Genomic DNA, 144,179 nt, shown 5'->3' with positions numbered 1-144,179 from the left:
GGTCCCTGTAAATAATCTTAGCCTGTTCAATGAGAAGTTTAAGCTCTTCATAGCATGTGGGTTTTAATTAATTTTTTTTACCTTAGATTTATTTAATACTAAGAAAAAAATTGGGGGGCTGGTGCCATGGCATAGTGCTGCAGTGCTGAGATCCCATATGGGTGTCAGTTCAAGTTCCAGCCACTCCATTTCTGATTCAGCTTTCTGCTATAGCTTGGGAAAGCTTTGAAGGATGGCTCAAGTCCTTGGAACCCTGGACCCATGTGGGAGGCCTGGACAAATCCCCAGGCTTCTGGCTTCAGATTGGTCCAGTTCTGGCCATTGTGGCTATTTGGGGAATGAACCAGTAGATGGAAGATCTCTCTCTCTCTCTCTCTCTCTCTCTCTCTCTCTCTCTCTCTCTGCCTCTGTGTACCTCTGCCTTTCAAATAAATAAATAAATAAATCTTAAAAAGGAAAAAGTTGGGGCCAGCACCATGGCTCACTTGGCTAATCCTCTGCCTGCAGCTCCAGCATCCCATATGGGCACTGGGTTCTAGTCCCAAGTTGCTCCTCTTCCAGTCCAGCTCTCTGCTGTGCCCCGGGAAGGCAGGGGAGGATAGCCCTGGTGATTGGGCACCTGCACCCGTGTGGGAGACCAGGAGGAAGCACCTGGTTCTTGGCTTTGGATCGGCACAGTGTGCCAGCCGTAGCAACCATTTGGGGGGTGAGCAAACAGAAGGAAGACATTTCTCTCCATCTCTCTCTCTCACTGTCTAATTCTACCTGTCAAATAAGTAAAAAAAAAAAGAAAGAAAAAGGAAAAAATCTCATAGTCCACCACAGTTTTCTTTTTTTTTATTTAGTAAATATACATTTCCAAGGTACAGTTTATGGATTACATTGGCTCCCCCCCATAATTTCCCTCCCACTAGCACCCCTTCCATCTCCTGCTCCCTCTCCCATTCTATTCACATCAAGATTCATTTTCAATTATCTTTATATACGGAAGATCAATTCAGTATATATTAAGTAAAGATTTCATCAGTTTGCACCCACACAGAAACACAAAGTGTAAAAATACTGTTTCATTTTTTATCTTATATTTAATGAATATAAATTTCCAAAGTACAGCTGATGGATTGCAATGGCTTCCCCCCCATAACTTCCCTCCCACCCGCAACCCTCCCCTTTCCCACTCGCTCTCCCCTTCCATTCACATCAAGATTCATTTTCAATTCTCTCCACATACAGAAAATCAGTTTAGTATAAATAAAGATTTCAACAGTTTGCCCCACATAGCAACACAAAGTAAAAAAAAATACTGTTGGAGTACTAGTTATAGCATTAAATAACAGTGTACAGCACATTAATGACAGTGATCCTGCATGATATTTTTTTTAAAAATTTGATTAATTTTCTATGTAATTTCCAATTTAACACCAAGTTTTTTTTTTCATGTTCTATTATCTTTATATACAGGAGATCGATTCAGTATATACTAAGTAAAGATTTCATCAGTTTGCACCCACACATAAATACAAAGTGTAAAAATACTGTTTCAGTACTAGCTATATCATTACTTCACATTGGACAACCCATTAAGGACAGATCCCACATGGGATGTAAGTACACAGTGACTCTTGATGTTGATTTAACAATTTAACACTCTTGTTTATGGCATCAGTAATCTCCCTAGGCTCTAGTCATGAGTTGCCGAGGCTATGGAAGCCTTTAGGGTTCCCTGATTTCGATCTTATTCCGACAGGGTCATAGTCAAAGTGGAAGTTTTCTCCTCCCTTCAGAGAAAGGTACCTCCTACCTTGATGGCCCCGTTCTTTCCACTGGGATCACACTCGCTGAGATCCTTCATTTAGGTCTTCTTCTTCTTCTTTTTTTTTCCAGAGTGTCTTGGCTTTCCATGTCTAAAATACTCTCATAGGCTCTTCAGCCAGATCTGAATGCCTTAAGGGCTGATTCTGAGGCCAGAGTGCTATTTAGGACATCTGCCATTCTATGAGTCTGCTATGTCTCCCCCTTCCCATGTTGGATACCTCTCTCCCTTTTTGGTTTTATCAGTTAGTATTATCAGACACTAGTCTTGTTTGTGTGATCCCTTTGACTCTTAGATCTATCAGTGTGATCAATTGTGAACTGAAATTGATCACTTGGACTAGTGAGATGGCATTGGTACATGCCACCTTGATGGGATTGTATTGGAATCCCCTGGCATGTTTCTAACTCCACCATTTGGGGTAAGTCCGATTGAGCATGTTCCAAATTGTACATCTCCTCCATCTTTTATTCACAGATCCATCTCTTTTATATTAAAGCACTAGCACAGCTGGTGATTGTGCCTACTCTTAAAATCTTTCAGTAAAATGTAAGTACGTGATGAACACTTTATAAAGTTGTAACTGACAGGGATGCAGTAGTGACGAAATGCTACTACCACTGTTGTTTTAATGTAAAGTAGAAAGCAGGCAAATACCATTGCTTTTTGAGTGCTTTTTTAACTTTGTAACAATGACTTAATACAGCTTTAAAAGAAATTACCCTCCATTACAGTCTGTAGTATCACCTACATGATATATGAAAAATTATTCAGATTTCAGTTTCAGAATTACCTGATTGCTTCCAAATAGGTGCTAAGCAAACCAATCCCCAATCTATCATTGGACTTTGGACTTGCACCTCATGTTTAATATGAATATTTATTTCCACATGTCCCTCTTTTTTCTTATCCTTCCTCTAGTTCTATTATTTCAGATATGTGATGTCACCTTTCCATATTATTGCCTTTCCATCATGAAAGAATGCTTAATTATGAACAGTGGTTACTTTGTAGAGCTCACAGGCAGCATGAGTGTGGAGGTGAGTCTGTCAGAGGGCCATATGTCTTAGTGTCATTTAAATACAGCTGTGTATAGTGTAATTTTGTTTTGCACATAGTTTGTTGCCCTGAATGGTTTTTTTTTTACCAAGTCATCTTTCTTGATTTGTGGTCCAGAGCACAAGTTTCTCTTTTAAATACAGTGTAATTCACTTTATTTTACAACACTAAATCCGCTTTAAACTTCCAGTGCATTGGTGGGAGTGGAGACTGCTCCAGCCATCTTCGCAGTTTGGTTAAAGCAGCTCCTTCTGCTTCTGTTTTAAGCTTCAGCTTAAAGTTAGCGGGTGGGTGCCACTTGTGGTATTTAACATTCTGATGTTAGGGTGATGATTGTACCAAATGCTGAGTTGTTTTATTGCTAGATGTAGTTAGTTGACTTTATGTAATATTCTTCCTTTTCTCAAACTGACTTTAAACACAAAGTTTTATCATTTTCATTGTATTTGTATTTATTACAGACTGTTTTAGCTTTGATATTCTTTGTATTTTCACTCAGTTGTTACATGAGCTTTATCAATAACATCTGTATAAATGGTTTTTAAAAATTAACTATTGTATGTGCCCATGCCGAAATTGAGCAATAAAATGAATGCTGTTTGCACTGTCACAGCATCATTTTGGATAGGCCCAGCTCTGGCTGTTGTGGCCATTTAAGGAGTGAACCAGTGGATGGAAGACCTCTCTCTCTGTCTCTCCCTCTCACTGTCTGGAGCTCTACCTGTCAAATAAATAAATAAAAATCTTTAAAGAAAAATATTTCCTCTTGAGCAATATGAGTTTACAATACAACTGGGGTTATATATCGCTCAAATCTTAACCATCACCACAAAGGTGGGTATATCTTATTAGAATCAAGGAAAAAGAAAAAGTGAAAGATACCTTACAAATACATCAACAGGAAAAGGAATTTTTGATAGTCTAGGGATACATACATTTCTGTGATCAGAGTCTGAAAAAAAAAAAAACACCAGAACAGCTACCAGCGCCAGGCATACCCTTTCCATATAGATCAAGTAGATGCACTTGATGGTATGGAGACAGGTGTGGGTACCAATGTGAATGCATTGATTTGATAGGGCTTAGATGGAAACTATTGAGTAAAAGCTTCCTGGAAATAGATTTTACATGCAACACGAAGATTTCACTGTCCATATTTGTCCAAAGCTGCCAAGTAAATGCTGAATTCTTTATCACAAAGGTGTTTGTGACAAGCTTTACGGATTTAAACATACTCCAATACTTCCCTAAAATCATTCCAAGGGTAACATCACAAAATATGGTATAAAATGATTATTTGATGAGAAGTTGAAACTCTCGGTTTTAATCAAACTAATCTCATTTATTATTAAATCTGATCTATTATTAAAAATAACCTCTAACATTAAAATATAATGCTCTTCGTGGCAAGATGGTGGAATAGGAAGGTAGCACACTATTAGTCCGGGGGAGAGACACTTTAATAAAAGTGGAGATACTGCAGGGTCAAGGAAGAGTAGGGGAAGAAACAGCAGAGGAAACTCTTCTGGAACTAGTGATTCACAGTGGACCTGCGTGGAGAGCGTGGGAGCCCAAGTTCGGGACACCAGTGGCAGAATCAACACACCAGCGCTGGAATGCGAGGTGAGCCGAACATCACTAGCCCGAGACACCAGCAGGAAAGCGGAAAGAGGAGACTAGAGGGAACGAGGCTTGAAACTCCGTGGGGAAAAGTTCACCAGGCTAACTAGAAGAGAGAGAGAGGAAAAAAAAAAGTGACCGATACGGACACAAATTTCTCTCTCTCCGCTCACCTCTCAGAGGTGAGCAAGACAAAGAGCAGGCACCATTTTGGACATACGTCATAAGCAGGGCAACCTCAGGTCTGCACCGGCCCTGAGCCTAGCAGAAAAACCTGACTCTGGGGGGAGGGGTGAATAACAGGAGATTAGCATCTAACTTGGCAACCCAGTGGGAGACTGCAGGAGAATTGGAGCCCACACTGAGGGCAGCAGAGATTCCCTGTGTGGTCCTGGGGAAAGAGCTTCCAATCTCTGGCTCCTGTGGGTATATCATTTGCCTGCTAACTACCTCCAATTACATTCAGCTGTGTGGAATTACTTCCCTTTGAATCAAAAAAAGAGAGATTTACCACACCTAACCTGGGAGTGTCATCTTTGGCACACCCTCAACCCTGAGGAACCAAACACAGCTCTCAGTCCACACTCATCTCAAGCCTCTAAGGATCCACCAAAAGCAGACAGTCCACTTACTATAGAGCCATAGTGTAACAATAAAAACACCACAGTGAAGAAACCAAATATCTCCAACATGCCAAACAACAAACACAAAAACCGAGGTAACAAGAACAAGGAAGATACTATGACGCCCCCAAATGAAAAAGACACCCCAGTTCAAGATTATGAAGATGATGAGATAGAAGAAATGAAAGTAGCAGATCTCAAAAAATTGATAAGAACATTAAGAAGTTCTCAAAAACAAATTCTTGAACTACAGAAATCCTTAATGGACAAGATAGAAAATCTCTCTCGTGAAAATGAAATATTAAGGAGGAATCAAAATGAAATGAAACAACTAGTGGAACAAGAAACTGTGATAGTGACGAGAAATCATAATGAAATGAAGAATTCAATAGATCAAATGACAAACACATTAGAGAGCCTTAAAAACAGAATGGGCGAAGCAGAAGAGAGAATATCAGACTTAGAAGACAGAGAACAGGAAAGGAAACAGGCAAACCAAAGAAAAGAAGAAGAAATTAGAAATCTAAAAAATATTGTTGGGAATCTACAGGATACTATTAAAAAACCCAACATTCGAGTTCTAGGAGTTCCTGAAGGCATGGAGAGGGAGATAGGATTAGAAGGCATTTTCAGTGAGATACTAGCAGAAAATTTCCCAGGTTTGGAGAAGGACAGAGGCATCTTAGTACAGGAAGCTTATAGAACCCCTAATAAACATGACCAAAAGAGATCCTCACCACGATACATCGTAATCAAACTCACCACAGTGAAACATAAAGAAAAGATCCTAAAATGTACAAGAGAAAAACATCAGATTACTCTTAGAGGATCTCCAATTAGACTCACAGCAGACTTCTCATCAGAAACCCTACAAGCTAGAAGGGAATGGCGAGACATAGCCCAGGCACTAAGAGAGAAAAACTGCCAGCCCAGAATATTATATCCTGCAGAGCTCTCATTTGTGAATGAAGGTGAAATTAAGACTTTTCATAGCAAACAGAAACTGAAAGAATTTGTTGCCACTTGTCCTGCCCTGTAAAAGATGCTTAAAGATGTGTTACATACAGAAACACAGAAACATGGTCACGAATATGAAAGAAGGTAAAGGAAGGAAACCTCACAGCAAAAGATCACAGGAAGCTCAATTTCTCTTTGACAGAATTAAACTCTGATGCTCTGTTAAAGCAATGTGTTAAAGTAATCTATTATGTTCTCTTGATGTCTGTTAAATTCTAATTGTTCAAAAACAGCTGCATTTTTATTAAGAGCTATGGGTTATTTAAATATGTGCTTATTTTCAAAGATTTGAATAATCACCTTGTAACAATGATCAAATTTGGTCTATGTTATGTCATGATTTTAAGGAATCTTATTTCAACCAGATATTTTGGATTTTGAGCCTTCTTGGCATTCTTGACAGGCATTCAAAAAATCAAAGTTTCAAACAATTGGTCTCTAAAATTTCCAGTAAATCCTGGACTTTGGTTTTTCCAGTTTGGGCCCAACTGAAAAAATCAAAGGACCTATGTCTCTCATCTTATAGAGACACCGACTAATCAGGCTATTTGGATTATATTAGAAGTACTGTCAAGATGTGATGTGGTACCAAACTTTAAGTTTCTATAATGAAAATGCTATTAATACAAATGTTTGAGAAATAAAAAGTCTAATGATCTTGTGTTACTAGACATGATAGTTATCTTAATGAGAAAGCCACAGAGGCCTAAAGGGTTAAATACTTGTAAAATCCTACAGGTGCTTTCAAAAATACTGTGAAGTAAGCAAGTGCCTCTTGTTTGTTGATGAGTTTATAATTTTAAACATGGCAACTTAAAGTCTTTTGTCATCCACAGTTATATATGATTTGCTGCTCATAAAACCAAAGCATTGTTGGTTCTGTGTTTAGCTATCCTCCTATAGGTTCCTATGGACTTTTTCCAGCCACTTCTATTGTATTCAGTACTTTGGGATGGCTCTGTAAACAGATGAAGCCAATAATTTATTAACAGTACCAACTGAGAGAAAGTATGGTTAACTGAGGTTACTAAAAACAAAAAGCAATTCAAATCAATTGGCAATCTACAAAAAGAGTTAAAGATTTTAAAAGCTATTATTAAAATTGCTATATTGGTCTATTATGCTATGTTATATGTGTGTACATATTGTATGTCCACATGGGGAAATTTTATTAAGAGTTTTATTTTAAATGGCTTATAGATAAGATTGTCCATAAATTTAAGCTGCTAAAATCAATCAAGGATACATTTTAATTTGTGTGACCTGAATATGTGTATCATATGTTTTAAACATGTTGGTAGAAAGAAACTAAAAACATTTTATATGGTTGTGCTTAAGTTTACTGGTTAAACAAACTACACCATGTTAGATATTTAAGAGGTGTTTTCAAATACATGATTCTTAAAATTTATACAAGGCATCGGATCTTCTGGTAAATGTTTTCTTAAGTTGTTATCTAATGGTTGAAACTGTTTGCTAAGTATTCATGTGATATTGCTATTGTCAGCAAGCGATCTAGGACTTGCTCCCTCATTTCTCTATTATAAGCCCAACTTGTTCTTTCATTTCTCTATTGTCTTCCAGGTAGGAAAGCATCCTCTGGTCTCCTTTAACAAAAACCAAGAAAAGAAAAGAAAGCTAGGCATCAGAAGCAATGGGTGGCAGGCCTATTAATGGCTGATCTGTACAGTGATCTGCCCTCAAGGAGACCCAACAGGCCAGTCCACTGCAGTGGCTTTCAATGTGGTAAGCCTGGGCTTCAGCGAGGTCAGCTTATGAAGAGCCCTGGCAGCTCTGCCAAGGGTTGGATCACTGGAAATGGACCTGCCCTGGAGTCGAAGGATGCCCAGGTCAGAGCCATAGATCTTATTGGCTCTAAGCTGAAAAGCCCTTCACTCAGCCCAACTTCCAAAGTGACCACTGCAGCTGAGGGGATGGTCAAGTAGGGTCAGCAACATTGCAGGCAGAACTGTAAATTTCTTGTTAGAGATGCCACCTGCCTTGACATGGCCAGCTCTACTCCCAGGCCAGCCAAGTAATGAAAGTCAACAGAGTGCCTTCCCCTAGGAGGTTCACACCTCCTTTAGGATGTACCCCCATGTGAAGAGATAGATAGGTCTGGGCCTCTTAACTTACAAGGCCTAAAGCCCAACAGATTATTATCAAGCCCCTTCTGTCAGGTTCTATTTGCCTCTCAATCAGAAAACTTAATTGTAGCTTAGACAGCACCTTTCTTAGCTCCTCTAATAATGATTCTGTCCTTTGTTCTAGACCCTGTCTAGCGTACTTGGGCCTCATTCCTTTGTAATCATAACCTCTACTCTACCTCCAATGGCTCTACTCCCAACCTGTGTGTACTGATGGTCCTCTTCCCCACTTAATACTGTATAATTGTTCAAACCTGGTAAATACCACTCTTAGGATCATTGGTTACTATCCTCACTCTGTCTTTTATGACCTTGTCTAAATATGATCAGAGTCGGCAAACTTGGAAGGCTTCCATAGCCTTGGCAACTCATGACGACAGCCTAGGGTGGTTACTGGCGCCATAAACTAGAGTGTCAATTTGTTGGGTCAACAACAGGAGCCACTGTGCACTTGCTCCTCATGTGGGATCTCTGTCCTTAATGTGCTGTACATTTTGATTTAATGCCAGAACTAGTACTCAAACAGTATGTTTCACTTTGTGTTTCTATGTGGGTGCAAACTGTTGAAATCTTTATACTAAATTGATCTTCTGTATATAAAGAGAATTGAAAATGAATCTTGATGCAAATGGAAGGGGAGAGGGAGCGGGAGAGGGGAGGGTTGCGGGTGGGAGGGAAGTTATGGGAGGGGGAAGCCATTGTAATCCATAAGGTGTATACTGGAAATTTATATTCATTAAATAAAAGTTAAAAAAAATATAATGCTTTTCAAGGGCTTTAAGTTCTGTTTGAATTCATAGGCTGACAACCTTTGTTTTAACTTGTTGACAAGTCTGAGAGTTTGGATGCATAGGACACGCAAACACACAGAAAACATGCAAATGCTGTTTGAGAAAAAATCATATTATTTTAATTTGATAAAGGACAATCAAACTCAGTAAGAGGAAATAAATAAAATTAACTGATTAGAAGTGGTACTGTTGATTTCTGCTGTGTTTGGGGTACCCATGCATTTTGTGCTGATATATAATTTCAAACAATATATGAGTACAAAATAAAAAACTAAAATCAGCTTCCCTGACAACTTACCCCAATTTTTCACCCATGATTGAATAAATATGCATCTCTTTTTCTTAAATCATTAGCAACTTTATTTTTTAAACTGAGTCTTAAAAAACATTTAATTATTTAAAAGAGTCCAGAGAGAAAGTGGGAGACAGATCTTCTATCTACTGGTTCACTCCCCAGATTTCTCCAATGGCCAGGAGCTTCATCTCGGTCTCCTATAACGGTGGTATGGGACCAAACAACTTGGATAATCTTTTGCTGCTTTACCTATGTTATTAGCATGGGGCTGGAAAAGAAGTGGAGCAGCCAGGACTCGAACTGGCAACCATATTGGATGCTAGGATCACAGGCAGCAGCTTAGCTATCCATACCATGCATCTTATTGCATTGTATATATATGTAAAAATATATTTTTGTCAGTAAATCTTGATTGATAATATGAACATCAAGCAGGAAGGATCAGTGGGAGAGAACAAAAAAAAATACTGTTATTAGTGAGAAAAAGAGTCCTTAGTTCAAATATAAGTAGCAATTCATTGTAGGCTATCTGTTGGTACTCATTCTCAGGTTAAGACTATTTCCTTAGATATATATTTCCTTATATAACTACATTTTGTTTCTCTTACTGTGACTGTATGTGTAATTTAATTTTCATACTTTTGATTCACATATTTTTAGATCACATGGCTTGTCACTATGTTCTTAGAATCAAGTAAACAAATATTAAATATCTATTGTTAAACCAAATTATTCATATTATCTTTTTCCTTGATATATTATTTTTATGTGGAACTATTTTGGTAGATATTTTTACATTGTTAAGTATGAGTAGTTTTGTCTATTTACAGTCTTATTTGATTTTGACTTCAGGCAATGCAAATGTACACAAAATGAGTTGAGAATTATTAGTTTTTCTTCCAATTTCTTTTTAGTAGGTATTTATAATTACTATTTTAATTAGTAGGCAATCTAGACAAATATCCACATTTCTTTCCTCATATTTATATAAGTATTGAGTTAAATATACTTATTCAATACATTGACTGAAACTACTGACACTCTCTTCCATTCTTTTATTTGTTTTGCATAGAATTAGTGTTGTGGGGCCTCCACCTGTGACACTAACATCCCTTAAGGAAAACTGTTTGAGTCCTGGCTGCTCCACTTTCTTTTCTGAGAGAGGGGAGGCAGAGAGAGAGAGAGGTCTTCCATCCAATGGTTCACTCCCAGATGGTCGCAACGGATGGAGCTGCACCAATCCGAAGCCAGGAGCCAGGAGCTTCTTCCAGGTCTCCCACACAGGTGCAGGGGCCCAAGGACTCGGGCCATCTTCTACTGCTTTCCCAGGCAATAGCAGAAAGCTGTATTGGAAGAGGAGCAGCCAGGACTAGAACCGGTGCCCATATGGGATGCCAGCACTTCAGGTCAAGGTGTTAACCCACTGTGCCACAGTGCCAGCCCCATGGCTGCTCCAATTTTAATCCAGTTCCCTGCTAATGTGCCTAGGAAAGAACTGCTTGGGCCCCTGAACTCACATGGGAGAACTGGAAGAAGCTCTTGGTTTCAGTCTGGCACTGCTCTGGCTGTTGCAGCCATTTGGGGATTGAACCAGTAGATGGGTGGTCTCTCTGTCTCCCCTCACTCTGTAAATCTGTCCTTCAAATAAGTTAAAATAAATATTTAAAAAAATTAGTGACATGGGGGCCAGTGCTGTGGTGTAGCAAGTAAAGCCACTGCCTGCAGTGCCGGCATCCCATAGGGGTACTGGTTTGAGTCCCGCCTGCTCCACTTCCAATCCAATTCTCTGCTTATGGCCTGGGAAAGCAGTAGAGGATGGCCTAAGTCCTTGGGTCCCTGCACCCATGTGGGAGAACCGGAAGAAGCTCCTGGCTTCTGGCTGTGGATCAGCTCAGCTTCGGCCATTGAGGCCACCTGGGGAGTGAACCAGCAGATGAAAGACCTCTCTCTCTCTCTCTCTCTCTCTCTCTCCCTCCCTCTCTGCCTCTGTGTCTCTGTGATTCAGTCTTTCAAATAAATAAATAAATCTTTAAAAAAAGAGAAATATTTGAGAATGAGTCTTCCCTCTGCTTCTGATCTAGCCTCCTGCTAATGTGTACCCTAGGAGACATCAAATGATGGCTCAAGTGCCTGGCTCCCCTGCCACCCATTAAGAAACCTGGACAGAGTACCTACCTCCTGGCTTTAACCTACCCCAACCCTCATTATTACAAGCATTTGGGGAGTGAACTAAATGATTGAAGATATTTCTATCTGTGATTATACACTTCAAATAAAAATAAGTTAATACACCTTAAAAAGAAATCAGTGTCTCTCTGAAAAGTGTATTACTCCATCCTATCAGATGGTGCTATGAAATGCAACTATATAGACCAAACCATGGATATATACATTCTCATATTTATCTCATATTTATATATATGAGATATATACATATCTCATATTTATCTTATATATGTATATATCTTATACATATCTCATATTTATTTGCTTGTATATGTGTTTGGGTATGAGGTTATAATTATATCTCAAACTCCAATCCAATATGAGGTTCACACCAGAAGTATTAAATGATGAATAAAATTTATTAAGCATATCCTTAGTAAGATTTTGTTCTCTCAATTGAGTCTTAGTAATTTCTCTGAAGGAATTCCTTCAGTTATTATAAGATTATTACACTTGATTTTAAAACTTAATTTTTGTTTGACACTTAAAATTGTACAGTAATTATGCATATTTCTGGGGCACAGTATGCTATTTTAATGTAGGAATATATGCAATCAACTCAGGTTAATTAGCATATACATCACCTTAGATAATATTCAAAAACCTCATTAGCTATTTCAAAATAAACTATTAGTTAACTGTAGTTGTTTTTTGATATAATGTAAAACCAAAACTTATTTTTCTATCTCCCTTTAACTTTTTTAAAAAAAGATTTATTTATTTATTTATTTGAAAGTCAGAGTTACACAGAGAGAGAAAGGGAGGCAGAGAGAGTCTTCCATCTGGGTCACTCCCCTAATAGCCACAATGGCTGGGGCTGGACAAGACAGAAGCCAGGAGATAAGAGCATCCTCTGGGTCTCCCACATGGGTGCAAGGGCCCAAGGACTTGGGCCATCTTCTACTGCTTTCCCAGGCCATAAGCAGAAAGCTGGATTGGAAGTGGAGCAACAGGACTTGAACCAGTGCACATATGGGATGCCAGCACTGCAGGTGGCAGATTTACCTGCTATGCCACTGCACTGGCCCCCCTCTCTGTAACTTTTAATGTTAATCAATGTCTCAAACTCTTCTCCTTTTCCACTACCCTTACCAGTTTGTGGTAACTGCTCTTCTACTCTCTACTTCTCTATGAGAGCAACTTTTTTAGATTCTATGTAAGAGTGAGATACCATAGTATCTGTCTTTCTGTGCCTGGATTAACATAATATTCTCTAATAACATTGCTGTGAGTGACAGAATTTCATTAGTTTCATGGCTTCAAAGTAGTCCATATGTTTTATTTTATATGGATTTTTCTTTATCCATTCATCCAATGATGGATACTTAGGTTAATTATGTCTTGGCTATTTTGAATAAGGGTGCAGTGAATCCTGAAGTGCAGAAATCTGTTTGACATAATGACTTCTCTTCTTTTGGATATATACACAGTATTCCTAAATCCCTAAAAACAGTATTTTTATTTGTATTTTTTCAGTAGCCTCTGTTCTGTTTTCCATGATGGATATACTAATTAATATTCCAACCAACAGGGTGCAATGGTTCCCTTTTCTCCACATCCTAATCAACATCTTTTAATTTCTCATGGTAGATTTCATTTGTATTTCCATGATAGTGATGTCAGGTATTTTTTTCATGTATCTCTTGGTCATCTGTGTCTTAAGAACTGTATATATATTTTTAAATCATTTTTACATCTTGTACTTTGTATGTTGTAATTCACTTGTTTCAATTACTTATATGCTTTAGATAACAACCCCTTATCAGATGCATGGTTTGCAAATACATCTTCCCATTCTGAAGGTGGTCTCTTGGCTCTGTTTTATTTGCTGTGTAAAGGCTTTTTTAGTTTCATGTAGGCTTATTTATCTGTATTGGCTTTTGTTGTCTGTCCTTTTGGGGTGCTATAAAAATGCGTACTTAGACTAAAGTCTAAGGTTTACCTTTATAACATTTATGTATTTGAAAGGAGAACTGAAAGCAGGGGGCAGGCTGAAATCAGGAGCCTGGAACTCCATCCAGACCTCCAACATGGGTGGCAGACTCAAGTACTTGTGTGATCATCCAGTACTTACCAGCAATATTAGAAGGAAGTTGGATCACAAGCCTAGCTAAGATTTGAACTGATACTCTTACGTAGGCTGTGGACAACTCAAATAGTTGCTTAACCCATTGCCCTTCATTTTGTTTTCTTCTAGTATGTTTGTAATTTCACATCTTATACTTATCTGGAACACTTTAATTTTTGTATATGTTGAGAAGAGGCTGATTTCATTCTCCTGCATGTCAATATCATTTTCTCAGCACCATTTATTAAGAGTTTGCATTTTCCACATTATGTGTACTTTGCACATAATGTAAAAGTTAACTTGTGGTAGATGCATAGACTTACTTTCTATTGTTTTCTCTATTCTGTTCCACTTTTTCATGCATCTGCTTTTATCTAATTCCATGTAGTTTGTGTTACTAAACTTTGCAGTATATTTTTGTTAGGTAGTGTGATGCTTTCAGAGCTATTCTTTTTTCAAATTGATGTGTCTGCCTGAAGTCTTTTGTGCTTTCATAATACCTAAGAATTTTTTAAAGATTTATTTTATTTATTTTAAAGAGTTACAGAGAGTGGGAGGGAGGGAGGGAGGGAGAGAGAGAGAGAGAGAGAGAGAGAGAGAGGTCATCCATCTTCTGGTTCATTCCCCAGATGGCCACAATTGACAGAGCTGCACTGATCCAGAGCCAGGAGCCAGGAGCTTCTTCCAGTTCTCCCACATTAGTGCAGGGGCCCAAGGACTTGGGCCATGCTCCACTGCTTTCCCAGATGCATTAGCAAGGAGCTGGGTTGGAAATAGAGCAGCCAGGACTAGAACCGGCACCCACATGGGATGCTGGTGCTGCCAGTCAAGGCTTTAATGCACTGCACCACAGTGCCAGCCCCCATATTTTAGAATTTTTTAAAAAAATCTCTAAGAAGGATGTCATTGGCATTTTAATGGAGATTACATTGGATCCATAGATTGTTTTGCACAGCATGGTCATTTTAACTATGTTAATTCTTTTTTTAATTTTTCACAGGCAGAGCGGACAGTGAGAGAGAGAAACAGAGAGAAAGGTCTTCCTTTGCCCTCAGTTCACCCTCCCATGGCCACCACAGCCGGTGCACCACACTGATCGAGGGCAGGAGCCAGGTGCTTCTTCTGGTCTCCCATGAAGTGCAGGGCCCAAGCACTTGGGCCATCCTCCACTGCCTTCCTGGGCTATAGCAGAGAGCTGGACTGGAAGAGGGGCAACTGGGACAGAATCCAGCACCCCGACCGGGACTAGAACCCAGTGTGCTGGCACTGCTAGGCAGAAGATTAGCCTGTTGAGCCATGGCGCCGGCTTAACTGTGTTAATTCTAATCCATGAATACAAAGTCTTTTGGTGCCCTCTTCTATTTCAATTATTTATAGTTTTCATTGTAAATACATGTCATATCCTTTGTTGATTCCTAGGTATTTTACATTTGTGTAACTTCTATAAATGCAATGCAATTTTGTTTGTTTTTCTAACAATTCACTATTGGAATATAAGAGTTCCTGACTTTGTCCTAAAAATTCACTGAATTTGGTAATTCTAATAGCTCTATTGTGGATTCTTCTGATGTAATATCATATTGTCTACAAAGGGTAGCAATTTGAACACTCTCTTTTTTTTAATAGATGTATTTATTTACCTATTTATTTATTTCAAAGAGTTAGAAGGAGAAACACAGAGAGATCTTCATCCTCTGGTTCCCTCTCCCAGTTGCTGCAATGGGCCAGGGCTGAGCCAGGCTGAAGCCAGGGGTTTAATCTTTATTTCCCACATGGGTGCAGGGGCCCAAGCACTTGGTCCATGTTCCACTGCATTCTTAGTCCCATTAGTAGGCAGCTGCATCAGAGGTGGAACTGTCAGGATTCAAGCCAATGCCTATATTGGATTCCAGGTCTACAGATGGCAGCTCAACCTATTGCTCCACAGTGTAAGTCCCAACTTTCTTCTTTCCAGCTTGGATGTCCCTCAGTCCCATCTCTTGTCTGACAGCTCTACCCAGCACTTCCAGTACCACGCAGACTGACAGTGCACATCCTTGTCTAGCTCTAGATTTTAGGAAGCTTTCACCTTTTCCCCATTCAATATGTTAGTCACAGGTTTGCTATATATGGCCTTTATTATCTTCAACCCTATTCCTGATATACTGGATTCTAATTCCTCAAGCTTTGAAGGCTCTTTGAGGATGTAAGGTAAACATGTTAATTAGGGAAGTCTATTCTGGGTTGTTTGGTGGTTCCAATGTAATCATAGAGCTTTATAATGGAGAAGAGGGGAGACGAGCCAGAGAAGGAGCTAAGATGAAGGAAGCAGAAGTCAGAATGATGCCTCTCCTGGCTTTGAAGCTCAATGATGATCATGAGCCAAGATTAGTATCCACCTTCTCGAATCTGTAAAAGGCAGGGATAATCCTTCAGTGAAAGTTACAGGTGGAAAACAACTCTAATGACAGTAATTTTAGAAATACAAATTTGTATTGTGAAAGCTAAGTTTGTGAAAGTGAATATAATTGGAATGAGAAATAGTATATAAATAAATAAGGATAAGGAGGGACACAGGACCAAAGATACATGTTTTAAATTTTAATTGTGGTTTATTGATTTTAGATATGTTTAATTATGTATTTTTGTTTCTTTTATGTTTGTGAACTTATTCATAATTTCTCACATTTAAAAAATTTACTGTTTTGATATCTTTTATGACAATTTACATTATTTTGTAATTTCTTGCAATAATGCATTTTTTTTGACAGGCAGAGTGGACAGTGAGAGAGAGACAGAAAGGTCTTCCTTTTTGCCGTTGGTTCACCCTCCAATGGCCACCGTGGTAGGCGCGCTGCGGCCGGCGCACCGCACTGATCCAATGGCAGGAGCCAGGTGCTTATCCTGGTCTCCCATGGGGTGCAGGGCCCAAGCACTTGGGCCATCCTCCACTGCACTCCCTGGCCACAGCAGAGAGCTGGCCTGGAAGAGGGGCAACCAGGACAGGATCGGTGCCCCGACCGGGACTAGAACCCAGTGTGCCGGCACCGCAAGGTGGAGGATTAGCCTAGTGAGCCACGGCGCCGGCCACAATAATGCATTTGATATTATAAATTTCCCCGAGGAGCACTTTGGCAAATGTATAAAATATAAAATATATTTTAAAAGTTAACTATAAAGGTATATTGTATAAGCATACTTCAAATAATTTAACAGCAAATGGAATTTTGAAATCCATGTATACAACAGATGTTTGAAAATTTTCATGATATATTCATGCTGTGAAAAATTTTATTTATGTATTTCAAAACACATCTTTAATTCCATTCGTCCATGAACTATCTGAAGTACAATCATATATGTGCTTTACATTTTTTCTATAATTTCAATATTGCATGCTGATCAGTGATACACAAAATTTGTTTCAGGGAACTATATATTGTTTTCTTAGTACTTGAAGATGAACTAGTTGAATCTTATTTTATAAACCTTTTTACCAGTTTGGATCTGTTCATTTGTGGTCAGCACATGCTAAATTTATCTGTCATAGTACTGTTTTTATATAATACCAATTTGTATTCATCAAATTAGTTCTTGTGAATCATGAGAATGCTGAGAAGTATATAAAAACAACAATTTTATCTTATTGGTGGACTCTAACTTTATGAATAAGGTATCACTCTTTGTGCCTTTTGTATCAGTTCTATTGAATTACATTTTGAGATTTATATCAGTACAGTGGCTTGTTGTAATCATCTTGGTCATTTATTTAGAAAACACCCAAGTCGGGGCAGCATTGTGGCACACTGGGCTAATACATCATATTATTCTAATTCTTATTTCTAAATAGATAAAAGCCAACAAAAATCTATTTATACTTAACACATTACCAAGCAAAACAGTATACCAACATCCTCCTTTAAGTATGAATTATCCTTGGTATTTTGTTATCTTGAATCTTATTACCTGTGATAACCTAATCTTTCTATATGACCCAGACACTGAAAGTAGAATGGAAGACATTGTGTGTTTATGATAAGCCATGTGTGGAGTGAACTCTGTATTTTTGGGGTTGGGTACACCTGCTGTACTCAAATGATCCAGGCCACAATACAAAGAAATGATGACAGCATAGAATGACTACTTTATTCTGCAACACCTAGAGTGTTGGGCAATTATTAGCTCAAACTCAGGAAGAGCTATATTCTACCTTATCCTTCTTGGGCAGTGTTTACTCCAGCAAACTGCACTTAAATGATGAAATCCAATGCGTATAGTTGGACTACTTTTTTTATGCAGTCCACTATCCTATCACAGCAGCACTGCCTTAAAGAAAGCTTTGCCCAGCCTACCTCGAAGGATCTCATCAAATAATAAAGCTTTTATACATTTTTTTCTTAGAAGTGGACTCACTTCTGGCACCATTATCCCCATAAAAATGTTCCTGGTTTTAGCTTTAAAGTTTCTTTCATATTTCTACTGCTTCTTATCATTCAAGGTGCCAGAAATTATTTATACTTAACCATCCCCTCTAACAGAGGTCAAACAAATGCTTTTAAACAACTACTCTTCATTCAAAATGCACACTAGTAGAAAGCAATCAATTATGTAATTTTATTGATTTGCTAACAACCTAAAAGTGACTCACATTGACAAGGAAAAGAACTAGTCATTGGTTTGACTTAGATTTATTTTTTTAATGACTTCTAACTAGAAGTTACAAATACTTATCTCCAAGCTCCCGTTCAGACAGACTGTGGTTCTGCCGGGGAGCAACAGAGAGGCTTTGGCGAGGCCTGGGAGGACAAAGTGGAGAAGCCAACAGCCTCGGTGGAGAAAAAAATGGCGGCACTGACCAGGCTGGGTGGGGGAATGGCGGCGGGTGTGAGGGAGTGCGGGCCACTGCCGGTCAGGGTGCCCCCTCGCTTCACCGGGCTCCCGGTGGTGACGCGAGTGGCCTGGCCCTCTAAGCAGAGTGCCAGGTGCTGCTGCCTGCTGGGTCTTAGTCCACCCGTACAAGGATGGACTGGGTCCGAGGAAAGGTAAGTGCGCCGCTCGCCCATTCCCCAGCCTCCTGATCCCGGAGACAATCAGACACAGCGGGGAGCCAAGTCTAGCAAGGACTCATTTACTTCGTGCGAAACACAGAACCTTTTATAGCACAAAACTGCAGAGTCATTGGGGCAGGGCTAAGGACCAACCAATCACTTAAACGGTCATTTTCCGGGGGGATTTCTATAGGACTAGCCATATGTCTATACACTTGTTACTAGTTTTGTTACCTCCCCGATGTTGCGCAGCCAATTAGTTTTAGTGGTAAACAACTTTGGATTCCTCCCACCTTACTTCCTTTGGGCACCTTCATGTAACTAATTTCCCCACAGCTGCCGACCCCGTAACAAAAATAAAAGGGTGGGGTCCAGCCTCTGCCTAAGCCCGCATCACCCGCTTCCAGATTTACCTCAGGATTCCGCGCCAACGTGGCCTTCAGACAGCGCCCATGACTGCGGCCGGCGGCGAGCGGCCAGGCCGGGCTCCCACAGTAGGCGACTGAGGGAGGATCCTGACGTGGACAGGAGGGCAGGCTGGGAGTGCTGCCGGGGTCACAGGGAGGGAAGCTTGTTGATTGGTCAGAGCAAGGTCAGAGGTTATGACCCCGGTGCCGTCACCACCCCGGCACCACATCCTTTTAGATGGCTTCTCTGCACCTACTCCAGAGCATTGCTAGCTATGACCGGAAGTTGAATTGCTGGGGTTAATGTAAAGCCTACGTTCATTCACTGACCTCAGCTGATTCTTTGAGTTACTGATGCAACAATGTTCTCTACATTTAGCGCCCCCCCCCTTTTTTTTTCTCACCTGTATCTGTGTTATGGGCATAATGTAAAAGAGAATAATTTCTCAAATAACAAAATTTTGGGTAAACTCTTTTCTTTGAGCATAACAGCATCAACATGCAAAATTTTTGATCATATACTGTCTATTCCGCTCATAAACCCCAACCAACTCTCAGCAGCTAAGCCACCATCAACATTTCCTCGACTCCATGATGGTATGGATCACCTGGGATATGCCTGACTTCCTGTGTTGTTTTAATTATATTGATAGAGCACTCAGGCTTATAAAATAATTCAGAAATGCACTGGGAAAGTTACAGCAATTTTATTCCAGACAAAAGTAAACAAATCATTTTTCAAACTGCTTTCAGCCTTAATTCCTGCACAAAATTATAAAACAGTAGTTTTTCCTTCTGGAATATTGGATGTTCTTTTTAAAATTATTTGTTCATTTGGGGCTGGCACCATGGCTTACTTGGTTATTCCTCAGCCTGCGGCGCCGGCATCCCATTTAGGGGCTGGTTCTGGTCCTGGTTGCTCCTCCTCCAGTCCAGCTCTCTGCTGTGGCCTGGGAGGGCAGTGGAGGATGGCCCAGGTGCTTGGGCCCCTGCACACGCATGGGAGACCAGGAGGAAAGCACCTGGCTCCTGGCTTCGGATCGGTGCAGTTCCAGGCATAGCGGCCATTTGGGGAGTGAACCAATGGAAGGAACACCTTTCTCTCCATCTCTCTCTCTCTCTCTCTCTCTCTCTCTCTCTCTCACTGTCTATAACTCTACCTGGCAAATAAATTTTATTTAAAAAATTTGTTCATTTTTTAATTTCTACCACTATCTTAAAGTCAATGATAACATCACAACTGTAAAATGAATGCACTTAAAAACATGAAAGATACATTTCCATGACAAAAAGTATTCAATGATCATGAAAAATCTGTACACTCTAACAAGGATGAGAGAATGAAAGACATTATAAAAAAGTTATTCTTCAAATCTATGCCTAGCAAAAACGCTCTCCTAAATAGTAAAGCCATTATTTAAGAACATGTGCTTTTACATATCTGGACACCAGCTCCAATAAAATTAGGGAGAGGAGGGTGAGAAAAGATGGCTAAGTCTCCCCAGGATTTCTTTTTATTTTAGGAAAAGTTTATTTACAGAGGCCCTCCCTCTGTCATTCCAAAAGTTCCCTTTCAAACTGGACTTTTTTTTAATAAAGCTTTTATTTAATAAATTTAATTTCATAGGTACAGCTTTTGGAATATAGCAGTTCTTTCCCTCAAATTGGCCCTTCCACCTCCACTCTCATCCCACCTTCTACTCCCTCTCCCATCCCATTCTTCAGTAAGACACATTTTTAATTATTTTATGCAGAAGATCAACTCTATACTAAGTAAATATTTCAACAGCTTGCACCCACCCAGCCACCCACACACAACATATAAAGCACCATCTGAAGACAAGTTTTACTGTTAATTTTCATAGTACAACTCATTAAAGACAGAGGTCCTACATGGGGAGCAAATGCACAGTGACTCCTGTTTGGTTTAACAACTGACATTCTTATTTATGATGTCAGTGATCACCTGAGGCTCTTGTCATGGGCTGCCAAGGCTGACATTATTTAGACAGGGCCATAACCAAAGTGGAAGTTCTCTCCTCCTTTCAAAGAAAGGTACCTTCTTTTTTGAGGGTCCCTTCTTTCCACTCTTCCCAGGATTTCCAGATAAAAACATGTTCACAGCTACACTTTTATTTTATTGTATTTATTTATTTTTAACTTTTACTTAATGAATATAAATTTCCAAAGTACAGCTTATGCATTACAATGGCTTCCTCCCATAACTTCCCTCCCAGCCTCAACCCTCCCCTTTCCCACTCCCTCTCCCCTTCCATTCACATCAAGATTCATTTTCAATTCTCTTTATATACAGAAGATCAATTTAGTATATATTAAGTAAATATTTCAACAGTTTGCCCCCACATAGCAACACAAAGTGAAAAATACTGTTGGAGTACTAGTTATAGCATTAAATAACAGTGTACAGCACATTAAAGACAGAGATCCTACATGATATTTTTTAAAAATTGATTTTCTATGCAATTTCCAATTTAACACCAATTTTTTTTCATTTTCAATTATCTTTATATACAGAAGATCGATTCAGTATATACTAAGTAAAGATTTCATCAGTTTTAAAACAAGCACTTGATTCCAAATCAAATGACCATTTCCAACAGATGACAATGATATGAAGCTGTTTTCTAGACAGAAACCTGATGAAGCATTTCTTAGTAGCAGCTTAACAATCAAATCAGTAAAATGTAGTGGTACCCTCCAGCCTACTCCCAGCCACTGGAAGCAGTACTTTCCCTGAAACTGTCCTTCATGTCGCTAAAGCATCCTCAATTATCTGGAGCAATGTCATACTTGCATTATTTAAACTGCTTGTTTTCAGATGTGTAGAATTGTTAGAGCTGAGATTTTTGAATCAATACTTGTAACTTAGTAGAGAAATAAAAATCCGTTTACTATACAATGCTTGGATTTCCTTAAGCATATCTGAATAATGATTATAATAATTTTCCCTTTGAAAATATGTAATCCATATTAACATTAAGTGGCAGGTTACAGTGTATACTTTTTTATCAAGGGATGACTGTTTACATGCCTTCCTAGGGAAACAAAGTCATAATGACATTTCCTGCCAGTTTTATCACTGATAAGCTATAACAAAATTCACATAATGAGTACATTAAGTACATGATATTAAGCAAAAAAGTAAAACCATTATAATTTTGCTAAAAAACACATTAAAAAGTGAGTGGTTAGATGAGCATGTTGTAGGTCCCAAAGTTTATACTGTGATTCTGAACTGGCTTTTCAAAACAGAAGTTGTCTACATACAAGTTCTGTGATTATTTCTTATACTAGAAAGATACAAAGCAAAAGCTGTAAGCTCAGCACTCCCCTTTTGTCAAAGATAAATATTCAGATAAACTGGAAGTCCCTTTTACTGAAGTGCATCTGCTGCCCACACCTGCTGTAGCCCTGAAACTCAGAGCTTTCCAGGAAAGTGGCAGTCACACGTGTTTATTTCACTCGCTCACTCACTGTCTATGCTAAGAGTCACACACAACACTGGAGCTCTTAAACCAAATACTTTATACAGTGAACCATAGAAAAACAATCCTTAATAGACCTTGAAATCTTGAGAGAGTCAAGATGATCTCATTAACTTTAAATACTAAAAATGTAAAGGGTTCATACAAACTAAGAGTTGTAGTAAATGTATACTTTCTAATATTCACTTGCTGTGCTATTAAAAGTCTCTCTGAGAGAAGCAGATATCCCCTCCCACTCCTGCCCAGGTCTTTGGTCAACTGATTCAAAAGCAAAAGTTGCAGGACTGTAAAATTTCATGAAATTTGTGTTTTATTTAAAAGCTAAATTACTTATTATTTTGCATTATTATTGCACTCATATATTGCCTGGAATATGTCTCCAGCAACTCAGAAATAGTGATTGCAACACAGGAAGGTAAATAGTTTGGGGCCAGTGATGTAGTGCAGTGGGTTAATGCCATGGGCTGAAGTGCCGGCATCCCACATAGGCACCAGTTCAAAACATGGCTGCTCCACTTCTGACCAGCTCTCTACTATGGCCTGGGAAAGCAATAGAAGATGGCTCAAGGCCTTGGGCCCCTGCAGCCATGTGGGAAACTCAGAAGAAGCTTCTGGCTCCTGGCTTTGGATCGGTGCAGCTCTGGCCAATGTGACCAATTGGGGAGTGAACCTCTCTCTCTCTCCCTCTCTGCCTCTCCTCTCTCTGTGTAACTCTGACTTTCAAATAAATAAATAAATACATCTTTTAAAAAAGGTAAATAGGTCTACAAAGCATTTTATTTCTTTATGAGGGACTTTCATAGAGGAAATAAAATAACTGCAATTCAAATCAAATTTATATGCTTAACAATGGTCTTAATCTTATCTAAAATTATGTCTAACATTTACCACTACAAATCTGTAAGGAGTCAGAAAACAATTTATAGGACACAATGTCTTGACTGTGGTTGCATTCCACTTTCAAATCACTCTGAGACAAAACAGCATTTTCCCAAGATTAAAGAAAAATAGATTTTATAAAAAGGATCCTTTTAAATGACTGAATACATCATTTCCGTTACTGACAGAAACAGGTTATACTTTTCCCCTACCATTCTGATTAAAGGAATAATTCTTTCAACTAAAAAATGCTATGTATTCAAGACTACAGGAATTATAAGTTGGCATTCTTTCTTCTTAATCTGTTATTTGTCTCTAAAATATGTCAAGTAAACTTTTAAAGACTCAGGGAGGGGCAGCTTCATGATTTTCTCAGTAAATTCTGAGACCCTTCTGGCTTCATGGCTTTGCTGTGGTCTTTCCCCTCCTCTTATTTGTGATCCTCACTGTTTAGAGGCTAAGGAATAAGCTGATTACTCACAAAGACCTACGTGTTAATTCTGTTTCATTCTCTTTTCATTTTGGGTGGAGCCTTTTGGGGAATCCCTTTGGCCTGCGTCTCATTATTTATGAAATTTCTAAGTGCAGTGAATGTAAATACAGGACAAGTCCTGCAGGTTCCTCAGAGCACAGGGTGGGGAGGAGTCCCACAGAATCAGGTTTGCTGTAGTCATTCTTTCTTGCCTGCACAAGTAGAGCAAATAAAACAGCAAGGATATTTTTACTTTTCCAAGTGTTTTGTTCAGTTTGCATAATCTGTGTTAACTGATCTTCTACAGGAATGACTAGTAGGCCTCCCATGTTCAGGAAAATTTTCACATAGCTTTCATTGTCTTTCTGGACTCCAGCAACACAATAATTTGATCATACTGATAACTGTCAGATGCTCTCTGGAGGCAATTACCAACCACAAATGCAGGATCACACAACTCATATTTATCAAAGCTATCACTATGTTTGATGAAGCTCTCCCATTTTCCCCTGGCATATTCCACCACATCTGAATGAAGCTCAATCCCATGATTTCTTGGAAAGGCAGAATGGTAGAGAAGGGGAGAGGGGAGAGGGGAGAGGGAAGAGGGGGGAGGGGAGAGGGGAGAGAGAGAGAGAGAGAGAAGAGAAGAGGAGAGGAGAGGAGAGGAGAGGAGAGGAGAGGAGAGGAGGAAGGGGGAGGGGAGGAGGAGGGGAAACAAACTGAAATAAATCAGATCAAAATAGACATTGAAAATAAAAAATATTATCTTAGAGTGTGCATACATTTAGGTAATAATCATTTTCCTATATACAGATATGGTGAATATGGGAGGTTGACAAAGAGTGTGGTGTAATGGGGTTGATAAGATGTTCTAATTTTAATCTGATGATTTACAAACACTTTTATTTATTTTTGTAAGACATCAATGTAGTGGAAAACAATCTTCCTTGCTGTTCAGTTATGCATGCATTGATGCTTAAATGTAGCTCATGATGTCACTTCAATCTCCACTTTTTCAGAGACATTTCACCCGTCAAATAAATGAATCTATACCTCACGTCTGTTTCAGAACCAACAATAGAATAATAAAATTACTGGTCTCCATTTTGTTATTGTATCCAACTGATATATATTGATTATAATTCTATAAAAGTGCTTTTGTAACCTTTTCAAATGTCACATGGTGCTACATTTAAATACTGTACTTACTGTTTGAAATATGCATTTCCTCTATGTTTATCTTTCTATTATTCCTATACTTGGAGGGAGAAGTCGCTGCCTGGTCCCTTCCAAGGATGGAGAGGGAGCAAAATGTCATCATGGCCATAGGGACTGTAGCAGCCATGCTGATGGGGGGAAACAGGGGCTTAATATTAGTGTGAGGAAAGAGGATGGGGCATGTTCTGACAGACGTGGATGTTTGTGTCTACCCCCAAGTGACCCATGGTGTACTCTCCAGGCCACATCTTGGTGTGGAGTGGGAGAGGGACCTACAGGGACTCAGAGACAACATAACAGCAAAAGCACGGCCTGTGGGTGGAGGCCTTCAGACAGTTGGGGAGGGTTTACCCTCAAGTGTGAGGGAAGGTTGGTTGAGAGGGGTCCCCCAGGGCTTGCCCCTGACCTTCCCTGAATACTCATCAGGGCCACCCCTCACCACCAAGCCCCTGAGTCTAAGGCAAGAAGGCGTTGCTGGCTGAGCCCACCTGGCTGGGTTTCTCAGAGGATCGGTCAACTGAACTGGTTCATTTCCAAAAATAAATAATTTACTAAAAAGCAGCTTGCCAAACCCATGGTGATGCAGGCTTGGTAGTTGAAATGGAGTGTCCAGCCAGCTGGGCTCGTTAGAAGTCACTCCCTTCCTCCCACCCCACCCATGTGCAGCTGTCAGGCCCAACAGGCCTGTGGCAGCAGATGTCCAAGCAAGGTCAGGTTGTGGAGGGCAGGGTGGGAGTTGGTGATGAAGGCTTCCCTGATATGATCTTACGTAAAATATGACAATGACTTGTGCTGAGGCCCAGGACGTGGGCAGCAGCAGCTGCCCACATGGTATAGAACTTGCAGGTTCACAAAGCAGATATGTTCCTGAAAGCATTCCTCCAGCCTTGGCAAGTGGTGGTGACTGGAGCAGGCACAAGACCTGGTGACAGTGTGATAGGGGACCTGTCATGGCCAGGCGTAGCCACATGGTCATTATGGAGCCAGTAAGAAAAACATCAAACCAGAAAGCCAGACCATGGACCTTCCCTGAATACAGAGTGTGGAGTTAGTATGAGAGTTATATTCTGTGCATCTCTCTCTCTTTGGAATCTAAGAGGTCCCTGCACCATCTGAAATACTGTTACAGCCTTCCCTACCCTGCCCTTGCCACATCTGACATCCCACTGCAGAACCCGCCACCTCTGACCCCATGTTACATCCCACCAATGCTTGGGTTGACCACATCCCAGAGTACCTGGGTTTGAGCCCAGGTTCCATTTCCAATTCTGCTTTCGATTACACATACCCTGGGAGGCAGCAGGTATGTGGTCCCTGCACCCACACGGGAAACCTAAATTCAATTCTAGATTCCTGGCTTCAGTCCACCTCACCCCAAGTGTTGTAGCCATTTCAGAAGTGGACCAGCACATGGAAGATTCATTCTCTCTCTCTCTAATTTGAAATATTTGGAAATGTAAAGGATATAAATGTCATTGAAAAATGGCCGTAGGATTTTGACATGGAAAACACAAAATAATGCTTTTATTTGATTTTGTCCCTATACAGATTCTCTCCTTCATGCAATTACGTTAATTTCTTTTGGATAATTTCTTATAATTTTATTAATATATCTCACATTAACACAGGATATGCAATTTTGCTACATTCCCTTTCCATGGTCTTTTTAAAAGTGTATTAGTTTATTTATTTACTTGAAAGACAGTGTGCCACAGAGAGAATGACAGAGAGAGAGAAAGCATCCTTATTTTTGTCAGTTTACATAATTATGGGACACATTTTATGTATGTGGGACCATTTCATTAAAGGATAAATGTTTTATTTATCAAAGGACTTATTGTTTTAGGATTATTGAATTATTAGAGTTCCTCATATGGCCTTTTAAAAAAGTTTGGCTTGGCAGTGGATATTTGGTGTAGTAGGTAAGATGCTGCTTGGGACACTCATGTTCATATCTAAATGCCTGCTTGCAAGTCTTGGCTGCACTTTGGGACTACTACCCACATGGGAGCCTGGATCGAGTCCAGGGCTGTGATTTTTGATTACTGAGTCTGTTGCCAACATTTGGGGAATGAAGCAGCATAGGGACAGCTCCCTCTGTCACTGTATCTCCCTATTTCTCTTTCTATATCTTTCTCTCCATGTGTCTCTCTCTCTTCCAAACCAAATAAATGTAAATACATTATTCAAATTTTCCTGAATTATTCCCCAAGTAAATGGCTTCCATATAATGGTCATGTATCACATCACAATGAGAATACATTTCGGGAAAGGCATCATTAGGAAATTTAGTCACTGCTGCACATCACAAAATATATCTACACAAGCCAAGATCTATGCCATTACTAGTCAATATAATCTTACAGGATAACCGGGGTTCTATGTGATGGGCTGTCATTCATTGAAGCTGTGTTATCAAATACATGACAGGATGTAGTGTTTTCTGAGGAGTGAAATATTAGAAGTTTAAGGTACTACCATTTCCTGCTGTGATGTGGGTATTTATTTGGTATCCAAGAAATCTGGTCAATGATATAATCAGCATGGTTTTCACCTATTATTTGTTCTTGAACGTTCCTTAACACAGTCAAGGAAATACATGACTAACTCACAACAAGTATCATATTAAGTGAGGAAAAGCTAGAAGCATTTCTACTAAGGTACAGAACCAGACAAGGATGCCCACTCTCACCATTGCTATTCAATAGCATTCTAGATGTTTTAGTCAGAGCCATTAAGCGAGAAAAAGAAATCAATGTAATACAAATTGGAATGGAGAAAGTCAAATTATCCCTGTTTGCAGATGACATGATCATATATGTAGGGAAAACACAAGATGCCACTAAGAGACTGCTGAAACTCAGGGCTGGTGCTGTGGCATAGCAAGTAAAGCCACCGCCTGCAGTGCTGGCATCCCATATGGTGCTGGTTCTAGTCCCAGCTGCTCCACTTCTGATCCAGGTCTCTGCTATGGCCTGGGAAAGCAGCAGCAGATGACCCAAGCTCTTGGGCCCCTACGCACATGTGGGAGACCTGGAAGAAACTCCTGGCTCCTGGCTTCAGATTGGTACAGCTCCAGCTATTGCAGCCATCTGGGGAGTGAACTATCAGATAGAAGACCTCTCTCTCTCTCTCACTATCCCTCTCTTTCTCTCTCTCTCTGTCTGCCTCTCCTTCTCTCTGTGTGTATTCTGACTTTAAAGTAAATAAATAAATCTTTAAAAAAAGACTGCTGAAACTCTTAAGAGAGTTTGGTAAAGTTGCAGGATATGAAATCAACAAACAAATATCAATACCCTTTGTATACACAGAAAAATGCCAGTATCATTCACAATAGCTACAAAATATTTCAATACCTTAGAGTAAATTTAACCAAGGATGTCAAAGTTCTCTACAATGAAAATTACAATATATTAAAACAAGAAGTCAAAGAAGACACAAAAAATTGGAAGAACCTTCCACACTTGTAGATTGGAAGAATTAACATAATCAAAATGCCCATACTATCCATCACAATTTACATATTCAAAGTCATCTTAAAAACAAACAAGCAAAAAAAAACAAAAAACAAAGTGGTCAAAATCAAAGTACCAATGACATTCTTCTCAGATCTACAGGAAACAATGCTAAAATTTGTATGAAAGTACAAGAGACCCCAGATAGCTAAAGCAATTGTAAACAAGAAAAAAAAAAAGCCAGAGGTATCACAATACCAGACTTTAAGTTATCTTACAAGGCACTTATGTTCAAAACAAGCCTGCTACAGGCACAAAAATAGACATATAACCAAGGGAACAGAATAGAAGCCCCAGAAATTAATCCACACCTCTATAGCCAACTAATCTTTGACAAAGGAACTAAAATTGATCCTTGAAGAAAGGCCAGTCTCTCTCTCTTCTAAAATAGATTTATTTATTTGAAATTCAGCATTACAAACAAGAGAAGGAGAGGCAGAGAGAGAGAGAGAGAGAGAGAGAGAGAGGTCTTCCAACTGCTGGTTTACTCCCCAATTGGCTGCAGTGGCCAGAGCTGCGCCGATCTGAAGGTAGGAGCCAGGAGTTTCCTCCAGGTCTCCCACAAGGGTGCAGGGACCCAAAGGCTTGGGCCATCCTCCACTGCTCTCCCAGGCCATAGCAGAGAGCTGGATCAGAAGTGGAACAGCTGGGATATGAACTGGAGCCCATATGGGATGTTGGCACTGCAGGTGTTAGCTTTACCTGCTACACAGGCATTGGCTTTACCCGCTACACCACAGTGCCAGCCCCCAGGCCGGTCTCTTCAACAAAGTGTTGCAAGATGACTGAATCTCCACATGAAGAAGTATGAAACAAGACCTCTATCTTATAGGTTATACAAAAATCAACTCAAATGGATCAGGGATCTAAATCTATGATCTGATACCAGCAAATTACTAGGGAACATTGGGGACATTTTGGCATAGGCAAAGACTTCTTCGAGAAGACCCAGAAGCACAGGCAATAAAAGCAAAAATAAACAAATAGGATTACATCAAGCTAAGAATCTTTTGTACTGCAAAGGAAACACAGCAAAGTGAAGAAGCAACTGATAGAACAGGAGAAAATATTGCAAACTATGCAACTGATAAGAGATTAATATCCAGAACCTACAAAGAGCTCAAGAAACTCATCAAAAGGAAATGAACAATCCTGTTAAGAAATGGGTAAATAACTCAATCAGGCATTTTTTAAAGGATGAAATTCAAATGGCCAACAGACACCTGAAAGATACCCAGGATAACTAGCCATCAAGGAAATGAGAACAAAAACCACAATGAGGTTTTCCCTCATCACAATTAGAATAGCTAATATGCTAAAATCAATAAACCACAAATGTCAGTGATGATGTCAGGGAAAGCTGGGAATGTAAACTGGTACAGCCATTGTGGAAGACAGTATTAAGATACCCAAGAAATCTGAAAACAAATCTACCATATGACCCAGCCATCACCCTTCTGGGAATTTACCCAAAAAATGAAATCAGCATATGAGAGAGTTTACCTGTACCCCTATGTTTACTGCAGCCCAATTTGCAGTAGCTAAGATACAGAATCAACCCAGATGCCCATCAACCAATGTTTAGATAAAGAAAATGTGGTACATATACACTATGGAATGCTACATAGCCATAAAAAACAATGAAATTTTGTTGTTTGCAACAAAATGGATGCAACTGGAATCAATTATACCTAGTGAAATAAACCAGCCCCAATGAGAAAAATGTTTTCCATGATCTGTGGTAAATAATAGAGTATAAAAATTTATTGTATATGAGTGAAATGGACATTTTGTGGTTTGATTATTGTTTACAGCTCTTGTCTCTACCTTTGAAGAACAGTGTTTTGTTTGTTTCTCCTTCTTACTGCTTGTTACATGTGACTTGTTACTACTTGTGTTAGTGGGGGGTTAAGCTTATGATTATAAAATAAACTGAAATTAAGTCATTGTAAAAATTAAAAGAAGGCCAGCGCTGTGGCTTAACAGGCTAATCCTCTGACTTGCGGTGCTGGCACACCGGGTGCTAGTCCTGGTTGGGGCGCCGGATTCTATCCCAGTTGCCCCTCTTCCAGGCCAGCTCTCTGCTATGGCCCAGGAAGGCAGTGGAGGATGGCCCAAGTTCTTGGGCCCTGCACCCGCACGGGAGACCAGGAGAAGCACCTGGCTCCTGGCTTTGGATCAACGAGATGCGCCGGCTGCAGCAGCCATTGGAGGGTGAACCAACGGCAAAAAGGAAGACCTCTCTCTCTCTCTCACTATCCACTCTGCCTGTCAAAAAAAAAAAAAAGAATTAAAAAAAATTTTTAAAAAGTGTAAGAAAGGAATGGTAAGGGAGGGTAGAGTAGGAAGTATCACAATGCACCTAAATCTGCATATGTGAAATACATGAAATTTACTCAACTTTTATAAATTTAAAAATTATCTCAAAAACCCAAAGTGCTGAGTTTTTTTTTTAAATGTTAAAACTATCACTCCTTCAAATGCCACTTACCTAATGGCAATGTTGGTTATTTTTCAGCCCTAACTTCCCCTGTCGGGGCTAGTGGCCCTGGCCCGACATGAGATGCAGCAGGCTGAGGCTGTCCCTTATCTAATCCTGTTTCCTGTGCTTATTGTCCTAAAGGCTGAAGGCACAAGATTTTTCATCCCACACTCCTGCAGGCAGGATGTGACTTCTGATGAAGGTGTATGATGTTCTTTGCTCTATCAGCAGAGCTTGTACCCTGATCTTTGCTACCTTGTATACTTGTTTCATTCCTGTACTATGCATGATTGTACACAATGAATGTTATCTGTATGGGGCCTGGGATATATATCCTTGTGTTTCTTGGTGCTCGGGGCTGGAGACTGAAGGGTTTCCCTAGGGAGACTGCCTCCAGTCCCTCATCGCCGGGCCCCCTACTTTGGCTTGGAACGCAACGAGGCAATAAACGTGGTGATGAATTGACTGAGTGTGCGTGTCTCCATGTGGTTTGTCGGGTGGCCTCCGACAGCTGGTGCCATGACTCGGATTCATCTCATCCACAGGTAAGCCTCTGTAAGAGGGAAGGCTGCGGCGGTAGCAGGCTGTAGGGATTACAAGGGAGGCACATAAGCATGAGTAGGGCATGGCAGACTAGGGCTTGCCCAGGGAGCCTCTCCTATTGCCCATGGGGAATATACAGTCACATCTAAATGTGACAAGGATATAAAGGCCTTGTTAAAAAGTGCCGGGATGTCGGTTGCAGGAGAAAGGAGGGAGCAATTGGCACGTGTAGGACTTAAAAGACAAAAAATTTCTCAGGAGCCCCTCTAAGCCATAACTATGGAATATGCGCATTTAAACGTGTCAAAGTGTCCGGACTACCCATTCTATTTTTGTATTATGTACTAACTCTACCCTTGTTATTGATAGGAATGCTTGGGCAGATTATGCGTGGTTGGCTTTAAAAAAAAAAAGTAAATGAAAATATGCCCCAAATAGTTAACATTGCACAAACCTACAAAAATGTAACAATTACAGTTAGTAAGAGGCTACTATCATTATGGCTAAGTGGTTACCCACCGTGTTCCATCCGCTGAAAAGATCCTAATTTAGAGGGACTACAGACAATGGCTCTAAACAATATTTGAATATCAAATCTAAACAATATTTGAAGAAATTGGTAAAATAAATATTTTTAATTTCTCCTACTAAAATGCTCAGTCTCATTATTTATCAAATATTAGTGCAAAAATATGGATTTAAATGATCACAAAAAGTGATCAATTTTTGTGTAATAAAGTCCAATTTTTGTCAAGGCTTTTTGACAGTCTCACAGAAAACTTATGTTTGTGAATGGGAAGAATAATATCAAAATGTCCATACTACCAAAAGCAATTTACAGATTCAATGCAATCCCAATCAACATACCAACGATATTCTTCTCAGAGCTAGAAAAAATGATGCTAAAATTCATATAGAAACATGAGAGATGCTTAACATCTAAAGCAATATTATAAAACAAAAAAAGCTGGAGACATCATACCATATTTTAAGACATATTACAGGGGTCAGCACTATGACAAAGCAGGTAAAGTCACCGTCTGCAGTGCCACCATCTCATACGGATGCCAGTATGTTTTCCAGCTGCTCCACTTCTTACACCCCTTCTGTTATAGCCTGAGAAAAAAGTAGAAAATGGCCAAAGTCTTTGGGCCCCTGAACCTGCATAGAGACCTGGAAGAAGCTCCTAACACTTGGATTCAGATCAACACAGCTCCGGCCATTGTGGCCATTTGGGGAGTAAACCAGTGGGTGGAAGACCTCTCTCTCTCTGCCTCTACTTCTCTGTAACTCTGCCTTTCAAATAAATAAATAAACTGTAAAAAACAAAAAGAAGAAGTGTTAGCACTGACATAATAACAGACACATAGTTCAATGGAAAAGAATAGGTAGCACAGAAATAACCCAAATTTCTACTGGCAACTCATATTTAACAAAGGAACTAAAATGAACTGGAGAAAGAAGAATCTCTTTCACAAGTGGTGCAGAGGAACCTGATTATCCATATGTAGAAGCCTGAAAATAGACTCCAACTATGTGACTCCACACTATGTGAAAGTGAACACACAGTGAACTAAAAATCTAATCATAAGACCAAAACCTAAGTAAACATAGGGAAACTCTAAATATTGTCAACAGACAATAGTTTTGGGTAAGATTCCAATAGCAATAGTAACAAAAATAAAAACAGACACTTGAGTATATCAAACTAAGATACTTCTTCAAAACAAAGTAAACATCAGAGTGTAGATACAGTGAACAGAATGGCAGGAAAAATTTAAACTCTGAATGTTTACAGATTTCCAGAACTTATATATATATTGGAAAAACTCCAAAAACTACAGTGAAGAAACAGGCAAGGATCTGAATAGACATTTCTCAGAAGAAACGTAAATGGTCAAAACATGTGACTATGCCCAATGTCACTGGCCATTATGTAAATATAAATCAGAACACAATATCAGTCTCCAACATCTGTGGGAGAATACAACGCTCAGGTTTTTGTGTGTGCAGCAAGTGGGTTTAGAGGACCCTGTTCACCTCTGGAGAGCAGAGTCTACAGGGAGATAGAGAAACCTTACTGCTTTCCTAACGGGCTTATTAAGTTCTCAACCAGTGCCTGTTAGTCTTGCCACAAACTTTCTAGTCTCACTACTTTCCTTCTTCTTCCTCTTCTCTGTGACTTGTAAAATAGTATACATTTTATATACTATGGATACTTTTGATTTATTTTATTCCTTCGGTCTCTTATGAAGTTTCCCCACAAAATCACAGCCCTCAAAATATTCATTCATTTATGCAGTCTGCAGATTTCATGAGCTACTAAATTCCAAGTAGTATGTTAAAGGCAAGATCTAGGCCTAACAGAAAAGTGGTCTGAATTCTGTGCCTCAAAGAGGATTTGGGACATAGTAGAACTTCAGGGAAGTGCTATGAGAATGACATGCACTCAGTAAATGAGGAATCTAAAGCATACACTGCATTTAAGCAACACAGCAGCTGCTACTGACCACGGGAAGAGCAATTGAGAGGAATAATGGGAACAAAAATAAGACATCAATAAGTTGAATAATAACAGAGAGAAAACAAAATGAGATAGATGCCAACATTACTGACCTATTTTTGAGGAATTAAATTGATAGAGAGGCTGACATTGTGGCTAAGTGGGGTAAGCTGCAATCTGTGAGGCCAGCATATCATGTGAGTTTCACTTTGAGTTCAGGATTCTCCACTTCCAATTTAGCTCACTGCTAAAGCACCTGGGAAACCAGCAGAAGATGGACGAAGGACTTGGGTCCCTGCCACTCACGTGGGAGACTTGGATGAAGCTCTTGACTTCAGCATGCCCCAGGCTCAACTACTGAAACTCTCTGGGGTGTGAGCCAGCAGATGAAAGCTATCTCTGTCTATCCCTCTCTCTCTCTAAATCCACCTTTCAAATAAACAAATATTTAATAAACAAAATAACTGATTTCAAAATACACAAAAACATGAACAATATTATATCACCTTTATGCCAAAATGATAAAAAATAACAGATGCTAGAGAGCATATGGGAAAAGAAAACCTTCATATATGGTGGGTGAAAATACAAATTAGTACAGTTGTTATGGAGAACAGTATGGTCACTCCTTAAAAAAGATAAAAATTTGGGCCAGCACTGTGGTGCAGTGGGTTAAAACCCTGGCCTGAAGGGCCAGCATCCCATTTGGGTGCCAGTTCTAGTTCCAGCTGCTCTTCTTCCAATCCAGCTCTCTGCTATGTCCTGGGATAGCAGAAGAAGATGGCCCAAGTCCTTGGGCCCATCCACCCATGTGGGAGACCCAGAGGAAGCTCCTGTTTCCAGGCTTCAGAATGGCACAGCTCCAGCCTTTGTAGTCATCTGTAGAGTGAACCAGCTAATGGAGGACCTCTCTGTGTCTCTACCTCTGTCTGTAACTCTTTCAAATAAATAACAAAAATTTAAAATAAAGATAAAAATTGACGTACTGTTTGACAGTTATCTTGCTCTTGGCTATATATAAGAAGGAAATTTTATTAGAAGGAAATGAGAAGAGTATATCAAAGATACAGCAATTTTCCCATAACACAGTTCACTGCAGCCATGATTTGAAACCAATCTAGCTGTCCATCAATGAAAAAAATGGACAGGGGAATATCATTTAGATACAAAAAAGAACAAAATATTATTAAATTAATTGAAATAAGCCAGAAACAGGAACACAAATGTCACATAGTCCTTGTCACATGTGGAAGTGAAAGAAAATAATGGATCTGAACACAGAACTGTGATTATTAGAGGCTGAGAAGGGAAGCAGCTAGAGATAGAATGGGATTGGATAATAGGTAACAAAATACAAAGAGGCAGAAGGAACTTCTGGTGTTCCATAATATAATGAGATGACTACATTCAACCATATTAGGTTCTGTGTAAAGAACTGGAAGAGAGGAGCTGGTAGTCTCAAATCATGGAGAAGAATTAAACTGTAGTTGCTTGGGGGCCAGCATTGTGGCACAGTGGGCTAACACCCTGGCCTGAAGCACCAGCATCCCATGTGGGCACCAGTTCTAGTCCTGGCTGCTCCTCTTCCAATCCAACTCTCTGCTATGGCCTGGGAAAGCAGTAGAAGATGGCCCAAGTCCTTGGGTCCCTGAACCCAAGTGGGAGATCTGGAAGAAGCTCCTGGTTCCTGGCATCAGATTGGCACAGCTCCGGCCATTGCAGCCATCTGGGGAGTGAACCAGCAGAGGAAGACCTCTCCCTCTCTCTGCTGCTACTTCTCTCTGTAACTCTGTCTTTCAAATAAATAAATCTTTAAACAAATTGATAAAACTGTAGTTGCTTAGCTTGATCAGTTTCTACTGTGTAAATGTGTACAAATACTGCACTACACCCTGTAAAAATGTCTGACTAGTACACACTGATCACAAATTATTTAAATAAAATTTTAAAAATCAGAAGCATTTCTTTATATTAACAATGAACTCTTTGAAAAAGAAATTAGAAAAACATTTCCATGCATAGCGGTGTAAAAACCAGGAACCAATGTCTTCAGCATTATCCGTGATGAATCAGATTCACAGCCCTCAGCACTCAGATTTTGCCATAGACCTTACCATGGCAATTGTGGGCATATGATAGTAAATCAATGGACAGGAATACTTTGTCTCTAAATCTGTTAAATAAATAAACAAGGAATTCATCAAAGAAAAAGAGATACCAATTTGGATGACAGGTCACAAAAACACATGCACTTGAGCTATCCTCCACTCTGTGATGCCAACAATTCTTTCAGACATGTTACATTTTCAGAGACTTTTCTGTAATCTTGCTAAGCTTCCTGAAATCTGCCTTACAGCAAAGGGTTTCCCAATTCATTACACTCATGATTTTTCTTTTGTGTGAATTATTAGTTTACCATCTAGAGATAATTTATGGTACAAAACTTTTCTATGCATGCATGTTTTCTCATTTGTGAGTCTGTTCATGGGAATTGAAGACTGATTTATAGCAGAAATATTTTTCCAAAGTCATTGCATGGAATTTTGTTCCTTATGAATCCTCTGAAGTCTGTTGATGTCTAATTTCTGGCTAACAGTTTTATCAAATTCACAGCATGCAAAGAATATTACCTTTTGGGAATTCTATATCTATACAAGCCTGAAATAAAGAAAATGTTTTTACACAATCATTATACTCCTAAGAAACCACCTGTGTCAATTCTCTGATGTACCATTGACTTCTGACAATCTTTTCACACTAATAATATTTATAAGCTTTCTCCATTACATGAGTCTGTTAGATAGGATGTGATTTCCAGCAAAAGGTTTTATCACAATACGTACATGAATTTTGGGGAAAAGCTCTTCCACCTTCATTATATTGTTAAGGTCTCTCCCTTGTTCAAACTCCATGATGGATTATGAGGCATTACTTATGTGAAATGGCTTTCTCACATGTATTTCATTCATTAGATATATATGTTGTGCATTCTGATATAAGGAGCTTTCCAACACTCATTACACCCATAATGTTTCTCTCCCATGTGAATTCCCTGTTGTCTTATGAGGTATGGCTTCTAATTAAAGGGATTTTTCTTTCAAAGGGGTTTTTCCCTATATGAATTTGATGATGTACAGTGAGGGCTGAATTATGGTAAAAGGCTCTGAGTCATTACATTCATAAAATTTCTCCCCATGAGAATTCTTTTATGTTTGATGAGGTCTGATTTGCACCACAAAGGCTTATTCACATTTATTACATTCATGCATTTCTCCCCTTGGTGAATTCTCTAATATTTCATGAGATATAACTTGTACAAAAAGGTCATATAGAAAATTCCCTGTGTGAATTCTCGGATATCTTATGAGTTATGAATTACAGCAAAAAGGCTTTCCACCATCCTGACATCCATAAAACCTACGTAAATTGAGCAACACAGATATAGGAAAACTAAACACACCCACAACCAGATGGAAATGATATCAGTAATAAAGACCCTTGCCACAAAGAAAATCCCAGGATTGGATGGCTTCACTGTTGAATTCTGACAGACATTTAAAGAAGAACTAACTTCAATTCTTCTGAAGTTATTCAAAACAATTGAGAGAGAGGTGATTCTCCCAAATTCTTTCTATGAAGCCAGCATTACCTTCATTCCTAAACCTGAAAAAACTACAACAGAGAAAGTAATTATAGACCAATTTCCCTGATGAACATACATGCAAAGATCCGCAACAAAATTCTGGCCAATTTAATCTAACAATGCATCAGAAAGATCATCCACCCAGACCAAGTGGGATTTATCCTCGGTATGCAAGGATGGGACCAAAGGCTTTTCCACAGTCATTTCATTTATAAGCTTTCTCCATGGTGTGAATTCTCTGATGCGTTCTGAGGTTTGACTTCTGGCCAAAGATTTTCCCACAGTCATTGCATTCATAAGGCTTCTCCCCTGTGTGAATTCTCTGATGACTTACGAGGTATGACTTCTGGCCAAAGGTTTTTCCACAGTCATTGCATTCATAAGGTTTCTCCCCTGTGTGAATTCTCTGATGCTTTGTGAGGCTTGACTTCTGGCCAAAGGCTTTTCCACAGTCATTGCATTCATAAGGTTTCTCCCCTGTGTGAATTCTCTGATGACTTACGAGGTATGACTTCTGGCCAAAGGTTTTTCCACAGTCATTGCATTCATAAGGCTTCTCCCCTGTGTGACTTCTCTGATGCTTTCTGAGGTTTGACTTGTGGCCAAAGGCTTTTCCACAGTCATTGCATTCATAAGGCTTATCCCCTGTGTGACTTCTCTGATGATTTATGAGGTTTGGCTTCTGGCCAAAGGCTTTTCCACAGTCATTGCATTCATAAGGCTTATCCCCTCTGTGACTTCTCTGATGATTTATGAAGTGTGACTTCTGGCCAAAGGTTTTCCCACAGTCACTGCACTCATAAGGCGTATCCCCTGTGTGAATTCTCTGATGCTTTCTGAGGCTTGACTTCCGGCCAAAGGCTTTTCCACAGTCATTGCATTCATAAGGTTTCTCCCCTGTGTGAATTCTCTGATGATTTACGAGGTATTTCTTCTGGCCAAAGGTTTTTCCACAGTCATTGCATTCATAAGGCTTCTCCCCTGTGTGACTTCTCTGATGCTTTCTGAGGTGTGACTTCTGGCCAAAGGCTTTTCCACAGTCATTGCATTCATAAGGCTTCTCCCCTGTGTGACTTCTCTGATGATTTATGAGGTTTGACTTCCAGCCAAAGGTTTTTCCACAGTCATTGCATTCATAAGGCTTATCCCCTGTATGAATTCTCTGATGATTTATGAGGTGTGGCTTCCGGCCAAAGGCTTTTCCACAGTCATTGCATTCATAAGGCTTATCCTCTGTGTGAATTCTCTGATGCTTTCTGAGGCTTGACTTCTGGCCAAAGGTTTTTCCACAGTCACTGCATTCATAAGGTTTCTCCCCTGTGTGAATTCTCTGATGCATTCTGAGGCTTGACTTCCGGCCAAAGGCTTTTCCGCAGTCACTGCATTTATAAGGCTTATCCCCTGTGTGAATTCTCTGATGATTTATGAGGTTTGACTTGTGGCCAAAGGCTTTTCCACAGTCATTGCATTCATAAGGTTTCTTCCCTGTGTGAATTCTCTGATGATTTATGAGGTATTTCTTCTGGTCAAAGAACTTCCCACAGTCATTACATTTATAAGATTTCAACCCTGTGTGAATTCTCTGATGTCTAATGACACCTGACTTCTGGTGAGTGGTTTCTCTACAATCATTACACACATGAGGGTTTTCCACTATATGAGTGCTGTGATGGAGGGGATGGCAGAATTTATTAGTGAATGACTTCCCACAAGTTTTACATGCATAGGATTTCTTCTCTATATTTGGTCTATGATTCATTCTAACATGTGATTGGTAAATGACAGGTTCCACAGGCCCAATATACTTATAAACGTTCTCTCTTTTGGGACTTTGTTGATGTATACTGAGGTTAGACTTTTTATGGAAATCTTGTAGTATTTGGGTTGTCTTGCCAATAGTGGCAGTTGGCTTATTACAGGTTTCTACCATAAAAAGCTTCTCAGATTCATAGAATATATTCTTCCTTTTGAAGACTTTCCCTTGTCCAATTTGTTCAAGTGCCTGCTCCATGGTCTGAATTTTGTGCTGTTCATTAAGAGGCTCACAGAACTGGAGAGTGTTCCCAGGTACCGTAGTAGCATCAAACTTCTCTCCAGCTTGTAGCTGATCAGGCCCACAATGGGGATACACATTCTGACATATACTACATTCTTCAGGTTTTATTCCTGAATAGTTTCTCTTTTTGATACTCAGTTTTGGAATATGGCTTATACTTAAATTAAGTGTTTTTCTGAATTCAACTCCCTTGGAAGTTAATGTCTTATTATTTTTCATAACATCCTGATTCAGATTTTCCTCCAGACTTTTCTGGTTGGTCTTAATCAGTTCATCCAGTTTCATGGCAACTGAAGTGAGAAAAAAAAAATGTCACTGAATCAAATATAATTGTTTCTCCTAGCATACTCATGTAAAAGGAATGAAGTTACTTGTATTTAAGAGGGATAAGATGTTAGGAAAAGTTCTGCATTGGTGCCTCCTCACACAGGGCACCAAAATGTTAGGAAAAGAGTTGTAGAATAGAGGAGACACTGTATCAATTTACAGCCAGACAGAATTTATTCAGAGAAAATTAATCCACAGAGGTGGGTGACTAACTGGCTGTGTGTACAGGATGGAGCAGGTGGCAGAAGGCCCCAACTCCCAGGGGCTAGACCTTTTTAAGGAGGGCTAAGGCTGGGCATGGGGGTAGAGGGCAGCAGTGGAGGGGAATTCCAGGAACTGGGTGGGGGGGCCTTGGGAACCTGGAAAATAATGCAGGGTGGGGTATGAAGACAATAGGCTGTGAGACCCAATTGAGTTTCAAGGGCAAGGAATACATTCCAAAGTTTATATCCTTTGGGCAATGAAGGAGAATGGCTCAGGCTCGTATGCTCGTTCCATCATAAAATTTTAACAAAATGATTAGAAAATACATATTTATGAATATACAGGTTTTCTCCATAATACATTAATATATTAAATTGTATCCATAGATTTTCCAATGTTCATCCATGATCCTGTTTACTACCAGAATTTTTTCAAGTATGATTGAATGGTTTTTGTGGTAAGATGTCTTAAGTCACTGCTTGAGATGCCTGTATCTCAAAACAGTGCCAGTTTAAGCCGAGGCTACTCTGCTTCCAATACAGTTCTGGGATAATAGATACTGGAAAGCAGCAGATAATGGTTTATGTGCTTGGGACCCTGTGATAGAGATGAGTAGGTGAAATTCCAGGCTTCTGGCTTCAGATTAGTCATAACTGTTGCTAGTATTTGGGGAGAGAGTTAGTAGAAAATATATTTCTCACTGTTTCTCTCTCACTTTCTACTTTCACAAAAATGAGTAAGACTTCACAGAATGGACTAATATTTAATAAATATATTCATCTGTAATCTAGAAACCAATTTTTCCCTGTCCATTTTTAAATGTATTTTTATTTATTTATTTATTTGTCAGAGTTAGACAGAGACAGAGACAAAGATCTTCCTTCCATTGGCTCACCCCTCAAATGGCAAATACGGTTGGAACTATGCCAATCCAAAGTCAGGAGCCAGTTGCTTCCTCCTTATCTCCTTTGTACGTGCAGGGGCCCAAGCATTTGGGCCATCCTCCACTGCCCTCCTGGGCCACAGCACACAGCTGGACTGGAAGAGGTGCAACTGGGACTAGAACCCAAGGCCCATATGGGATGCCAGCACTGCAGGGGGAGGATTATCCAAGTGAGCCACAGCGCGAGCCCCTTTTTAAATTTTAGAAAAATTGTGGGTTTTGTACTTCTGTGATATTTCAACCATAAATATGGGGACGTTTTACTAGATCATTTCCTTGAAGGTAAAGAGTGAAATGTGTCTATACTCTAAGAAGGATCACATTCATGGGACAAGATTTGAATATGTGGTTGTCTCATGTTCTGTCTTCCCAGGGAAACAGCATTTGTGAAATTTTTCTAATGAAATTCTCTGTTTTATCTGCACTCTTACAGTTTCCCCATATTTCTAAGGAAACCTGACATCCTCAGCTTCTTTGAACTGCAACAGTTACAGAAAGTCCCAATATACCACCTTGGCTATACATTCCCACCAGTTTAAATAATTTGTTTCTGCAATCCAGAGTCTGCTCAATTATTGAAAATTGATTTCTAACTCATTGTGCAGACGTCAGCCCTGGTTACCTCCTCTTGTTTCTTTCTATAAACACTCCTCTGTGATAATTTGAGTTTCTGGAGGTTTTTCATCAGTTGTTGATTTTCACATAAAACTTCATTTCCTTTGCCTTTACCAGAGATACTGATCTCCATAGATACTGTAGAATGTGTCTGAATCACAAGACCAGCTGTCTTCAGAAGTAAGACTTGGGAAAAAATCATGGAAAGAACACCAGTCAATATCTGCTGCACTGCTTCTACTTTGGCCTCCCTGCCCATTATGTGCAGACTGACCTGGAAGGCTCTGATGTAGGCATTCTTCCCCCATCCAGGGCTCTGCTCCTTGCTCCAACTTGAAGATCAAGTCAGGTTTGGTCATGCAGTACCCTATTAATGGAAACAATGTAGACTTTGTGAAATCACTATCTTGGGTTAATTAAAGAAGTACAGCTTGGTCCAGAAGCTATGCAACAAATGTTCCAATTTGAAATCCTTCCCAGGTGGTAGATATTCAGATTCTTCATGGACTCAAATTCTATACCTGTCCCTCATTAAACTTTATGAATAGTGCTCACTTATTTGTCAAATAGCGAGAAAATGTTACCACTGGGCATGTGAAGTGTGACACTTACCCAGGGAGAACAGGCTGCTGTAGGTCTCTAGCATCACATCCCTGTACAGGATTTTCTGAGCTTGGTTCATGTTCTGCCATTCCTCCCAAGTAAAGAACACAGCCAGGTCTTCAAATGCTATCATCACCTGTGATAAAACACTCCTGGTCAACATGTCAACTCTGTCACATAACAAACAATTGCAGTTGTATATCTTCTACATGGGTATGGAGGAAGAAGAAGCAAGAATGCCATTTCATTTTAGATTGGTTGAGCATTTGGACAGCCTCACAGAAGCATTCAGCAGGGGATCAAACCTATGGTATAAAGGCTGTGAAAAATGCCCAAGCTGGAGGGAAACAGGAATTTCTGTTCACAAAGGCCAGACTATGTCAAGGGTATTTGCACAGTAGGCTGAAAGGGGGACAAAAGTCACTCTGGAATGAGCAATGTTCAGAAGAATGTAGAAGTATTCAGGGAAAAAGACAAGAAACCATCAGGGAAGTTATGAAGGGATTGAACAGTGAAGAATTTCCAGGAAAACACTATACACAGTCAATGCAATTATGGCAGAGAAAAAAATATTTTAAAAGAGACAGTAGGACTTTAACTTAGTGTTTATGATGCCAGCTCAGATATTCTCTCTACATCAAATTTCCAAAGTTGGATTTCAGTGCCATCTCTGGTTTCCAGCTCCCGGCTAATGCAGAACAGGGGAAGCAATGGTGATGCCAACCAAGAAGGAGGCCTAGATTCCATTCCTGACTCTTGGCTTCAGTTGTGCCCCATCCCTGCTTGATATGATTATTTAGGCAGTGAAGAAGTACATGGGAGCTCTCTAGCTTTCTCTCACACCATCAACTTCTTTCTCTACCAAGCTCATAAATATTTGAAAATAAGGGAGGAGATTCAAGAAAGAATAGAAAGCAGCTTTGGCTTTTTCTATAATTATTCTACTCATAAACATTTAAAGAACTGAAATAACATTATAACAAATTAAAGTAAAAGCAGTGGAGTTATTTACCCAAGAACAGAACCTGAGAAATTCTGCAGTATAATCTGCATTTGTGACTGAGGGGAATACAGAGAGATTTGTTTGAGAACCTGCAGTAGGCACCAGCATTGTGGTGCAGCAGGTAAGTCTCCACCTGCAATTCAGGCATCCCATGTGAACAAACAATTTGAGTCCTTGGTGCTCCACTTCCAATTGAGTTCCCTGCTAAAGTGCCTGAAAGAGCAGTGAAAGATGGCCTGAGTATTTGGGCCACTTCCATGGTTATGGGAGACCCAGATAGAGTTCCAGACTCCTGGCTTTGGCCTGGCCAACCATTGTGTCCATTTGTTGAATGAACCAGTAGATGGAAGATATCTCTTTCTCACTACCCATATCTCCCTATCTCTATTACTCTGCCTTTCAAATAAGTTAATAAATCAATCTTGGGGCTGGCACTGTGGCACAGTAGGTTAATGCCCTGGCTTAAAAAACCGGCATCCCATATGAGCACCGTTTTGAGACCCAGCTGCTCTACTTCTGATCCAGCTCTCTGCTATGACCTGGGAAAGCAGTAGAAGAAGGCCCAAATCCTTGGGCCCTTGAACCCATGTGGGAGACCCAGAAGAAGCTCCTGGCTCCTGGCTTTAGATCAGTGCAGCCCAGCCATTGCAACCAATTGGAGAGTGAACTGTTGAAAGATCTCTCTTCTCCCTCTTTCTCTCTGCCTCTCCTCTCTCTGTGTAACTCTGATTTTCAAATAAATAAATCTTTTTAAAAAATCTTAAAACATAAAAGAACCTGCAGTAGATTATTTTCCCGACATCGTCCTAGCTCAGGATCAAGTTCATCTCCTCAAACTATTAAGGACTGCATTGCTCTAACAATTAAAAATAAATGCAACTGATTTGTGTTTTAGCCCTAGGTAACTCTTTCCCTTGCAGAATGCTAAGTGTTTACTTCCAGGGTGGCACTAAAACACTGCCCACTACATCATCTGTATAACACTAAAGACTCTATTGGACATCATGACCCCAAAATTTAGAATATTGTCCTTGAAGCTTCAGCTGAAATCATATAACAAATATAGGGGGGCGGAGCCAAGATGGCGGATAGTGAGGACGTGTGCCTTAGTTTGGGAAAATAAACTTTCATAAAAGTGGAATTACTGTAGCCTCAGGAAAAGACTCAAGAAAAAAAACTGCAGAGGAAACGCTTCCGGATCTTGTGGATGAGACACAGAGGACTTACAGGGAACCCACCGCGTGGAAAACCAACCGAGACGAGCCGAGCGGCGGGAGAGGAGCCAGAGCCACAGAATCTCGCCAGCGCGGGAACGGAGGTCGGTAAGACAAAGACCTGAGAAGTCCGAGACATTGGGGGGAGGGGGAACAGAGGCCTCTCCCTTCACTCACCAAGCAAAACAAAGAGCACCGCGATTTTACATATGTAAAGCTCAGCCAAACTCAGTATCTTTAGCGAAACTGGAGAACACATTGAGGGCTGCATAAACTCTGTGTATGGTCCCAGGGATAGATCAAACGAATACCCACAGAGGCTAGATTTCAACTACCCTCAACTCCACTCCCAACTGAGTCAAAAGAAAAAAAAAAAAAGAGAGAGAGAGAGAGAGAGAGAGCGTCCCAGCAAGGAGCAAGTAATCCGGGAGAGTCGCTCTTTACACAGCCTTAAACCTCAAGAAACAAGCATAGCTCTCTGGCCACACCCATCACAGCCCCTAAGGCTCCAACAAAACAGACAGCTCACTCAGAGGCACAGTATAACGAAAGAAAAAAAAAAAAACAAAAACAAAAACACCACAAATTATCTCTAACATGCCAAGCAAGAAACATAGAAGCGGAGGTACCAAAGATAAGGATGGCACTATGACGCCCCCAAGTGAACAAGACACGCCAACGCAAGATTATGAAGATGAAGAGATAGAGCAAATGCATGAAACAGATTGCAAAAATTTCATAAGAACATTAAGAAGTTCTCAAAAACAAATTCTTGAACTACAGAAATCCTTAATGGACAAGATAGAAAATCTCTCCTGTGAAAATGAAATATTAAGGAGGAATCAAAATGAAATGAAAAAATTAGTGGAACAGGAAACTGCAGTACTGGCAAAAAACCTCAATGAAATGAAGAACTCAATAGATCAAATGGCAAACACATTAGAGAGCCTTAAAAACAGAATGGGTGAAGCAGAAGAGAGAATATCGGAATTAGAAGACAGAGAACAGGAAAGGAAACAGTCAAATCAAAAAAAAGAAGAAGAAATCAGTAATCTAAAAAATACTGTCAGGAATCTACAGGATACTATTAAAAAACCCAACATTCGGGTTCTAGGAGTTCCTGAAGGCATGGAAAGGGAGAATGGATTAGAAGGCCTTTTTAGTGAGATACTAGCAGAAAATTTCCCAGGTTTGGAGAAGGACAGAGACATCCTAGTACAGGAAGCTCAGAGAACCCCTAATAAACATGATCAAAAGAGATCCTCACCAAGACACGTCGTAATCAAACTCACCACAGTGAAACACAAAGAAAAGATCCTAAAATGTGCAAGAGAGAAACGCCAGATTACTCTCAGAGGATCTCCAATTAGACTTACAGCTGACTTCTCATCAGAAACCCTACAAGCCAGGAGAGAATGGCGAGATATAGCCCAGGTACTAAGAGAGAAAAACTGCCAGCCCAGAATATTATATCCTGCAAAGCTCTCATTTGTGAATGAAGGTGAAATTAAGACCTTTCACAGCAAACAGAAATTGAAAGAATTTGTCGCCACTCGTCCAGCCCTGCAAAACATGCTTAAAGATGTGTTACATACAGAAACACAGAAACAGTGTCACCAATATGAAAGAAGGTAAAGGAAGGAAACCTCACAGCAAAAGATCACAGGAAGCTCAAACCAGATATTAGAAAACATCTTTAGCAAATGGCAGGGCAAAGTTACTCCTTCTCAATAGTCACATTGAATGTTAATGGCTTGAACTGTCCAGTTAAAAGACACCGATTGGCCGATTGGGTTAAGGAACAAAACCCATCCTTTTGCTGCTTACAAGAAACCCATCTATCCAACAATGATCCATACAAGCTGAGAGTGAAAGGCTGGAAAAAGATATACCACGCCAACAGAAATGAAAAGAGAGCGGGCGTAGCCATCTTAATATCGGACAACATAAACTTTACCACAAAAACTGTTAGGAGAGACAAAGAGGGGCACTATATAATGATTAAGGGATCCATTCAACAGGAAGATATAACGATTATCAACGTATATGCACCTAATTACAGGGCACCAGCTTATTTAAAAGACTTGTTAAGGGACTTAAAGGGAGACTTAGACCCCAATACAATAGTACTGGGGGACTTCAATACTCCACTCTCAGAGATAGACAGATCAACAGGACAGAAGATCAACAAGGAGACAGTAGATTTAAATGACACTATAGCCCAAATGGATCTAACAGACATCTACAGAACATTTCATCCTACATCTAAGGACTTTACATTCTTCTCAGCAGTACATGGAACCCTCTCTAGGATTGACCACATACTAGGCCATAAAGCAAGTCTCAGCAAATTCAAAAGAACTAGAATCATACCATGCAGCTTCTCAGACCACAAAGGAATGAAATTGGAAATTGGCAACTCAGGAATCCCTAGAGCACGTGCAAACACATGGAGATTGAACAACATGCTCCTGAATGAACAATGGGTCATAGAAGAAATTAAAAGAGAAATCAAAAATTTTCTGGAAGTAAATGAGGATAACAGCACAACATACCAAAACCTATGGGATACAACAAAAGCAGTGTTAAGAGGAAAGTTTATATCAATAGGTGCCTACATCAAGAAATTGGAAAGGCACCAAATAGATGAGCTTTCAAGTCATCTCAAGGATCTAGAAAATCTGCAGCAAACCAAACCCAAACCCAGTAGGAGAAGAGAAATAATTAAAATCCGAGAAGAAATCAACAAGATTGAATCCAAAAAAAACATTACAAAAAATCAGCCAAACGAGGAGCTGGTTTTTTGAAAAAATAAACAAAATTGACACCCCATTGGCCCAACTAACTAAAAAAAGAAGAGAAAAGACCCAAATCAATAGGATCAGAGATGAAATGGGAAACGTAACAACAGACGCCACAGAAATAAAAAGAATCATCAGAAATTACTAAAGGACTTGTATGCCAGCAAACAGGAAAATCTATCAGAAATGGACAGATTCTTGGACACATACAACCTCCCTAAATTGAGCCAGGAAGACATAGAAAACCTAAACAGACCCATAACTGACACAGAAATTGAAACAGTAATAAAGGCCCTCCCAACAAAGAAAAGCCCAGGGCCAGATGGATTCACTGCTGAGTTCTACCAGACATTTAGAGAAGAACTAACTCCAATTCTTCTCAAACTATTCAGAGCAATCGAAAAAGAGGGAATCCTCCCAAATTCCTTCTATGAAGCCACCATCACCTTAATTCCTAAGCCAGAAAGAGACGCAACATTGAAAGAGAATTACAGACCAATATCCCTGATGAACATAGATGCAAAAATTCTCAATAAAATTCTGGCCAATAGAATGCAACAACACATCAGAAAGATCATCCACCCAGACCAAGTGGGATTCATCCCCGGTATGCAGGGATGGTTCAACATTCGCAAAACAATCAACGTAATACACTACATTAACAGACTGCAGAAGAAAAACCATATGATTCTCTCAATAGACGCAGAGAAAGCATTTGATAAAATACAACACCCTTTCATGATGAAAACTCTAAGCAAACTGGGTATGGAAGGAACATTCCTTAATACAATCAAAGCAATATATGAAAAACCCACGGCCAACATCCTATTGAATGGGGAAAGGTTGGAAGCATTTCCACTGAAATCTGGTACCAGACAGGGATGCCCTCTCTCACCACTGCTATTCAATATAGTTCTGGAAGTTTTGGCCAGAGCTATTAGGCAAGAAAAAGAAATTAAAGGGATACAAATCGGGAAGGACGAACTCAAACTATCCCTCTTTGCAGATGATATGATTCTTTATTTAGGGGACCCAAAGAACTCTACTAAGAGACTGCTGGAACTCATCGAAGAGTTTGGCAAAGTAGCAGGATATAAAATCAATCCACAAAAATCAACAGCCTTTGTATACACAGGCAATGCCACGGCTGAGGAAGAACTCCTAAAATCAATCCCATTCACAATACCTACAAAAACAATCAAATACCTTGGAATAAACTTAACCAAAGACGTTAAAGATCTCTACGATGAAAACTACAAAACCTTACAGAAAGAAATAGAAGAGGATACCAAAAAATGGAGAAATCTTCCATGCTCATGGATTGGAAGAATCAATATCATCAAAATGTCTATCCTCCCAAAAGCAATTTATACATTCAATGCAATACCCATCAAGATCCCGAAGACCTTCTTCTCAGATCTAGAAAAAAAGATGCTGAAATTCATATGGAGACACAGAAGACCTCGAATAGCCAAAGCAATCCTGTACAACAAAAACAAAGCCGGAGGCATCACAATACCTGATTTTAGGACATACTACAGGGCAGTTGTTATCAAAACAGCATGGTACTGGTACAGAAACAGATGGATAGACCAATGGAACAGAATAGAAACACCAGAAATCAATCCAAACATCTATAGCCAACTTATATTTGACCAAAGATCCAAATCTAATCCCTGGAATAAGGACAGTCTATTCAATAAATGGTGCTGGGAAAATTGGATTTCCACGTGCAGAAGCTTGAAGCAAGACCCATACCTATCACCTTACACAAAAATTCACTCAACATGGATTAAAGACTTAAATCTACGACCCGAAACCATCAAATTATTAGAGAGCATTGGAGAAACCCTGCAAGATATAGGCACAGGCAAAGACTTCCTGGAAAATACTCCAAAAGCACAGGCAGTCAAAACCAAAATTAACATTTGGGATTGCATCAAATTGAGAAGCTTCTGTACTTCGAAAGAAACAATCAGGAAAGTGAAGAGGCAACCAACAGAATGGGAAAAAATATTCGCAAACTATACTACAGATAAAGGATTGATAACCAGAATCTACAAAGAAATCAAGAAAAACCACAACAACAAAACAAACAACCCACTTAAGAGATGGGCCAAGGACCTCAATAGACATTTTTCAAAAGAGGAAATCCAAATGGCCAACAGACACATGAAAAAATGTTCAAGATCACTAGCAATCAGAGAAATGCAAATCAAAACCACAATGAGGTTCCATCTCACCCCGGTGAGAATAGCTCACATTCAGAAATCTACCAACAACAGATGCTGGAGAGGATGTGGGGAAAAAGGGACACTAACCCACTGTTGGTGGGAATGCAAACTGGTTAAGCCACTATGGAAGTCTGTCTGGAGATTCCTCAGAAACCTGAACATAACCCTACCATACAACCCAGCCATCCCACTCCTTGGAATTTACCCAAAGGAATTTAATTTGGCAAATAAAAAAGCCATCTGCACATTAATGTTTATTGCAGCTCAATTCACAATAGCTAAGACCTGGAACCAACCCAAATGCCCATCAACAGTAGACTGGATAAAGAAATTATGGGACATGTACTCCATAGAATACTATACAGCAGTAAGAAACAATGAAACCCAGTCATTTGCAACAAGATGGAGCAATCTGGAAAACATCATGCTCAGTGAATTAAGCCAGTCCCAAAGAGAAAAATATCATTTGTTTTCCCTGATCGGTGACAACTGAGCGCCAAAGAGAAAACCTGTTAAGTGAAATGGACACTATAAGCAACAATGAACTGATCAGCTCCTGTCCTGACTTTAGATGTACAATGTAACACTCTATCCTTTTTAGTATCCGTTGTTGTTGTTGTTGTTCTAGTACTATTGGTTGAACTCAGTAATTAACACACAATTATTCTCAGGTGTTTAAATTTTAACTGAAAAGTGATCCCTGTTAAATCTAAGAGTGGAAAAAGAGAGGGAGGAGATGAACAATTAGGAACATGCTCAATCGGACTGGCCGCAAATGGTGGAGTTAGAAATGTGCAGGGGATTCCAACACAATTCCATCAAGATGGCATGTACCAATGTCATCGCACTAGTCCAAGTGATCAATTTCAGCTCACAATTGATAGCTCTGATAGGTCTAAGAGTCAAAGAGATCACACAAACAAGACAAGTATCTGCTAATACTAACTGATAGAATCAAAAAGGGAGAGAAAGATCCAACATGGGAAGTGGGATACACAGCAGACTCATAGGATGGCAGATGTCCTAAACAACACTCCGGCCTCAGAATCAGCCCTCAAGGCATTCAGATCTGGCTGAAGAGCCCATGAGAGTATAGCAGGCATGGAAAGCCAAGATATCATGGAAAAAAAAAAAAAAGACCTAAGTGAATGATCTCTGTGAGTGAGATCCCAGTGGAAAGAACGGGGCCATCAAAGAAGGAGGTACCCTTCTCCGAAGGGAGGAGAGAACCTCCACTTTGACTATGACCCTATCGGAATAAGATCAAAGTCAGCGAACTCTAAAGGCTTCCATAGCCCTGGCAACTCATGACTAGAGCCCAGGGAGATTACTGACGCCATGAACAGGAGTGTCAAATTGTTAAGTCAGCAACAGGAGTCACTGTGTACTTACACCCCATGTGGGATCTGTCCCTAATGTGTCGCCTAAAGCCAAGTGATGCTACGACTGGTTCTGAAACAGTATTTTTATACTTTGCGTTTCTGTGTGGGCGCAGACTGATGAGGTCTTTGCTAATTATATACTGAAGTGATCTTCTGTATATAAAGAGAATTGGAAATGAAAAAAAAAAAAACAACAACCTGGTGTTAAAATGGAAATGGCATAGAAAATTAATTATTTTGAAAAAAAAAATTATGTAGGACCTCTGTCTTTAATGTGCTGTACATTGCTATTTATTGCTATAATTAGTAATCCAATGGTAGTTTTTTCACTTGATGTTGCTATATGGGCAAAATGTTGAAATCTTTACCTAATATATACTAAACTGATCTTCTGTATACAAAGAGAATTGAAAATGAATCTTTACACGAATGGAAGGGGAAAGGGAGCGGGAGGGGGGAGGGTTGCGGGCGGGAGGGAAGTTATGGGAGGGGGGAAGCCATTGTAACCCATAAGCTATACTTTGGAAATTTATATTCATTAAATAAAAGTTTAATTAAAAAAAAAAGAAATCATATAACAAATATATATTTTGCTATGGCAACAGAAAGGTGAGCGACAAAACTGCCTTATCTTGGATAACTGCAATGCTTCATAGCCATGACACATTCACCATTCATCTTGTTTTTATGTATTCCCTGAGAATAAAATTCATCTTCCTTTATCCATTTCCATTAATAAATTATTATTAATCTAAAAAGAAAACTGACAGCAAGTTGGGGAATAAAAAAACCACTTACAGGGGCCAGTGTGATCGCCCAGTGGGTTAAAGCCCCAGCCCGCAGAGCCAGCATCCCATGTGAGTGCCAGTTTGAGTCCCAGCTTCTCTACCTCAGATACAGCTCCTGCTAATATGACTTGGAAAGTACTGGAGGATGACTCAAGTGCATGGACCCCTGCAACTATGTGGGAAACACAGAAGAATCTCCTGCCTCTTGGGTTTAGATTGTCTCAGCTCTGACCATTGTGGCCTTTTGGGGAATGAACCAGCAGATGAAAGATTCTCTCTGTCTCTCTCTTGCTCTCTTTCTCTATCACTCTCTGTGACTCTGTCTTTCAAATGTATAAAATAAATATGTTTTAAAAAGTACACAATTTGCAGGTGATGTATTAATTTTCTTTGCTTTTTGAAATATCAGGAGGTGCCCTGAACCATACCTGGAAGAAAACGTGAATGCAAGGATTTAAAAGAAAATTTCTCATCTTTCCTTCTACATTACACTGTAGAAAAAGGAATGGTAAAATGAATAAAGAATCTTGAATATATAAATAGAGAAAATGTCAACTTCACCATGGAGGAATAAACGTTTAAACATGGAAATATATAGGCAAGTGCCCCGACCTCTATTAAGTGGCAGAGATTAACCAGAAGTTATCATTGCTTTAATGAAAGCATTGCCAAAATTTTATTAAATGACAATGTAACAACAAAAAACAATAAAACTTAGTTATTGTTCAAATAAACTATGTTCAGTAAAATTTACACTAATGAAAGTTATTTTGGGGACTGGCACTGTGGCTTAAAAGGTAAAGCAGCTGCCTGTATCCCATATGGGTGCAAGTTCAAATCCCAGCTGTTCTACTTCAGTTCCAGTTCTCTGCTATGGCCTGTGTAAACAGTAAAAGTTGGCCCAAGTCCTTTGGCCTCTGCACCTGCTTGGGAGACCTGGAAGAAGCTCTTGGATCCTGGCTTTGGATTGGTGCAGCTCTGGCCATTGTGGCCAGTTGGAGAGTAAATCAGCAAATGGAAGACATCTCTCTCTCTGCAAACGGGATTGTCACAGAGTATCCAAACTTCCACATTTTTGCAAACTAGGTCTTGTATAAAGTTCTGTAACCTTGAAAGAGTAGTGCAAGGCAGGCTACACAATGCAGGAAAACAGAAATTTTACTAGAAGATGATATACCATGAAACCCCAAAATTGCAATTGCCACATAGTGTAAGTCAGCCTGCACACACCTCACGAGGATTTCTCAGGGAATGCAGGGACATTTCACTAGTAGCACTAATCTTACAGATAGGTAAATAGTGACAGAGGTGCAATAGACATTCACCCACACACATTTCATCCCAAATGGCCTGAACCCCCAGCTCCATCCCATTGCCGTCTTGGATGAGACAGACTTTCTACAGAATTTTTAGAACTGTACTCTGTACACCTGGAGACACATTGGTCTTCTTTCAGTGCACCAATTTCTGACCAAAAAAATCCTTAAAATCTCAACCTTATTCACCTTTTCTCCAGTCTTCTTTCAGTGCAGCATTTTCTGACAAAAAATTCCTTAAAATTTCAACTTTCTAAAATACGTTAATAAAAATTCACCCTTTCTCCAGCTCCAGAACTGAGGCTGTGCCACTGGTGTCTCTTCCTCGACCAGCCAAGATCTACAGGGTGCACCTGAATACCTGACTTAACATCTCAGATCTATGGCTGTCACCTATGCCACCAAGAGACAGACACCTGTCCTGCTCTCCAAGGTTCCTTTCACCCTCACACTAACACCCACAGACACAGAAACCAACCACACAGCTCTTGAGCATATGAGGAAAGCCCCAGGGGTCAGGAATTCTGTGAAGATGGTGGGAGTGGTTGGAATGGCACATGCTGAGAAGGAGGCCAGAGGAGATTTCCCATGGTCCTGACCTGCTGACATCATGGGCAGATGAGGCTAGATTCCCAGATACCAATGCATGCCTGCATTAGGAAGAAATGAAGATGATCCATATATCAGCTGGAAAATCAGCCTCCTGGGACACAGAGGGGATATATCAGAACTTTCCTGACCACATGAGATACCCACATAATTATCCAATTCCTCAGTAATTCTTGGTTTGACATATTTACATCTGAAAGAAACATAGTATAAGTGGAGAAATTCAAATATGGAAAGAATTCTTGGCAATTATCATTAAATTTATTGTTATTTTTAAATCTCATAATTAAAATATGGTTCTAAAAACCTCACATATTTTTTATGACTTATTTTATCTATTTGAAAGACAGAGATACAGAGAGAGGTAGAGCAAGAGAGAGAGGTCTTCCACCTGCTAATTCACCCCCCAAATGGCTGCAACAACCAGAGCTGAGCTATCCAAAGCCAGGAATGGAAACTTCTACTTGGTCTCCTGTGCAGCTGCAGGGGCCCATGGACATGAGCCATCTTCCACTGCTTTCCCAGGCCATACCAGAGAGCTGGTTCAGAAGTGGAGCAGCTGGGATTGGAATCAGGGCCGATATTGGATGCCAGCACTGCAGGCCAGGGCTTTTACCTGCTGCACCAAAGCACCAGCCCCCTAAATATATACTTCTTACAGATACTCAGGAAAAGACTCCAAGAATTTTTTTAACTTAAAATATTCGAAGAAACTAATGTTCCTCAACAACTCATTTTTAATCTTTTAAAATGATGCTTGATCTTACCTACTAAAACATTTTGTCACCCATCAATGCATCATATTTTGCAGTGAGGAAAATTATTTGAATCTATTCAGTGTATTAAAATGGCTGGAAATTGGGGTGAGTGCCTTCTAAAATGTTCATGAATAATTGAAATTGCACTACCTGGTAATTCTTTACCCAAAAGTTCCTGAAATTCATCTATGAATCACTCCATTTAGTTAAGTATTTAACAAAACTTTATTTTTTTGAGATCTGAACTTAATTTGTGGCTTCTCCCACAAATTAGGCCCAGAGACAGATAAAGGGATGCCATGGACTTCCTGCTTTTATTCCTTTTCCTGTATAAGTGAGAATGGACATGAAATTATGATTTGAGTGGTAGTGTCATTGGGCACTGACTTTTGGCCCACAGCTATTGGTCAATTTTTACTAGATATAATGTCTGAATTGTGCTGTTCAAATTCCTGTATCATCTCTGAGCTGGTAATTACCTTTCAGTGACTTTATTCTGCAACTTGAGTGAGGTCAGTCTTCCTTATTTTTTATTTTTAAATATTTACAGGATTTCTTTATTTATCTGAGAGTAAGAGTTATAGATAGGGAGAAGCAGTGACAGAGATGCCTTCCACCCACTGGTTCACTCCCAACTGGCCGCAATGGCCAGAGCTGGGCTTGACCTGCTATATCACAGCAGCAATCTCAGTAAAGCTTTTTAAAAATCTAAAGAAGGAAAATGTAAAATGTATAAATTATAGTTGTCTGCATGTATACATTTCTGAAAAGTACACAATTTGATCCTATTGAAAATCTAAAATTCATTTTTAAATTATATAATTGAAAAAGATAAAAAAGATGTTCTGTCATGTCTCTACAGCATAAGATATAAATCAACTTTCCCAGGTTCTATGTGCATTTATTAACAAAGTTTCATAGATGTAATCAGTAGAGTGGCTCCAATAAGTCTTAACCAGGGGTGCAACTAAATTTAACAAGAGTACTCAATAGGAATTTTAGAAGAATTCCAAAATATGTATCAGAAGAAAAATAAGTACTTTACTTGGTACTATACTATTGTCTAAATTTCCAGTTGTCAGATGTACTAAAAAAAAATCCCAGAAGTGGCAAAGTTAGTCCAACATGATGTGTAATAAAATAAAGTTTTTAAGTTACAACTTGGCTAGAGAAAATGAGAATTTGCAGATCCCAGATTAAAATAACCAAGAAGGCCCAATAAAAGAAAACTCAATGTCTTCCTATACTAACATTTACTACCTCAGATTTATTTAACAGAAAGGTGATTATTCAAGCTATACCCCATTAGGTAGCCCAATTATACCTGCTAAATCCAGTAAAAAAATAGCACCTCATGATAGATTACTAAAATCATATTGCTATATGCCATCCACCATGTCCACTGTACCTTATAGCTAATGTTAACAGATCTGATGCATCTCAATAGATAAATGCTGTGTCTTAACCAAGTATGGCAAATGTGTTTTGTTCAAAGTTTTTCCAAAAGCCCATCAGTCTCAGTTTGCCTTCACCTTGAAAAGACACTTCTGGGGGGGCGGAGCCAAGATGGCGGATAGTGAGGACGTGCGCCTTAGTTTGGGAAAATAAACTTTCATAAAAGTGGAATTACTGTAGCCTCAGGAAAAGACTCAAGAAAAAAACTGCAGAGGAAATGCTTCCGGATCTTGTGGATGAGACACAGAGGACTTGCAGGGAGCCCACCGCGTGGAAAACCAACCGAGACGAGCCGAGCGGCAGGAGAGGAGCCAGAGCCACAGAATCTCGCCAGCGCGGGAACCCAGGAGGGTAAGACAAAGACCTCAGAAGCCCAAGACATTGGGGGGAGGGGGAACAGAGGCCTCTCTCTTCACTCACCAAGCAAAACAAAGATCACTGTGATTTTACATATATAAAGCTCAGCCAAACTCAGTATCTTTAGCGAAACTGGAGAACACATTGAGGGCTGCATAAACTCTGTGTATGGTCCCAGGGGTAGATCAAACGAATACTCACAGAGGCCAGATTTCAACTACCCTCAACTCCACTCCCAACTGAGTCAAAAAAAAAAAAAAAGAGAGAGAGAGAGAGCGAGCCAGCAAGGAGCAAGTGAGTGAGCAATCTGGGAGAGTCGCTCTTTACACAGCCTTAAACCTGAAGAAACAAGCATAGCTCTCTGGCCACACCCATCACAGCCCCTAAGGCTCCAACAAAGCAGACAGCTCACTTAGAGGCATAGTATAACGAAAAAAAAAAAAACACCACAGCAAAAAAAAAAAAAAAAAAAAAAACACACACACACACCACAAATTATCTCCAACATGCCACACAACAAACATAGAAGCCGAGATAACAAGAGCAAGGAAGGCACTATGACGCCCCCAAGTGAACAAGACACGCCAATGCAAGATTATGAAGATGAAGAGATAGAGGAAATGCAAGAAGCAGATCTCAAAAAATTGATAAGAACATTAAGAAGTTCTCAAAAACAAATTCTTGAACTACAGAAATCCTTAATGGACAAGATAGAAAATCTCTCCCGTGAAAATGAAATATTAAGGAGGAATCAAAATGAAATGAAACAACTAGTAGAACAGGAAACTGAGATAGTGACCAAAAACCACAATGAAATGAAGAACTCAATAGATCAAATGGCAAACACATTAGAGAGCCTTAAAAACAGAATGGGTGAAGCAGAAGAGAGAATATCGGAATTAGAAGACAGAGAACAGGAAAGGAAACAGTCAAATCAAAGAAAAGAAGAAGAAATCAGAAATCTAAAAAATACTGTCAGGAATCTACAGGATACTATTAAAAAACCCAACATTCGGGTTCTAGGAGTTCCTGAAGGCATGGAAAGGGAGAAAGGATTAGAAGGCGTTTTTAGTGAGATACTAGCAGAAAATTTCCCAGGTTTGGAGAAGGACAGAGACATCCTAGTACAGGAAGCTTATAGAACCCCTAATAAACATGATCAAAAGAGATCCTCACCACGACACGTCGTAATCAAACTCACCACAGTGAAACACAAAGAAAAGATCCTAAAATGTGCAAGAGAGAAATGCCAGATTACTCTCAGAGGATCTCCAATTAGACTTACAGCTGACTTCTCATCAGAAACCCTACAAGCCAGGAGAGAATGGTGAGATATAGCCCAGGTGCTAAGAGAGAAAAACTGCCAGCCCAGAATATTATATCCTGCCAAGCTCTCATTTGTGAATGAAGGTGAAATTAAGACCTTTCACATCAAACAGAAATTGAAAGAATTTGTCGCCACTCGTCCAGCCCTGCAAAAGATGCTTAAAGATGTGTTACATACAGAAACACAGAAACACGGTCACCAATATGAAAGAAGGTAAAGGAAGGAAACCTCACAACAAAAGATCACAGGAATCTCAAACCAGATATTAGAAAATATCTTTGGCAAATGGCAGGGCAAAGTTACTCCTTCTCAATAGTCACATTGAATGTTAATGGCTTGAACTGTCCAGTTAAAAGACACCGATTGGCTGAGTGGGTTAAGGAACAAAACCCATCTTTTTGCTGCTTACAAGAAACTCATCTTTCCAACAATGATCCATACAGACTGAAAGTGAAAGGCTGGAAAAAGATATACCATGCCAACAGAAATGAAAAAAGAGCGAGTGTAGCCATCTTAATATCGGACAACATAAACTTTACAACAAAAACTGTCAGGAGAGACAAAGAGGGGCACTATATAACGATTAAGGGATCCATTCAACAGGAAGATATAATGATTCTCAATGTATATGCACCTAATTACAGGGCACCAGCTTATTTAAAAGACTTGTTAAGGGACTTAAAGGGAGACTTAGACCCCAATACAATAGTACTGGGGGACTTCAATACTCCACTCTCAGAGATAGACAGATCAACAGGACAGAAGATCAACAAGGAGACAGCAGATTTAAACGACACTATAGCCCAAATGGATCTAACAGATATCTACAGAACATTTCATCCTACATCTAAGGACTTTACATTCTTCTCAGCAGTACATGGAACCTTCTCTAGGATTGACCACATACTAGGCCATAAAGCAAGTCTCAGCAAATTCAAGAGAATTAGAATCATACCATGCAACTTCTCAGACCACAAAGGAATGAAATTGGAAATTAGCAACTCGGGAATCCCCAGAGCACGTGCAAACACATGGAGATTGAACAACATGCTCCTGAACGAAAAATGGGTCATAGAAGAAATTAAAAGAGAAATCAAAAATTTTCTGGAAGTAAATGAGGATAACAGCACAATATACCAAAACCTATGGGATACAACAAAAACAGTGTTAAGAGGAAGGTTTATATCAATAGGTGCCTACATCAAGAAATTGGAGAGGCACCAAATAGATGAGCTTTCAAGTAATCTCAAGGATCTAGAAAATCTGCAGCAAACCAAACCCAAACCCAAACCCAGTAGAAGAAGGGAAATAATTAAAATCAAAGAAGAAATCAACAGGATTGAATCCAAAAAAAACATTACAAAAAATCAACCAAACGAGGAGCTGGTTTTTTGAAAAAATAAACAAAATTGACACCCCATTGGCCCAACTAACTAAAAAAAGAAGAGAAAAGACCCAAATCAATAGGATCAGAGATGAAAAAGGAAACATAACAACAGACACCACAGAAATAAAAAGAATCATCAGAAATTACTACAAGGACTTGTATGCCAGCAAACAGGGAAATCTATCAGAAATGGACAGATTCTTGGACACATACAACCTACCTAAATTGAGCCAGGAAGACATAGAAAACCTAAACAGACCCATAACTGACACAGAAATTGAAACAGTAATAAAGGCCCTCCCAACAAAGAAAAGCCCAGGACCAGATGGATTCACTGCTGAGTTCTACCAGACATTTAGAGAAGAACTAACTCCAATTCTTCTCAAACTATTCAGAGCAATCGAAAAAGAGGGAATCCTCCCAAATTCTTTCTATGAAGCCAGCATCACCTTAATTCCTAAGCCGGAAAAAGATGCAGCATTGAAAGAGAATTACAGACCAATATCCCTGATGAACATAGACGCAAAAATCCTCAATAAAATTCTGGCCAATAGAATGCAACAGCACATCAGAAAGATCATCCACCCAGACCAAGTGGGATTTATCCCTGGTATGCAGGGATGGTTCAATGTCCGCAAAACAGTCAACGTAATACACTACATTAACAGACTGCAGAAGAAAAACCATATGATTCTCTCAATAGACGCAGAGAAAGCATTTGATAAAACACAACACCTTTTCATGATGAAAACTCTAAGCAAACTGGGTATGGAAGGAACATTCCTCAACACAATCAAAGCAATATATGAAAAACCCACCACCAACATCCTATTGAATGGGGAAAAGTTGGAAGCATTTCCAATGAGATCTGGTACCAGACAGGGATGCCCACTCTCACCACTGCTCTTCAATATAGTTCTGGAAGTTTTAGCCAGAGCTATTAGGCAAGAAAAAGAAATTAAAGGGATACAAATCGGGAAGGAAGAACTCAAACTATCCCTCTTTGCAGATGATATGATTCTTTATTTAGGAGACCCAAAGAACTCTACTAAGAGACTGCTGGAACTCATCGAAGAGTTTGGCAAAGTAGCAGGATATAAAATCAATGCACAAAAATCAACAGCCTTTGTATACACAGGCAATGCCACGGCTGAGGAAGAACTCCTAAGATCAATCCCATTCGCAATAGCTACAAAAACAATCAAATACCTTGGAATAAACTTAACCAAGGATGTTAAAGATCTCTACGATGAAAACTACAAAACCTTACAGAAAGAAATAGAAGAGGATACCAAAAAATGGAGAAATCTTCCATGCTCATGGATTGGAAGAGTCAATATCATCAAAATGTCTATCCTCCCAAAAGCAATTTATACATTCAATGCAATACCAATCAAGATACCGAAGACATTCTTCTCAGATCTGGAAAAAATAATGCTGAAATTCATATGGAGACACAGAAGACCTCGAATAGCCAAAGCAATTTTGTACAACAAAAACAAAGCCGGAGGCATCACAATCCCAGATTTCAGGGCATACTACAGGGCAGTTGTTATCAAAACAGCATGGTACTGGTACAGAAAAAGATGGATAGACCAATGGAACAGAATAGAAACACCAGAAATCAATCCAAACATCTACAGCCAACTTATATTTGATCAAAGATCCAAAACTAATCCCTGGAATAAGGACAGCCTATTCAATAAATGGTGCTGGGAAAATTGGATTTCCATGTGCAGAAGCTTGAAGCAAGACCCATACCTTTCACCTTACACAAAAATTCACTCAACATGGATTAAAGACTTAAATCTATGACCCGAAACCATCAAATTATTAGAGAGCATTGGAGAAACTCTGCAAGAATAGGTACAGGCAAAGACTTCTTGGAAAAGACCCCAGGAGCACAGGCAGTCAAAACCAAAATTAACATTTGGGATTGCATCAAATTGAGAAGTTTCTGTACTTCAAAAGAAACAGTCAGGAAAGTGAAGAGGCCACCCACAGAATGGGAAAAAATATTTGCAAACTATACTACAGATAAAGGGTTGATAACCAGAATCTACAAAGAAATCAAGAAAATCCACAACAACAGAAAAACAACCCACTGAAGAGATGGGCCAAGGACCTCAATAGACATTTTTCAAAAGAGGAAATCCAAATGGCCAACAGACACATGAAAAAATGTTCAAGATCACTAGCAATTAGAGAAATGCAAATCAAAACCACAATGAGGTTTCACCTCACCCCGGTGAGAATGGCTAACATCCAGAAATCTACCAACAATAGATGCTGGAGAGGATGTGGGGAAAAAGGGACACTAGCCCACTGTTGGTGGGAATGCAAACTGTTAGGCCACTATGGAAGTCAGTCTGGAGATTCCTCAGAAACCTGAACATAACCCTACCATACAACCCAGCCATTCCACTCCTTGGAATTTACCCAAAGGAACTTAATTTGGCTAATAAAAAAGCCATCTGCACATTAATGTTTATTGCAGCTCAATTCACAATAGCTAAGACCTGGAACCAACACAAATGCCCATCAACAGTAGACTGGATAAAGAAATTATGGGACATGTACTCCATAGAATTCTATACAGCAGTAAGGAACAATGAAACCCAGTCATTTGCAACAAGATGGAGGGATCTGGAAAGCATCATGCTGAGTGAATTAAGCCAGTCCCAAAGAGACAAATATCATTTGTTTTCCCTGATCGGCGACAACTGAGCACCAAAGGGGAAACCTGTTGAAGTGAAATGGACACTATAAGAAACAATGACCTGATCAGCTTTTGTCCTGACTCTAGATGTACAATGTAATACTTTATCCTTTTTAGTATTTGTTGTTGTTGTTGTTGTTGTTGTTGTTCTAGTACTAGCAGTTGAACTCTGTAATTAACACACAATTATTCTTAGGTGTTTAAATTTTAACTGAAAAGTGACCCCTGTTAAATTTCAGAGTGGAAAAAGAGAGGGGGGAGATGCACAGTTTGGGACATGCACAATCAGTCTTGCCCCAAATGATGGAGTTAGAAATGTGCCAGGGGATTCCATTATAATCCCATCAAGGTGGCATGTACCAATGCCATCTCACTAGTCCAAGTGATCAATTTCAGTTCACATTCGATGGCTTGGATAGGTCTAAGAAACAAAGGGATCACACAAACAAGACAAGTGTCTGCTAATACTAACTGATAGAATCAAAAAGGGAGAGAAAGATCCAGCATGGGAAGTGGGATACACAGCAGACTCATAGAATGGCAGATGTCCTAAACAACACTCTGGCCTCAGAATCAGCCCTTAAGGCATTCGGACCTGGCTCAAGAGCCCATGAGAGTATTGTAGGCATGGAAAGCCAAGATACCATGGAAAAGAAAAAAAAAGAAGAAGACCTAAATGAAAGATCTCTGTGAGTGAGATCCCAGTGGAAAGAACGGGGCCATCAAAGAAGGAGGTACCTTTCTCTGAAGGGAGGAGAGAACTTCCACTTTGACTGTGACCCTATCGGAATAAGATCAAAGTCAGCGAACTCTAAAGGCTTCCATAGCCCTGGCAACTCATGACTAGAGCCTAGGGAGATTACTGACGCCATGAACAGGAGTGTCAAATTGTTAAGCCAGCAACAGGAGTCACTGTGTACTTACATCCCATGTGGGATCTGTCCTTAATGTGTTGTCTAATGTGCAGTGATGCTGTAACTAGTACTGAAACAGTATTTTTACACTTTGTGTTTATGCGTGGGTACAAACTGATGAGATCTTTACTAATTATATACTGAATCGATCTTCTGTATATAAAGATATTTGGAAATGAAAAAAAAAAAAAACCTGGTGTTAAATGGCATAGAAAATTAATTAATTAAAAAAAAATATTATGTAGGATCTCTGTCTTTAATGTGCTGTGCACTCTTATTTAATGCTATAACTAGTACTCCAACAGTATTTTTTTTTTCACTTTGTGTTGCTATATGGGGGCAAACTGTTGAAATCGTTACCTAATTTATACTAAACTGATCTTTTGTATATAAAGAGAATTGAAAATGAATCATGATGTGATTGGAAGGGGAGAGGGAGCGGGAAAGGGGAGGGTTGTGGGTGGGAGGGAAGTTTTGGGAGGGGGAAGCCATTGTAACCCATGAGCTGTACTTTGGAAATTTATATTCATTAAATAAAAGTTTAATAAAAAAAAAAAAAAGAAAAGAAAAGACACTTCTGAGGTATACAAATCAGTCCAGCTTCTTTGGGCCTCCCTCCAATGAAAGGGGCTAAAATCCATCAAAATAAACTCTAGGCACTGTCCTTGTGTTCTCAGTGACTTTTTCCCTCTAGGGGCTCACAAACCTAAATTCTCTAGATCACCTGTGATGTCCATTAGTTGTCAAAGACTATGATGCAAGTAATTTCCCCTCTTGGAACCTTGTTATTAACTGTGCTGTATGAGAAATGAAGTCTCCTACACAGCTTGTGCTTATGATTCTCCAAACTGTGTTGTCTGCTAGGACTTTGGCCATGAATATAGGACAGTAAAACCTGAGTATGGTTACTGAGGTGTCCTTAATTAAGGATACACTGGGGCCAGCACTGTGGTGCAGTGGTGTAATCCTTTACCTGCAGTGCCAACACCCAATATGTGCACCAGTTCTAGTCCCCATTTCTCCTCTTCCCATGCAGCTCTCTGCAATAGCCTGGGAAAGCAGTAGAAGATGGTCCAAGTGCTTCGGTCCCTGCAAAAATGTGGGAGACCTGGAAGCTCCTAGCTTGGATTGGCCCAACTCTAGCCATTGCAGTCATTAGGGGAGTAAATGAGCATATGGAAGACCTTTCTCTCTGTCTCTTTCTCTCACTATCTGTAACTACAGCTGTCAAATAAATAAATAAAATCTGTGTGTATGTATGTGTGTGTGTATATATATATATATGTATATGTATATATGTCTATGTGTGTATATATATATATATATAAAATGAACCAAAACATGGCATTCTCCATTTGGCACAAGGGACAGGCTCCAATATCTACTCTCTATGTCAGTATGTCAGTATAATGCAGGAGGTTACCCCTCTACCAAACAAGAAAAGCTATTTAAGTTCAGCTGGACACCATTCTGCTGACTATTGACCTTATTTACTGTTAGTCTGGATGCTTTCATTGGTTGCAATCCAGAGACCCAATTTTCCCATAGATGTTAACATCAGCAAACATGAAAATTTGGTAAGAAAAGTTTAAACTGAGAGTTATGATTAATAACTATTTTAACAAAATTTCTCAGAACCCATCTAGTCCAAACCTTGGACGATTGGAAGCTGTTGTACTTGGCCCACCCATAATCAAAATGGATTCCAAATTCTTTAACTGCAAGGAGAGTATCATAGACATTAATGCTCCAAATTGATCCAGTTCCCTGCTAATGTGTCTGGAAAAGCAGCACAGGATGACTCAAATATTGGGGCTCCTGTACCCGTGTAAGAGACTGAAAGAAGCCCCTAGCTCCTGACATCAGTCTGGCCTAGCCACAGTCATTGCAGTCATTTGAGGAGGAAGATCAATCTCTCCCACTCTCTCTTTCTAGCACTGCCTTTCAAATATATAAATAAATCTTTAAAAAAGTAGATCACTTCAATCAATTTGCCATTGCTCAGTCATGATGACTTTTACTACCCGAAGTTCTTTTTCAAAAGATTTATTTATTCAAAAGGCAGAAAGAGGAGCTGGTGGTGTAGTGCAGTGGACAAAGCTGCTATCTGTTACACTGGCAATCCTGTATGTGCACCAGTTCAAGTATCAGCTATTCCAATTCTGATACAGCTCCCTGCCAATGGACTGAAAAAACAGTGGAAGATGGGCTAAGTGCCGGGCTGCTGCCACACACATTGGAGGAGAAGCTCCTGGCTTCAACCTGGCCACACTCTGGCTATTGAAGTCATCTCAAAAATGAATCAGGTGATGGAAGATTTCTGTCTCTCCCTCTCTCTGTAACTCTTTCAAATAAATAATTAAATATTTTAATATGATAAAAAAGGCAGAGACACAGAGACAAAGAAAGAGGGAAAGAGAAACATAGAGATCTCCCATCTGCTGGTTCACTTTCTACATGGCTACAACAACTATGCAAGACCAGGTTCTCAAGTCCCCATTTAGGTTACAGTTCTCCAAATTAGATGACAGGAATCAAAGAATTTGAGCCATCATCCATTGCTTCCTGGGGATATTAACATGAAACAGATTTGGAAGTGGGATACCCAAAACTCAGATTAGCACTGCAATATAGGATGTGGGCATCTATTGTGATGGCTAACAAATTGGAAAACCTAGAGGAAAAAAATGAAGAGATTCCTGGACATACACAATATACCAAAATTTAGTCATAAAGACACATAGAAAAGCTAAATAAATCAAAAACCAAGACAGAAATTGGATGAGTAATAAAGACCCTCCCAACAAAGAAAAGTCCAGGATCAGACAGCCTCATTATTGAATTCTTCCAGACTTTTAAAGAAGAACTAATTCCATTTCTTCTCAAACTATTCAAAACAATTGAAAGAGAGACAATCCTCTCAGACTCCTTCTATTAAGCCTGCATCACCTTGATTCTTAAACTAGAAAAAGACACAGTGGAAAAAGAAAACTATAGAAAAATATCCCTGATGAGGGCCGGTGCCATGGCACACTGGGTTGATCCTCCACCTGCAGATCTGGCATCCCATGTGGGTGCTGGTTCTGGTCCCAGTTGCTCCTCTTCCAGTCCAGCTCTCTGCTCTGGCCTGAGAGGGCAGTGGAGGATGGCCCAAGTGCCTGGGCCCCTACACCTGCATGAGCGACCAGGAAGAGGCATCTGGCTCCTGACTTCAGGTCAGAACAGATCCGGTCATTGCGGCCATTTGGTGAATGAGGCAGTGAAGAGAGGATCTTTCTCCCTGTTTCTTTTTCACTTTCTGTAACTCTACCTGTAAGTAGAGTTAAAAAATTTTAAAAAAGAAAGAAACATATCTGTGATGAATATAGATGCAAAAATCCTCATAAAAGAAATACGTAATTGAGTCAAAATGACCACAATGCCTGGAGCTGGGCTGATCTGAAGCAAGGAGCCAGTAGTTTCTCCAGGGTTTCCCACATGAGCGCAGGGGCCAAAGTACTTGAACCATTTTCCACTGACTTCCCTGCCCATTCGCAGAGAGCTGGATCATTAGAGCAGCAGCCAGGATACAAATTGATGCCCATGTGATATGCCAGTGTGGGTGGCAGAGACTCAATCTAGTATACCACAGCACTAGCTCCCCAAAAGCAATCACAGATTCAATATGATCCCAATCAAAATACCAACAACATCCTTCTTGAGATCTAGAGAAAATAATATTAAAATTTGCATGGAAATGCAAGAGACCCCAAATAGTTAAAGGAATCTTAAACAACAAAAACAAAGTTGGAAGCCTCACAATACCAAAATTCAAGACCTATTACAAGACAGTTATAATCAAAACAGTCAGGTACTGACACCAAAAAGTCATGTGGATGAATGAAGCAGAGTAGAATCCCCAAAAATTAATCCACAAATCTACAACCAACTAATTTGTGACAAATGATCTAAAAGAAATCCCTGGACAAAGAACAGTCTTCAAAAATGGTGCTGGAAAAATTTGACCTTCTCATGCAGAAAAATGAAACAAGATCTCTACCTTACAACTTATACAAAAATACAGTGTAAATGGATCGATGATCTAAATCTATGATGTGATACCATCAAATTCCTAGAGGGAAACATCAGAGAAACTCTGCAAGATACTGGCATCGGCAAAGCCTTCTTAGAAAAGGCTCCAAGAAGCACAATCAATGAAGGTATAAATACTCAAATGGGATTACATCAAGCTAAGAACCTTCTGAACTGCAAAGCAAACATTCAACAAGATGAAGCACCTGACAGAATGGAAGAAAATATTTGCAAACTAGGCAACTGAAAAAGTAAAATATCCAGAATCTAGAAAGAGCTCAAAAAACTCAACAACAAAAAACAAACAATCCAGTCAAGAAATGGGCACAGGATATAAATTGGCATTTTTCCAAGGATGGATTTCAATTAGCAAGCAGACACATGAAAACATGCTCAGGAACAATAGCCATCAGAGAACTGCAAATAAAAGCCACAATGACCTTTTGCCTCACCCAGTTAGAATGTCTCTCATACAGAAACCAAAAGTCAGGAGATGGAGGTTTTGTGTAGCAGGTTAAGCTGCTGCCTGCAGTGCTAGAACCCCACATGACTGCGATTTTGAGTTCAGGCTGCTGCACTTCTGATCCAGCTCCCTGCTAATGTGCTTGGGAAGGCAGCAGAAGATGGCCCAAGTACCTGGGCCCCTGCACCCACTTGGGTGACCAGGGAGATGCTTCTAACTCTGGCTTCAGATTGGACCAGCACCACCTGTTGGGTCATATGGAGAATAAACTAGCAGATAAAATATTTATGTCTCTATGCCTCTGCCTCTCCCTCTCTGTAACTCCACCTTTCAAATAAAGAATTCTTTTGAAAAAGTCAACAAAAAGTAAAGGCTGGTGGAGAGGTAGAGAAAAAGGTACTCTAACCCACTGTTGGTGGGAATGAAGCTAGTACAGCCATTATGGAAGGCAGTATAAAAGTTCCTCAGAAATCTGAAAACAGATATACCATATGATCCTGCCATTCCACTCCTGGGAATTTATCCAAATGAAATGAAATAGAATATGCATATGCACGAGTTATCTGTACCCTCATGTTTATAACAGCTCAATTCACAATAGTTAACATGGAATCAACCCAGATGTCCATCAACTGGTGACTGGAAAAAGAATATGAGCTATATATACAGTCTAAAATACTATTCAGCCATAATTGAGAATGAAATCCTATCTTTTGTAACCAAATGGATGCAACTGGAAACAATTATGCTTTGTGAAAAAAGCCAGTCCCCACAAGACAAATACCATATGTTTTCTCTGATTGATGGTAATTAATATATAGACAACAAAATGTAGCATGAGTTAAATTGACATTTTGAGATTTGATTATTGTTCACAGCGCTTTTCTGTACTCTTTGATAGAGTATAGAAAATATACTCATCGATATTTCTGCTACTACTTGAATTCTTTATTTTGTAGAGGGTTAAAGCTTGTGATTCTAAAATAAAATCAAAGCATGGAGTTGTAAAAGTTGAAAGAAAATAAAACAAGAAGGAGGGAGTTGGAAGTATGAGACAAAGGGAAGATAGGGTAGGATGTATCAGTTTGCTCTTAAATCTGTATATATAAATTACATGAAATTTGTTCACTTAATATGAGTTTTAAAACATAAACTTAACACTAGAAGAAAAAGACCTGAGATCAGTGTTTTCTGGATCACCACTAATAAAATTTAGTCTTCATTTATGTCTGATCATATTTGATTTTTATTTTATAAGAAAATTAACATTACCATCCCTAACAAGCCCATCCTGAATCATCCATATCTATCAGTTCCCACTATGCTAATAATTTCTCATGAACTTAAATCCATATCATCTTAAAAAGATGCAATGTGGGGCTGGTGCTGTGGCATAGCAGGTAAAGCTGCTGCCTACAGTGCTGGCAACCCATATGGGTGCTAGTTCAAGTCCCGGCTGCTCCATTTCTGAACCAGCTCTCTGCAATTGCCTGCAAAAGCAGTAGAAGATGTCTCAAGTCCTTGGGGCCCAGCACACACGTGGGAGACCCAGAAGAAGCTCCTGGGTCCTGGCTTTGGATCGATGCAGACTAGCCATTGTGGCCAACTGGGCCACAATCAGCAGATGGAAGACCTCTCTGTCTCTGTCTCTCTGTACCTCTCCTCTATTTGTGCAACTCTGACTTTCAAATAAATAAATCTTTTTTTTTTAAAAACCTGATTCATGTTATTATTTATGTCTTTTAGAGGCTTTGCAGATGTTGATTATGTGAGCCATGAAAATGCATAAAATGCAAATCCTAGAATAGGCAACGCCATGTTCACTAAACTGGTAAAATCCAGTGCATGTGTTGAAAAAAATACACTAGCAATAAATTTGAAAAAGCTGTTAAGTATTATAAGTGGCTGTCAAAGAGCTAAAAACCTGACAATGACTCATTATGTCATTAATTTAATACATAATTCTGAGAAAAGCAGAAGTATTTGTTAAAATGTCTGCTAAAATGCACTAGATTTATAATATTTGAATGCATCTTTCTTATATGTAATGTAGTCCTGTGCTACTTTAGAGTATCAGAAATTTTAAATGATGGACTGGTGCTGTGGTGGAGCAGGTTAACACCATGGCCTGAAGTGCCAGTATCCCATATGGGGGCCAATTCAATACCCAGCTACTCCACTTCTGATCCTGCTCTCTGTTATGGCCTAGGAAAGTAGTAGAAGATGGCCCAAGTCCTTGTGCCCCTGCACCCATCTGGGAGATCCAGAACTAGCTCCTGGCTTCAGAACAGCACAGCTCCAGCAGTTGCAACCAATTAGGGAGTAAACATAAGATGGAAGACCTCTCTCTCTGGCTCTCCTCCCTCTTTGTAACTCTGACTTTCAAATAAATAAATCTTTAAAAATTAAGAAATGTAAAATGTGAAAGGTTTTAAAAAATGTATTTATTTATTGTGAGGCAGAGTTACAGATATAGAGAGGAAGTGAAAGAGAGATCTTCTATCCACTGGTTCACCCCCAAATGGCCAGAAGAGCTGGAGCTGGGCCAATCTGAAGCCAGGTGCCAGAAGCCAGGAGTCAGCAGCTTCCTCCAGGTCTCCCACATGAGTGCAGGGGCCCAAGCATTGATATCATATTCCACTGCTTTCCTAGGCCATTAGCAAAGAGCTGGATTGGAAGTGCAGAAGCAGGGACTCAAACTAGTGCCCATATGGGATGCTGGTACTGCAGGTGGAGGCTTAACCTACTATGCCACAGAGTGGGCCCAGTGATTGGTTTTAGGAAGACACCTTTCATGTAGAATAGGCTGCAATATTGTAAGGTAAGGTTTAGCTTTTATTTCTCACACATCAGCATTCATCTTTTAGCAACTATAAATATTGAATATCATACATATATACATAAATATAGGTAACTGCAGATTTTGTTGTCATTCTTTCTAATCCTCTTTTTAATGTCTGCTTACAGGCCATCTTATGGATTATTATATTGATGTTACCTGTACACAACCAACAGACATTTCCACTGTAGAATGCGTTTATATGTACAGGTATTTTTGTTTGTGTGTACATGAATGCACATTGGATGGAGATAGCACTGACAGTAATACTGTGAGAAATCCTAACACTGATTTCAAACTTTCTGTCCTCCCTAGAAATGACTGTCATTGAAGCAGACCACAGGGCCCCTTTTGATGTTATGGACTGAAATGTGCCTCCCTAAAGCTCAAACACTGAAGTGCTAACCACCAACATGACTCTACCTCAAGAAAGTGCTTTTAAGCAGGTCAAATGATATATGTGTCTGCCTCATCAGGAGAAAGGCTTCTGGAAAAATTGAGCCTTTTAGGACCTTAATCTTATATTTTCAAGCTCCACAACTCTGAGAAGTAAAATCCCATGATTTAAACCATATTCTCTGTGGTATTTTCTTAGCAAATTAATACATCCTCATTTCTGCCAACATTTCATGCAGTCATCTAGAAGGTTCTCATGATTGGCAGAGAAATATAAAAATTAAAACTATGACTATAGATGACCAACTATCTACAAACACAAAAAAGATATCCCAGAAGCAACTTACTACCATCCTCCAGTACCCAGAGAAAAACAAGAATGAATCAAGTTGCAGGGCAGTAGAAAAAGTGAATAATGAAAGATCACTGCAGAAATAAATAAATAAAGGGCTGGTGCTGAGGTGCAATGGGTTAGAGCCTTGACCTTGCATCCCATATGTTGCTGCTATGAGACCAGCTACTCTACTTCCAATCCAGCTGCCTACTAATGCACCTGGGAAATCGGTGGAAGATGGCCCATGTTCTTGGGTGCTAGCACCCACCTGAAAGACTTGGAAGAAGTGTCTGGCCTTTCAAAAAAAACTAAAAAAATAGAGGCAGTGTTAGCACTGTTGGAAAAACAGACACATAGTTCAATGGAAAAGAATAGGCAGCTGAAATAAACCGACTTTTCTACAGGCAACTCATATTTAACAAAGAAACTAAAACAAACAGGAGAAAGAAGATTCCTTTTAGCAAATGGTCTAGAGGAAAGTGATTATCCACATGTAGAAGCCTGAAAATATACCCCAACACCTCATACACTATGTAAAAGCAACTCAAGATGAATTAAAAATCTAGATACAAAACCAAAAACTAAGTAAAGATAGAGGAAACTATGAAACATTAGCTAGAGAACAGTTTTGGGTAAGATTCCAAAAGCACAAGTAACAAAAATAAAACATATGAATTTGAGTGTATCAAATTAAGATACATCTTCACAACAAAGTAATCATCAGAGTGAAGATTAACAAACAGAATGGCAGAAAACATTGAAAACTCTACATATGACAAAAGATTGATAGCCAGAACATACATATATAGAACTGGAAAAACTCTAAACAAGAAGCAAAATGTACAGTTAAGAAATGGGCAAGGCCAGTGCCGTGGCTCAACAAGCTAATCCTCTGCCTTGTGGTGCCGGCACACTGGGTTCTAGTCCCAGTTGGGGCACCAGATTCTGCCCCGGCTGCCCCTCTTCCAGGCCAGCTCTCTGCTATGGCCCGGGAGTGCAGTGGAGGATTGCCCAAGTGCTTGGGCCCTGCACCCCATGGGAGACCAGGAGAAGCACCTGGCTCCTGCCTTTGGAACAGCGTGGTGCACCAGCCACAGTGCACCGGCCGCGGCGGCCATTGGAGGGTGAACCAACGGCACAAGGAAGACCTTTGTCTCTCTCTCTCACTGTCCACGCTGCCTGTCAGAAAAAAAAAAAAAAAAAAAAAAAGAAATGGGCATTGATCAGAATAGATGTTTCTCAGAAGAAGAAATCTAAATGGTCAAGACATATATGAACATGCCCAATGTCGCTAGCCATTAGGGAAACGTAAATCAAAACCAATAGCAGACTCCATATGTGGGAGAACACAATGCTTGGGTTTTCATTTGTGCAACAAGTGGCTTTAGAGGACCCTGTTCACCTCTAGAGGGCAGAGTCTACATGGCAGTAAGGAAACCTTAATGTTTTCTAATGGGCCTGTTAAATTTGACCAGTGCCTACTATATTTGCCACAACTTTCCAGTCTCACTACTTTCCTTCTTCTTCCTCTCTCTGTCGCTTGCAAAAATAGTATACCTTCTATAAACTGAGGATACTTTTTTTTTGTTTTTATTCCTTCTGTCCCTTATGATATTCCTCTAAGAAATCACAACCATCAAAGTATTCATTCATTTATGCAGTCTGCAGTTTGCATGGGCTACTACATGGCAAAGTACTAGGTTAAAGGAAAGGTATAGGCCAGGAACTGAGCAAGGTTCACAATGATGAAGCCATCGAGGGAATGAACCCAATGGAAGACCTCTCTTTCTTCCTCTCTCTGCCTCTCCTTCTCTGTCTGTGTAACTCTGATTTCCAAATAAATAATCTTTAAAAACTAACTAAATAAATAAATATAGTAGTAACCTGGTGGCAATACCTTTCTATCAGAACATGTGAAGCACTCAAACACAGTTTGTCACGGAAAGTCAGCCATAGTTTTCAAGGGCACATCTTCTACTCCACTATGTGGACATCTCTGTGGGGGGTAAGGGGCACTTATTTCTTCCCCTCTTCTTTCTTACCACTCTCACAGTTATAACTTCTATAGATGCTTCCACAGACCAGTCTCTATGAAAATGTAGAACTAATTTCCTCCCATGTCAAAAATGTCACGGGTTTAAACACAGAACCCAAAATAAGACAAATAACTGCCCTTCTTAATTACACAGTGTGGAATATAAGATTCTCAGTGGATCACTGGGTAACTGTAAAGTACTAGGCAGAGAAAAACTGTTACTCATCTGTATTTATGATGCTGTAATTCTCCACTTTATGCAAACTCAGATTAAAAGAGCTCCAGTTAGTGGGCAGCACTGTTGCATAGTGGGTTAAGCTACTTCCTGCAGTGTCAGCATCCCATATGGGTGCCAGTTGGGGTCCTGGCTGCTCCACTTCCCATCCAGCTCTCTGCTGTGGCCTGGGAAAACAGTAGAAGATGGCCCAAATCCCTCATCTCCTGCACCCACCTAGGAGACCTGGAAAGCTCCTGGCTCCTGGTTTTTTATCAGAACAGCTTAGGCCATCTATCTCTGCTTATGCCACTCTGTAACTCTGCCTTTCAAATAAACAAATAATTATTTTAACAAACAGCTTCAATGCAGAAGAAGCTCCTGGCTACTGGCTTCAGATCAGCACAGCTCCAGCTGCTGCTGCCAATTGGGGAGTGAACCATTGGATGAAAGATATCTCTCTCTCTCTCTCTCTCTGCCTGCCTCTCTCTTTGTATCTCTGAGTTTCAAATGAATAAATAAATCTTTTTTTTTTTTGACAGGCAGAGTGGATAGTGAGAGAGAGACAGAGAGAAAGGTCTCCCTTTGCCATTGGTTCACCTTCCAATGGCTGCCGTGGCCAGCATGCTGCAGCCAGCACACTGCACTGATCTGAAACCAGGAGCCAGGTGCTTCTCCTGCTTTCCCATGTGGGTGCAAGGCCCAAGCACTTGGGACATCCTCCACTGCATGCCCAGGCCATAGCAGAGAGCTGGCCTGGAGAGGGGCAACCGGGACAGAATTTGGCACCCCGACCGGGACTAGAACCAGGTGTGTTGGCACCACAGGTGGAGGATTAGCCTATTGAGATGTGGCGCCGGCCAATAAATAAATCTTAAAAAAAAAAAAAAAAAAAAAACTCCAGTTATTGACAACACAGTAGACTTGCATTAATTTTAGTTCACTTTTCACTTTGCAAAGGGATCAGTGGCAGGTAAAAACAGTTGACAACCTTGCTAACCGGAGAAGAAATAGCTGAAGACAGAAAATGAAAAGCAGCCAAATAAATCATCAGCTACGATTCCATGGCCTTGTAGAAGAAATACAGCCACAACCTGAGACAAAGAAAGAGAAATGAACCCCATCCAACACAAACCTTGAAAAGTGGATGCTCACAATTAATGAGTGAAGCAGCTGCCCACTGATATCTTGTCTAGGGAGTGAAGATGCCCTAAGTTCTGCTTCTGAAAACTCCAGTCATAAATCTGTCCTCGTAAATCTGTCCCTGACATCTCTTTTACAAACATACTGGACCCACCGATAGTTGGAAATGTGATCCTAAGTCATGTAGGCTGCATTTAAACCCACCAGTACTATAACAGCTGAGGTATGATGCTGGTGATCCTATGAATATTCTAACAAACTTGAATTTGATGCTCAATTCTCAGGAAATCATTCCAGCTGAGCCTAGGGCCATTAATATAAACTCCTTGGACCCTCCACTCTCTCTGTGCCTGTTTGAAAGAAGGGAGTTTTCCCACCCCAGGTTTCTGTAACAGCTTCAAATTCCAGATTGGAAAAATCTGATAATCAAATATGGGAAAGGGATCAATGCACAAAGCTGCTACGCAGGCTGCACACTGCTCCCTCTGGGAAAAAGCTGAACACTCAGGGCCACACCCAGCAGGTGTGTCCGTGGGGACCCCACCAGGAAGATGAGGTGCAGGATGAGAGCAGTGGGGCAGATCCTAGTCAGATCCTCCTTCCCACCCCTCTGCTGCCCCAGGCTCTCTGCTGAAGACCATCCAGCCCCACCCTGCAGGAACCAGCCCAGGAAACAGCAGGAGGCCCTGCCAGACTGCATTCTGAGACCACCCACAGTGGGAGCCCAGCTTATTTAACTGGAGAGCAGGAGTCTCCCCGCCTTCCTTCCCTGTGCTCTCAGCTGCCCTGCATGTGCAGTTTCCCAGAACGCTGCCCTCTCCTGTAACCACTAAATAAAGCACATTAGGGACAGGCCGGGCACTGGGAGCCTGGGAAGCAGAGGTGGGAGACAGAACAGCCCGGGCCCCAGCCCTGACCTCGGGGAAAGTTGCCATGATCGCTGAGAAGTAAGTGAGCCTCACTGGGGGCCTCCAGCCGCCCTGGCACCCACCCTTGTCCCACACACCTCCCCGCCCGTTCCTGTACCCCAAACCTGCTGCAGAAAGTCCCAGGAGTAGGTACCCTTTCTTCTGGAACCACAGGGAGCGAAGCGGGGAGAGTGGGGCAGAAAGAGTCCCTGGCACATGGGACCCACAGGCGGACGATGAAGAGGGAAGCAGCAGCAGGAGGCAGGCTCTGGGTGAGCACTCGGAAACTGCCTGGGATCCCACGTGCAGAGCAGGAGATGCAGTAAATGCAGGAGGAGTAACACAGCCCCCAGGGCAGACCTCGACCAGGGAATGAACTCCCTCTGGTCCAACCCTTGGGCGGGCACTATCACGCGCATGCCTACAGGCATTCGGAAGGCAGATTACATCAGAGATCCTGGGTACTCTGGGAAATGGAGTCCAGGCCACAGCATCCCTACAGACACCAGCTGGCCCTCCCCAAGGGGTGCAGGCTGGGGTGGGTGCCCACAACCAGAGGGCATTTGCTTTTGTTAAGTCCCTCCTTCCTGTCCTTCCCACCCCAACATCTCAAGGATCAGTTGCTGTTCTTCCTTTCCTGAATCAAAATCTTAAAGAATGACACCCACTGCTGCTACTGACCCCAAATTTTGGCTCCCTCATAACCTCTGTCTCTTCCAGAAAAATCTTATTTACTGCTTTGGCCCTAGAAATCATAAATGGCTATGGTAGAATGTAACTTTTAAGAGAGGTGTAGAAGGCATGGTTTAACATCCAGTTTTGAGAATACAATTTTTATTTGTGTTTACAGTTCTTTTAAGATTTATTTATTTATTTGGAAGCCAGAGTTACAGAGGAGAGGCAGCGAGAGAGAGAGAGGTTTTCCGTCGGCTAGTTCACTCCCCAATTGGCAGCAGTGCCACAGCACTGACCCCTTATAGTTCTTTTCAAATCATTTTACACTGTCTTTTTATTCATCTAGTACGGAGACAAACAGAGGAATGGACACAGAGCTAACATAGCTGAATATTCAAGAAGACAGGTTAAGGGGTTAAATGCCTTATATCATTTATATACCTTCGATTAATTCTGGGGACAGTATTATCTGGAGTTTACAAAGGAGAAACTGAATGGAAAGAGCTTGGAAAAACATGGTGTTTTTTAATATCATTAAAAAGTCTAAGTTAAAGGCCAATCAAGGGGCCAGCGCTGTGGCATAGCAGGTAAAGCTGCCACCAGCATTGATATTCCATATGGGTGGAGGTTGAGTCCCGGCTACTCTGCTTTCAATCCAGCTCTCTACTATGGCCAGGGAAAGTGGTGGAAGATGGCCCAAATCCTTGGGCAGCTGCACCTGTGTGGGAGATACAGAAGAAGCTCCTGGCTGCTGGCATCAGATCAGTACAGCCCCAGCCATTGTGACCAATTGGTGAGTGAACCAAAAGATGGAAGATGTCTCTCTCTCTCTCTCTCCCCTTCTACTCTGTGTAACTCCGACTTTCAAATAAATAAATAAATCTTTTTTAAAGAGCTAATCAACATATAATACTAGTTTTAAAAATCTGTCTTTTGTCTTGGGTCTCAGTTTTTAAAATCTGATTTCTCATAGGGAAAAAATGTGAGAGATACAAAGAGTACCTACAAAAATAATTTACACTGTAAAGAACCACAGAGGATTATAACTTGTCTAGAAAACAAAGGAGATTTGGCCAGCGCCATGGCTCAACAGGCTAATCCTCCGCATTGCGGCGCTGGCACACCAGGTTCTAGTCCCGGTCGGGACGCCGGATTCTGTCCCGGTTGCCCCTCTTCCAGGCCAGCTCTCTGCTGTGGCCAGGGAGTGCAGTGGAGGATGGCCCAGGTCCTTGGGCCCTGCACCCCATGGGAGACCAGGATAGGCACCTGGCTCCTGCCATCTGATTGGTGCAGTGCGCCAGCCGCGGCGGCCATTGGAGTGTGAACCAACGGCAAAAAGGAAGACCTTTCTCTCTGTCTCTCTCTCTCTCACTGTCCACTCTGCCTGTCAAAAATTAAAAAATAAATAAAGAAAGAAAGAAAACAAAGGAGATTCAAAGTTTCTATTATTTCATGGTAATTTTTTCTTATTTTTAATATCAAGATAGTATGTAAATTTGCAGTGCTAGGTATTTGTGTGTTGTTTGATATGTTTTATTTTTAAGCAGAAATTCAAAGAGATAACTGGGTAACATGGGGTTCTATATCTCTGATTACTTCTCTCAATTAGAGATCATGGGATTAGAGTTGGTGCTGGATTAAGAATGCTTAAATCTTTATCCACTGACTTCACACCACCATTCACTATGAAAGACAATATTCTTTGGGTAGATTGCTCTTTCTTGCCAGACTGTAAACTTCATGGGGTCTAGAAACACTTGCTTTGACACTAAAACTCAGCATCTTGACAGTCAGTCTTTTAGTTGAATGAATAAATGATATACAAAATAAATATTTCTGCCCCTCAAGAACTGCCTACTAGAGAAGAAAATAAAAATTGATTTGATGACTGTCAGTATTAGGTGAATATATAATTTGTTGTTCTGACATAAGCTTGGTCATAAAAAGGGCATATTAATAATGACACAGAGTTGAAGTGTATAAACATCTAGGGCCAAGCGGGTTAAATGTTCACCCTAGCTATGTAAGGCATTCCATGTCAATAGGAGAGGAAGGAGGAAGAGGGGAGGGAGTGTAGGTGGGAGAGTGGTTACAGTGGAAAGAATCTCCATGCTCATTAATTATTAGCAAAGAGAGAATCTATGATCATTTGTTGCTTAAGAAAGGGTGATAGGCATTATTTAATTATAATGCAGGCATTAATGTTTTCCTGTCTCTGAAATAGGAAGTCTATAACTCAGAATTCCTTGCTGTTTCATCAAAAACAATTCAAAACAAAAACCTAATTAAGCATAAGAGGAAGTTGTGCATTAGAAATGTATTCTAATCTCTAGGAGATTCAGGGTTTGGAAAATTAATCCCAAATCTTGCTGCAAAATATCCCATATATTTTCCATGACCACTACCAGTAAGCATAAACTCTTTTTTTTAAAAGATTTATTTATTTATTTGAAAGTCAGAGTTGCACAGAGAGAGGAGAGGCACAGAGAGAGGAGAGGCAGAGAGAGAGAGAGAGAGAAAGATCTTCCATCTGCTGCTTTACTCCCCAATTGGCCACAATGGCTGGAGCTGAGCTGAACCAAAGCCAGGAGCCAGGAGCTTCTTTCAGGTCTCCCACATGGGTTCAGGGGTCCAAGGACTTGGGCCATCTTCTACTGCTTTCTCAGACCATAGCACAGCTGAATCGGAAGTGGAGCAGCCGGGGCTCGAACCGGTGCCCATATGGGATGCTGGCACTGCAGGTGGCAGCCTTACCCGCTACGCCACAGCACTGGTCCCCATAAACCCTGTCTTCTGCAGAACCAGTACCCCAGACACCAGCCACAACATGACATCCCACGGCACACCCACTCCTGGCAATGTTCTGCAGCTCCTGCTCCTCTCCACTTTCACTGGAAGGATCTGCAGCTCCTTTTTTTTAATGCGAGTAAGTCCGATTGAGATGATGTCCCTGATACACTTGGCTGGCAAGAGCCATGGCATGTGTCCATGACCTAGCTAAATGCAAAGCTGGAACATTTTAAACTTTTCAATGCCATGGTGAGACAATGACTCCATCTAATGAAGTAAGGCATTTTTCAGGGAGTCTAGAGAATCAAATATGACAAAATGACAAATCTTAACCAAAGACTGTCATGGTAGAGAGGAAAAGAACCCAAAATGTACTTTTCTATCTTTTCTTTTCTGATATAAGTGCCTAAAAACAAAGCCAAGGAGGGCTGCCACAGACCCATTCTGAAAATTCCTTAATATCTTCATTTTCATCCAAATTAATATTTTATTTGAAGAAAATAAACTTTTACATAAATGAAAATGTAATACTGCAGACAAGTGTACAGGAGAAAATAGGCACTCAGTTACCTTAGAAAAATCTGGGTCCATTAATGTGTTCTTCCAGAACCAATGCTGCAGTACAATAGAACCACAGCCTCTGATATTCCCCCTCCACCCTGATGGATCTTGGGTTTTCCTCCCACCTCCCCTCTCCTGTGAATATCTAAGTAGTAGGACAAAAGGAATCCAAAGATACGATGATGGTATTTAACATGGAATAAACATACTGTTTTAGTCAGTACAATCCTCAATACTACAATAATTATTTCTAGTTCACTGATTACAAAATTAAGTATATGAAATCTATTCCTAATTAATCATTCCATCGAGAGCTTAATGTAGACTTTCAGAGGTGAAAGAAATAGAGATATGTGTAGAGATGTGTATCTCTATAATACAGATTTACCTCTGTACTTTATAGGCAATATACCATGTTTGTATTTTTTTTGCAGTCTGGCATAGTTTATTACATCCAGCTTGTCACTTTGGAAATTTTATAATTAGACATTAATATACAAAAAATTTTGAATCTTTACAGATAATATAGAGCACCCTAGGCCCTCCCAGGGCAGAAAACAGATCATGAGCTCATACAATGGCTTCAACCACAAGGAGCAGATGAAGATATCGTCGGAAAGATACCTATCCCTGCAGTGTGGCTGCTGAGCAGTTCTGCCCTTACAGATCTCGTCTGTTTCAGGTCACTGAAGAAGGTTACAGGCTTTCTGACATTCCTAAAGATTTCACTGATGAGGATCTAAGATATCTTTACTCTGCTAAGAGCCTCAGAATGGTTTGTACAATAGAATGTTACTTTGTCCATGTGAATATGCCTTAAAGCAGTAGAAAGCACACTGATAACTTTCTAAATTAATTCCCTTTGCTGGAGCTTGGTCAGATGAGCTTCTCCACCTCCCCACCAGTCAGGCATTTTGCCAGGTTTGCCAAGATGTGGCTGGAATTGCAGGACAGATGGGCAAAGTCTGAAGCAGGAAGGTAAATGGTTCAGCCTCCTGCCATCCACACCTTGCTCTAAGGGAGGCAAAGCATGAGATGCCAGCAGGCAGTACCTGCACCCTTGTTCTCCTGCAGCACTGTGCTACCTTCCTCTAGACCACTTCCTCCACCACTGGCACCCAAGAGCCACCTCCAAACATGCAGAGAACATTTCTATTATACAAAGAGTTTGTGGAACATGGAATTCAAAGATAGGTGTAAGGGCCAGCATTGTCAAGCAGCAGGTTTAGCCACTTTTTGCGATGTGGACATCCCATAGGGGAGGTCCAGCTCAGTCCTGGTTGCTCTGCTTCAGCTTCCTGCTAATGCAGCAGATGTTGACTTATGTGCTTGGGCCCCTGCCACCCATGTGGGAGACTCAGAGGGCATTCTTGGCTCATGACTTCTACCTGTACCAGCCCTGCCCCAGCTATTGCATGCACCTGGCGAGTGAGCCATCAGATAGAAGATCTATCTCCCTACCTCTCTCTGCCATCTTAAAAAAAAAGGTACAAAGAAACTGAAAGCCATACATATGGAATATACATAGTATGAATTATGTGTAGCTCTCACAATTTATTTAGTTATTTTTGAACTTAACACCTTAAAAAAAAAAACTTGAAAGACAGCAACTGAGATCCTCCATCCACTGCTTTATTTTCCAGATGTCCATAACAGCTGGGGCTGGCCCAGCCAGGAACTCCAAGCTTTAAGCCATCATCTGCTGCCTCCCAGGTGCACAAGCCTGACCCACTATGAACAGATGCCCCTACATTTTTTTATTTTTCCACAAACTTTTTGAAGTCACTTTTGCCAAAAGGTTCCTGACACCTCTCTTGTTGCTTTCATAGCGGCAGACTCTGGAATGCCATCTCCCAGTACAGAAGAGAGCCTCAGCAGTCCTTGGGGGCCAACAAGTAGGCAGATGGTGATAGGGTGAGCAAATCCCATACATCTTTGTTGTTAATGTAACTGTGAATGTGGCCAGTGCTGTGGCTCACTAGGCTAATCCTCTGCCTGCGGTGCTGGCACACTGGGTTCTAGTACCAGTTGGGGCACCGATTCCATCCCGGTTGCTCCTTTTCCAGTTCAGCTCTCTGCTGTGGTCCAGGAAGGCAGTGGATGATGGCCCAGGTGCTTGGGCCCTGCACCTGCATGGGAGACCAGGAGGAAGTACCTGGCTCCTGGCTTCGGATCGGCACAGGTGCCAGCCATAGCAGCCATTTGGGGGTGAACCAATGGAGGGAAGACCTTTCTCTGTCTCTCCCTCTCTCACTAACTCTGCCTGTCAAAAAAAAAAATGTAACTGTGAATGTCCATATAATTTTGTTCTGTTTACACAAAAATATCTTTGTTTAACAATTGAAGATTGATGCTGTAAAAACTGTCCTCAAATTTTTTGCTATTTTATTATTTATAAACCCATTTTGAAGATTTGTAGATCCATAAGTCCCTTGAGGACAGTGCACCCTGGTTTTGATATCCTTCACAGAAATAAATACAAACTGATTTCCATGGTGGGGGGAATCACTACAAACTATTGAACTTGTCACAAATAAGAGGCTGGGAGAATGGCTGCTCTGGTTATGCATAGTAACTACTATAGCACTTAAATAGGTTTAACGAATCTGACTGTAGGAAATAAATATAAAGAATTGTCTTGGGCCCTCTGCCAGCTCTAATCCTCTCATTAGGGAAGTGACAGTCCAACAGTCATGTGTGCACACCTGAGAGGGATGCAGCACTGCCCCTCAGGGCAGGCAATGAGCTCTTCCCCTTCAAATAGTGGCAAGGTTGCAGCAGGCACACAAGGAGTTGCTCTTCCTTTAAGTAACTGGGGAGTATTTGTCAAAAGTATTAAACTAAAATTTGGGAATCTCTGTATTGCCCTATCCTCACATTACTTAACATTCAATTACATGTTTTAAAAGATTTTATTTATTTATTTGAGAGGTAGAGTTAGAGAGAGAGAGGCAGAGAGAGAAAAGGGGTCTTCCATCTGCTGGTTCATTCCCTAAATGGCTGCAATGGCCAGAGATTGGGCCGATCTGAAGCCAGGAAATCAGGAGCTTCCTCTAGGTCTCCCATGTGGGTGCAGGGGTACAAGCGCTTGGGCAGCTCACTAGCATGCTGCCTGGTTCCACTGTTCAAGCACACATCTCCCATTCTCTTTTGGCGGGTCTACTGTAAAGAAAGGAGAGTATCTACAGTAATTAATATCTTACTGTTGCTCTCGCTGTCCGCCTGCAGGCCTGAGGGAAGAGCACCTGAATACGCACTGTGGAGTTCTGGACGTAGTTTCCAAAATTCAGTCTCTTCGCAGCTTAGGGACTCTGTCCTCGTCAATCACCTGAAAGCCTGCAGGAGTAGGGAGAAACTGTGTTTGAAGAATTCACAAATAAAGTGCATTGAAGTCAACCACTACCACCTCCACCACACCCCTAATTCAGGGTTCTGGCAAATCCCAAGCGGACCAGGAGTGACTCAGGAGGTGACCTCGACTCTCAAAGGCTCCAAAGAGCCTGGTGCACCCAGGGTGAGCTCAGTTCATCGCCCTCCCGCCCCCGCCACCAGGACGCCCGGCTCCCAGATCCTCCAGGAGGCAAGAGGCAGCCCCGCAGGTCCAGGCACACGTGGACATGCATCCAGAGCTGTCCCAAAAAGCAGGCCCAGCTCGGGTGTCGCCTCCTGACAAAGTCGCTGTCTCCTACTCCCTCCCGGAAGGCTGCAGGCCAGCACCCTGAATCGAGGCCCTCCCGTGAAGGAAACTGCCCCCATGGGAACCCTGCTCCACTTGCGGGCAGGGCTAGGGAAGAAGGGCTAAGCCAGCCTCCGCCCCAGGACTGCAGCCTGGGAAAGTCCAGGGCCCCAGCGCCCCTGCCGGGTGTGGCGTCTCCCTGAGTGCGCTCTGAGCCTGGCCTCAGCTATCAGCAGCTCCCTTGCTTCCAGAATCTGCTGCAGGGCGGCTCAGGCTCCGCCTGGCCAGGGGCCTCGGACCAATCCTCCCTGTCCTGGGACAGGACCGGCGCACCAGACTTGCCCCACGCCTGGCTGGCTATAAAGGTCATTGGCGGGCAGCTGGTAGTTGGGGTGTGTGCAGGTGACGTGGGTGGTGTTACGTTCTTGGCCATTGAGCTCAATTTCAGACATTGGGACAAGAACACAGGCGGCAGCGTCGAGAGCTAGGAGAGCCAGGAAGGGAGGCAGACCCGGTGAGTGCGACCCTCAGCCTCTCCCGCCAGCCTGCTGTAGGCATCCAGGGCAGCAGAGTCCTGCGGGGTCCCTAGAGATCCTGGCTGCGCTGTGCCTTCCGTCATCCACCCTCCTGCGCTGCCGCTGGGGCAGTGCTTCTGCGGTTGGATGTCTCGTTCGAGTCCATGGTCGTTTTCTCATGATGGGCTGACCTCACGCAGTGACAACCATGGAACAAATCACTGTTCTGCGGCATCTGCCTCCCAGGAGCGTTGCGGGTTACAGGGGGGCACGGGTGAGGCGGTGGCACCTCCTGTGCGTGGTCTCTGGCCCGTCCAGGACCGAAGGTGGAAAAGGAAGCAGAAGAGCTGGCTCAAGGTAGTCCCGCTGCGGGTTCCATCAGGTGTGAAATGTCTCCCGATTGCGGTTAACCTTGCAGGGAAACTGTCCCCTTTGGTGGGCCAGAGACAGCATCTGCTTTATTAGCTGTGCAGTATATTGAAAATTAAAATTTGGGCAGTCCTATCTTTAGTCCTCACAGCAGCACTTACATTATGAGGAACACATGAAACTGCTCAGTAATTCAGTGCTGAGTTTAATATTAGGTTGGTAAGCCTGCTATTGGCTTTTGGTTTGTTTGTAGCTATTGGACGACTTTATTTGGTAAAAATGCATTCAGGTCAGTAGTGTACTCAAGGATGGTCATTTAGTGAAATGTACTTTTTTTTACGAGTAAAAGATTGGAAGACACGATTGAGCTACCTCAAAACTCCACCACTCCTGGGAAGGCCACAGTTGGCAAGAAAAGCCCGTAGCAAACTTTCATCAAGTAAGTTGAGATTCCTGTGTTTGCAATCTGAACAGCTCACTGCTGAGCTGGGAGGGGAACTGCTCTGAGCACAACTCACTACAGAACTGCTCTTGCAGACCTTCCCCAAAGGAAGCACTGCTGTGGTCAGAAGCATTCCAGGAGCTGCTGGCCTGCAAATGTGAATTAGTCTTGAATTTAATCCATTGCAAGTATCTTGACAAGAATGCAGAAAGGCTGTGTCCTCAAACACACATGAGCAGCTCCCCAAGGGGAATGAGACTTAACCTAGAAGGTCTGTTTATCTCCCTTTATCTCAGCATATTCACCCCAGGTGGGGGAGATAAATCACCCTTCAGTTCTGCAATGGCAGTGCTCTTGGTGGAGGCTGAGGATGCTTTTCATTGCAGGCAGTGTTTGCAAGAGACTTAGTTCCCTGACGATTTGTGCCTCTCCTACAAATACATTTTGGCATTAAAAACAAACTGAAGTATTTATGTTTTAGTAGTATGGCACCAACTTAAGTATTTTGCCTACTGGCATCTTTGTCTTTAAAGAGCTAAATCCTCAGGACTACAGGATTGAGTAAAAACTGGAAAATAGCTAATCCTAGTACTAGAAAAGCACAAGGGATTATTTGATCATTCGGTTCTTCATATTTCACATGCTTTTTTTTTTCTACTTTTCCCTTCCTACAGATATTCTGGCTGTATTGAAGGCTTTTTTAAAAACTGAATTCTGTGAAGAAAATATAGGCTTTTGGCTGGCTTGTGAAAACTTCTGAAAAATCCACCCACCCCAGAAGCTATCCTTAAAACCAAGGTAAATATATACAGTCTTCATAGAAAAAACCCCCAAAGAGGTAAGACCAAATTCCTCATTTCAGTATAAAGTGTACACCCTTGGCACCAAGAAGCAACAAAGGAAGTAAAGATATAAGACTAAAGCAAGGGCCAGGGAATCTGAAAAGCTTCCTTTCCTGGTGTCCTGGCTTTCAACTAAGTATCCCCAGACCTGGCAGGTGGAGCTCATCACACGTTACAGCTTCTGATTTTCACTTTCAAAGAGCAGAGCTCCCTTCTCTAACGAAGGATAATGAGTGATCTTTGTTTCAGATGAGCTTGCTTTCAAACCAAAACTCTTATTATCCAAAATATACAAGAAGCTACAACCCCCAGCTGTACAACTGCCTGGAAAAGGGTGTACAACATGATGTTTTACTTATTTGAAAGGCAGAGTTGCAGAGAGAGTTCTTCCATCTGCTAGTTCACTCCCAAAATGGCCACAGTGGTCAGGGCTGGGTCAGGCTGAAGCCAGGAGCTTCCTCCAGGTCTCCCATGTAGGGGCAGAGGACCAAGCACTTGGGCCATCTTATGCTGCTTTTCCCAGCAGGGAGTGGGTAAGAACTGGAGTAGCTGGGACTCAAACTGGCATCCATATGGGATGCTAGTGCTGCAGGCATCAGTGTAACTTGCTATGCCACAGCACCAGTCCCAGGTAGAACACTTATCCCTGTTTTTTGGAATCAGAGTTCTACTAGGGCTTGAGTGAAAAACCAGAGATCACCACAGACACCATGGTTGATGAGAAAAAGGGAGCCCCAGAGTAGAGGACATGTTCTGTTTCCTAAGGCAGAAGTCTGTGACTGCCAAAGAGACTGCCATTCAATTCAGTTCCCTCAGAACTATTGATTCCAAGCTAGGTAGTGAGTCAGAAAGCTGGTGACTGTCCAGGAGATGCTTGTATCAGAACAGCTTCCACCACTGTACAGACACAGGCAGGAAATATGTGGTCTCAGGGGGTGGGTCTTGTTGGAAAAGCAGGACTGTGAGATAGAAGATAATGCAATGGAATGCTGTTGACCTAAACTCATTTAAAATCAATAGGTCTGGGATTCTGTGGCCTTAACTACCTAGCTGTATATCTTCCACTAAATCAGTTCATGTTACCACATAGTGGTTTTGAGTCCCAACTAATGTAACATGTTGACTATGTGGAAGAGTACTAAAGTTCTTGTGACTCCATTTCATGCATGCTATTCTTGTGTATTGCTGAACCTGAAATGATGTTTGAATTGTTAAATGGTATATAAAATAGTGAGTGCTTGTGTGTAGAAAACCACAGTGTCTATTACAAGTGCCAAAAACTCTTGAAGGCAGTTAAGCTTTGAAGTGGTCCTTGATTATTTGAATACATTTATTTTGATAAATAATGTCATTGAATACTTACAGTCCAGGTGTGAGCTGATTTGATGTTGATAACTAGAATTATGACCAACATAAGGGGAAGATCTTTGTAGTAGAGAAGAAGTGTGCATTACTGTGTCTGTGCAGGGAGAACTGACAGCCCCAGAGCTGAGATGAGGGTGGCAAGGAAGATGCTCTTTCTAAACCTAAGTCACAGCACATCCTTAGACCCACCCAGGGTAAAAATTTTACCCAGGGTAAAAATTACTAACAGAATCTTTTATTAAACATCAGGGTCTTTGATGAGAATAGAACATTGACCTAAATCCCTTTTTGAGGATTAAGAAACAACTAAATAGAAGTGAACTGTACGGAGACAAACACCAATGTTACATTACTCAACTCTCCACTGCACCAATGAAGGAAGAAGACAAATGGGGAATATGGGCCTTCCTCTTTTCTTTGCTTCCAACTAACATGGGCTTCCAGAAGACATACATGGAAACTGTTCTCTTCGTGGTCAACACAGATCTCAGAATTTCCCTTATTCATTTGCCTTCACTTGCCTAACAGATTTTGATTATGTTACTTTAGGTAATGAGGAAGGCAACAGAAGTGCACTTTTCTCCCTCATTTTTATAACATTTATTTGAAAGGCAGAGTAACAGAGAGGGTGTAGAGACAGACCTTCCATCTACTGGTTCACTCCCCAAATGATCACAATGGCCTGAGCTGAGCCGATCCAAAGCCAGGAGCCAGGAGCTTCTTTCAGGTCTCCCACAGGAATGCAGGGGCTCAAGCACTTGGGCAGTCCTCTGATGCTTTCCCAGGCACATTAGCAGGGAGCTGGATTGAAGTGGATCAGCCAGGACTTGAATCAGTGCCTATATGGCAGTGGCTTCACCCACTGTGCTACAGTGTGGGACCCATATATGTATATATTTCAAAGACTCATTTATTTGAAAGGTAGAGTTAGAGAGGGAGAGGCAGAAGAAGAGAGATCTTTCAACCTCTGGTTCACTCCCCAATTGTCCACAACAGTGGAGGCTGGGCCAAGCCAAAGCCAGGATGTTGAACAGTGCATAATCTCTAAGTATTAAATTGAAAAGGCTGAAGCTGGTACCATGGCATATTGGGTAAAGTCACCACCTGCAGTACTGGCATCCCATATGGGCACTGGTGCATGTCCTAGCTGCTCCGCTTCTAATCTAGCTCCCTGCTAATGTGCCTTGGAAAGCAGCAGAAGATAGCCCAAATACTTGGCTCCTGAATCCATGTGGGAGACCTGAAAGAAGCTCCTGGCTTTGGATCAGCCCAGCTCTAGCTTTTTGCAGGCACTTGGGAGTAAACCAGCAGATGGAATATCTCTTGATGTGTGTCTCTCTGTAACTCCTTCAAAAATAAGCCTTTAAAAAAATAAAGTTTATTGACATGTGCTATGATCCAATCCAGTAAAAATAAGAGAAGCAATAACTATCACTACCTATATTTTTATCTAATCTAAGTATTGTGTAAACTAAAATATACAATACTAGGAGTATACTATCAGTAATTACACTACTGAGGCAGGGGCTGCAGTGCACAGGTTAATCCTCTACCTGCAGTGCTGGCATCCCTTATGGGTGCCAGGTTCTAGTCCTGGTTGCTCCTCTTCTGGTCCAGCTCTCTGCTGTGGCCTAGGAGGGCAGTGGAGGATGGCCCAAGTGCTTGGGCCCCTGCATCCACATGGGAGACCGGGAAGAAGCACCTGGCTTCTGGCTTTGGATCAGTGCAGCTCCAGCCATTGTGGCCATTTGGGGAGTGAACCAATGGAAGGAAGACCTTTCTCTAACTCTACCTGCCAAATAAATAAATAAAATCTTTTTTAAAAGTAATTACCAATACTCAGTGATTATAATTAAAAATTTTAATAACTATATTGATTGTTTTTCTTTTTTTTTTGACAGGGAGAGGTAGACAGAGAGACAAAGAGAAAGATCTTCCTTCCATTGGTTCACCCCCAAATGGCCGCTATGGCCAGCACTATACCAATCCAAAGCCAGGAGCTGGGTACTTCCTCCTGGTCTCCCATGCAGGTGCAGGGCCCAAGGACTTGGACCATCTTCTACTGCTTTCCCAGGCCGTAGCTGAGAGCTGGATTGGAAGTGGAGCAGCCAGGTCTTGAACCGGCACTCATATGGGATGCTGGCACTTCAGGCCAGGGCGTTAATTACTGTGCCACAGTGTGGGCCCCAGTCCTAGCAGTTCTATGTTGTTTAGCATTTCGTCTTCAGTGCCAACTGCTAATAATACAGTAGAGTTGTAGAAGACCTGACAGTCATGCAAACCTTACCACAACCTAGTACTGTGTAGAATAAATCCTTTAAATATAAAGACAATCTTATTTCACAGCGGAGGAAGAACTAGAGGGGTAAAATAAGTTGCTAATGTCACTTAGCTCTTTTGGTACAGAAACAAGGAAGGGTCTCAGCTTTATGCCACTTGCCTCAACTAGATGAGCCTGCAATTTTAAAGACACTCATCTTGGGCTCCTTGAGTTTAAATGAATTTTCCAAGGTTACATGACAAAGAAGCACCAAAGCCAGAAGTAAAAATTATTGCTCTCATCTTTCTCTTCCTTATCCACTATGGAAGTCTGATTTACAGTTGTAAATTATTCTAATATCATTTACAACCAAGAAGCATTATTTTTTGCTAACTTTAACAATGAAACTATTTTTAGCCATTGAGGAATTTATTTTAATGAAAGATATAGACATACTTTTTTGTTTTGTTTTTTTAATTGGAGATGCAAAGAGACAAACAAGTAGACAGAGAAGTGGTATTCACCCTCTAGTTCACTGCTCAAATGTCCACAGTGGCCCGGGCTGGCCCAGGAGCAGGGAACCCCATCATCTGAGCCATCACTTGCTAGCTCTCAGGGTTTGCATTTCCAGGGAGTTGGAGTCAGGGGCTGGAACTGGGAATCAAACCCAGAAACTCCAAAATGAGACACAGGTATCTAAACCACAAGGCTACACCCTGGCTTCCAGACTTGTTTTTTCACGAGTCATCTGAAAATGAAAGTTAATTTGGACCTGAAATCAAAGGCTCTGGAGTCCTCAGGTGTGTGTGTCTATGCATGAGAGTTAGTTGGGTTGCCCAAGCAGAGTCTGCAGTTTAGGGAGAACAGCAGAGTGAAACGTGTGTCAGAGGATGTCAGCACTGGAGAGGTGGCTGTGCTCTAGTCAGAGGCTGAGGAGGACGAGTCCACAGAGAGCAGCAGCACCAAGGGAGTATGCTAGAAGGTAGGGAGAAAAAAGGTTGAAAAACAAATATGTTAAAAAGATTTGTTTATTTATTTGGAAGACAGAGTTATAAAGAAAGAGACAGGGAGGGAGAGGGAGAGATCTCCCATCTGCAGATTCACTCACCAAATGGTCACAATGGCTGGGACTGGGTCAGATCAAAGCTCGGATCTGGAACTCCATCCAAGTCTCCCTCATGGTGGCAGGGACTCAAGAATTTGGGTTGTCTGCTGCTTCTCAGATGCACTGCAGAGAGCTGGATGGGATGTAGCATCACGGGCAATGGATTATCCTAATGCATCACAACACTGGCTCCAACAAATGAAATTAGGTAAAAAAAAATTAGGTAAAAAAATTCAAAATGCCAGGGAAACATCAAATAAAATGTCAGGGATGAGCATCGTGGTCAGCAGATTAAACCACTATTAGGAGGCATATATCATTCTTAAGTGTGAGGATGTGTTTTTTTTTTAACCACTTTTGTACAAGAGAGTACCAAGATGAAAACTGTTCTCCAAGGAGTCTGATCTGATCACCTCACATAGGATAGACAGAGATTAGGAGAAACTGCAAGACAGATTACAAGTACAGAAAAGAGGAAACAAAAACTAGAATGATAGCATGAGGAAGGAATTGTAATCCATGTTTTGCAAGACCTCAAATCAAATATATGTACTGTGTATAGAAAAATAGAAATAAAAGCAAATATGAGAGAGTTTCAAAAAGTTTGTGGAAAATGAAATTAAAAGATTAGCTTATTCAACAAATTTTGAAATCTATGCATGTGAATGGTCTTCAAAAAGTTCATGGAAAATGCCTATTATAAAAAATGGTACATGATTTCAAAATAATTTTTAAAGAAAATATATTTAATTTTTTATTTATTTGAGAGGTAGAGTTACAGAGTGAGAGGGAGAGACAGAGAGAAAGGTCTTCCTTCTGCTGTTTCACTCCCCAGATGGCCGCAATGGCTGTAGCTGTGCCAAATTGAAGCCAGGAGCCAGGTGCTTCTTCCCAGTTTTCCATGTGGGTGCTGGCGCCCAAGTACTTGGACCATTTTCTACTGCTTTCCCAGGCCATAGAAGAGAGCTGGATTGGAAGAGGGGCAGCTGGGACTAGAACTGGCACCCATATGGGATGCCAACGCTGCAGGTGAAGAATTAACTATTTGTTTATTTTTACAAAAGACAGTTACAGGGGGTGAAAAGGGGAGATACAGATCTTTCATTTTCTGGTTCTCTCCCAAAATGACCACAAGAGCCAGGACTGGCCCAGGCTGAAGATGGGAACCAGAAGTCCATCTGAGTCTCCCATAGGGGTGGTAGGGCTCTTCTTCTGCCAAGAGCATTGCAGGAAGCAAAATAGCCAGGACTGCAACTGGCACTCAAATAAGGGATGCTGGCCTCACATGTGGCAGCTTACCCTGCTGTGTCACAAAGATGGTCATTCAAAATAAATTCTTGAGGGTTAAGCCACCTTTTGCAGGGCCAGCATCCTATATGGGTAGCAGTTTGAGTCCTGGCTCCACTTCTGATCCAGCTCCCTGTTAATGTGCCTGGGAAAGCAGTGGAAGACAGTCCAAGCGCTTGGGCCCCTATACCATGTGGGAAACTCAGAAGAAGCTCCTGGCTTCAGCATGGCCATTTGGGGACTGAATCAGCAAATGGAAATCTCTCTGTAACTGTGACTTTCAAATAAATAAATCTTTAAAAAACATCCTTGTGCACTTAAAAGACCTCTTGCAATCCAAGTGCATGGTTACTTGTTCAGCAAATGCTGATTCAGGTGCAAGAAGTGCTGGTATCAGGGATGCCTTGGTAAAGAAGTAGTGGTTTGGAAAGGTCACTTAAGAGGCTTTTATGTAGAATGCAGGCAGTGGTGTGTTAGAGTTTAATAGATAGTTTTGGTTTAAAAATTACATATTGGGGCTGGTGCTGTGGCCTAGAGGGTAAGTAAGGCCAGCAGTGCCAGCATCCCATATAAGCACTGGTTTGAGGCCTGGCTGCTCTGCTTCCAATCCAGCTCTCTACTGAGGCCTAGGAAGGCAGTAGAAGATGGTCCAAGTCTTTGGGCACCTGCACCCAAATGGGAGACCTGGAAAAATCTCCTGGCTCCTAGCTTTGGATCAGCCCAGCTCTGACCATTGTGACCATTTAGGAAATGAGCTAGTGGACAGAAGACCTCTGTCTTTTTCTCTCTGCTTCTCTGTAACTCTGCCTTTCAAATAAAATAAATCCGTAAAAAAAAAAAAAAAAAACTTAAACTAATTATGTATTAACTTCTAACTGGGAGATCAGTAATTAAGTCAAGGTACAGTTAGTCATTTAGACAGGCATCTAGTCAGCCAGTAATGATGACCTTGTTTCATTTCTAAACACAGAAATTATTTTAAATGGCTTTAGAGATATACTTATCAAAATAACATGTGTAGGACTCCCTGGGGCAGCATGGAGGCTGCGGGGGAATGCAGAACACCTGAACCAGTGAGCCCTGAGCAAAGTATTGTGAAGCTGATGTAGGACTCCCAGTCTTTAGATGATAGACACATGGTTCACAAATGGAAACAGAAGAAAACTGCCTGAGTAGCATAGTAATAGGAACAGGCACAGAAACCTGGTGTTCCAGGGCACGGTCCTTTTGGTCCTCTGCCATTACTTCCCCTAAGCAACAGGCAGAGCCTGCAGCCTTCTGCCACCTACCCTCTCCCCACATAAAGGAAGAGTTGGAGGGGCCTATGGAAGTGGTGCATCTTGGGAGGCTGAATCTCCAGAAGAGAGGGCAGAGCAGGTATGGAGCTCACCTGGCAGTGCGTGGGGACAGTTTCCCCACTACTGCATTTTAATGGGGACAGCAAAACCCTTACCATCCCCCCCAACACACATACACTGCAGAGGCTTAATTGGTGAATCCTTCCAGACAACAGTGATTGGGCCAGGAGCTAAACACAGCAACTTCCTCTAGAACTGTGCTGGGGGAACAGTTCCCACTCAGATGGAGGGAATGGGGACAGGCTACACCCCCCCACCAAACACAGGTCAGGTCATAAGGCTCTCACCAGCTAGCAGCTCTCTGGTCTCACCTCCCTAGTCTTTGTAGCTGACAAGCTCTTCCCAACCTTGCTGCCTGGGAGAGATACACTCAGATGTCACTTTCATGGAAAACCTAGGAGTTATTTTTTTTAAGATTTATTTATTTCTTTTAAAGAGTTACACAGAGAGAGAAGGAAAGGCAGAAAGAGGGAGAGGGAGAGAGGGAGAGGCCTTCCATCTGCTGTTTCACTCCCCAGTTGGTTGCAATGGCTGGAGCTGTGCCAATCCAAAGCCAGGAGCCAGAAGCTTCCTCTGGGTCTTCCCACACAGGTGCAGGGGCCCAAGGACTTGGGCCATCTTCTACTGCTTTCCCAGGCCACAGCAGAGAGCTGGATCAGAAGTGGAACAGCCAGGACTAGAACTGCCACCCATATGTGATGCTGGCACTGCAGGCAGTGGCTTTATCCATGACCCCACAGTGCCAGCCCCAACCTAGAAGTTCAAGTTGACATAGTGGACAGCACACTGTGGTCCCCAAGTCTAACATAACCATGGGAAATGCTAATAGATTGTGTCACAGGCTGAGGGAGGTGACAGGCATGCTCTGCTGCAGAGCTGTGATGTAGGGAAGGGGCTCCAGACCAGGAGAAAGGGGACCCTGGGGTTCCCCGCCCTTCCTCTCTCCTCAGTGACCACTCTCCAGAACACCTCTTCTCTGTGGCCACAGACAGCTCTGAAAGCAGTGTCTTGGGGCAGGGAGGGAAGGTTGCAGGGAAGATCTCTGAGTAGTTGGTCCAGAGGGAGCATTCCTCTTAAAACATTACAGTCCTGTCTGCACCCACTCCCCTGGCCTTGATGGCCATTTGTCTATTAATGTCCCACTTCAGATGATACCTCCAACCTTTGCTATTGGACAGGAGGTGATTGGCAAGAAAATTCAACCTACAGTTTTAAAAGATTTATGTATTAGAGAGGACTTCCAATCACTGGCTCACTCCCCAAATGTCTGCAAAGCCAGGGCTGGGCTAGGCTGAAGCTAGGAATTCCATCCTGTTCCCTGACACGGGTGTCAGGAGCTCACATACTTAGGTTATCACCATTGCTTCCCAGGTGCGTTAGCAAGAAGCTCAACTGGAAGCAGAGGTGGGACCTGATTTCAGGTCCTCCAATATGGGCCATGGGCATCCCAAGTGGCAGCTTAACCCACTGTACCATAACACCCTCTACTTTGATATTATTTATTTATTTACATATTTATATGCTTATTTATTTGAGACACAGAAAGAGACCTTCTATCTGCCATTTCACTCTCCAAAGGCCTGAAATATTTAGGTTTGGGCCACACTGAGGCTGGGATCAGAGAACTCAATCTGGTCTCCCCACATCTGCTGCCTCCCAGGTTGCACATTAGCAGGAAGTTGGAATTGCAAGTGTGCCAAGACTTGTGCCAGGCACTTTAATTTGGGATGAAAGTTTCTCAAGAGCCGTCTTAACCACTGGGCCAAGCACTCACCCCCCACCTCAGTTTTTAAAGAAAGACAAGGGATTCCATTCTCTTTCTATTACCCATAAATAAGAGTATGGATAATCTCAATTGCTTGCTCCAAGCCTAATTCCTTTTGCCACAAAGAGAATCAACTTCAGATAATGATAGTGCTGTGAGTCACAGAGCAGAGGTGAAAGGAGCCCATGTTCTCACTGACATCTCCAGCCATGGAATTTGTCGAGCCCAGGACCATTGTGTCTGACTCTCCTCATTGTTCAAGCTGGCTGGAGATGGGCTTTTAGTGACCTGAACTCAAAAACATCCCAGTGAAAACACCATGTACTCTCTACAAGATGTTTGTGAGAAGGATTTTGAACTAAACTATCCACGGTCACCTAATAGGCCACTAAAGAGTTGGACTCATAATTTTGTCTTAGTACAAGGTGTCCTAACTGAGGACAAAGCCACCAGGATTTCCTCTGTTTGATTCGTCTTACATTTGAGGAATTTACTACAGTGCCTAAAAAGGGGTGCAGGAACCTCAGTTTTCCCACTCAGCTGTGTGGCCCTGAGAAAGGTATTTAGATTCTATGGGCTCCACTTTCTCACCTGCCCATGGAGAGTATCACAGTGCTTGTTTAGAGGGTTATTGTCGGTATCAAAGGAATAAAATGACTCATGTGTTTTAGAGTTTATTCCAGCTATGAGTAGCACACAAAGTAAATATTTAAAAGTGTAGCTTAGGGGCCAGCATTGTGGTATAGTGGGTTAAATCATAGCCTATGATAGGCATCCCATAGGGTGACAGTTCTAGTCTTGGCTGCTCCACTTCTGCTGGAGCTCCCTGCTAATACACCTGGGAAAGCAGTGCATAATCCAAGTACTCAGGTCCCTGCACCCAGGTGGGAGGCCTGGATGAAGCTGCTAGCTCACAGTTTCAGCCTAAGTCCTAGTGGCTGCAGCTATTTGAGGAGTGAACCAGCAGATGGAGGATACCTCTCTCTGACTTTTCTTTCTCTGTAACTCTGCCTTTTAAATAAATAATGTCTAAAAAATAAAACCACCTGTAGCTTAACACTTCTCTCACATATAAGGATTCAAAGATATTCATTCCAGGAGGGGCTCCTTTGCCTTGTTGCCTCATCCATAAGGTTCCCTCATGGGACCAAATGGTTCCTGCAGCTCCAGTCACCTGCTCTCCATCCCATCCAGAAGGACAATAGAATATTTCCTTGGGTCAGGCATTTCACCTCGCAGATAAGATGCACCTTTCCCATATCAGAGTGGCTAGCTTTGACTCCTGGCTGCAGCTGCCAATTCCACCTTCCTGGTAATGTTCACCCAGGGAGTTACCAGTGATGACTCAAGTCATTGGGTCCCTGTCATCCCCATGGGAGAAATGGATTGGGTTATTTGCTCCTGATTTAGGACTAGTCCCGTCCCAGCCCTTGTAGACACTTGAAAAGTGAACCAGCAGATGGGAGCTTTCTCCATGTCTACCTGTCTCCTTCTCTTTGCCTCTCAAATAAATAAAATTTTTAAAATACATTTCCTGGGAGTCACACATCATGGCAGCAGATGTGCCCAACAGAAAAAAATCAAGGAATCTGTTATGGGAGATGGGGAGGAAGTATCTAGCTTCTGCTGCCCCTGCAGAGGATGAGCCCAGTGATGTGGAATGGAGGTAGTATCCATACAGGGCAGGTGTTCTCTTTAAAAATCTCCACTCAGCCCAACGCTCAGTCCCCAGTCCTCTGTCAAAATCTCATCATGTCCTTTAGGCTCATCAAGCATCCATTTATGCTGTAACTGAGCTAACATACTGTATAGACACACAAAATCTGGGTACTTTCACTATGAAGCCATGGTTGCCAAGTCACTGCCTATGAAGCTGCACCTGGTTCACAGGAAGCACTCAGCGAATCTTTGAAATTACTATCCTTGTAGTTAAAGAACTAGTTTCAGGCTAGCACTGTGGCATAGTGGGTAAAACCACCGCCTGCAGTGCCGGCGTCCCATAAGAACAGCAGTTTGAGTCCTGTCTGCTCCACTTCCAATCCAGCTCTCTGCTATGGCCTGAGAAAGCAGTAGAAGACAGAGCAAGTCCTTGGGTCCCTGCACCAATGTGGGAGACCTAGATGAAGCTCTGGACATTGTGGCCATGTGAGGAGTGAACCATTAAATGTAATACCTCTCTCTCTGCCTCTGCCTTTGAAACAAATGAAATAAATCTTAAAAAAAAAAAAAAAAAAAAACTAGTTTATCAGGATCAGGAGGAATGGAGCTTGAATTCCTCCTGTACCAGTTATCAGCTGTGTGACCCTTGACAAGTCCTTAAACCACTCTATGTAGCAGCCCTGCTTATGTGTTTGAGAGCTGCATTTAGCTAGTTGCTTCAGGCATTCCTTTCTAAACTCAACATTTGTTTATAAATTTGACTTTTCTGTAACAAGTCTTGTAGGTCACAGTACTGTGATGTTCTTGTCACTACCTGAGAAAATGTTTCTCAACCTTATTCTTTTGTGTTCTGATACAAAGAACATGTCTTGGCAAGTAGTTGAGGCTCCAATAAACCAGAGGGATGCTCAGACAAAATAACAAACAGCCTAAAAAATATGCAAAACAGCTTAATCTAAATGTGCTCATCTTCCTTGGAGAGGTAAGGCAGCTAACTTTTATGATCATATGGCTTGGAAACATAAAAATAACTTTTTCATAAAAGGCCAAATCCATGTAACATGAAATAGAGAAGATGGTAGACAGATAATTTAGGTTTGTTGTTGTATGCATAGTTATATGGTAATCCAATCTAAGTATGAATAAGATATGATTGAATGGGTTCAGTCAATTCATTTTTTATAATGAAAAGTTTAAGGATAGATCAATGTTTCCAGTAAAATCATGTCTGCTTTTGTTAGAATGAGAATGGAAGGGAGAGAGGGGAAGGAGAAAGAAATAGTGTCTGTATTTGTAGGAAGCTTGGGAATCACAGCTCCAGTGAAGGAGTGAGAGTCCAGTCTTGGTGTTGTAGAGGAAGGTGCATTTCCCTCTCCCGTGTCCTCCATTCAACCCATGGGAGAAGAAGCTGAGTGCAATTAGAACATATCTGATTGTCTTCTAGAGTTTGCTCTGAAGTTATCGAAGTTGCTCCTTGCCCCTTTCCATGATTAATGGCTCATCAGGTGAAGACTAATTAGCAACGTGGTGAGTAGGTGCTCTCCTTTGGGAGATGCAATTTTCCCTACAACATGCATTGCCAGCAAGTTATCTAAGCATTAATCAAAACCTAAGTAGGAATAACAACAAAGTACTCACAAAAAAGTGTCCAATAAATCCAAGCTTGTAAAGTTACTCAGACGTCTAAGTATACAATCCTATGCAAGGGCCCCCTGATCAAAAGAACATATCTCATTCCCTTGTCACAGCTCTAACATTCTGTTTCTTATTTGTTATTGTGGCCCAGGTAAATGGAGTCTTACAGTAACATGCAAGCATTAGCAATATAAGATTGGCATTTCACAAAGAACAGCTCAGGGAGAACAGAATTTATACATCCAGAGTCTAGAACCCAAAAGGTTTTACAAGACCCAAGATGTTAGCAGTAAACGAAAGGCCTGGGGAAAGTGTTCTGAATGCATTACAGTTGGCAATGAAGTTTTTGTGTAGAAATAACAGCAAACCTATTTCAAATGGCTGAAATGTTAACACCAGAAAAAAAGAGAACTTCGAAAACTTTTTGCATGCATACAGAAACACAGAAAACACATTCAAAATCAAGATCTTGCACTGTATACCCTGAAACTCTTTACCAATGCAAACATGAAGATGAACTGTACCTGTTTCTTCGTGAAGAATCAAGAAGGCAGGAATGTCTGTTGCTCAACAACCTACATCCACACCTGAGCAGTTTCTGGACCTGTAGGGAAGATGTTTTAGAAAGGGAAATATGTGATCAATGCCATATTTCTGACACCCCCGCCTTCCTTATAAGCACAGAAGCCATCATTTACTTCCCCTCAAAGTACTTGTCTTCCCCAGACACAACTGATAGCATTTGTTTCCTATTCTTTTGTCAAAAAAAGAGGCACCAGATTTCAAGATTTTGTTTTATAAGTCTATACCTAGAGCCCTCAGCGCCTGGGTTATTTTTGCTCAATTCCATGCAATTTGTGTTTACAGTTCTGGTGCATGGGAAATGTTGCCAAATTAGCATCAACAACATACTATCTTTTTTTTAACTTTTATTTAATAAATATAAATTTCCAAAGTACAGCTTATGGATTACAATGGCTTCCACTCCCCATAACTTCCCTCCCACCCACAACCCTCCCCTTTCCCGGTCCCTCTCCCGTTCCATTCACATCAAGATTCATTTTCAATTCTCTTTATATACAGAAGATCAGTTTAGTATATATTAAGTAAAGATTTCAACAGTTTGCCTCCACATAGCAACACAAAGTGAAAAAATACTGTTGGAGTACAAGTTATAGCATGAAATAACAGTGTACAGCACATTAAAGACAGAGATCCTACATGATATTTTTTAAAAATTGATTAATTTTGTATACAATTTCCAATTTAACACCAGGTTTTTTTTTTTCATTTTCAATTATCTTTATATACAGAAGATCGATTCAGTATATGATAAGTAAAGATTTCATCAGTTTGCACCCACACAGACACACAAAGTGTAAAAATACTGTTTCAGTACTAGTTATAGCATCACTTCACATTGGACAACAAATTAAGGACGGATCCCACATGACACATAAGTACACAGTGACTCCTAAAATGTTTATTTTATTTATTTGAAAGAGTTACAGAGAAGGTACAGACAGAGAAAGAGGTCTTCCATTCACTGGTTCACTCCCCAGATGACTGCAACAGCCAGAGCTGCGCTGATCCGAAGCCAGGAGCAAAGAGCTTCCTGCGGGTCTCCCACATGGGTGCAGGGGCCCAAGGACTTGCGCCATCTACTACTGCTATCTCAGGCCATAGCAGAGAGCTGGATTGGAAGAGGAGCAGCCGGGACTAGAACTGGCACCCATATGGGATGCCAGCGCTTCAGGCCAGGGCTTTGACCCGCTGCACCACAGCACCAGCCCCAAAATATTTTCTAAATCAGAAAGACTTGACTGGAATAATGATCGTGTTTCTTTTCATTGTTTTTCTCCACACGACCTGGGGGGGAGGCGGACTGCATGCACGGAGACGTAGGGAGGCTCTGGAGGGAGCCAAGGCCGCTGGTGCAGGTATGGGGCCTGTCGCCCCTGTCCAGAGCCGGCCCAGCCCACAGCGGTGGGGTCCGCGGATGGAAGAGCTCAGGTGGGGGAAGTCCAGGTCCCTCTGTAGCTGGTTCTGACAGGATCCATCCGCCCACCGCCCCTTCTGGGAAACCTGGCCCCACACACTCACCACTTCCCGCTCACGAAGCCTCCGGCTTCCTCTTCTCAGAGCAGAGAAGGCCGAGCCACCACGGAGACGCTCTTCCCGCTGTACTCTGGACACCACTAGGACACAGGGATCTCGCGAGATGATGAAGTGCTCCACCGCCCTCACCGGGGGGCCCCTGATTGGACAGCTGCAAAGCCAACGGGCATGAGGGGCGTCACAAAGACCATAGCCAATCAGCACGCTCGCTGGCTCAGTGGGCGTGGGGAGGTTGTTGCCAAGCAACCGGAGTGCTGGACTGGTTTGGGTGCCTGATTTCCAGGCGGGGTCACTGTGGCCTCAGGGCTCTCAGGACTTGCAGAGTTCCTGAGCTGCAGAAGCTGCTCAAGGTGAGTCACTGCTAACCGCGGATCATCGACTTCTGATCTTGTGTTTCTTCATATCCCGAACGATTTCTCCTTTGGGAAGTTTCTGTGATGTTTCTTTGAACAATGTTTAAAGATATTGCGTGGTTAATCCTCTTGGTCCATTTCTCTTGTAGATAACGTGTTTTCTAGTCTGTCTTTTGTCTTTTTAATATTTCCTATGTGTTTCTTGCTGTTAATAATATTTTAAAAAGGCTTATATTTGAAAGGCAGAGTTACAGAGAGAGAGAGATAGGGAAAAAGAGAACGGTCTTCCATCTGCTGGTTCACACTCCAGATGGCCACAAAGGTCAGAGCTGCACCAATCTGAAGCCAGAAGCCAGGAGCTTCTTCCAGGTCTCCCACGCAGGAGCAGGGGCCCAAGGACTTGGGCCATCCTCCACTGCTTTCCCCGGCCACAGCAGAGAGCTGGGTCAGAGTGGAGCAGCTGGGACTCGAACCGGCGCCCACATGCGATGCCCCGGTCATGACATTTTACCCAGTCATCTCGATACCCTCACTTGTCAGTTGTATGTAGTTCGGGATGACATTGTATTGTTGTATGTAATGGTGTCATCTGGGTACATTGACAGAGTTCCTGGTTTATTTAGGGTTGGTGCTTGCTCTTTTTTGTTGTTGGATTTCCCTGTTAAGAGAGATGGGGGAGAAGGCAGGCATGGCTAGGTCTGTTCCCAGGGGAAAAGCTTTCACTGACCTTGTGTTAAGTAGTTTGCTGTAGGTCCATTTTAAACTATCTTGATCTCATACAGGAAGTCTCTCTTTTTTGAAGTTTTGCCAGAAGTTGATTTTTTTTTTCCATCTGGATACTGAATTTTGTTAAATGCTTTAACACTTAATCTAAATGATCATGTAATTATCTCACATTTTCAACCTACCTGGATGATTTACAAGGTTTGTTTGACAGTGTTGAATGCCCTTTACTTTTTAATGTGTTTCACTTGTTATTGACCTACAATATTTTTCTATATGGTTGAATTCATATAATTTTTTGTTCAAGATATCACCTGTTTATGAAACAGAAGCTCATTAATTTCATAACCTGATGTTGTTGGCATTATATATATATATATATATAAAACACTGACTTCCCAAAAGTAATTCAAATATATTCTCTGTTTTTTTCTACTTGGAAAGAATTTGGGAAATTTAATTTTTTTCTTTCTTAAAGGTTTAGAATATTCCGTATGTTTGGGCCCAAAATTTTACTTGTGGGACTTTTGGTTGGTTGGCTTTTCAAAAATTTGATCATCTAACTTAATTATGTAGAAGTTTTTCTGTTTCATGCTATATTTGTGATTTGGGAGACTGATTTTCAAAATGTAACAGATTTTGAACTCTGGAGTAAAATTTTTACTTCTAAGAATTTAACAATATCCTCTTAGTGTCTTGCTAAGTTCTGTATGTTCTATAAAGAATGGCCCTGTGTTAATTTCCTGAAATTGGTTATTGGCTTAATAATTTTCTTAACTTTTAAAATATGGTTTTCCTTACATGTTTCTGTAGTACTTTTGTGACTAGAAACATTTCATTGATGTCTGTTGCATCTGTGTCCTGCCTTTATTTAAATATTCTTTCAGCATTTTTCCTCTTTAATTCTTGAGAAGGTAGCTGAGATTTCAGTGTCCTAACATATTCACTTAAGGATTTGCATTTTCTCTAAGCACTCTATCCATATCCCCTTAATTTTCTCATATATTTGCAAACCCTGTAAGTTCAGACCCTGTCTGCCCCAGTGTCTCCATCCCCATGAGCCTGCAACCATACCAGGCTTCATATATCTTCTTTCCTGTGCCGGAAACCCCATGTGTTTTCTCCAGTGTCACTCTTCATATAACTGTGACCTCCCGTCACTGTTTTATGTTGCATCCTAAATCTACATGCTTATATATTCTAGAATTGAAGGAATTATAGGATTAAGATTAAATATGATTTAGACTAAAATAAATGCTTTGATGCTTTCACCTACATCTTATTTTCTGGATTCTTCATTGCAAGGAAACAGGTTTATAGTGCAATGATTTCTTCCAGACTGAAGAAAGAGACTAGTATTTAGAAATGACATTGGAACATTTAATCATGCCATAAATACGGAAATGATTAGATTAATGGAGAGAATTCAAAAGGATACAGAAACCAGCTTGAATGGCTACCAATGGTCAAATACAGGAGTCAAGTATTTAAATAGTAGCACATTTTAATTTGTTGAGTAAAATAAAATGCTATTAGCTTCTATTGTTATAAAAGTGAATAAATAGTTGGAGGAGAAGGGAACACTTTTATTAAAGTAAGACTACCACTGTTATCAGGTTAAACTGCTGCCTGCAATGCAGCATCCCATATGAATACAGATGGAAATCTTGGCTGCTCCACTTCTAATCAAGCTCCCTAATGGTGTGCCTGGGAATGCAGTGGAATGGCCATCTACATGGGCCTCTGCACTCATGTGACAGACCCAGATGAAGCTCCTGGCTTCTGGTTATGGCCTCACTCAGCCCTGGCTTTTGTGGCCATTTGAAGAGTGAAGCAGCAGTTGGAAGACTCCACTTACTTTTAGATAAGGTAAATCAATCTTTAAAAAAATAAATTATAATAACAACCAATTAATACTAACAAAATAATGGGAACTGTAAAAACAGCCAGTTAGAAAACATGCTAGTAATAACAGAGCCAGACAATAATTATCAATAAATACTAAAATGGATGGCTGAAATTTTCCTAATAATTTAATTACAGTTTCAAAGTATTTCACCACTATTTATTACAAATAGACAACTACCAATTCCACAGTAGAGAAACATGATAGGTATCACCTTAAGAAATTATGAAATTAACATCTCCAAAGAAAGAGCAAGTCAACATCATGTATCTCCTGATCCAATGTGCTGAGAAGGACACAATATCACTTATGGGGTAGTTCTGACACAAAATCACAACCTGAATGTGGTGTGGAGAATCATAAGGCAAATCCAAGTTAACTGGCTTATCCAGTTAATGAAAGAAAAAGAAAGACAACAATTCTTGGTAACTAAATTCAATGTGTGATGCTAAATGGGAACAGGAGTGGTACATAGAAGAGAGTAAACTGCTGTAAAGGACATTACTGGATTGAGTGGAAAACTCAGATATAGAGTTTCGGGATAAGTAACACTATTATCAAACTGTTATAGTTTCTTAATTACTGTATTATGAATTGAGAATACTCTCATTCTTAGAAAATATTATATAGTGAACAGTTGAAGGGGAAAGTGGCAAAAACTTTGCAATTCACTTCCAAACAATAGAGATAAAACAAGTATAGTGTGTGTTTGTGTGTGATGCGCCTGTAGAGAGAACAAGCAATTTCAGGGATTAACTTGTAAATCTAGGTAATGGGTAACCAAGAACACTTGATACTATTCTTATAATTTCTTAAAGTTTCATGAAAATTTAAAAGTTACAGAAACAATGCACACTGCTAAATCATTCTCATGTTAAATTTTATGAAACTAAATGGAAATACATACTAGATAAAAATGAATTGAAAATGAGAACAATATATATCAAAAATTGAAAAAAGAAATGATTAATAAAATAATTATAAAATTAAACAATTCTAAATAAAGAAAACCAGGACCAGTGCTGTGGCATAAAATGTTTCACTGCCACTTGAAGTGTGAGCATCCCTAATGAGTGCTGATTCATGACCTGGCTGCTTCACTTCTGATCCACTCCTTGATAATGTGCCTGAGAAGGCAGCCCAAGTCCTTGGGCCACTGCCACCCAAGTAGCAGACCTGCAAGAAGCTTGCCTGGCCCAGCCACAGCCATTGCAGAATGCAGCTTTACCTGCTATGCCACAGTGCCAGCCCTCCATTGTTTATCTTTTATTTCTATGTCATATATACATCAATGATGTTGTAGTGTAAGCCAATCTTAGTACAGAGAACAAAAGCCCAATATGGTTAACTTTTTCATTGTGTCTTCATCAACTGGATGAAAATTCTGTAAATTTTCTTTTTTTGAAAGATTTTATTTATTTATTTGAGAGGTAGAGTTGCAGACCATGAGAGGGAGTGACAGAGATAAAGGTCTTCCATCCACAGGTTTACTCCCCAAATGACCGCAATGGCTGGGTTGAGCTGATTCAAAGCCAGGAACCAGGAGCTTCTTCCAGGACTCCTATGTGGGTGCAGGAGCCCAAGCACTTGGGCCATCTTCTACTGCTTTACCAGGCCATCAGCAGGGAGCTGGGTTGGAATTGGAGCAGCTGGGACTCGAACTTGTACCCATACAGGATGCTGGCACCTCAGGCCTAGTGCCAAACCCTAGAGTCTAATTTTTAAAAGGTGAGAGAAGCTGGTGTGTAAGGGTACCCTCCACATAATGTCCACCATAGCACATGTGGAACAGGTGAAGTCATGGAGACTGGAAAAGACCAGGAGTTTCCAGGGTTGCACTGGCAGAGCCCAGGGGGTGCCCAGATCAGTGATGCCATCCTCCTCTGTGGTCCTGTATGAGTACACCTGTTGCTGCTTGCTTTTCAAAGCTGATAGGGCATGCAGCACCAAGCAGGATGTGCAGATGGACCATGGAGATGGCCATTATCAGGTCTGGGTGCTGGCTTAGCAGCAGCAGCAGCAGCAAGCGTACACTCTTAAGACAACTGGGAAACTGGGCAGGTGCAAACACCCCTTTTTACTCAATTTTTAAGCCTCTGGAAGTTGCTGGGGAAGTTTGTTAATTTCAAAGAACAACATAATGAAGCCTGTTGAGTCTGTTGAGCCCAGGGTGCCAGGTGCACATTGCTGGTGATGCTGCCATTCTACATGAGCTCTTTCAGGAGTGAAACATAGCCTCCAGCAGTTCCTGAAGGACCCAAATCCCCGCTGGGCCCTTTAGATTGCGACCCCAGACTCAACAATCCTCAGACCAGACGATGCAAATGCAAGAGGCGGCTTTATTTCACGAGCACTCGCGGACGCCGTCTCCAGACCCAACTCAATGGGAGGCAGGAGAGAGGCGTGCGTAGTAGTGTCTGGGGGGCGCTTATATACCTGGGAGATAGCAGAAGCGGGGGATACAGAAGCAGAAAAAAGCATGGTTACAGGGTTTCAATAAGACAATGAGGTGGGGGCATGCAGAAAATACCTTGCATACTTTTGCCATCTGCCGGGACCCACAGATAAGGGGCGGTTGGGTGCTTCCCATGCCTTTATCTGGCGCCGTTATCTCAAATCGCAGCTGCCTGCCCTTGACTTATGGTTTCGGCCCAATTTCCAGGAAATGTTTTACTAGAGTTCCCTAAGATGGTGCTGGGGTAGTTAAAATGGCGTGACCATTGTCAGGGTTGTTCATTCCTATGGAAGCAGCCAGAGGGGCTGCTGTTCCAGGGCTCTCCATGTGGCCAGCTCACCCCATGGAGCTCAAATTTCCTCCATTCGGAGCATCCATTTCCCTCTGCACCATGCCCAATTGTGGCAGCCTCACCACTCCACAGACTCCCTGTTCTCTGCAGGTGTCTCAGTCAGAGGACAGCATGGCTCACTGTCCTGCTTTGGGTGTGGTCTAGGCCAGCAGCCACACTTGAACAAGATCATGTCATTAGAGGAGACTGTGTCCTTCCCTGTGTTGTGTGTGTGTGTGTGGGGGGGGGGGGAGGCTGAGTGATGACCGCAGCAGACAGCGGACATCACTGAATACGGGGATGACTCCTGTGGGCAAGGCAGCTGGGGACAGCATAGGCAGTGTGGAGCAGGTCTCAGGACACCAGTGCATTTACAGATCAAAGACAGACGAGAACCAAATACTCCCTGGTGCAGCATGCAAGACACTTTCTGCTTGGGATTTAGGTGTCCACAGGTTACCTGTGCTCATTGTGCCTTTAACACATGGACACCCTGTGACTGGAATTGAGTTAGGGGATCTCACACTCCATGGGTGTGGTGGTCTGTGTGCTCTCACACACAAAGCTTACTTTACTGACTCAAAATCATCGATAAAATCACGCAATCCACATCCGCTGAAGACTGGATGAGCTTTCCTTCCCTTTCCTTTGCCATAAGTGAAGGCTGTCTCACTGTCATTCCAGCACAGAGGCCCCAGTCTGGTCTCCCTGTAAGGTGTTCTTGGGCTCCATGCCCCTCACCATGATAGGGAGCTCTGGGGGGGGGGGGGGAGGCTGAGACCTGGCACTGTTAGGTAGGAAGTCAGTTATGAGCTTATGTGTGTGTGACAGGCCTAAAGAGAAGACATCTATATGCATCTGCATCTCAAAGTCATCCTAACAATGTTTCAGGGGAAGCCCAGATTTCGCATCCTGCCTGCCCTGCCCCCTCCTACCTGATAACCTGCCAGGTGGAGGCCCTCACCCCTCCTGCTTCCTGCCTGATAAATCTTCCACAATCTCCCAGGTGCAGCCCAGTATCTGCATCTCAAACACCCTGCTCCCTTCCTCAGGTCTGATAACATTTGCATCCATAAAGTCCTTTGTTTCAGACCTTCAAGAGAAGTTTTTCTATTTACATCCAAAAAGCCCTTTGTTCCAAGAGGAGCAGAGGTGGGGAAGCAAGACCCATCTCCTTAAAACCCCCAGCCTCAACTGGACGGCGCGCTCAGCTCTCTGCATCTTTGCTGAGCCACCCGCCTGGCCTGGCCTGGCCTGGCCTGGCCAGGTGTACTCTCCACTCACCCATGCAGCCCCACTCTCCCCCAGTCTGAGCGACTGGGCACTCTCTCTCTCAGGCTCTGTCTGGAGAGGTGCCCATCCGTCCTTACAGATGTTCCTTCCTAATAAACCTTGCTGTTTTACCTCCCACTACTCTCTGTCTCACGCCTGAATTCTTTCTTGCGTGAAGAACCCTGCAATTTCTCCGGTAACAGCACCAGAACTCAGTGGGGAATCTCTGCCCAGTGCTCAGTCCCTGCTGCTGAAAACATTTGAGGAAGGCAGGGCCCCCTGGAGATGAGAGCTGAGACTCCATGCCTGCCAGTTTCTCAAAAAATTTCATGGGCCCTAATTACTTGAAGCATAGCACATCAATTCCTCTAATAAGAGGAATAAAGAAAGAGAAGCTTTAACATTATTGTCACCATTGTACATCTTTTTTTTTTAACTGTGGGTGAAAGTTAAGTCTCCTTTTATGCATAGATGTTTCTGAAATTGTGGAAACTAACAATGGAAAATCACAGGTCACTTGTGTAAGGAGACCAGGATAGGAAGCTACTCCACATTCCCCCCTCCCTGGCCTAGGTCAGAGGGAGGTGTCCTAATTGTCTCAGTCAGAGGGAGGTGGCCCAACACCTGCATCTGAGCAGGGACTGACCAGCCTCTCCAGCCTGAGCCCTGCTCCATGCCTGCCTCTGTCCTGAGAGGAGATTCTGGGTCAGTTACAATTAGTTTTAATTGAAAGATCCATTTCTTTTTTTTAAACTTTTATTTAATGAATATAAATTCCCAAAGTACAGCTTATGGATTACGATGGCTTCCCCCCACCCCATAACTTCCCTCCCACCCACAACCCTCCCCTCTCCTGCTCCCTCTCCCCTTCCATTCACATCAAGATTCATTTTCAATTCTCTTTATATACAGAAGATCAGTTTAGTATATATTAAATAAAGATTTCAACAGTTTGCCCCCACATAGCAACACAAAGTGAAAAATACTATAGGTGTACAAGTTATAGCATTAAATCACAATGTACTATACATTAAGGACAGAGATCCTACATGATATTTTTTAAAAAATTGATTATTTTAAAAATTGATTCTATGCAATTTCCAATTTAAAACCAAGTTTTTTTTTCATTTTCAATTATCTTTATATACAGAAGATCGATTCAGTATATACAAAATAAAGATTTCATCAGTTTGCACCCACACAGAAACACAAAATGTAAAAATACTGTTTCAGTACTAGTTATAGCATTACTTCACATTGGACAACACATTAAGGACAGATCCCACATGAGACATAAGTACACAGTGACTCTTATTGTTGATTTAACAATTTGACACTCTTGATTATGGAATCTCCCTAGGCTCTAGTCATGAGTTGCCAAGGCTATGGAAGCCTTTAGGGTTCGCCAACTTCAAGAAAGATCCCTTTCTTCCAACATCAGTGTGCCAAAGGATTCTTATTTTTTTCTTTAAGATTCTGTTTTATTTGTTTGAAAGGCAGAGTAACAGAGAGAAAGAGCTCTTCCATCCACGATTCACTCTCCAAATGGCCAGGCCAAAGGAAGCCAGGAACCTGGAACTCCATCTGGGTCTCCTATGTCAGTTCCAGGGACCTAAATACTTGGGCCATCTTCTACTGCCTTCCCATGTGCACAAGCTGGAAACTGGCTCAGCAGTACAGCGGCCTGGACTCCAACTGGCACTCCCATATGGGATACCAGTGTTTCAGGTGGTGGCTCAACCCGCTGTCTACAACACTAGCCCCAAGACTTTTTACTCCTAAAATTCCCTTTCTTCTCCAGTCATGATAGATCTGAAGCTTTGGGCAGAACATGAACTGGCAGAGGTAGTGAGAAAAACAGCAGAGGATGAGGGAGCGGTTCTGGCAGCCTGGCTTCCCTGCCATCTTTTCTGACAGCCATTTCTGTTTGCTGCAGCGACACCCGAGGAGATGGCAGCAAGCCTATAGAAAATGGAATCAAAAGATGGGTTTACCTGGGTGCAGAAAATGTTTGAAATCCAAGCTTAGAGGACTTCAAACCATCCATGGAAATGTGTTATGAAAAACCGTGTGTGCAACAAGACCTATGCGAGGGTCAGTGACAGTGACCATGACTGACCCTGCTGATCGTGTCCTCTCAACCTTGTCCGTGTCTCTTTCCTTGCAGGGCAACAGGCTTCGTCTCCCTGAACACACTCTGCCAGGGGGCAGCTGTGCCAGGGAACCTGGTCGCCAGCTCCTAGAGGGCATCACCAAGGCTTCCCCATCCTGCAGGCCTCCACTGCAACCATCTGAGGGGGACTCATGGGACTGTACCTGCTGGACACAGAGACCCAGGTCCTGATGTGAGTGGAAAGCTGCATTTCATCACATTTAGTGAGGTGGCCCAGTGTCTGACACCACTCTGGCTGTGACCAGAAACTTCACTGCATCTCCTCCTTCCCCTGCCATGTGACCACCCAGGTGTCCTCTGCCCTCTTCCCCTTCCCCACTGGGCTGCTCCTGCCTCCCAAACACCAGGGACACTCACTGGAGGGTCCTGGCCAGTCCACCCCTGAGGCTCTGCTCAGACATGGCAGAGTCAGCCTCGGGTCAGTTTAGCATGGGATACAAGCTAGCCACTTATTTATTACTATGTGCTGAGAGGGTTATTTTTCCCCAACAGAATGATGTTTCCTGTTTACTGCCAGGACAGCCAGCAATTCCTGTTGTGAGAGCAGGGCTCTTCAGAGAAAGCCACTTGGGCCCAACCGAGGCTGGGTGGGGCTTTTTCGGGCAAGCTGGTTCAGAGGAAGGTCAGGCTTAGCCAGAATCCACACGAGCTGCCTTAACAGGGTGTGTCAGAACATCCAAGGAAGCTCCTGAGAAGTGGGAGCAATGAGGGCTGTGCAGTTATCCGGGGCCAGGACCTGTCATTCAGACAGCTGGAAAATCAGATCATTGAGAGAGGCCTGCCTTGATTTTCCGACCTCACTGCAGCCAGGGTCTCACCAGAGGGGTCAGGGAAGGACGCTGCCTCACAAAGCTGAATGCCCCTCCCAAAAGCCTGGGTCCCCAAGCCAGCTCTGGGCCAGAGGCTGTGGTGTAGATGGGAGAAGCTCACACCCAGATCCATGTGGAAACACAGAATGGCACCCAGCCCCCACCCAACGCTGTTTTGGTGAAAGTTGCCTGTAGCCTCTCAGCCAGTGTCCCAAGACACATCCTGTCCCTGTAGCTTCCTCTGGCTGGTACCCCCATCCCTGTGCTCCCAGCTCTGTGCAGTCACAGCCCCCCAGGGGACAGACAGAAGCAGATAGCATCCCTGCTCAGCCCCCAGCTGCTCTGCTTACCTCTGGAGTCTGCCTGGATCACATGACCTCCTACTGCCAGATCTGGCTTGTGTGCACAATGTTGAATCTGAAGTTCCCTCTGGCACTTGCAGAATGAACAGGAGTAGGGGAGGGGTGGGTGGAAAACTGCTGTTTAAACCTTAGTCCTGGGGCTGGCACTGTGGCCATAATGGCCATACATGTGTTGATCCACAGCCAGGAGACATTCCATTTTTTTGAGTCTCCCATGTAGGTGCAGGGCCCCAAGCACTTGGGCCATCTTCCACTGCTTTCTGAGGCAACAGCACAGAGCTGGATTTGAAGAGGATCAGCAGGGATGAGATCAGATGTTGGCACCACAGGCTTACCCCACTACATCACAGTGCCCACCCTTGTAATTCATTTTTAAATCAAGAAGAATTATATTCCCTCCAGTGTTTACTCAAGTTTGTGTGCTTATTATATCATATTGTGGTTCCATACGAATTTTAGAATTGTTTTCTGTATTTATATAAAGGATATGAATCTTGTAGGGATTGCATAGATCAGTTTATATGGCATTTTGCTTTTAATAATAATAATTCTTCCAAATCATGATCAGAGGATGATCTCCTATTTGTGTATCTAATTTTATCATTAATATTTTGAAATTGTCAGTATAAAAATGTTTCACCTATTTGGTTAATAATATTACTGAGTATTTTATTATATTTGTTACTTTTGTGACTGCTTTTTTGTTTCCTTAATTCTTTTTTTTAATTTTTATTTGAAAGTTATAGAGTCCTGGTTGTTCCTCTTCCAGGCCAGCTCTCTGCTATGGCCCGGGAGTGCAGTGGAGGATGGCCCAAGTGCTTGGATAAGTACCTGGCTCCTGCCTTTGGATCAGTGCAGTGCGCCAGCCACGGTGGCCATTGGAGGGTGAACCAACAGCAAAGGAAGACCTTTCTCTCTGTCTCTCTCTCTCACTGTCCACTCTGCCTGTCAAAAATAAAAAAAGAGTTATAGAGAGGGAGAGGCAGAGAGAGAGGGAGACAGGGAGAGAAAGAGAGAGAGAGAGACCATCCATCCTCTGGTTCAATCCGTTAATGGCTGCAATGGCCAGAACTGGGCCAGGAGCTGGGGGCTTCATTTGGGATTCCCATGTGGGTGGAGGGGCCCAAGGACTGGGCTATTTTTTGCTCATTTCCAAGGCACATTAGCAGGAATCTGGATCGGAAGTGAAGTAGCCAGGAGTTAAACTGGCATATAAGTGGGATGCCAGTGTTGCAGGCGGTGGTTTTTATCCATTATGCCACAGTGCTGGCCTGTCCCTAATACTTTTTAACCCATGTAGAAGTATTATTTAGAAATGTGTTGTTAATCTCCACATATACTGAGATTTTTCAGACTGTATTTCAAATGTTGATTACAAGTTTAAATCACCATCAACTGTAAACTGAATAATTTCTGTTTCATTAATTTATTAAGGTATATTTTATTCAACAAAATTTGGTTTATCTTTTTCCATTATTCATGTGAAGTTGAGAATGAATGTTCTGCTGTCGGTGGATGAAATATTATATGAATGTCAATTCAATCTTTTTGATGAATTATCCTGTTCATTTCAAATATACTTTCTGAGTTTGAACCTGCGGGATCTATAAATTACTAAAATACATGTTTGGAAGTCTCCAAATATAATATGATGTCTATTCTTCCTTGCAGTTCTCTCAGTTTTGGCCTCATGTATTTTGATGCTCTGACATAAGCTACCAACATACTAAAGAGCCTTTTGTCTTATAGGACATAACCCCTTTATCATTATTTAACATGTCTGATAATTTACCTGGCCTTGAAATATCCTTTGTTTGAAATTAGCATAGATATTCCAGTGTTGTGGTTTTTAGGTTAGTGTTATTGTGCTCTTTCTCTTCATCTGTGTCCTTATATTTAAAGGGCTTTTGTTAGAGACAACATGTAGGAGGACCTTGTTTTTCTGTCTCCTTATCCTGTGGTTGTCCATGTCTTTAAGCTGATAGAATAGTCACATTTATAGTGATTATTGGCATTGTTTAATTCCTGTCTGTTTGTGATTCTTTTCTATTCATTATTATTGTTCGCTGTTTCCCTTTTCTGTCTTTATCTCATTTCTGCTTTCTCAGGTTTTGTTTATTTTGTGAGTATATTTTCTTTCTTCTATTTTAACAAATACACTTCTTTAAAAATTATTGTTAGGGATTGCCCTAGAATTTCGATATGCAAAAATGCCTAGTCTAAGTGCACTTTTAAATAACACTATGCTATATCCTGGATAGTCTAAATGCCACATATCAAGATATTATCAATATTATCATCTCTCATATCTCTGAGAATATTAATGTCATTCATTTCATTTCTGTATATACTAAAATCACCTGTTTCTTCTATTATAATTTGAAGTGTTATCATTTAGGTCAATTAAGGATAGAAGAAATAAAAATTTGTTTTTACTTTCATTCATTTCCTCCTTGACTGTTCATTTATGTAAATCTTTGTTTTATGCCTATACTATTTTTCTTTTCTATGGATAACTTATTTAATGATAAACCTCCTCTACTTTCTTGCCATATAATGTCTTTTTTTCTACTTTCTGAAGAATAATTTCATTATCCATAAATTTCTAAGTCTTTTCCTTTCAATAGTTTAAATATTTCACTCCTTGCTTACATGGCTTCTGAAGAGAAATCCAATACATTCCATTCCCCCCGGCCTCCTTTAAGGTTAATGTAATCATTTCTTCCAATTTATTTAAAGATTTTCACTTTATTTAGGGTTTTCTACAGTGTAATATGATTTGACCTTGTGTCAATTTGCAGACCTTTTATCCTGATTGGTGTTCTGTAAGCTTCCTGGATCCATAGTTCAGAATCTGTCTTTAATTTGGGAAAACTTCACCCATTTTCAGTCTTTTGGATATTTCTGTTGGCATGTCTCAAACTCACTGATATTTTTCACCACTTGACTGAGTGCAGTCTACTTATAAGCCTAAAACAAGGCATTTTTAAAAAATTTGTGTACAGTGATTTAGATGTCCAGTATTTTCTGCTGATTCTTTGTTAACATCATCATGTCTCTGCTTACGTTACCCACTGTCTTTGCATTTGCAAACATGTTTTCATTTCAGTCCTTAACATGTAGTTTTATTTATTACGTATTTCTTATCTAATAATTTCCAAAAACATATCTTGTCTAGATCTGGTCCTATTTCTTACTTTATCTTTTTAAACTAAGATTTCTCTTGGCTTTTAATATGACTTATAGTATTTTTTTTAATATGTGGAACTAATGTGTAAATTTGTTTGTTCTACTTTATATTATTCATTGGTTTCATTAGCCTTTTTTCTGATTAATCCTTTTTTTTCATCCCAAGAATTTTTTCTTAAATACTGTATCTGTTTCATAGTTCTTTTCATTTTTACTCATTATTGCTCTACCAGAGGAGTCCTGTTGATGTGACATAAAATATGGCTGAGCAAAGTTTTCCATGATGTTATTGAATTCTGGGGATTTGATCTTTGCAATTGTTGGATTTTTTTGTTTATTTTTATGGGTGACACAATAAGACTAAAGCGATTTGGAATTAATTCATTGCCATCCTCCAGGTTCGTGAGGTCCTGATAAACTTATTTTCTCTTGGGAAGGAGGAGCTTGTCATGAAGAAACTTTGTAGCATATTTCAAAATGGTTGTTTCCCCCTTCCTGCTGCTTGAATAAGACCTTTCTCATCTCTTTACTGTGAGAAACTGATGTGGTTCCTGGAACTGAAATTCACAAAAATGTGGAGTACCCCAAGACTGTGGCTCAAAGGAGTTTTCAGTCTCAAGCCAATCTGCACTTAGTTTCCATCAATTCACCAAAACTGTCATAACGTGTCCTTATCAGTGTAAACCTCCAGTATCTTCTTCCTCAGATAAACTGATCTCAGTGGTTGTTTTCAGTATGCTCTGTCTCTTTAGATTTCGAGAAGCACATTTGTCCTGTGATCTCTGTTCTCTGATGATTATGAGAAAAGTTGTTGGTTTTCAATTTATTCCAAATCTCTCTTCTCAGAAAATCAAGAATGTCAATTTTTTAAAAAGATAATTTATTTATTTGAAGGAGTTACAGAGCAAGGAGAGGCAGAGAGAGAGACAGAGAGAAAGAGAGAGGTCTTTCATCCACTGGTTCATACTCCAATTGGCTGCAATGGCTGGAGCTGTGCCAATCCGAAGCCAGGAGCCAGGAGTTTCCTCTGGGTCTCCCACATGGGTGAAGGGGCCAAGGACCTGGACCATCTTCTACTGCTTTACCAGGCCATAGCAGAAAGCTGGATTGGAAAAGGAGCAGCTGGGACTAGAACCTGCACCCATATGGGGTGCTAGTGCTTCAGGCCAGGGCATTAACCCACTGCACCACAGCACTGGCCCCATGGAATGTCAATTTTTAAGCTCATACATGTCATAGCCAAAACAAGGATTCTATCTTCTTTCCTATGCTGTCACATTTTTAAAAGCTTAAATTTCGATACTATATTTGCTGAAAAACATTAATTAGTAAGGTGCATCTCCTTATGAAAAACTAGCCAGCACAGTAATTAATGCCTTTAAAAGTCATGAAATGTACAGCAATAATGTCACCTTTTAGTCTTACAGAATATAATAAAAAACAGCCAATACATGCCATTTTGATACTAATTCTATCTATTCTTGTCAATGCTGTTCTTTATTCTATATAATTTATACTTTAGAATGTGCAGATATTTCATTAATTTTTCTTCATTATATTATGATCAGTTACAACCACTCATACTTAATATATTCTTTACTGCTTTATCAGAAATTTTCATAACTTTCTCCTCCTTTTCCTTCTTCAAAATCAAAATAAATAAAGTCAGATGCAAACCCAGATTTTTTTATTATTTGTCTTGCCTCAAAGTTTCAGGTTTTTGTCTATTTGTCCTCAATACACTCAGTTCTCCCATGTTCCTATATTTTTGGACATTATCTACTCTTTTCTACATTATGGGTGCATAATTTCTCTGTTATTCCAAGCAAATACAGAGGCCATAAAGACCATAAACAGTAGAATTGTTGTCCAACACATCTATCCTGTTCAATAATAGCAAGCAGCCTGACATTATTTAATATAAACATATCCTGATATTCAAAAAAAGATATTCAAAACTCTTCAATAGCATCTCATCATACCTGAAAAGTCCTAGACTCCTTTTCCTGTCCTCTGGTGTTCTACTTGAAGAAGTTCAATATTTTTCTCTATCATGTCTGCTATTTCAGAGCATTTTTACTGTTTTTTTAATGCTGTTTAGCAGGAGGATCCAGGCAGTTGGATGACTTGGGATAGAAAGTATAAAGGGCATAGAATAAAGGGCCATGTGAATTTTGGAGGCGCAACATATGGGGACAGAATAGATGAGGCATCCATTGCACCTATATGATGCTTTGAGAAAACATGAGACTTCATGGAGACACTGACCAAAAAAAAAAAAAAAAGAAAAGAAAAGAAAAAAGAAAAGAAAAATTCAGACTCCTGTCATCACATCTAATAAAATATCAAAATATATACTCTGATTTCCTCTCCTAGTTTCTATAGATTAACAGTAGATTTTTGCAGTTGTTCTGACTTTTCACTATACTCCTGGATTTCCTTTCTTTCATAATAATATTGTTATTTTGATAGATGTGATTTTCTAGTAATTCATCTCATGCTAAAAGGGAAAATGAAAAAACTCTCAACCTTATTTTTTCATTTTTCTATGAAATACACAAATTATCACAAACTCAGAAGCTTACGTTTTATAAATTTGTTATTTCACAAACTCTTTGTGTCAGCAGATCAGGGTATGAGGGAGCTGGCCATTTGCAAAGCAGCAATCAAGAAGCTAGCCATGGCAGGGTTCTCATCTAAGTGCTCACCTTGGATCAGCCTGTTTAAAAGCCTACTCGGGTATTTAGGTAACTTTAAAAAGAATCTGTAAGCAATAGAATCTTTTATAATATTAGGTAATAAGGTGAGCGACAACCCTTCACTTTTATCATAACTATAAGTTTGAAGCAATTCACAAGCATTAGGAGAGGTTTATATAGTGGCATAAATACCAGGAACTGTGTGTCATGAGGGTCTCTTTAAAAATTTGTCCACAACATTCATTAACACCTTCTTTTACTAATCGCATTTCTCTAATTCCTTAACAACAGAGTAGCTGGAAATGTTTTAACTTGCTGGATTTGATTTTCCCTCTCACCACTTTCTTTGCATGTACTCACATCATGTGCTTCTCAGTCATCCTACCAAAATTGTTCTATTCCAGGTCACCAATGATCTACATAACCATTGCAGAGTCAAATTGGCAATTATCAGCTCTCCTTTTTCAGCCTGTTACTAGTAGTGAAATGAGCTAGTAATTATAGCCTCCCCCAAATATACTCTAAACCTAACATCTGGAATATCCATATTTACTTAATTTTTCTCTATCTTTAGTTATCTCCAATCTCATCTTCTAATTTCTGTTTCCCTTGAAATATTCCTGCGTTTATTTTCATTTTTTTTCTTTGTACTTAATTCAGTGCATGAATACTATCTTCAATTCTCATGGTTTTATATGTCATCTATAAGGGTAGACATTGTGGTAAAGTGGATTATGCCATCACTTGGATGTCTGCACCCAATATTGAAGTGCCTGGTTTACATTCAGGCTATTTCACACGTTTGACTCAGCTTTCTGGCTTTGTGCCTGTGAAGTTGCAGGTAACAACCCAGTATTTGGGCTCCTGCTACACATGTGGGAACCTTGATGGAATTCTTGATTTCTGACTTTTTTTTTTTTTGGAAACAGTTCTCATGAGAAGTTTTATTTTTAACAAGGATTGGGAAGAATTACTTTGACGTCTGCACCTCTGTTATGCACTTACAGTTTTTCTGCTACTTGATACTTTAAATCTCATTTGAAAAGCAAATTTACCATTTTAATACATCAGTTTTGTAACTTGACAATTCATAACTGTTACAAAAGAGAAGAAAGTGAACAGTTGTGCAGGGAGAACTTGGAGCTTTGAGGGTTCCCACGACACAGCAGACACAGCCCAGGCACTGGAGGGACATCCATGGCCTCTGGAGCCGCCAACCAGAGAGGGACTCAGCCCTAGGGGTGCGGCCTCGCTCGCCACTGCCCCTAGCTGGCACTGTGTGGAGGGGGTGGGAATTTCCCCAGAGAGGGGCTCTTGGGCTGGGCACAGCAGCTGGGCCCTGCACGCCCCTCCCTCAGCACAAAGCCCAGGATGCCTCGTCTGTCCCAGGCCCGGTCAGCTCCGGTGCCCTGGGGTTTGTGTTTCTTCACTGCAACAGCCTCCCCTCTGGTCCCGAGGAGCTGAGGGTTTGAAGGAACGGAGCCCAGAGCAGCCCATGGCTCCAGCTCCCCGCCCTCTCAGAGGACCCCGGGAGCCAGACAGCTGGCCGCCCTCCTGCAGGGGTCGCATCTGTCTTCAGGGAAGGAAACCCGGGCTGTGACGGCAGAGACATCCCCGAGGTGAGCACCAGGCCCCATCCAGGCCTGCAGCCTCATCCTGGAGCACAGGACGACACACAGGGCCCTGCCTCACCTCCCACACCTCACTGGTGAGGGGGCGTGGGCCTGGGGCCAGGCCAAGGAGGGCACAGCCGAGTGGGGCCCCACCCCCGGCCTGGGGCCAGGCACTCACTTCTCCTGGACAGCCAGCTCGTGCTGCATGGCCTCCTCACTGTCCAGCAGCAGGTGGATCTCCCACTGCCTCACTGGCTCCATCGCAGCAGCCCGGGCCTGGGGGTCTCGTCTCTTCCTTGGGGCTGGGTCAGGAATCCCAGGCAGTCCAGTAGTCCCCAGCCCACTCTTTGTTGCTGATGAGGCTCTGGGGCCAATGTGTGCGGTTCCTCCCCGGGGCACGAGAGAGCTGAAGACTGCCCGGATGCCCTGATGGTGGACAGCCTCCTCCTGCTGGCGGTGGTGGCAAGGCTGACCCCTGCTGGGTGGAACAGGAGCTCTTGATAGGAGAGTGTGGCCTCAGGGGATGCAGTGAGGCAGGACGCCCCTCCTGAGGCCAAGGGCTGCAGCCCATGGCCGGCCCCATGGGGGTGCTGTGTGTGACCGGCCATCTCACAGGCGGGCTCCTCTCTGGGAAGGGGCTCAGTGCTGGCACCTGTGCCCCAGGCTCCATCCTGTTTCCCTGCAGGACCAGCCTCTGTGGAAAGTCGGGCACTCGTGCCCTGAGCCCCCTCCCACTGCACGTCCAGCCCAGGCAGAAGCTCTTGATTTCTGACTTTTTCCTGGCCTAACAATGCTATTGTGGGCATTTGTGAGTGAACCAAGAGATAGACACACTCTCTCATGTGCTCTCTTTATGTCTCTTTCAAATAAACACATTTTTAAAATAATATCTATGGGTGAGGAAAGGTTATTTAATGGATGCAATGACAGAGATAGGATGAATAAGTTCTGGTATTCTATTGCACAGCAAGGTCACCATAGGTAATGATTATATACTGTACGTTTTTCTATAAAAACACTATAAGAAATTATTTTAAATGTTTCTATCATAAGTAAATGACAATGCTTAAAAAGACAGATACATTTACCCTGATTGGACAGTAAATAATATATGCATATGTTGAAATAAATGTGATATCTGATACATACTTACAATTTTTATTTAAGCTTATTTTTTTTTTCAATAATGAAAATAGGGGCCAGTGTTGTGTTGTGACACAATATGGTAAGCTGCTACTGGCAATGCCATCAGCCTATGTTGGAGTGCTGATCTGAATCCCTGCTGCTCTGCTTCGAATACATCTCCCTTCTAATGCACCTGTGTAGACAATGGAAAATGGCCCAAATGCTTGGGCCCCCACTAAGCATGTGGGACAATGGAATTCCTGGCTCCTGGCTTCAGCCTAGCCCAGACCTAACTCTTATGGCTATTTGGGGAGTAAATCAGCAGATTAAAGACCTTTCTCAGGGCCAGCACTATGGTGTAGCAGGTAAAGCTGCTGCCTGCAGTGCTGGCTTGCCATATGGGCACTGGTTCAAGTCCCAGCTGCTCCACTTCTGATCCAGCTCTCTGCTATGACCAGGGAAAGCAGTAGAAGATGGCCCAAGTCCTTGGACCCCTGCACCCATTTGGGAGACCAGAAGAATCTCCTGGCTCCTGGCTTCAGATCAGCACTGCTCTGGCCATTGCAGCCAATTGGGGAGTGAACCAGCATTGGAAAACCTCTTTATCTCTCTGTCTCTATCTCCTCTCTCTCTGGGTAACTCTGACTTTCAAATAAATAAATAAATCTTTTTTTTTTAAAAAAAGAGCTCTCTCTCACTCACTCATTTTCTGTCTCTTTCTCTGTCACTCTACATTTCAAATAAGTAAATATATAAATAAATACTTAAAATAATAAAATTAAACAAAAATTAGCTATGTACCAATAAATCCTAAATTTATATATTTATCTGGACCTCTTCTTTTTACTCACCTCTATTAATCTGCTGTACAATAACATATTTAAATGTTTAATAAGAACATTCTCTAATCTGACATTCATCTCAATAGCTGAGAATTTCAATTTTCAATTGTTCATTTCAAAACAATCATAGCGATCCTCATCAACTCATCAACCACCTTCTCTCTCTCTTCCTTTCACATAAACTAATTAATACATAATGCCTCCTTGTTGCTGTCTTTGAAATACTTCCCATATATGACAATTTTTGACCCTCTCCTTTCCTAACACTCTGGTCTGTGTAATCACCTTTTTCATTATTGGTTATTGTCTTTACTTCAATTGCATAGTTTTCTGTCTTTCAATTATCTCTATCTGGTTTTATTATCATTATAGAAAATAGAATAGTTTACTTTCAGATGAAATTAAAACCCATCATTCTACTTACAGAATCTTCTGATTGGGCCGGCTCCGTGGCTTAACAGGCTAATCCTCCGCCTTGCAGTGCCAGCACACCAGGTTCTAGTCCCGGTCGGGGTGCCAGATTCTATCCCAGTTGCCCCTCTTCCAGGCCAGCTCTCTGCTATGGCCCGGGAAGGCAGTGGAGGATGGCCCAAGTGCTTGGGCCCTGCACCCACATGGGAGACCAGGAGAAGCACCTGGCTCCCAGCTTCGGATCAGCGAGATGCACCAGCTGCAGTGGCCATTGGAGCGTGAACCAACAGAAAAAAGGAAGACCTTTCTCTCTGTCTCTCTCTCTCACTATCTACTCTGCCTGTCCAAAAAAAAAAAAAAAAAAAAGAATCTTCTGATTGTCATTATCTCAGAACTAAATTTAAATCCTTTACCATGATCTAGAAGACATTCTCAAACTTACTCTCTGCTGTATTTTTATTGCTTTTGGTTAATGATGAAATTGGGTATTTCCAATTAGTCCTCTGGACCAAGTTTAGATGATCCCAATTTTGCTGTCAACATCCGAGAATCATAATCCAGAGCCGTTTGATTACAGGCTTTCTTCTCTCCATCAGCCTGATCAGGATATTCACCTTGGCCACCTCTAAGTCAGAGTTGCTTCACAGCTTGTCTGATCTGGTGATAGCTGGCCTTGACATCTCGACAAACATAACTGTGTGTGGCCTTCTCTCTTCCTCATGGCAGGCTCTGTTGTCAGGGGGAATGTAGGCATGCTGATCAAACTTGTTTCTCCTGGAGGTGCACTTTCAGGGATCTCTGAGCTTCCTCTGGAGTTACACTGTTTTGTTTGTTTTTCTTCATCCCTTCCTTCCTTCTTCTCTCCCTACTTTTTTTCTTTTCCTCCTCTCCCTTTTCCTCCACTTCCTCTTTGTCCTCTTCTACTTCTACCACCACCACCACCACTACTACTATTTCTCCTTCTCTGCTCTTTCTCTCTTCCTCCCTCCCTCTCTCTCTCTCCCCCTCTCTCTCCCCTTCTCTCTCCCTCTCTCCTTGTCTCTCCATCACGGGTGGCTGTGGATACCTTTCAGTGCTGTTTTCTTGTTCTTCTAAACACTTGCCTTAACATCCACTTAGGGAGAGGCAGGAGCTTCTTTGTTTTGGTGCCATCAAAAGGGCCATATTTCTCACTTTGCTTAAATGTAATTTATAAGTCCATTTTGTTTCAGAATTACACTGAAGGAGGAAAATCTAGTTACACTGTATTTTTTAAAAGATTTTCTTATGAATTTGAAAGGCAGTTACAGAGAGAGAGAGGGAGATACAGAAAAAGAGAGAGAGAGATCTTCTATCTGCTGATTTACTTTGCAAATGGCAGCAGTGGCCAGGACTGGGCTGGGATGAAGCCAGGAGTTTCACCTGGATCTCCCACATTGGTGGCAGGGGTCCATACGCTTAGGCCATCTCCTACTGCTTTTCCCCAACATTTTGTAGGCATCAGGTATTTAGGGGAGTTTATCAGTGGATAAGTGCTCTCTCTCTCCCTCTCTCTCTCTCTTTCTCTCTGTCTCTCTGTGTGTGTGTGTGTGTGTCTACATTTCTGTCACTCTGTTCCAGGATATTTTAGGAAATGTAAAGAGATAATACCTCAAAATATAGCATTCTTGATCCCACCTAACTATTGATGGCCTAAGTAATTTCATTTATCTTATTGTAGAGATTTTTGTATTTCTCTAATTTTTCATAAATTTAAGTTTCTCAGTCAGCACTCTATAGCAATTTTTAAGAAAGTTATAATAATATTGCATATGAAAAAATGCAGCCTGGATTTTCAATATTCTGAAATAATATGAAGAATAAAGTGAGAGAAATATATATGAATATTTTATATAAACATGTTCTTTTTCCCACTAATTCATGCAGTGTACAAATACATATTGAAAACCCACACTGTGTAAGACATTATTGTACTAGGCTCTGCAAATAAAACAAATTTTCTGTTCTTATTTGGATTAGAGTCTAGTGGAGAGGAAATTAAAATAAAATTAAACTCTGAATTTAGATGGATTTAGTAAGATAACAATTTAATGATCACATAATAAAATTCAATCCACACTGGGTCTAGGGAACATTTTCTTGACAATAACATGAGTACACTGAGACATAAAGGATTAAAACATAGCAGTTAAGAAAAGAATGAAGAGTATTCCAACCAGTGTATACCACATGCTGAAGCTCAGCTTAAATTTACTTGTAGCCAAGATGAAGTAAAAATTGTTCTTTAACTCCTTACATGAGACAATCAGACACTAAAGAGAAAACCAGCATTTATCACCGATTTTCATACTAAAAGGCCTGCGGCAAAGAACACAATATATGAAAGATAAAAGAAAAATAAAGTAAACTCTCAAATTCTGCAGCTCCTAGCAGAGAGATCCCATGGCCTGTCACAGGGAGAGGGAACTGAGGTAGAGTGTACAGACTCCCGCATTGATGTGATGAAGCTGAGTATTCTGGAACATCATGTCAGTGAGCTGTCATAGGGAAATCTGGAGAGGAACAGAGTAATGAGAAAGAACACTGGAGACATTTGGAGGGCCTTGTTTGGATGTTTGGTGAAGTAATAAACAGTGCATGCCCACCAAAAAAAAAAATTAAGACTGTGGGTGTGACATCTATAAAGATTAGAGGAAATTCTTCCTTGTGCCCATAGGGAGCTGAGATTAAACATCCATTCTCAGCAGCCAGACTGAAAAACTCCCAAGTCATGGGACAATGATTAGAGTAATGAGAAAAGTTTTTGCCTTAGGACTAGGAATTTAGACATAGGCTGAGCATGGTTCTGATCCACACAACAAATCATGAAAGCAAGACTAGAAAAGATCAAGCTGTATTTAAGGTGCTTAACTGATCAAAAAGTAAATCTCAAAAATGATAAGTAGAAGTGTGGAAGATATTTTTAAAACTATCTTAACACTCATAAAGATATAAATTACAGTGTCAGAAATTGTACTGGATAGGCATTAGTGTAAATTATATATCACAAAAAATGCATAAGTTTGAGACTGTGACAATCTTTGATAACACTGCAAATGAATAACTGATAGCCCACCAAATGTACACACAGAAAAGTTCTGAAGGAAAAATGGCAATTTTTCCTAGACTTAAAGTATATTATATTTTTATTATATCACATATAATGTAGTATAGTTACTTCGAGATGGACTCTAATGAATTAAAATCATATACTATCATTGGTAAAGCAGCTGTATTATAGCAAAACAAAGAGTTGCAGTTAATAACTCCTCCTGAAATATATATACAACTAAATCATAAAATAATTTATTAATCTAAAATAAAGCAGAATCGAATAATAAACTGTGAAATTAAACCAGTTTGATGACAGAGAAGGTGAACTACAATAATATGTAAGTACAATAACACTTAAAAACTGAAAAGTGAGGAACACAAGCCTTACCAAGGTTAATTTCATAGCCATACTCCCATAAGCAATTAAAAATTCATTTCAAAATTATGAGTTCAGTTACCCAAGAAGATATGATTCTAAAGATTTATGCATCTAATAAAGTCAAATGCATGCTATACAATAAGATAGTTTAAAAATTTAGAAACATCATTTGAGATTCCAGTACTTGTCATTCAGCAAATGACAGAACAAGAAACAAGAAATTCAGTAAGAATATCCAATTCAAAACACTACTCTCAAGTAACCATAGAACACTTACCAAAGTAGATGTCATAGAGTATAAAACATACACTAATAAAAGGATAAAATCAAATGATATGTTATGCTCTATGAATACAAACCAATCAAATCAGAAAGAAATAACACAAACAGGAATCAGGAAAATATTAAATATTTGGAAAGTAAGTAGCACACATGGCAATAAACTGAGTCCAAGAGCAAGCAGAGAGAAAGTATTTAACTGAATTGAATACAACATAAGAGAACTTGTTTAATGTAGCTATCAGGGCACATTAATGAAAAATTTTAGTGATAAATGTCTGTAGAAAGGGGTTCAGAAGCTTTTTTAAAGAAAAAACACAATGAAAAATTTTGAAGCCCCTGATATTAGTCTGAAATCAATGAACCTGATTTCCAACAACTAAAGACACTAGAAAAAGAGGAGCAACTTAAAGTCACAGCACCACATAGAAAGTGAAAATAAGTATCTGCTGTGATCTGAATGTACCATTTAAATGCTGAAACATAATCATGGATGGTGTTACTGCCTGATAAAGCTGTAAGGTGCCCAGGTGGGATCAGAGGCTTATAAAACAGACACAGTGAGTATCTTTACCCTTTATCCACCTGAGAATTCTGGGAAAAGCCATCTAGGAACCAGGAAGCAGACACTCAAGAGACCCTCAACCCTGTCAGGGCTGCGTCCTGAGACTCTTACTTTAAGATCCATGGTGATTTCTTTGGTTTATAAGCTTCAAAGGCTAGGATAACTTCCTATAGCCATCCCAATTAACTACAGCAACCAAGATACAATCAGTAAAATTTAGCCCCAGGAGCTGCAGCGCCTCCCTCAGGGACCCCAAGGCACCTCTGGCCTTAGCCACCTCAACCCTGGCACAGCTCCCCAATCTCTGTTCCAGGAGCAGGGTCACCAGTACCACTGAGGGGAACAAGGCCAGCCCCACAGGGAAAGAGGTGGAGCCTAGGGCTGTAGTCACTGCTGGATACAGGGACCCGTGGCTGTGAGGGCCAAGTGGCTCCCTGAAGGACCATGTCCACCAAGGCCAGCGAGTGCACCTCTGGTGTACTTCTTGTTGCTATCAGAAGATTACCCACGCGTGATCTCCTGAACCTTGCTGGCTTGAGGCCTCAGCCCCACACATAACTCAGCTCACCCCTTGGCTGCCTAGAATTAATCTCAGCACCAAGTATGACCCACAGCACTGCACAGTGCAGGACATGGCAGTGAGCATGGCCTCAAGGTCATGAAGGTCAAAAAGCCGCACCACTGACCCTGAGCCAAGCAACCTAAATGTGCTTGTCTCTCTCAACGCCTGCACACCAGCCTGTTTTCATGACCAACTTCATTATGACAGAAGAAAAATGTCAGTAAAACTGGGAAAAAAATGGGAAAAGCCACTGTAACAAAACCATGTGTGGAAATAGTGAAGGTGATAAACATCTATCCACTCAGGTTGATCAAGAAAAAGTGAAAATGCACAAATTATGAATGAAGAAAAGAATGTGATATTAGTACAAATTCTTGAGATATTAATACAGATTTTCATGAAGAACCATGCTAACATAAATAAAATAGACAAGTTCCTTGAAAGATAAACTCAGTCAAGAAGAAATTCACCACCTGTATTAACAAATATCTATAAAGCAAAATACAGACAGAGTTACAAATCTTCCTAGAAAGCATCACCTGGCCCAGATATCTACACTGATGAGAAATTATGTAATTCTGCATGCTTTTCAAAAGATGAGGAGGAATACATCTGAACTACTCCTATAATGAATATTATCCTGAAAAACAAACACAGTGATTGAAAAAAATCAAATTTCCTCATGAGCAATAATGTAAAAATCCAACCAAATTTTGAAATAATTAAGATATTCTCATATAGGTGAATGTATGAGTGAACTGTGTTGTATCATTCAGAAAATAGTTTATTGCTAAAAGGAAATGAGCTAACAAATCATGAAAACACACAGAGGAATCTTTGGTGTATTACCAAGTAAAAGAAGTTGACGTGAACAATTGTACGTGCTCATCACTATGTGACATTTCAGAATGGCACAATTATGAATCTAGTAAAAAGATTAGTTGTTGACAGGATTGTAGAGGGAAGAAATGGGTGACTAGGCAGATAAAATTTTAGAGTAATGAAATGCTGTATAATAAAATGGTGGACACACATTATTATAACTTTGCATGAATTCATAAAGTTTTCAATACAAAATCCTAGAGTCAATTATGGATTTGAGGTGTTAATGATGTAACAAATGTAATCATAACAACTATACTACACTGGCCAGGTTCATATTAATAAGAGGAGTGACTATGCCACTGTGGCAGCAGATATTTTTGGAAAATCTCTTTACCTTCATCTTAATTTTAATATGAACCTGAGATATCGCTAAAGATAAAATGTATTAAAAATTTAGGACATCAGTCTCTCTTGGCTCCCTCTGTCCGTGGCTGGGCACGCCGCGCTCTCCTAAAGGTGGACCTCAAACTCCAGCAGCTCGACGTCTGGGCCAGCCTCCGTGGCCAGGTCCTGGGACTGCTGGACTGGGACATGGGGAACAAGGCCTTTCTGGCCTTCACATCGCACCTGCCTATGGCTGAGCAGAACCTTGCCAGGTACAGGCTTCAAATAGTGGAACCACCAAGGTTACCTTTGGAGAAGAAGCCCCGTGCTGACAGAGATGGTCCAGAGTTTGAGCCCAACCTGTGGATGTGGGTGAACCCCAACATCGTGTACCCACCGGGAAAGCTGGAAGCCCAAGGGGCTAGAGAGAAGAAGGAACTGGCGGGCGCGGTCCCTCGCCCTCGACTGCCCTGCCATCAGGAAGATGCCAGCTGCCCAGAGGCTGCGGGGGCCGGGCACTGTCGCCTTCCTCCCCCGAGCAGTCTCCGTCGCCAAAGCACTTTTCGTCTTCCCCCAGCAGCTGGGAGCTCACGGAAAAGGAGGAGGCCGAGGACAAGGATGACAGCTCCTGTGTGGCTCTCCTGTCCCCTTACAAAAGGGCCCCCCTCCAGAGCCGGAGGCTTCAGCAACCCAGCGGCCAGGAGGAAAGGCTCTGGCCCCGGCCCCCTCTCAATTACTTCCACCTAATTGCCCTGGCGTTAAGAAACAGTTCCCCTCGGGGCCTCAACGTGCAGCAGATCTACAGTTTCACTTGACAACACTTTCCGTTTTTCCGAACGGCTCCGGAAGGCTGGAAGAACACCATCCGCCACAATCTGTGTTTCCGAGACAGCTTTGAGAAAGTGCCGGTCAGTATGCAAGCCGCGGTCTGCGCCCGGCCCCGCTCCTGCCTCTGGAAGTTGACTGAGGATGGACGCCACCGCTTTGCCGAGGAGGCCCGCGCCCTGGCTGCCAACCAGCTGGAAAGTATCCAGCCAGTGCATGAGCCAATCAGATATGATGCCCTTCCTCTTTGACCTTTGATGCCGCAAAGCAAGTCCCCTGCCTTATTAAAGTTGCCCCCAGCAGCCTTGTGTGGATATGTGTGTGTGGTCTCTGAAGATGGGGTGAAGGGCAGAGGTGCAGTTCCAGCTCAGGGTGGGAAGCAGCCCACGCGTGCTCCCAAGGCAGTGGGGCAGCTGCTGGCATGCAGACCCAGATGCCACGCTTGTCTCGGAGGAGGAGAGTCCTCGCCCTTCACCAGACCTGAGCGAGTGCCCATTTTATGGATTTTGAAGATAATCTTGGGAGATGCTGGCTTGTGGCAGGCAGCCCTGGGAGCACCACCTACTTGTTCAGCTAACATTGTTAAGCTGCTACTTAACGAACACATAGGGCTTCAGGGCCCTGGGACAGTTTCTGCTCTGCGCCCTGGTAGCTGTGACAGGGGTAAGGGCAGGTGCCAAGGCAGCAGAGGGGGGCAGTTTTAGGGAGAGGCTACCTTTGTTTGGAATTTTTCATCAGTAAAGGATAATATGAAGAAAAAGAATTTAGGACATCAAATTCAATAAATAAGCTAAATAAATGACTAAACAAATGGGATCCATTCCAGGAATGCAGGGCTTGTTTAACACTAACACCATGATTAATTTTATTATGGTATTAATAATATGAAAGAGAAAAACTGCAGGGTTACTGTTATTTCACTCCTATTGGGGATGCCGGACACCCTGGTCCAGGACTCTCTCTCAGTATAGAAATAAAGGGCTGAGTCCAGGAGTGTGCAAAGCAAAAGTGAATTTATTGTGTAGAAAGGAGTACAGACTCCCGAGATAGAGGAGGGGCTCAAAGCTGGTAGTCCATTATCAGAGGAGTGAGCCTGTTTTTGAGTTTTCAGTATTAGCCTTTACCGTTATCCATGGGGTGTTTTTGTTTTGTTTTGTGGGGGACAGGCAGAGGTTCCTGTTTTAGGACTGCACCTCCTACTTGAGTCTACTTTTGACTGGACCCTTGGCCTGTATTCCAAAGGGCAGAACATCTTTGGCCCACATTGTGTCATATGGTTGCTAGGCAAGGGGTCTTTATTTAAGGTTCTGAACACACGAGCTTTTTGGTGAAAAAATTTTCTGTGGCTAAGGTAGGTGGGACTTGGCTCATGTGGGCCATCAGCATTAAATACCTCATCCTGTGTCATGGCCTGAACATGCAGGTGAGTGTCTGTGAGATGGGATAACTTCAGTCAGAGTAAAGGTGAGTCTCAAGATGGAATCTGAGCTCCTGTCACTGTTTTCTGCCCTTCCCAAGGCCTGAGGCAGCTTTCCTAGTCTATCCATGGCTGGGTAGGGGTGTCCAGTCCCTATAACTCCTCAGTGGATAGAGGCCTTTGACAAACTTAACAATCTTTCCTGACTTCACAAATCTCAGGAAACTTAAAATACAAGAGGACTTCATCAGCATAAGAAAGAGCATGGATAACAAACTCCAGAAAACATAATTAATGACAGAAATTAAAATACTTTACCTTTAATATCAGAAACAAGATAATAATTTGTTTTCACTACTGTTATTCAACATTGTAGTTAAGATTCTAGTCAGTATGCTGAGGCAATAAAAATAAATGAAAGCAGTCAAGTTGAAAGGAAGAAGTGAGGATCTCTATTCACAACAATGACCACAAAATAGGGGGGCAAATTCTCCATCTTCATACTCTCACTTGTAGGCCAGCTTTAGGCTTCAGTAATAAAGTTTTATTGGAACACACATATGCTCATTAATTTATTTTTTTATGGATGCTTTAATACTAAAGTGATAAAAAGTTGTCACAAAAATTGTATTGTTACAAATCAGAAACATTTACTATCATTAGTAAGACAGTAGTTTAAGAGAGGAAACAACTGACAACCTTTGGTCTATACAAAAATTCTGATGCATAAGCCAAAATTGTAATGAGCAACAAGTGAGTTTAGTAAAACTAGAAGATACAAAATCAATACAGAAAAATTAAATACATTTCTATATACCAGCAATAGAAATCAAAATTTTAGAATCACCACTATTTCATTTAAAATATAAAATATACATCTGATGAAATATTGACAGACCTGCAAAAACAACTTAATATTCATATGAAATTAAATATTTCTAAGTGGGAAGAGACATTTTAATTTAAAAAATCTCAGGATTTATCTTAACATTACTTTATAGACTCAACAAAATCTCAATCCCCTTCCCAGCAAGCAATCTGATTATTTTTTAAAATAACATGCTGATATACACTCATGGGAAAGTAACCCTGAAAAAAATAATAAAATTGGAGAGATGACTACAAGAATTATAAATTTATACTAAAGTGTGACAGAAAAATGGAACACAAAAGAAGATCCATAAAAGATCAAAACACAGTAAACAGGTTTTCTACAGAGTCGCAATTGCAATGCAGGGGAGAAAGTATAGTCTTTTCAATTATGGTGCTGGCACAATATGATATTAATTTCCAAAAGAAATTTCCACTAACAAACATATAAAAAATTCATGACATATCTAACTGCAGTATGAAAACTATAATACTTACAGGAAAAAAATCATAGAAGATTTTTGTGAGTTTAGGTTAAGCAAAGATTTCCTAGATATGACAAAAAATATAATCTATAATTGAACAAAAAGGATAAATTACCCCAGCACACAGGGTCTTTGTGATTTTTATTTTTATTTTCCTAATGACTAGTGATCCTGAATTTTATGTCTGTTGGCCATTTTTATTTCTTCCTTTGAAAAATGCTTGTTCATGCAATTTGTCCATTTTTTAACTAGAGTGTGTTTTGTTGTTAAATTTCTTGAGCTCCTTATGTATTCTGGATATTAATCCATTATTGGATGCATATTTTGCAAATATTTTCTCCCATTCTGTTGATTACCTCTTCATTTTGTTGTTTCATTTTTTGTACAACAACTTCTCGCGTGATATAATTTCATTTGCTTCTGGGCTCTTACCCTAGAATTCTTTGCCTAGGCCAATGTGTTATAGACTTTCTTCTATGTTTTTCTCTAGTAATGTGATGTTTTGGGTATCAGGTTAGATGCTTGATCCATTCTGAGTTGGATCAAACTGGTTTCAAACTTCAGCATGTGAAAATCCAACTTTCCAAATACCCTTGTAGAAAAGGCTGAATTCATTTTTAAAATATTATTTACTTACTTTCTTATTTATTTATTTATTTAAAAGGCAGAGATACAGAGAGAAAAAGCGAGAGACACACACACAGAGAGAGAGACAGAGAGACAGAGAGATATCTACTGATTCTCTCCCCAAATTGCTTGGCTGCAACTGCCAGGGCTGGGACAGATCAAAGCCAGGAGCCTGGAGGCTCTTCCCGGTCTTCCACATGGGTGCAAGGGCCTAACGTGCATTAGCACAAAGGTGATTGGAAGTTAAACAGCTGGGGCTTGAATCGGCATCCATATGGGATGCATAAACTGCAAGTGAAGGCGTAACCTTCTATGCCACACACACAGTGCCAGCCCTGAAGAGACTGAATTCTACCAAACTTTAAAGGAAGGAACAATCCCCACCCTTATTCAAAACAATTGAAAGGGATAGAATCAATCCAAATCCATTCTTTGAGACCAGCATTACCCTAATTACAAAATCAGATAGATGCAATAAAAAAGAACTATACACCAATATCCCTAGTGGATCCTGATGCAAAAATTCTCAATAAAATAGTATCAAATAGGCCAGCGCCGTGGCTCAACAGGCTAATCCTCGGCCTTGCAGTGCCGGCACACGGGGTTCTAGTCCCGGTTGGGGTGCCGGATTCTATCCCAGTTGCCCCTCTTCCAGGCCAGCTCTCAGCTAGGCAGCGGAGGATGGCCCAAGTCCTTGGGCCCTGCACCCACATTGGAGGCCAGGAGAAGCACCTGGCTCCTGGCTTCAGATCAGTGTGATGTGCCGGCTGCAGAGGCCATTGGAGGGTGAACCAATGGCAAAAAGGAAGACCTTTCTCTCTGTCTCTCTCTCTCACTATCCACTCTGCCTGTCAAAAAAAAAAAAAAATAGTATCAAATAGAGTCCAGCAATACATCAACAAGATTATCTACCCAAGGTAGAATTTATTCCAGGGATGCAGATTTACAGATGTAAATCAATAAATGTGTTATTTAAAATCAACAAAATGAAAGATAAAGCCATATGATTATCTCAATAGATGCAGATAAACATTTGACAAAATATGACATCCTTTCATGATAAAAATCTTTAAAAATTGGGTATAGAAGAAACACACCTTGACACAATCAAAGCAATATATGACTAAACCACAGGCAGCATCATATTGAATGGGGAAAAGCTGGGATAAATTCCACTAAATCTGGAGCCATTTTCACCATTATTTTCAATATACTTCTGGAAGTTTTAGTCAGAGACATTAGGCAAGAAAAAAAATCAAAGTGATAAGGAGGAAGTACAATAATTCCTGTTTGCAGTTGATATAATTCTTTATATAGAGAAACCAAAAGACTATTAGAAGGGCTGGCAGTGTGGCGTAGCAGGTAAAGCCACTACCCACAGTGCTGGCATCCCAGATGGGCTCCGGTTCGAGTCTTGGCTGTTCCACTTCCAATCCAGCTCTCTACTATCACCTGGAAAAGCAGTAAACGACAGCCCAAGTCTTTGGGCCCCTGTACCCATATGGGAGGTCCGGAAGAATCTCTGGCTACAGGATCAGTGCAGTTCTGGCTGTTGCAGCAATCTGGGGGAAGGAACCAGTGGATGGAAAACACCCCCTCCCTGCCTTTGCCTCTCTGTAACTCTGCTTTTCAAATAAAGAGATACATATTTTTAAAAAGACCATCAGAACTCATAATAAAGTTAAGAAAATTTGCAGGATATAAAATCAACAAAAATTGACATTGTTGTTATACACCAACAATGCTCTGGATGAGAAAGAACTTGTGAGTTCAGGCCCATTCACAATAACTAAAAAAATAAAATACATTCAGATAAATTTAACCAAGAATGTGAAAGATTTTACAATGAAAATTACAAAACCTTAATTAAAGAAATGAAAGACAGAGCCAGTGCTGTCATGTGGTAGGTTAATCCTCTGCCTGTAGTGCCGGCATCCCTTATGGGTTCCCATTCTAGTCTTGGCTGCTCTACTTCCAATCCAACTTTTTGCTATGACCTAGGAAAGCAGTAGAAGGTGGCCCAAATGTTTGGGCCCCTGCACTGACGTGGTAGACCTGGAAGAAGCTCTGGCTCCTGGCTTCAGATCAGCACAGCTCTGGCTGTTGTGGCCATTTAGAGACTGAACCAGCAGATGAAAGACCTCTCTCTGTCTCTCCCTCTCATTATTTGTAAATCTACATCCCAAATAAATAAATATAGTCTTAAAAAATAAAAAGAAATAGGCCGGCGCCGTGGCTCAACAGGCTAATCCTCCGCCTTGCGGCGCCAGCACACCAGGTTCTAGTCCCGGTCGGGGCACCGATCCTGTCCCGGTTGCCCCTCTTCCAGGCCAGCTCTCTGCTGTGGCCAGGGAGTGCAGTGGAGGATAGCCCAAGTGTTTGGGCTCTGCACCCCATGGGAAACCAGGATAAGCACCTGGCTCCTGCCATCGGAACAGCGTGGTGCGCCGGCCGCAGCGCGCTACCGCGGCGGCCATTGGAGGGTGAACCAACGGCAAAAGGAAGACCTTTCTCTCTGTCTCTCTCTCTCTCTCACTGTCCACTCTGCCTGTCAAAAAATAAATAAATAAATAAAAGACACAAAAATCGGGAAAATCTCACATGTTCATAGATTGGAAAAATTAATATCATCAAAATATCATACTACCCCAAATAATTGATAGATTCAAAACAATCCCAATCAAGACACCAAGGACATTCTTCACAATTATAGAAAACATGATCCTAAAATTCATATGGAAAAATAGAAGACTCCAAATGCTTAAAGCAATCTTAAATAAAAATGAAGCTTGCGGCACCACAATACCAGATTTCAAGGCATAATAGAGGGTTGTTATTATTAAAACAGCCTGGTCTGGAACAAAAATAGACATGTTGACCATTGAGACAGAATAGAAACCCCAGACATGAACTCACATATTGGCAACCAACTAATATTTGACAAGGGAAATAAAATCACTCCCTAGACAGAAAGATATTTTGAAAAACAAAAGAGGAAGCTATTTTGGAGAAGAATGTTGTGTTCAGAACAATACTACTGACAGGTTACATAAAATGACATTGAAGAAATGACCTCTAATTTTATAGAAATAAGTGTTAACCTGGAGAGAACAAGCTTTGACAGGATCCTGGGATTGGAAATTACTGGAATGCATTAAGGAGTAAAGGGAAGTGCTATTTAAGGCAGTGAGTAAAGGTATTATTGCTGAGTGACATAGTCATACATGATCAAATTTTTCTTCATCTGTGTTTTCTAATCCTTAAATAATATTTATGAATTATATTTGCAACAGTTCAGTTTTTTTTTGTTTTTTTTTACAGGCAGAGTGGACAGTAAGAGAGAGACAGAGAGAAAGGTCTTCCCTCTAGCCCTTGGTTCACCCTCCAATGGCCGCCGCAGTAGGCGCACTGAAACCGGCGCACCACGCTGATCTGATGGGAGGAGCCAGGTGCTTATCCTGGTCTCCCATGGGGTGCAGGGCCCAAGCACTTGGGCCATCCTCCACTGCACTCCCTGGCCACAGCAGAGAGCTTGCCTGGAAGAGGGGCAACCGGGACAGGATCGGTGCCCCGACCGGGACTAGAACCCGGTGTGCCGGTGCCGCAAAGCGGAGGATTAGCCTAGTGAGCTGCGGCGCTGGCAACAGTTCACAGTTTTTAAACTGTGAAATGAATATGTAGCACTAAAAGGCAGACCAAGGCACTAAATGATACATTTCTAAAGTTAGAGAATAAAAGGACCTCTTGACAATTCCCATATATGTATTATGTGTACTAGTTATCATTTTGTTTAGACTTTTAATACCACAGAAAGACTGAAAAATCTCTAATGCTTGGTACACATCATATAATTCTATGTTAGTCAAAGATAAAAGTTCTTAATCATAACAAATTTTGAATTGGTTATAAAATAAGAGGAAAATGTAGAAAGTAACCTTATTTTGTAATTAAAGCTTTGAAATTTTATTTCAACTCCCTCTTGAAAAATGCTGTGTTTCACACATTGTTGTCTTTAAAATGGGTAATGGCAGGCATGCACGATATTCTGAACAGGAAGATTCACTGCATTAATAATCCCTGTGGGCCAAATCCAGCTCCTCGCTGCTTTTGTAAATAAAGTTTTGTTGGAATACAACGACATCTGTTTACTTACAGCCTATACATATTTTAAGCAACAACAGAGATATTATGGTTCATAAAGCATAAGGTTTTACTTTTTGGCTCTTTACAAAAAGGTTTGCCAGAACTAGGCTTAGAAGATCAAAGATCCTTTGATATGTTTTAAAAGGTTTTATCCATCATTCAGAAATGTTACAGACTATGTAACATTGTATGCAATCCCTCAACAACAGTCACAATAATTTGAGTGTCTATCATTTGAGCATTAAGGTACTGGGAGCCAAACCCAAAAATCTCATGATTAGTCACTTTTTACAAACAGATCAGAAAGCCATAATAGCATGGGGCTTTTCTTTGCACATCAACAGATATCTCAAATATTAACTAAATTTATTAGGATGTGTCATCAAACCAAAGGCTTTAAATATACGGTAATGGTGTAATAATCAGTATACTATAGATCTATCCTCATTTTGAAAATGAATGCATTATTTTATTGATTGGCTATTAGACTACCTCCAACTTTATGATTTTGCAGTGTCCTTAATGTTCTTAGTTACACATGAAATATATGTAAGAAATATTTTAAGCAATGTAGGCTTTTTATATTACATATATTGTCCCATTATGTTATATATAATACATTACAAATGGCTTTAACATAGATGTGAATGTTAATGCATAATATTTCTTATTTTCTTTAGGATCAAATTCGAGGGAAATAGTTACAAGGTAAAAAGGATGATATATTTCAAATTTGAGCATATCTTACTAATGCACCCATTTAATTTACCAACAGTGTATGAGAATAAACTTCTTCATGTTTGTCAACCCAGTTATTGTTTTGCAATAAAGCATGATCATTATGACCAATATCATTATCAATATGAAAAAAATGATAACTGATTAATAACTAATTTTTGGTCATCTGTATGTTTTTATTAAAGTTTATTTGTTTATTTGAAAGATACAGAGAGAGAGAGAGAGGGAGAGACAGAGAGAGAGAGCTTCCACCCACTTTTTCACTCCTCTGATGGCTGCACTGGTTAGAGCTGGGCCTGGCTGAAGCTAGGAGCCAAGAATGAGTGGCTGCCACATGGGTGGCAGGGGCCCAATCACTGGAATCATCTTTTACTGTTTTCCTTAGCCATTATCAAGGAGCTGAATCAGAAGTGGAGTAGTCAGGGGGTAGGGGATATGGCATAAGAGGTTATGTCTCCGCCTGCATGACTGGCATTTCATATGGGCACCAGGTCAATTCCTGGCTGCTTCACTTCCTATCCAGTTCTCTGCTGATGACCAGAAAAAGCAATGAAAGATGGCCCATGTGCTTGGGCCCCTGCACACACTTGGGAGACACAGAGGAAGATCTTAGATCCTAGCTTGGGATCATTCCAATTCTGACCATTGTGGCCATTTGGGGAATGAACCAGTGGACAAAAGACCTCTTTCTCTGTAACTCTGCATCTTAAATAAATAAATGAATCTTTAAAAATACGTAGAAAAAAGAACTGGGGCAGCTAGGATACAAACTGGCACCCATATGCATTGCAGATATCATAGATGGTGGCTTTGCTATGCCACTAAGTTGACCTCTCCTTTATGTTTTTTTTTTTTAACAATTTAAACCTCTTTAACTTGTGAACTTCATAGTACAAACTACAAACGTCTTTAGATGTTTTCACATGTTTGTTCTGGCTTAACTTGCAGCTTGTATGTAGCAAATTTTAATTCTTAAAACTTGAGAGCCATAATGAAATAGATCTGCTATGACCTTTTTTATGAAATGAATTTTTCATTCCATAAACTGCACATTTTTCAGGATTTTTACAACTGTTGTTAACCTGTTTATATTTTCATAGTATGAAATCATTGGTGTTCAATATTTGCTTTGCTTGAGTTCAAAACTAAATATTTGGAGAAAGAAAATTTATTATGGCAAATTAGATACAGTTTTTATGCTTGAGATATTTATGTGTGTTATGTGTATTCAAAATAGTACAGCTTCAAGCCTCCTGCTTTTGAAGCAGTGTATGGTGAACACTTGAGAGAGACTATTAAGTGTTTGAATGTGTATTTTAATATAAGTATGTAACTTCCATTTCACTCCATGTTGCTAAGTGATAATTCACATGTGTGGTTATCCTACTAATAGTGGGCTTTATAATTCTTTGAACCATTCATAAATAATAAATTTGTACTGCTCCATATTAGTAATGCTTACTTCTCTTATAGTTACCCCTGTTTTGTAAACACCAAACACATAAACTAACTGTTCTCTTGTTGCTTTAATTTTACATACTTATGTAACATTTGATGCATACAAAAGGGTACAATTGATATATTGAGATATAAAGCACAAGTTAGCACTCTGAACCCATCACTTGAGATCAGCACTGTATTTGCTTCAGCCAACTACTTGTTCTTTTATTATATATAATATGTATATACATATATAAAATATAATTCATGTATATAAATTATGTGTGTAAATATATGTGTATAAATATGCCATATATATGCATATAAGTATATTTATGTAATATATATAAAACCTCATTGCATTGGGGAAAAAATTTCTTACTGGCATTGATTTCCTGTTTATTTCCCTTCTGAAAGGGATCTCAGTATTTATCCATTCCTCTCTTTATTGGCCCTTACAAGGAGCAATGTATTTGTAAAGCAAAAGCTGCATTCTCACCTGAAAACATAAAATGAAGCAAGAAAGGAATCTTTCCTGTAATGGAAACAAGTCTGGGAGACATCTGCTGGAAAGGAATGAAAAGCACAAGTGAGTTCCATCTCTTACAGAATATGGTGGTTTTACCACTTGAAATGCTCAGTTTTCATGAACTTACAATGTCAGCAGCAAACAAATGAGAACATCAGCCACAACACCCATTTTATATTATATCGATTTATGTGGGATGGAAACTTCAAAGTGTATTTTTGTCAAAACAATATTGCTACCAAAATTATTCTTAAACATCTAAAAATGAAACCATCTAAAATCTTGAATTGTGTGTTTAAAATAAATATTTGGGTGAATTTTTACAAACTGCATTTCAGTTACTCTGGGCAAGTATAATAAATCCCTGTAATTCCATAGCACATGGTTTCAGATCAATGCAAAACCAGAAAATTAAACAGCCATGTACACATCAGTAAATCCATTCAAGAAAATGGCCAGGCAAGGAGCAGGGAGGCATCAGGATTCTGTCTTGCAACACAGACTTCAGCACATAGGAAAATCTGTAGGCAGGGTCTGGCAAGATGAGGCATCCCCCAGCTGCAGGGACCTGCTGGGAGGCCCAGATACCTCAGCCAACTCCAAGAGTCTTCAGATCTAATCTCAGAGCCTGGACCACACTGCTGACCTTGGTGCCTCAGCTCCAGCCTCGAGGTGGCTGGCCCACAAGGTGGCTGACAGTCCAGGGTGCGTCCTGTGTTCCCCAGGCCAACCCACCTCCCAAAGCCAATGCACCAATGAAGCCCAACCCTGCATTGGGCTTCACTTTGATGTGGCCAAGAGGAGAGGGCCTCTGTGCACCCAGCACCACCCAGAAGGTGAAAATCTCAGAGCCACTTTGCAGATCCACCTCTAATCATGGCTTTGCTGCCAAGATCCACAGGCGGTGGCCAGAAACCACAAACCTGACCAGAGACACAAATGCACTCTGACTCAAGCCCTGGAGCTGGGTAGAGGGCAAGGAGAGGAACCTCTGCGCGCTGCTGGCCATGCTGCCCAAGCTGCCCATGCTACAGTGGAACTGGGCAGGCAGCCCCTGGGTGCTGTGACTACATGAGAGGCAGGGAAGAAGCAGTGGTGCTACACCCTGCTGGTCATGAGCTGGACGTGGCCACGGGGCAGCTGAAGGAGCCACTAGTCAGTCAGAGAGCTCTGCGATACCTGGTGAGAGTTCCAGAACCAGAGCTCCTGACCCCTCTTCCAGGCTGATAATGGTGGTGAGTGCACCAGGCTCTGGAGGCTGAGGGCTGCCAGTCTGAGTGTGGTGCCGCCAGCAGTGGGGCTTCTGAGTGTCCTTCCCTCCGTCAGCCAAAGACTCAAGGAGAAAGCATTCGCACTCATGCATGTTGTCCTATTTTCTTTTTCCCTGCCCCAAGCAGAGGTGCGGGCTGCTCTCTTCACTTCCCAAGCTGGGGATCACCCAGCGTGCAATGTGGCTCATGATCATCAATGAATCACTGAATGGTTTTCTGATGGAAAAGCTGCAGGAGCCCAAGGAGAAGCAGATAGGCTGCTGTTGTCTGGAGGAAACCCTGCCAAGGCATCCCAGGGAGGAAGGTGGAGGAGCACCTGGAGTGGGGAGTAAGGAATGGGGTGCAGGGGCAGCGGCCTTTGGGAGAGTAAACAGGGATCACCACACTTGGCCTAGTTGCAGAGTCCCTTTCCTGAGTCCTGGGCCCCAGAGAAGCCCTCACATCCTGCAGGCCTCCAAGACCACTCAGCATCCAGGCTCCTCCATGAGCCATGGAAAGTGTCATGGGGTCTGACTCTGATCCCATCACCTGCTATGTCTGGAGCAGGCCACAAAGGGAGGGGCCTATGGTTCCCAGAATGCACACAATCTGTGACATCCTCTGTCCAGGCAGTTGTCCCACCCTTCTTTGGGAACTTTGACCTAATACCAATCCAGTATGGCTGCTGATAGAAGTAAAGTATGTGTCCTTTCTTCCTAGTATGGATTCAGATCTGATTAAATCAATGCAATTTAATTGCTAGAATATTTAATTTTAGATACTTAAAATTTCTGATTGATTACACAAGAATTGGATATAGATTTTTTTTGAAACCAATTTTTGGTAACAGAATGATGGCAGAAATTTTGTTCATATATTTTCAATAAATGAATTTTAAAAATTAAAATGGGTACATTTAATCTTTCAAAATGGGATTATTTTGTATCTCTTATGGAATTGGTATAACTCTATTTAGATTTAAATATATCTGAGGGTTACTTATTTTTTTTACAGGCAGAGTTAGACATTAAGAAAGAGAGACAGAGAGAAAGGTCTTCCTTCCATTGGTTCACCCCCAAATGGCCACTATGGCCGGCGCTGTGCCAATCTGAAGCCAGAAGCCTGGAGCCTCCTCCTGGCCTCCTACACGGGTGCAGAGCCCAAGCACTTGGGCCATCCTCCACTGCCTTCCCGGGCCACAGCAGAGCTGGACTGGAAGAGGAACAACCAGGACTAGAACCTGGTGCCCATATGGGATGCCAGTGCAGCAGATGGAGGGTTAACCAAGTGAGCCATGGCGCTGGCCCCTCAGATGCCATTTTTAAGTACTCTTCAGATTATTGCAAGTTTTTCAGTAATTTCCATATTTCTATAGACATATATATTGACAGTTTTTGACACTTCATATTGCTTTTGTAGAGGAAAGGATTTTTCAGATAATCATGGTGCATAATTTCTAATTATTCCTCACTCCTTCATTTAAAAAATAATTTTCCACTTCATTTTTTGTTTCATCTTAAGCTATTACCCTTTTTTCTGCCTTTTATTGTTTTTATTATTTTCCTATCTATTTATGTTATTATTTTGAGCTTGGATTGGAACATATTTTTAGGTTATTAATGACACTTAGAACCAGGAATATTGATTTTAAATTAAAAATCATCTAAGAATTTTTAAAGTACTATTAGATAATGAATTTTAAGAAAGCTAAAGCCTTCCACCAAATATACATATTGTGCGTGTGTGTGTGTGTGTATGTATGCTGACATTTGACTTTTCATTCTAGTTTGAAATGTGTTCCTCTAATAATGGGAAATTGTAAACAAATCAGTCACTGTAGTAGCCTTCCAGATTAATGTGATTACCAATAGTGTTGGCATTGCATAGTTTCAGTGTGAGCCACAGCATTTCAGAGTTTTTTTCAGCTTTTTACCTAAGAGGTAGAAATATTTTCATGTAATTACTGCTTATCAAAGTTGCCATTCCAGCCTTTAGAATATAATCATAAATCTCTGTTATATTGTCATTACTGTGACCTTTCTTTACTGGGTATAATGTTATAAAGTAATATGATGCTTGTTTTCATTCTTTTTAGGATTTCAAAAGGTAGATTTGGCTTGTCATGTTCTTGCGGTAGCTGATCATCTTCCTATATCTTGGTTGAAAGAAATATCAGAGTTGGCATTAACTGAAAAATGCAAATATTTTTAAACTAAAACATTAGTATGCTTCAGGGATAGCTGTTTTATTGATTTCATGATGTCACCATAGTAAAATATACCTTGTTTTAAACACAAAAAAATCAAAAGCCTTTCAATGATGTCATGCCATCATTTGCTAGCACATCATAATCTCAGAAATATATGAAAAGTACACATCTTAGATGGAAAATGTTAATATGTATTGAAATGTCATGAAACTTTGAATAATAAGAATGATGTAACATTTATGGGGATTTTAAGCTTGAGTGTTTGAAAGTGGAATGTTTTTGCTTGTTCTGAGTTTGGCTATAATTCTGGTTTTAATTATCCATGTTCTATTGTTTGCTGGAGTTCATATGTAATTCTTTCATTAATATATGTCAACAAACCATGCTTTTTTCCCCCAAACCTTTCTCTACTCATTGTTTCCATTAGTTTCATGCCTATTCTTTATGATCAATTTTTTTTCACTGATCCAGCTTTACTCTGTAGGTCATATTTCCCCCACTTTTATACTCTCAGTGTCACTATGCTAGTTGTAGTAACAATTTTCCATCCCTTTTGTGTGTTGTCACAGTAATTCTTAAATAGTATTTCTCTCTTCTGATTTCTAAAAAAATTAATTGTCTTCTCTGTTTAAATATTTTAATCATTTATGTTATACAAAGGTTAAAATTCCTTAAAATTCCATGAGGCTTTTTATTTTCTACTTTTATATTTGCCCTATTTCATTGTTATTTCAGGAACTGTGAAGAGAGTGCATGGTGATTTTTTTCAAATTATTATTTTCTGGGATTTTTTTTTATTGGGAGCACTATTCTAATAACCTCATCTACACACAAATGCTTCCCAAAGGTTCTGCTCCCTCATACTCTCATACTGGGATCAGGGCCTCAGCACATGAATTTAGAGTGGAGACACAAACTTTCAATCCATCACACCTTCCTTCTGATTAAAGTGTTTTCCTGTGATTTCTTTGATATAGCACACTCTTTTGTACTTTATAGGAAAAAGTTTATTTAGCTCACAGTTCATACTTTCTTTTTTTTTATTAAACTTTTATTTAATGAATATAAATTTCCAAAGTACAGCTTATGGGTTACAATGGCTTCCCCCTCCCAAAACTTCCCTCCCACACACAACCCTCCCCTTTCCCGCTCCCTCTCCCCTTCCAATCACATCATGATTCATTTTCAATTCTCTTTATATACAAAAGATCAGTTTAGTATATATGAGGTAACAATTTCAACAGTTTGCCCCCATATAGCAACACAAAGTGAAAAAAAAATACTGTTGGAATACTAGTTATAGCATTAAATAAGAGTGTACAGCACATTAAAGGCAGAGATCCTACATAATATTTTTTAAAAATTAATTAATTTTCTATGCCGTTTCCAATTTAACACCAGGTTTTTTTTTTTTTCATTTCCAATTATCTTTATATACAGAAGATCGATTCAGTATATAATTAGTAAAGATCTCATCAGTTTGTAGCCACGCAGAAACACAAAGTGTAAAAATACTGTTTCAGTACTAGTTATAGCATCACTGCACATTAGACAACACATTAAGGACAGATCCCACATGGGGTGTAAGTACACAGTGACTCCTGTTGCTGACTTAACAATTTGACACTCCTGTTCATGGCGTCAGTAATCTCCCTAGGCTCTAGTCATGAGTTGCCAGGGCTATGGAAGCCTTTAGGGTTCGCTGACTTTGATCTTATTCCGATAGGGTCACAGTCAAAGTGGAAGTTCTCTCCTCCCTTCAGAGAAAGGTACCTCCTTCTTTGATGGCCCTGTTCTTTCCACTGGGATCTCACTCACAGAGATCTTTCATTTAGGTCTTCTTTTTTTTTTCTTTTCCATGGTATCTTGGCTTTCCATGCCTACAATGCTCTCATGGGCTCTTCAGCCAGGTCCGAATGCCTTGAGGGCTGATTCTGAGGCCAGAGTGTTGTTTAGGACATCTGCCATTCTATGAGTCTGCTGTGTATCCCACTTCCCATGCTGGATCTTTCTCTCCCTTTTTGATTCTATCAGTTAGTATTAGCAGACATTTGTCTTGTTTGTGTGATCCCTTTGATTCTTAGACCTATCAGAGCCATCGATTGTGAACTGAAATTGATCACTTGGACTAGTGAGATGGCATTGGTACATGCCACCTTGATGGGATTGTATTGGAATCCCCTGGCACATTTCTAACTCCATCATTTGGGGCAAGACTGATTGTGCATGTCCCTAATTGTGCATCTCCTCCCTCTCTTTTTCCACTCTGAAATTTAACAGGGATCACTTTTCAGTTAAAATTTAAACACCTAAGAATAATTGTGTGTTAATTACAGAGTTCAACCAATAGTACTAGAACAACAACAACAACAACAAATACTAAAAAGGATAAAGTATTACATTGTACATCTAGAGTCAGGACAAAAGCTGATGAGGTCATTGTTTCTTATAGTGTCCATTTCACTTCAACAGGTTTCCCCTTTGGTGTTCAGTTGTCGCCGATCAGGGAAAACAAATGATATTTGTCTCTTTGGGACTGGCTTAATTCACTCAGCATGATGCTTTCCAGATCCTTCCATCTTGTTTCAAATGACTAGGTTTCATTGTTCCTTACTGCTGTATATTATTCTATGGAGTACATGTCCCATAATTTCTTTAGCCAGTCTACTGTTGATGGGCATTTGTGTTGGTTCCAGGTCTTAGCTATTGTGAATTGAGCTGCAATAAACATTAATGTGCAGATGGCTTTTTTATTAGCCAAATTAATTTCCTTTGGATAAATTCCAAGGAGTGGGATGGCTGGGTTGTATTTTAGGGTTATGTTCAGGTTTCTGAGGAATCTCCAGACTGACTTCCATAGCGGCTTAACCAGTTTGCATTCCCACCAACAGTGGGTTAGTGTCCCTTTTTCCCCACATCCTCTCCAGCATCTGCTGTTGGTAGATTTCTGAATGTGAGCCATTCTCACCTGGGTGAGATGGAACCTCATTGTAGTTTTAATTTCTCTGATTGCTAGTGATCTTGAACATTTTTTCATGTGTCTGTTGGCCATTTGGATTTCCTCCTTCGAAAAATGTCTATTGAGGTCCTTGGCCCATCTCTTAAGTGGGTTGTTTGTTCTTTGTTGTGGATTTTCTTGATTTCTTTGTATATTTGGTTATCAACCGTTTATCTGTAGTATAGTTTGCAAATATTTTTCCCATTCTGTCGGTTGCCTCTTCACTTTCCTGACTGTTTCTTTTGAAGTACAGAAACTTCTCAGTTTGATGCAATCCCAAATGTTAATTTTGGTTTTGACTGCCTGTGCTCCTGGGGTCTTTTCCAAGAAGTCTTTGCCTGTACCTATATCTTGCAGGGTTTCTCCAATGCTCTCTAATAATTTGATGGTTTAGGGTCGTAGATTTAAGTCTTTAATCCACGTAGAGGGAATTTTTGTGTAAGGTGAAAGGTATGCTTCAAGCTTCTGCACATGGAAATCCAATTTTCCCAGCACCATTTATTGAATAGGCTGTCCTTATTCCAGGGATTAGTTTTGGATCTTTGATCAAATATAAGTTGGCTGTAGATGTTTGGATTGATTTCTGGTGTTTCTATTCTGTTCCATTGGTCTATCCATCTGTTTC

General features: G+C 41.0%; 1 protein-coding gene and 2 pseudogenes across 2 annotated transcripts; 1 reads left to right on the top strand and 2 right to left on the bottom strand.

The window, feature by feature from the left end:
- Positions 1-21,379: 21,379 nt before the first annotated feature.
- LOC133746937 (protein-L-isoaspartate O-methyltransferase domain-containing protein 1-like) lies at positions 21,380-26,141 on the bottom strand (annotated as a pseudogene).
- Positions 26,142-32,450: 6,309 nt separating this feature from the next.
- Positions 32,451-99,764, bottom strand: LOC133777329 (zinc finger protein 260-like). Of its 2 annotated transcripts, XM_062216859.1 has the most exons (7): positions 99,680-99,764; positions 98,101-98,180; positions 89,876-90,057; positions 82,502-82,634; positions 42,615-42,741; positions 42,277-42,369; positions 32,451-40,203 (listed from the first exon to the last, which is right to left on the bottom strand). In XM_062216859.1, the coding sequence occupies exons 5-7, from the start codon at positions 42,736-42,738 to the stop codon at positions 38,063-38,065; spliced, it is 2,358 nt and encodes a 785-aa protein (XP_062072843.1). In that variant the 5' UTR covers positions 42,739-42,741; positions 82,502-82,634; positions 89,876-90,057; positions 98,101-98,180; positions 99,680-99,764; the 3' UTR covers positions 32,451-38,062. The 2 variants fall into 2 exon arrangements, 1 of the variants encoding a protein (XP_062072843.1); XR_009868522.1 differs by lacking the exons at positions 32,451-40,203; positions 42,277-42,369; positions 42,615-42,741; positions 82,502-82,634 and adding an exon at positions 88,447-89,742.
- A 26,466-nt stretch (positions 99,765-126,230) lies between these two features.
- Positions 126,231-127,106, top strand: LOC133747308 (forkhead box protein R1-like; annotated as a pseudogene).
- Positions 127,107-144,179: the final 17,073 nt, after the last annotated feature.

Source organism: Lepus europaeus, chromosome 18 (assembly GCF_033115175.1).
Source record: "Lepus europaeus isolate LE1 chromosome 18, mLepTim1.pri, whole genome shotgun sequence".
NCBI classification, from domain to species: Eukaryota; Metazoa; Chordata; class Mammalia; order Lagomorpha; family Leporidae; genus Lepus; species Lepus europaeus.
Note: the sequence above shows the minus strand (reverse complement) of the source record. Positions and strands in the feature narration are given on the sequence as shown.

Excerpts from the sequence above, each read along its gene's own strand:
- LOC133777329 (XM_062216859.1), bottom strand. The coding sequence starts at position 42,738 with ATGATAGCATTTGAAGACCTGGCTGTGTTCTTTACTTGGGAGGAATGG. Across the intron at positions 42,370-42,614 it reads CAGCAGCCTGTTCTCCCTGG|GGTACTGCATGACCAAACCT; the intron begins GTAAGTGTCACA and ends TTCCATTAATAG. Across the intron at positions 40,204-42,276 it reads CCTACATCAGAGCCTTCCAG|TTGCCATGAAACTGGATGAA; the intron begins GTCAGTCTGCAC and ends TTCTCACTTCAG.